Here is a 144,179-nt window from a genome sequence, read left to right as displayed (position 1 = left end):
CTGCCTAATCAGTGACAGGAACAGACAGACTGCAAGTCTAAAGCAATTTCAAGATATTCTATGTTTGTTTTGTCTAAACCTGTTGTCAACAGTGTCTGGCAAAGAGCACAAAAGCAGCTATATGAAGAGATTGTGAAAGAATACCCAAGTTGAATCTGTTTTATGTTAATGGTTCGGTGCTCTTTGGACAGTGTCAGAAACCTCTGCTGATTAATACCAGTAGCTACTACAGGCTCGCCTGACTGAGCTTGCCAGTTGACTCGGGCATATTCTCTCCACTCCTCACTAGGTCTGTAGAATTCACTCATCTGGTAAGGTGAGGTTTGACAGAATATTTAAAAGCCTCGTGCAACAGAAACTATCATTTTCCCTATAGCCTACCTGTATTCTGGGAGTTTCCACTCAGCCTAGCTGGTTTTAAGGCCAATAAAGAAATGTCCCAAAGGTTTGCTTTTTCTCCCCTTGACGTTACTTATCTAACACAATTTTTGAGCTGTCATTATTTCTTCCTACTGCAGCCTCTCTGCTGCAGGCTTCAGAAACTGTGAGTCAGCAAGCAGCAGGAACAGGCTGTTCTGTAGGAGAAGATAAGCCAAGCGTGTCAGCAAGGCAGGCACAGGGCAGTGTCCTCACCAGCAAATGCTGCAGTCCACAAGAGCAGGTCTGGTGACAGCAGTCAGGGTCAGCAAGCAGTCCAGCAGGTGTCAGAAGAGTCATCACCCCTGAGTTAGTCTGAGGTTAAGCCAGCGAGTCAGGGTCAGGTCTAGCCAGGTACAAGCACAGCTGCAATGCAGCTGGGCAGAGAATGAGGGCAGAGGCCTGAAGTTGTATGAAGCTGCGATGGGGTCTGCTTCCTTGAGTCTGAGCTGAGGAAGCACACCCCAACACAGTTTCACACAACTTTAACTCAGTGCCCTGACCTGAGGTCAGGGAGCTGCACCCTCCAGCATGTGCAGCTGAACCTACGCAATGGATGGGGGTGCTCAGGGCCCACAGCTGCTCAATGTAGGTCAATATGGGTTGTAACTATTTTAAGATTTCTTTCATTACTTCATTATTACACTGGAAACAAATCACATAATGATATGGGGTTGGAAGGGACCTCTGTTTGGTCCCTTGGTTGGAAGGAGATCATCTAGTCCAACCCCCCCTGCCAGAGCAGGTCCACCCAGAGCAGGTTGCACAGGAACATGTCCAGGCGGGTTTGAACATCTCCAGAGAAGGAGACTCCACCACCTCTCTGGGCAGCCTCTTCCAGGGCTCTGCCACCCTCAAAGGGAAGAAGTTCCTCCTCAGGCTTAGGTGGAACTTCTTATGTTCAAGTTTGTGCCCATTTCCTCTTGTCCTGTCACTGGGCACCACTGAAAAAAGACTGGCCCCATCCTCCTGACACCCACCCTTTCAGTATTTGTAGGTGTTGATCAGATCCCCCCTCAGCCTTCTCTTCTCCAGACTAAAAAGACCCAAGTCCCTCAGCCTTTCCTCATAAGGGAGATGCTCCAGGCCCCTCATCATCTTTGTAGCCCTCTGCTGTACCCTCTCCAGCAGTTCCCTGTCCTTCTGGAACTGGGGAGCCCAGAACTGGACCCAGTGCTCCAGACGGGGCCTCCCCAGGGCAGAGCAGAGGGGGAGGATGACCTCCCTCCACCTGCTGGCCACACTCTTCTTGATGCACCCCAGGATGCTATTGGCCTTCTTGGCCACAAGGGCACATCAGATCTTACATCTAGTTCTAGAGCATTACAAAAACCTCCACTATTAAAGAAACTGTAGAGACACTCTTCCCATCTCACCTTAGTGAAGGAGTGGAAAAATGGTACCAGTGACAAACCTACATGATGGAAATAGAGAATGATAATCAAAGTGTAAAACCGCAGGACTGTGCCTGATATATAGAAGGAAGTCTGTATACTTAGGAGAACAGCTGGAGGTCAGCCAAAAGTCCGGCCTCAATTATTCAAATATAAGCAGTTTAAGGCCTTTTATCCATCCATTTTAGTTCATTCAGTTTTGGTTAGGTCACTGTTGTTAAGTCCATTAAACTGTAGTAATCTCCCCACTGAACAGACTTTCCCTTAAAAGGTTATTAATGGTCATATAAGTTTACTCCAAAACATTACATTTTTTTTCTAACAATAAAAGGCAAAATGCTGATCAAACGAAAAAGATCCCTCACTTCAATAAATGTGTTTAAAGTGTACAAAAATAGCAAAAATTAATTTTTAGTGATCAATTCCTGAATTTAAATTAATATAATTAGGTAACCATTAAGTTACTTAATAGATCTCATTAGGCTTATTTCTGGGTTTCATGTCATTTTTCTTTCCAATTAACTCAGCTGTTAAAATTAATTTTATAGTATTAGCCAAAGTAAAGATCAGAGCCAAGATTCACACTACTTGCATTCACATAAAACCACACAGCATTGAAATTTGCTATTTCTTCATCAGCATGAATACAGATTCCCTACGTCCATACAACAATAACAACTGCAAGTCCTATAAGAGAATTGTTTTCACATTGTTTAAAAGGAGTCTAGGATTATGCCATTTAGAGTTGTCTTGTAGGATAAGTATGCCTCAGTCACCTAATGTTAATATATTGCTTTCAGATATGAAAGTAATAGGTGGATGCCTTACGGAGTTGATAAATCTGTAAACATTAATACCAGTGCAAAATATAGCATCAATCTGTCATACAACTCAAAAATACCACATTTTCCCAAGTCTCACTCCTACCCTATTGCTTTGCTTGATACAAAAATCAGTTTGTCTCTCCTCGGTAAGTCTAAAACACTGTTTTAGGAACTAAGTAGGATGTCTTGCTTCTGGGTGAAAAAAAGTAACCCGTCTCTTATCACAATGTGGAGAGGAAATCCCAACCAAAAAACCCACCAAAAAAATCCAGAACACCCACACAATGACATGTAGATAGTTAGCTGTCTCTTAATGTTGATACAACTGCCAAACTTCTCTTCCTATATTTCAGGATGCACCTCAGTAAGTTCCCAAGAAGTACTCTGCATGCCTTTCTAATAGTATAGTGTTCATGCTTAGCAACTCTGTTCTCTTAAATATTTTGCTTCCTTCTTTTGTTTGACCAATCATCCTTCCTTATGCCAAGTGGTCATTTTCACATCAGCTGCATCCATCTTCGTTTCGCCCAAATTTCTGCTTAAAAAGCAGAAAAAAAAAATCTAAAGACACAATTTTCCATTTCCCTCCCCCCCCAAGAGGTCTGCAGAAACAGCAGTGTCATAGTTGTCCCAGTAACTGCTTTTACTTAATGGATGCTCCTATATTATCATTTGGGCTTCTAAACCATTTAATAACTTACACCTGTTCCTTGAAAAACAGGAGTCCTACTATATTTTACTGGATTGAAAGGATCACTATCAGGTTCCTTATGTTCAAATATGTTCCTAATCTAACACAAAAGATCAAAAATCAATACAAAAAGCCTTGTTTAGGATCCTTGTCATACCCTAGTGTCAGATGTAACTACAGACAGCTGATCAGCTGCTCTGTTGCTGTAGCTACAGATATTGCCATATAATCAGAGGATGATAGTTACTACCTGTTTTGTCAGCTTATTCTTTGGCAGTTGCCAAGACTTACCAGCTGTTCTTTTCAAGCAAGAAATAAATATTTTATTTGGTTTATACTTCAGCACAAACATACAGACAAACGTATGCACCCATTGCAGAAGAATGCTGGGTTTGTCTCATTTTGTTGTAGCAACACAAACAGCAATATTGTTGAACAAAAACATCCAGTTAAACTATAAATAAAGGATAAACCAGATAACCTTTACATTTTTCTACTACTGTTCACATGAAATGAGAAAGTAACAATGAAGATTTGCTGTATTTTATTTCATACTCATTCCTTACATTCATTGAGCTGGAGCACTACTTATTCAATTCCCACACAGATACTCTCATAAACAAGAAATAAAAAGCATTTTAAAGGGAAAAACCTCCAATGCTTTGTTATGAACTACAAGAGCATTGCCTTCATGGGGTTTTTAGCTAAACTAGTTTCTCATCTATTCACATTAAAAGCCTGAATTCTGGGGCCTGATCCTGAGCTCTTGGCAGAGAAATCTGCAAGTTTTCAGCTGTTTAAAAGCAGAACCCTAGTGAACAGCAACCACAAAAAAGGTAAATTTATTATGGTATCTATTTCCTCAGTAATCTAGCCATATGTATAGTATAGGCATGCATCATCTGCAATACCAAAATCATTGAAAAGACAGACAACGCAAGGGAACAGAGAATCCTAACTGTCATTAAGAAATCAATTTTCTGCATCCTATTACAACTCAGAAAAATATAGTCAGTTTATTTCACTAGGAAAGAAGGAAAAATGGGTATCAGCTTAAAAAATAAAACTAGAGTTCAGGTTACCCTGTTAAAGGGAAAAAAAAGAAAAGAAAAAGTATTTTGTAGGCAGAAGGGGAAAACAAGAATAGATTTATAGATAACAAGTATTGGGAAACTGAGCATTAGATCAGATTTGTGACACTTTCTTCTATGCTCCAAAGTAACTCCCTAACGCTTGAGTTCTTCTGTAATGAGAGTAGCAATTACTTTATGGCATCTTCTGTAGCTTAAGAGTCTCATATAATGATGTGGATGATCGGAACACATTTTTGTTTAAGCTAAGAACAGAAAAAAAAGAAAATCAGCAGAAGCTGAGGAGGTGGGAGAAAGTCAGACAGGGAATAAAAAAACCACATTAGCCATACAAACGGAAACATCTAGAACAAATAGGTAAATATAACTTAGATCCTGAGATATGATAAGTCAAAGTTGATTATCACAAAGCGACCATCTTTTCAATCTCTTCCCCAAAATGGTCTTTCAACTTTCATATATTAAGTGAGTAGCTGTCTATCCTGTCCTGGTTGCTACAGCCCAGCTGGAGCATCAACACAATACACAAAGCTCAAGCACTGTGAGGGGGGAATTGAACTTCTGTCTTGTTTCCCTTTATGAAAATCATCCCCAGGTCCCAGAGACGGTAGCGTGTAGTAGCACATTTAAATACAAGTCAAGACTTACCTAACCTAGGTAAGTCTATTTGTCACCACTATTCCATACCTAGTCTCTACCCTACAGCAACCTTTCATTTTCACTGAGGTAAATTGCAAAAAGAAATTCCTGTCCTTGGCACTTTGAGGTAAGAGTTGGTAGAAACTTGGAGAAGAGAAGCTGCTTCTGGTATTGTTTTTCATCTTTCCCCTTCTTCCTATTTTAAAGGATCAACAGAGGAAGGATCTTATATATTTACATATTTATAAGCACATACAGTATATATTCCATATATTATACATAAAACATTTCATACATAAAAACAGGAAGTGATCATTTACACTTTTCTTTCTTCAGCTCAAGATAATTTCAGGTGCTGGCTCACAATATTCAGACTTCAATTCATCCCTGCCACCAGTTTTCTACTTAACACAACATTACCAGGAATGGTGACAAACATTGTACCTGTCGATTTAACAGCCTAAGTGTCAACTGCAAGAGATTTTTGCTATCCGTTAAAAAATCCATGGACACATTAGCTAATTTGTCAAAACTAGGAAAATCTTTACTGAGTTGCAATGGGTCAGTGGGCAGCTGCAATATCCACTACAGCCTGATTCTGCAGCAGCTTTTATACCCAATCCGATTCCGAAACACTGCACTCGAATAGCATTTTATATAGAGCTAAAAAGGAGAATGCGCACCTTGGCTTTCTCTAGGATTTGCTTACAGAACTGGTTAGGAATAGGAAAGTAGACGTTCTGTACCACAGAAATCTTTTCTCTAACTTTCATTATGTTGCACCTTTTATTTTTTTTCTTAAACACACCATGTTGAGATTTTGACAAAGGCAACATCACACAACACAGCATGATGTAGTTTATGGGCCCTGCTATCATGTGCCACATCGTACCTGTCAACCAGTACATCCGAAACAGCACTTCTATAGAAGGTGCTCTGAAAGACTCTGGCTCAAGACAAAAACAAGAACCGAAAGAGGCAGGGGCAGCGCGGAACAGGACAGAAAGGAGTAAGGTATTTCAGAATATCTGAAGAAGGGCTAATAAAGTTTCACGTTCACAGCTTTAATCTAAATATGACTCATTAGATCAAAGGGTTTTCTGACAACAGTGATTAAACAAGGGTACCAGGCAGCTGCCTAGCTCTTAGCTTACTGCAGAAGGTGCAGAAGAGAAGGCACAGGTAAATACTCAACTAGATGCACGTTGTGCTGACCTGTTCAATGATCCAGTGCCCTGTTAGCTTGGCTGCCTGGATTACGTTTTCAGGGGGTGCATGTAGTAAAGTTGCTCAACATCTGAAACTGGGTAATAATGGAAGTAATTCTGCCTCCCCAGCCACCAAGAAAACTTCTACAATACTTCTAGAGAAGAAGGGAGAAACTACTGCAGTTTCTACAGTATTAGGTTTATCTTCAAAGTGTTAGTGTTTTGGGGTCCAACTGAAAAATACTGTAAATGCTCAAAAAGGGAAAAGTTGGCTTTTATCTTAGTTACTTGGTCAAGGCATTTAATTGGCTGGGGCAGGGGGAAATGTGCTGTTAGGTCCCTACACTCCTGCTGTCAGGAGAAACTCTTGATTATTTACTTGGTTCAGCAGGTAACAGTTGTCAAATTATTGGAACATCACTATATTTGAATTACCAGGATATGCCCAGTAACATAACCATGACATTGCCTTTGCATTTAAGTAAATATAAACAAACTCAACTCTGGAATCAAACAAGTACAAAGATTTCATTCACTGCTGCCTGATTAAAGAGAGCACTTTTAATCACGAAATAATAATAACCATTTTGTCTCCCCTCCCCCTCCTGTTTTTGTATATCAGATTCCAAATATTTACACTGATACCTTAATATGAGTTTATCTAAGATAAAGGAATTCAGCACTGATTTTTTGACAGCAAGGAAGGACAGCACAGAACAGAGAAACAGATCTATACACTCAAGTGTTCAAAACTAAATATGATCAGATACTAACAATTAATACTAATACTTCAACAAATATTGCATACTCTTATGTAAAAGAAAAATACCCTTATACAGAATATCCTATTCAGCTTGCTTTCACAATTGTGGATTATTTTGGAATATTTCACTGTAATGTGCAGTACTCGGCTATTACAAGACTGAGACACTTGATCTGCCATGTAATACTAAGCCACATGGCAGGAAAAGGAAATCAGAAGAAAGAGGCCTGCACATTCCATGGAAGGGTCAGAGTCAGCTACAGGATTCTTATTTTAGTCCTGTGCAAAAGTTTCAGGTATTGAAAGTCAGATCAAATGCCGTGCAAAGATAATGAAGCCTTAGTTTCAAATGAAGAGAGGATGACAAATCTTTTGCAGAAGATTTAGTTCCCTCTGATGAACATTCAATAGAGCTATAGAGTGTGGGGAACTTGAGATCAATAACTGGATTTGCTATAGCCATTTAAAAATAAAGAAGCTGGGGAAAGTATCAGCAGTAATAGTCTCCTTAAGCAGATGCCTGCAGAGGTTGTCTCTAGGAAGGACTGTAATGAGTTTACACTCTTACTCCACCTATCCTATCCATAGGGGTAGACTACTAATGATTGCTTGGTCCTTTTGCAGCAGTTAGTGTCTTATGCCTCACTAGATTAGATAAATGAGATAATTAAGGATCATGGTGAAAAGCTTGCTAACAATTAAAGCAGACATTGAACCAGCTTTCTATTTATTCCCCTTACATACATTTCAATTCTACCCGATTTACACCTGTAGTTGCATGTTCGTCAATCATCATGTATCAATGAGCAATTTGCCTTCCCTTCAAACATTTTCTCATATATGAGAAATTTAACTAATGGCTTCATACCTCTTCTGCCAAACAGCGTAGCTGCTCATATAATAGACAGTAAAACCGATTCTTCCACAGCAGCATATATTTTTCTCAAATATAAGAGCACCCTAGAGAAACAAACAGGTAGTCCTACTGACACACACGCTCAGAAGTTGTAATGGCTCAAGAGCATCCTGCACTAAAACACAGTTCCCCTTAAGACACCAAGTTGCTTATAGGGTCGCAAAAGACTTTTCTTGTAAATTCTGTTTGTTAACTGAAACAGTGGATGAGTTTCTCCTATACATAAAATGTAAGGCCATTGTTTTTTAGCATATAGTCAGAATGTTTTGTTCTCTAGGCAGAATGCACGATGTTGGGTGACAACTTCATAACAGTGGTATCCATGCACACTTTCCAGCTCATTAGCCACTTGAAAGTAATGAACTAGAAAAGGTTTAGGAAGTTAATATTCACATATCTTCAAATTAGGTTCCTCCAGATTATATGTTGAAACAGTGACCATGGAAACACAGATGAAATAATCCTGATAGCAGCTTGAGGTGGGGGTTTCTTTGGAGTTTTGAGGGGAGATGGGGAACAGTGTGTAGGTTAATTGTAAAACTTTTATTAAGTCAGACGGAAAGTTAGGAGGAAAAGAACTCTACAGAACATGGAGATAAATGGCAATTCTCCAATGGAACCTTTTTGTTGAGAAAAGTTATAAAAGATTACTTTCGAAATTTAAAGGTTTTTAAATGGTTCTACATTTTCTAAATGAAGAGAACATATTTGGTGCATCAGAACAGCTTTTTGTTTAAAAACACTGCAAGCTAACTTACAATTACCATGTGAACCATCTGTTCACTCCAGTGCTTTTCCTTTGATTATTATCAAATCTTTTAAATTCAACTGTTCATCCTGACTTTGGTTTGGAAGCCATTTTATTTGTTCATTGTTATTATTTAAAAAAAACAAAACACAAAGTGGGTAAAACAACTCAGAAGCAGGTACTCACTCATCGCTTTAAGTTATCCAGATGAAGCAGATCCCTAAAAAAAAAATTCTATACCAATTGCAGTCATTTGTGTCTGAGGACTTCTTTCTGGCATCAAACATGGTACTAAGTAGATCTCTACCTTCTCTGCCTTAACACTTAATGGAAGAGCTTACCAGGGCATGAAGGAGCTTACTACTTAAGCTTTATCGTTCCTTTTTGGGGTACACAAGCTTTTATTGAACGAAGTTAGCCAAACAATAATGTCATATTCATGCAGTATTAAACAATGAGTACAAGTGTGTTTTCTGAACTTCCAGAGCAGCTGTTTAGAATGAAATGCTTATTGCCAATTTTATTTTTTTTTTTTTAAGTTTAAGTGAACAGAAAACACTAGAACTTAAGATAAGTGTTACTGCAGTTTTCCATCCTAAGCAGAATTTTTTCTTCGTTGATTACATATTTATTATAGTTAAATTCCAAGTATGGCAAAAGTAACTGAAATTCAAAGCAACACCATTACCCCTATGGGGCAATACTTTTTGTCATACATATACAGTGTTTAGTATCCTAAAAGCACTATACTTGTCCATAAAAGAAAATCCAATCCAAAAGTTGGATTCATCATAAAGTTCAACCTCAACTGACTTCAAATAGCCTTTTTCTGCTTACGTAATTTCATTTTAAGCCTTAGATCTGCTCTTTACCCCTTTTTCGTGCAAAAAAGGGACATTACCACACTTCAACCTAATTTAAAGCACTGACCTAAAGCCTGGCTCATGTCCAAGCCCAAGAAGATAATTGCATTACAGGCACATACACAAACCTTCCCTGTCATTGGCTGACTTCTGCCTTTGTATACCCTAAAAACTTTCAAGGAGTAACTGAAGCAAGCTATGGCCTTGTGTTTTTAATTTAGCAGAAAATTTACTCCTGCTGTAAGAGAAAAGTTTATCATTCCCTCTCTTCCCTCCTTTCAGAAGTCCCTCCCAACTATTCCAGAAAAACACTAGCAAGGCATGTGTTGAAGAAGAAAGCAGAACTGTTCAAGATTAATCTCAGGTATTGGAGTCCGATAAACATTTAGATCATGCTCTCTTGCAGGCAAATCTATTCTTCCAGCTAAGAAAAGTACTTCTACACTTCGAAATATTAGGAAGCCTAAATGCAGAGGTTTACAAATACCAGTGGTAGCATCCCTTTTAAAGGGGTTGTTTGTTAAGGAAACTTCAATATGATCAAAATGGAAGTTTGCTTCAAAAAAGTGTCCTTTAAAGCTCTGGAAACACTGAAAGATTTTCAAATCCCCCCCAGAATTAGTCATTTTTATTTTTTTCCCCACCTGACCTCATTTAGCACAGCAGAAGCCTGCTTGTCCTCATTTATTAAGACTTCAATAAAATCATTCATTTACAGTTAACTGCAACAGTATTCACATTTAGACCTGAATATTAATTGCCTGATAATGAGATGATAAAGCTGCTTTTCTCTGCAGGTGTACCAATCAATTTGAATGAAACTGAAGAATTATTTTCCTTACTGCATCTAAAATTAAAAAGTGATTTATATTTTCTAATAAAGTGCTTTTCATTGATCTGCTTCTGAAAAAGTACAGTTTCATTTGCACCTTTTTAAATTATAATAGTTTCCGTTTGTATAGGAACGATTTTCCAATATTATTTTGGCTCCAATTGATGATTAGCTTTAATATGGCTTTGCAGAATTAAAAAACCCTCCAAAGATTTTCTAACTTCTAGTAAACTTTAAAGTTTTCCAGTCAACAGAACAAACCTTTTTAAAGACAAAAAAAATAACAGAATGTTTTTAAGCAAGTATTTACATTGGACTTCTCCATTTGTACAAACTGTTTACTGTTACTGTTAGTCAATGTAGCTCCAAGGTTAATATAGTAAAGACTTTTGCCAGCCATCAGTAACAGAATCCAGCTTGCAGCAATTCAAAGTACCATTATCTATTGAAATCTCCTAGCAGATGTTTGAGCTAACAGAGCAATTGGATTTCACTTCAAAATTATTGTCTTTCAAGTGATAATAATTAAGGAACAATGAAAAGAATGCTGTATTCTGAACATGTGTTTAGATACCAGACTCAGTGTAGGGACCAGGAAAATTGGGTACAGATTGTTTGCTTCAGTACCAAGAAATCACAAGAAGAAAGAAAATATGGGATATGAAGTAAAACACATACAAATATAGGTATAAATATTGCTACACACTTGGAGAAACTGAGGACAGAAGCTTGGCCCAAACTCCTGTGAGGTCTGGATGTCTAGCACCTGACTGAGCACAGGTGCTTAACAAAGTCGGTACCCATGATACATGCAAATACAGTCGAATTAGATAAAAAAAATTTAAATCAATGTTTCATAGTTTAGTATCTACAGAATATACTATTGTGAATTATAACAAATGATCTGAAAATGGTAGAAGGGCAGCTATGTTTAACTGAATGAGAAGCCAAGGACATCAATCTTCAACATGCTTAGTGACTAATCACCACATAACTAACTACTGTTGAAACTGGAAGCAGCCACAAAATCCACTGCAATATTACAGACTTTTTCAGAGCAGTAAAGACTGCACTTAAACAATCACCCAGTATCCTTGTATTTTAGACACCAGAAGAGTCCTAGATATAAACTAGGGATGTGCAAGTGACTTTCATCTCAAAAGGAATATTTCTTATCAAAGCACATAGTTAACACGTGAGCTGATTGAGTAAAAGCATTAAAAATAAATAAGCAACCAATGCTCAGTTATAACATTTATTTTACCAGAGGATTTCAGCCTATCCAGATGGGATCCGATGCAGCGCTGCAGAGAGCAACCATTCCAGTACAAGCCAAAGTGGAAAACATACAGGCCAAGAGACTGCGTTGTGATGCACATCCAGTGAGATGGAGTCTGACAGATCAGGAGGGAGAGTCAACACAAGCTCTGGAAAGCTTAAATAAAGTGGACCTGGGCCAGGCAGCTGGCTCCAGAACAGATCAGGAGCCAGGAACAGATAGCTGCAGAGACAAACATGATGCCAGATAGACAAACATTGATGCCATAACTCCTTAAACTCAGGAGTTAAGATCCTAAAACACAATCTTAGCTAAAACCAAACAAGCAGCTGAGACATAGTCCTCAAAGTCTTATATAGGCTTCTCTTGAAGGATCTGTTTAGGTTAATTTCCCATCACAGCAGGGCCCAGGAATTTAACCAGATAAAGAGTAAGCATTTATAGTCTTTATCTAAGACCTTTTTTGGTAGATAATCTAGAATAAATTAATCAGAAAGCAGCAATTTTGGCTTGACAGAAGCTACAGAAGAGAAGTTAAATGGATCAAAGAATCAAAAATGTAAGAAAGTAGCATTTACTATGACAGCCTTTAAGTAGACTCTTTCATATACTTTGTAGATGACTGAAGCAAATAGTCTTTTTAATTTGAGATCACACTTACTTACTGCAGAACTGCATGACAAATACAGGAAATAGCTTTCAGTCAGAAAGTCTGCTTTCAAGGATTCATTACTTTTGGAATTTTCTAGAGCTACATGCATAGACTCATGAATAAAACATAATTAATTTTCCTCTGATATAAGCATTTCATTTGAAGAATTTAGCTTCTTAATGGTATCATCTGGCCATACCATACCTCTGTACATTGAAAAGTAATTAATTTTCTTACTGCACTGTAAGAATGAAATATATTTAAATAGATTTTAAAGGTACTTTTTTTTTTTATAGTAGGCCTAAAGTTGTCTGTATCCAGTTTGTTAAGAACCACCATTTAAAGACAGCAAGCCTAAAATCATGATGATTTTTAACTCTGCTTCAAGAATATTTTCTTCTCCTCATTTGAAGAGTACACAGCAGTTCAAGACATTCACTATAATAAAAATCTTTTATCTCCAGCATCATTCTGAACTCTCCCCAGAGTGCTACCATCACATTTCTGTAAAGCAAAGCAAAAGTGTATTTTTCAGCCACTGAAGAAAAAAAAAAACACTAACTTTCCAAGTAACCATAGTTTAGAGGCAGCACATATTTCCTCAAATGTCTCCCAACAGGATTCTCCCCAAGACACTGACCTTATCTTTCACTACTGCTTTACTTCAGAAGTAACTTGTACTCTTTTGGAGTCACATTTGACACAACAGCAAAAACAGGTTTAAATTTTTACCAAAGAGCTCAGCAGAGTGGAGGCACACAAGAAGTAGCCTGCCTCTACAAATAGCCTTCCTTAGTGCTACAGATGCCCAGCTGCAGCCAGTAGGCACTTGGTTACACAACAGCAATACTGGCAATAGAAAATACTTTAGAACCTAAGCAGTTGGAAAAAAAGATTTTAAACATTCAATTCCTAACAATAAAAAACTTAGATCAAAGCCGTTATAGTTAAAAACAAAGCCTTTCCTACTGGTAGATTTAAGAGAACCCTACAAGATTAATCTTGCATTCTTCCCTACTCATCACCAGCAAAGATTGTGTACCCGCATTCCTTAATACAGCTTTTTGGTCTCCCGATCCCTTTTACAAGATTGCCCTCTAGTGGGTTTTGCCTGCAGATATTTTCCTAAACTGTACCTCAATTCCTTTGCTTCAGTGATTTAGTACTTCTGAAGAAAATTTAATAGGTCTCACCAAGTATTTTTGTATGCAATAAGTGTTCTACAGCTGGGAGAGGAGAAGGATATGCAGATAAGGTCTCACTTCATCTAACCCAACCTTCTTGGCATTTCAGCTAATTAAAATATTAAAATATTAAAAGTATTTTTAATTGCAGATGGGAAGACTTAATTCCAGAAGAGTCTAGTGCACAGATCTTGCCACAATTTCCAGTTCAGACTACTGATTTACCTCTCCATCACTCCATATTTTTGCTAAAGTGGAGAATGAGACACATAGCACATACATGAAGTTGCTGGCAACTTATCTGAAAAGTTGCATTTAGTTTTGCTATGCAATAGAGCACCTTAGAACTTCAAAGTAATTTTATCTATATATAATTTTATACATAGACACACACACTCACACTCTCTTAAGCATTTGAGATAGAGGAAATTTCTTGAGACCTGTCAGTGATTATCAAAAGCAGTTTTGAGGGGGAAAAACCACAAACATGAGTCTCACTACCTTTGGCGAAGTCACAAAAACAGTACAGTAGCCTCAAGTAGTTCAGTTATCAGCGTAATGCCTTCCAGGCCCCTAGGGCATTCCATTATGGATGACAGGATGTAGATGAGGAAAAACAAATGTTTCAAGAAGTGGTTTGTTTGTGCCTTTTTTAACAACAAAGTAGGCACTACTAGGACTCAGCAATATTTAAAGTACTTAATAGATATGTAGCAGCTCTTGCACAGGCAACAGTTTTCCTCCTCCTTTGAATAACACATAATATACCAACTGTTTTACCCCTCAAAGAGAGAGACAGGGGTAACAAAAAAAGAAGAAAGCTGAAGATAAGGCTACATAACAGCCCCCAGGATGCAGACGTAAGATTAGAGAACAGGGGGGTGGGGAAGGGAAGAATGCAAGCAAAAAGAACCCTAATGAAATCGCTGGTGTTTGCAGGTGAAATACTCTCACACCAGACAGACCCAGGACAGTGTGTGCCTAACACATTGTTTTCCATTCCTGTGGGGTTTGTGATGCACCACAGTACAACGCACAACCTCGAGACAGCTTTACACATCACTAGTCAGCAAGACAGCTCACTAGCCCTGACCAGGGCTCCATAACACTACTGCTGTAGCTGGAGCCAGTAGAGCTGTATTTTAAAAATCGCTTTAGATATGAACAAACTGATCTACGCCTCCATCTCCCTCTCTAGCAGTATCTTATTAATCTGTTACAGCAGCCTAGACCCAAACTCCCTAGCTCTTCAGAGCATCACCTCCAATACGTGCCGAGATGAGCTGTGCCACAGGGAAAGATGTCATGGAGAATGTGGTAGGACAGACTATTAGATAACCCTTTTTTGTGAGCAAAGGAAGAGACTTCGCAGAAGTCTGAGTTAAAGGAAGCCAAGCAGCAGCTCACAGGATTATTTCTTAGTGAAAACTGAAGGAATAAGGAAGTTGTGTGCAGTGTCTAAAAAAACTACAGGACATTCACTATCATTAGCTTAACAACTTAAACCATCATGTACTTCCAGGATACTAGAACATCAAACTATCAGAAAAAATAGTTTGCTTGAAACAATATGAATTTTCTTACTCTAAATACACTATAAACTACTCATAAGTTCTGTGACTTCAAGTCCATATCAAGAAGTGCTGAATAACTATCCAGGCAATGCCTTAAGCTAAGTACTTGAGGATCAAGTGCCATTTAAAAAATTCCTGTTAGAACTGCCAGCTGTAAAGTGCAGGAACTAAAGCAGTAGTCAAAATTGAAAGTAGTACAGTTTTTCCTGTAACTGCAACTTTCTCCTCCCACAAGGGAGCAGAGCTGTAAGTACACCAGGAAATCCTGCCCTGGATCTCCAAAGAGAAGGACAAGGTTTTTTTTTATATTACTAAATATGGGTGCCTCAGATCCTAAACTATCACCGAGAACTTTGGATCCAGTTCACAAGAGAAAGAAAGAATGTATACATAACGTGTATATCAACAGTAGCAACAAGCAGCTCTGCTAGCAGTGGCCACTTCCAATTCTCACCCAGGCCACACAGAACTTCAAAACAGTCTGTGACACCAATCACTTGGATGAGGAACACTTGCACCACTTATTTAATATCTCAAACTGTCTAATATTCCTCTAAAATAAGATACCAGCCACCCCACCAAATCTAACAGTTAGACAGCTATTCAGTGACAGAGCCCATGTTATAAATTTCTAGATTTCACTCCCATGAGCTTCAGGTTGCCAAGTATACAGAAGCACAAACACAGCTACCCTCTCTGTTTGCCTCTTCGCTGGCAGTAGAATTATGCCTAGACAGCGACAGCATCTCTATTTCATACTCCCAAGTGAGTATCACCAGCATTTAAAACAAGAGATGCTAATGCAGACATACAAAACCACCAACCAACATGTAGAGCCTCTTTAGCCAAATACATCTGCTGAACTGTGGCTGAATTCTGACAAGCATTGAACATTGGAAGTGCCACCCACCTTTAGCTTCTGCTTTCTTCAATGGTTCTTGAGGGTATAACAAAAAAAAAAAAATCACAGCAAGTAGTAACAGACCTGATCTCTCTTTACTACTCAGCCCTCCCTCGACAAATTGAGTTAGGTCCAGTACTTGTACTAATAAAGCACCATTTACTGAACTCAGACTGCTCACTGGGCTTTAGACTCCACATCAATGAGATATCCAACACATCAACAGGCCCTTTGGAGAAATGTATCTTCTAGACTTCCTTCTCTACCCAGAGGTTAATTTTGTCCTTTACAGCTATAACATAACATGACAGTTAACTGTATTGGGTTTAGATACATGAATAAGAGACAGAAATACTATCCTGTCTAAACACAAAAGTGTGACACGTGGCTCAAGTATTTCAAAGTATTTGATTTAAGAAAAACAGTGTTTTCATCTACAGGATTTTACTTGTTAGTTGACTTAACCTAATGAATCATTCTTCCTCTCCAGATTGGTACATCATTCAAGGACATAAGAGAGGGGGAAACACACACACCCCCCAAATGAAAACAAAACCAACCCAACAGTTGATAAAGAAAAAAACCCTAGCCCTTAGTAACCTCCCCCCTCCCCAGACAAATTAATCTATTTTTTTAATAAATAAACTTTGTCCTCTACCCAGTTTGAGGCAGTATTACCACCATCCCTCAGAAATAGCTCATCCTCAGATATTTAAGCACCAGCCAAGCATGTCGTGCACATGCCTGGTTTGGAGCCCAAGATATGTACAGTCCCATGACTAAACTAGAGCTTGTGCCAGAAACAGCTACATGTTCCTTTCCAGTTCACTCTACTTGTTTTGAATCAGTTCCTTTGCAGGCTCACTACATTAGTTCGAAGTAGTTAAGATAGTTTTACATCATTCTGGCATAGCTACCAGACACCAGGCTCAGATTATTAATACATTAACCAAATAACTTTAAAAGCTGCCACATTTACAAAAACAGGGTTCCTACATATATTTTGTTGTTCTTGAGTTGTTATATATAGCTATCAAAAAACAGACTTTCAGTGCAAATAGAGCAATCATTCAGCTCTGTAAATACATCAGTTATCTAGAGTTACAAGCTCTCTTTATATGTGCTTGAGTTTTACATCTCCATTGAAGAAATATACACCATTCAACATTTTTAACAGACACACAAGTCAAATTTCACCTCCTCAAAATAAATATGTATAAGCATTATTCACAAGCACTTAATTAATCACCAGCTTTGAGCAGTCATACTTAAACAGAAGAAACAGTTACAAGTATAGGTTAGTTCACAAAGAAATCTACACCTTGCAGTGTGTGCCTTGGCATATGTGCATCTTCTAGTGTAAGCATTAATACTTAAGGAATCAAATACCTAACAGGTAAATTTTCGCCAGATTCCCATCAACCTAAAATACAAGTCATATAGGCCTTGTTAGAACAGTAATTTACTTTAGTTATGTCTTAAAGTACAGAACTCTAGAGAAATTGATACAAGTCTTTGCATCAAAAGAAGTCAAGTTGTATTATAATCAGGATTTTTAAAATACTATTATAGAGTCCATTACAATCACATACATTGGCATTATATAGTAAATATGAAGATAGGTCAATGGATCTGCTTTTACAGTGAGAATAGACAAAGCTTAATATGCACTTCAGTTCTTAATTATTAAACTAGATTTCTGCAAGACGTTTCTTAGTTAACACATCAGATTAAATATAATCGCTATTTATACTTAAGTCATTGCAACAGAAATTGTTTCAGAGCCAGAATTAACACAGATATATCTACATGGTTTGGGTTTTGTTTTAAAAATCAGTTAATGCCTGAGATTTAGGACTTTGTTGATTTCTTTGAGATTACTGCAGATTGAGCACAAGTTTCCAGCAGGCGATGTTGATGGCAGGGCTTGTCATACAATATACATAGTTTTCCTTGAGTATTCATGCAGGGTATTCATCAGCTTAGATGGCCATCTCACACCAGGGTCTGTAAATGTACATTTCCTCAAGATCCAATATGAAACTTGCCTTTAACTCCACAGTCTGTCAGTAACACAAAGATCAATCCCTTCAACCACAAAATGTCAATAAACAAGTTGCTTACTTCATAGTTACAGTCTGTATTTGGAACACATCAATATCCAATTTCAGCTTGTTTTGTCACATGTACTGTCCCTTATAGCTAAATTCTGTAGAGCAGTGGTACTTGTTTCTCTGCCAGGGTCTTCATTATTTTTTTTTCCTTATTCCTCAGGCTGTCCTCCAGGCTTCTGGACAGATCCCACAGCTCTTGTGCTCTTACTAGTATTGCAGCCCACTCTGGTCTTAAACAGTCAAAAGGATTTATCTTTTTTTTTTGATGCCTATAGAAGGCTCCCTGCATTGCAGGAATGAAGGACAAGGAGAGGAACTCCAAGCTAAATAACCTTCTCTATTGTATTGTTAAAAGCAAGTAAGTTTGGTTTCTGTGACAACCTACTGATCCTGCCAATCAAGCACTGGTTAATAGAGAGCTATGGTTTACTGCAGCCAGCAGAAAAAAAAAATTCAGACTAGGAAACTGTTCTTCACTAGTATTTCTTCTAAACAGGTAACTCACAAGTACCTTGCTGAAAGGAGTCTACTTTATTTTAACTTTTAAACATCCTAAAGCTCAGTCCTAGGAAACACTGTCTGGCTGCAAGGAAAATCTATGTTGAAGTAGCAAATCTGTACAACCTTGTAAACATCTTCAGGATCTTAATCCATTCTACTATATACCTACCAGGGGTTTTAAGTAATACCTTTGTAACACCCCTGTAGTTTTGTTCCTGTTGCTTTAATGGCTTTGAGTCCACAACTTCCAAGTTCCAGTGCTAGTTTTAACACTATTTCTTGATCCGTCCTTGAGGGATAACTAGTTTCCTCGACTCGTTTATATAATCCAGTTTCCTCATTTAAGCACAGAAATGATAATTTCATGTTAAACATGACAACTTCTGTAACAAAAAAATTGAGCTACTGCCATGCCCTAATGTCTTTCCTGTTGACAAATTAGGCTTCCATTTCAACACAGCTGTGAAGTAACAGTAGCAGAGTGATTACTAAACCCATCACTAAGTAGGTGATTTTCTAGGGCTTATGTTTCAGTGTCATGCAACAGCCGTTGATTTCTCAAGCTTATTCATAAACTGTTTGCTTTTTCACTACCAGCCACTAGAAAAAGCCCCAAGAGCAGGGAGACACCTTGCTTAAGACACTAGTCTCTCAGAATTGGCATAAATCTGTATGTCCACAACCTCTTAAAATATCAGCCTGAATATTAGACTTAAATACAAACCAAAAAAATACCCCCAAAAATCTCTCAACACTGGAATAGCTTGAAATTTTCAGTTAAAACGCAAGACTGAATGCGTACGCTTAAAACTCAAGCATGTCAACTAGCACATCTCTACCAGATTCTAAACCAATAAACCAACTGACATTCTAAAGCAGCAGACAAAATTTCCTAAGCAGTATACAATGAGTTCACAGTGACTAGCTCATACAGTCATCTACACGAAGGAAATACTCTTTTAGCCCCAAATTAGAGAGGATCACCGATCTGTGCATCTGAAGCAAGTCAGAGTGGTACCACACTAACCAGAAAGGCTTCTCAGATTACTGCCTCTGCCTGGTTATCACCAGAGGCAACATCACTTTCTGCTTTGACACTCACATTGTTTGTTCTCTTTGTTTTAGTAACAAGAGTTAGCAAGAGTTAATTCTGTTTACATCATTACTACCCTCCATTTATTCAACATTAGGAACCCCCAGTCAACCACTTACCTCCATACAAGTACTGGTAAACAGAGCAGGAAAAACATACTTCATTTAAGAAATAGCTGAGGAACATGCAGGTTTATGTAACATCTCTGGTTTGGAGGTTTAATTCTTACTGCTTTACCGTTGCATTTATTTGTATGTACAGTTTCGATGCCAAAGCAACTGTAATCTAGTTACTGAACTTTGGAATTTATATCTACCAGACTGACTTAACCCAGCATGCCTGTTTGAGAACTGTAAGAGAGGAAGATGGAGGCATTCAGACCCTAAAGGGACATGGGTAGTTTTTGGTTTTGAAAGAAAAACCCAGGAATACAATTCTATGCTTCTGCATTTCACAATTTGGATGCTTCATCCAACTTTAGCATGCTTCCTCCTTTTAATTCAAGTAGGCCTTAAGAGACAGAATGGTCTTCCTTGTAAGGACTACAATTCAACAGAAATCGCAGCAATTCTCCAAAGTATAATACCTGTATAGCTATTAATGATTCTCAAGTGTTCACTGATCTGAATTTTCAGAACACTATCCCAAACCCCCCACTAGGTGGTAGCTGAATACTATGTTGATTGTACAATATTATACAGTCTATGTATGTAGCCACAAGAGCTGCATCTGATGATTACAATTCCACAGGATTAATCAGAATATCTTCTAATGCTTAGAAGATGCAAGACATGCTTAGAGATGACACTGTCTTAAGTTTAAGGATAAGAGGTTCCTAGATTATTACACTACCCTGCTACTTAAGATGACTTTGGTCTCATGGCATTCCACTTTGTTAGTTGGGTTTTGTTTGCAATAGTGGGCAAACGATCGTTTGCCAGCTTTTACAGTAAGGTATTTCTTTGGAACTTCTTTAACACTTTTACTTCCTACCTCTTGAAAAAAGAATTTATTTTTTTTTGTCAGGCTCTTCATTACATCCCTGAAAACACTGAAAAATTCCAAAACAATTATTTTTCAAAATGAGAAATCATTCAGCTGAAGTAGTAAAGTCCTGCTTGCATTAGTAGCCCAAGATGCAGTACAATTCAGACAGCAAGTGTCATATATTAGAAATCGACAGTAAGTGCAGAACCACTTCATATAAAAGGCATATAAAAGCCTTCGAAAAAGGCTTAAGGGGTTATTATACTTATGTCCCGTTCTCAAAGTTTCTGCCCTCCCTCTAGTACAGTCTGGCTGCACATTGTTTACGTGGGCAGCAGTCAATGTACTGCTGTGCTACAAACTGAAACAGCAACAACTAATTTCTAGTCAGTTGCAGTTATTTGTTGTTCCCATAGCAACAACAGTAGCTTTTCCATCCCGTATTTACTTTTCAAAACTGTAAGTGCATAATAACCAGACAAATGAGAAAGTCTACTGCATGGTTAAGTTTAGAATACTACTTCACTGTGTGTGAATAAACAAACTAAAAGGCACTTTCTATAAATCAACTAAAAGACAGCTTCTTCCCTTTGTTTATTTGACAGACTATTACCTGCCAACTACTTTTACAGAAGCACCCTCAAAGCAGCAGAGAAGGTTCCTCATTGGAATATATTACAGAGCATGTTGTATTGTCTTAATTGAGTATATTTGTGCCGTTTATTTCCCATGACAGTAAGGGAGATCACCCGATTGATCTCATAACTAGCCCACCATATCCAAGGTTTAAAGGCTGCCCAGCTGACCTCATTCACAAACAGTCCCAGTTTCATTGTGCTTCTCCTAAGATGAGAGTTGAGCAGCTTCCATCCATCTTGCCTAAAACCACAAAACCTTCTATCAAAGCTTTTGTAGCAAGTCACACATGAATTCTAACGATGACACCCAACACGCAATCACAAGCAATGTGCGCCACAAGCGTGGCAGATGAATCTGGCTGACGAAAACCTAGGAAGGAGCTAATTGACTTCTGTGAACCAAATACTTTAAACCTCTTCAACTACATTTTGAGAGACACGCTCTTTAGTCAGTTCCTGACTTATTTTATGAACTCCTGTGTTAAAATTCTATATTTTTAAGTCTAGGAATAGTGACTAGTAAGCTGGTTCACTATGAAAAGAGTCCGGTATGTGAGTTAGAGATACACAATCCAGCAACAGAATAAACATGCCAAGCTTTTGAAGGGCAGACTGAGAATACCTTCCAGCACAACGTTTGAAAAGCATCCAACATTTGAATAAATGATAATTTAAAAGATAAAGTGATAATTGCATAATCAATGTCTTGAATCTAGCTCAACAATTTTATCAAGACAAAAGAGAACACAGAAACAGATTTTTGAGTCCCAATTTATCTAGGATAGAATGAGAAAGTTACAAGCAGCAAGAGAGACCAGCCTCAGAAGTCACATAGCACACATGGACATGAGCATCCCCAATCACCTCCCTCACCTCTCCTGCAGCTCCTAACAGCTTTAGCTACATTTCATTTCTTAGACCTATATGACCTGCTCATGCTTCCTCTGGAGAATAAGGATTGCCTTCATCTTGATCCCAACCTCTCTCAATGGAATTCGTTCTTAATCAATCATATTACTTTTTACAAGTCTCAAATGAAAACACAAGCTTTAAGACTTCTAAAGACTTCTTCATTTAGTAAGTACACAATTGCACTTGCTGGTGAGGGGTCTAGAGAACAAGTCATATGAGGAGAGGCTGAGGGAACTGGACATGTTTAGTTTGGAGAAGAGGAGGCTGAGGGGAGACCTCATTGCCCTCTACAACTACCTGAAAGGAGGGTGTAGAGAGGTGGGTGTTGGCCTCTTCTCCCAAGGGAATAATGACAGGAGCAGAGGAAATGGTCTGAAGTTGCGGCAGGGGAGGTTTAGATTAGATATTAGGAAGAATTACTTTACTGAGAGGGTGGTCAGGCACTGGAACAGCCTGCCCAGGGAGGTGGTGGAGTCGCCATCGCTGGAGGTATTTAAGAAACATGTAGACGTGGCACTTCAGGGCATGCTCTAGTGCCTGAGATTGTTGGTTTGTGTCTGTTTGTGGGTGGGGTGGTGTGTGGTTGTGGGTGTTTGTTTTGGATTGGTGTTCTGGGATTTTTTGGGTGGGTTTTTTTTTTTTGGTGTGGTTTTTTTTTTTGTTGGTTGGACTCCATGAACTCAAAGGTCCCACCCAACCGAAAATATTGTGTGATTCTGTAATTATTTGAGTAGCACAGGAACATCCCCAAAAACCTTTTTTTAATAAAGTGGAGAATTTGCTCACATATAATACAGGGTCCTCAGTCTAGCATTTAGTGTCGTACCTAGCTCAAACATTGAGTTATTTTGGCCATTACAGTTACTGAAGAGATAAACAATACTTGTTCAAAACTGAATTATCTAATACACAAGGCAAGCCTCTACACCACCTAATCAAACAGCTAAACTGAAAAACTTCTAGCTCATTACTACAGGTAATGAATTAGAAGGCTTTGCAGTTGTGACCCCTAAAGCTAAAGGTCCATTGGAAAGCAAAATGTGGTATTAAAATGTTTCAGGCTAGTTAAATGGATTGTGCAGGAATACATCATGGCTTCATTTCATACTACAACCACAGCACACAATAAGATACTAGACCTACAACTGCTTTTGAGCAGAAAGACTCAGCTTCTTCAAGGAAAGCCAGCGATCTTTGGTTTGAATCCCTGCATGGACAAACTCTATATCAGAAACAGCAGCATCTTCCCACAGCAAGCAGGCTCAGCACCCTCTTTCCTCAGGATGCCTGAAAAATGTTTCCATAATATTAAATACAGCTGTACACTGCTCAACTCAGCACTGCACACTGATGAGGCTTATTGGCAGTCAGGATAATTCCCTTCGGTCACACATTTAGCTAGTACTTTTATGATTTTCCTCCTATTGACAAGCAGTTTTTGTTCACCAGCAGCCAGATCCACCTGGTCAAGCACTTCCAAGAAGAGTGGACTGCAATTGCTTTGCAGGTACACAATCAAGATACTTGCATTTTGTGGGTACTATAACACATTGACTTCCTTCCCCTCTACTGTATATTTTGTAGATGCAGTGAAAATATAAAGGAAGTGTTAAAACTTTTAGTGGCATATAAAGTACATACTGTCAACCCTCTATTTATTTACCAGAGGTTTTTTTTTTTAATTTGAATGGCTAAACTACATTGGTGACATTCTGTACTTACATTAATTATGGTTCTTTGAGAAGCAGTCTGCCTGCCTCAGATAAGTAACCTTAATAGATTTTGCTATGAAATTCATGTCAAGTCAGTCTTGTTTAAGCTCCAAATAGTCTCTTTTCATATTTCTATTTCCTAATTATTTTTAATTAGCAGACGTCCGGGATTAATTTAGCAATATACTCTCAAAGGAATGCCTACTTGCTATTTATTAACCTAAAAGAGTAAGATGGTAAATAGCTCAACAGAAAACTCATCCATATACGCCTATCTATCTTTGTGTTTCAATCCTAACGTGCTGTTCTGTTGCTGTCAAATATGCCTGTGTTTCTGTACACTAAGGAGAAGGAACCACGACAATCTGTTCTCTCTTTAGAAACACAAGCTGTGTTTGGCTGGCTGAAAAAAAAAAAAGTCTGTCAAACTAGTAAATATGTTACAGTACTTGACAATTTCACTTAGTTAAGAAGTGAGCTTTTAGAATTCTTAAGTGAGCTACATCTCTCTAAGCTTTGTGTGCATGCTTTTTGAACATCAGTAAGATCTCTAACTCATCTCACTAAATAGTTAAATGCCAAATTTTTGCCTTCTGCCAGGTGAAGGAGAAAGAGAAACAGCAAACCTACAACATGACATGATAGAGTTAAGGACCCTGAGATTCTAAGCTTTTGTCTATTTTGCCAGAAGGCAAAGTTATCCCTGCAAAGAAAACACACACTACAAATTTCCCACCATAAATTATTATTATCAGAACTTGTTTTCTGTTTCACTGGCGGTCTTATTACCTAGCCTAAACTGCAAAGTGAAAATAATTTCCAAGAATTCTTTATTTGCCAGATCACATACAGCTTCCTTCCAGATTTATCAAGTAGAAGGATTCTTCTGCGTCCTGGAATATCAGAGACAGCATTAAACCTTAAATTACATGATTTGTCACAAGAAATCACAATATTCTCTTAGCAACCACTGCTAACTACCAGAAAGCTTACTACCTAACAAGATCTTGTTTCCCCGGGGCAGGGGGGGAAAATTACCACAAGATAGCAAGACACACAAAACAACACTATTCTTGTTATAGTAACAGGACATGTCAAGCTATCTCACCTGCTCTCATTCCCCATCCCTCCTGCCCAAGGAAAAAGGAAAGAGAAAGAAGGTAGAGCTCAGAGTGGAAAAGTCAAACTAAAGCATGGGCTGACAATGAGGAGAAAGTACATCTTTTTCTATGGCTCATGAAAGAACTAGGAAATTTACCTATTCCAGGTAGGAAACATCAACATATAAACGCAACTATTTTAAGTTCCAAAAAGCTCATAGCAGGATCTTAGAGCACAGATTCATAACCCAGAGATTCCCATTCTGTATTCCAATAAAGGCACACAATTCACTTGAGTAACTTCCCAGTTTGCTTTAGTTACCTTTGATATATCAAGAATTATTGTCCTACTGTCCACAAAAACACTGTGCTAACCAAATGCTACAGTAGCAATATCTGGTAGGTCTACATGGCTAGCAATCTGCAGAACTATTTAATAACTTACCAAGCATTAGGACAACCAACTGATCAATTCCACAAGTTTGGTCTTTTCAGAGCTTTAAAAATTGGTCTCAGTGTATTTTTCATAGTACCTTACCTAGCTAAGCTTATTGGTGACACCAGTTGCTCCTTCATTTCAAGTTCTTACTGAGATCACTGATCTTTAGTCATTAATACAAGCAGCTATATCAAACATTTTATAGTTTGGAAGCAGCATTCCTAGACAGCCAGATATCCACCACCAGATGAAAAACTTTATTAGTACTAATAACAAAGGTAATGCCACTATTCTATCACAACTTGAGGCCACCGAATTTGGTACCAGGCAAGATGTTACACCTACTGCAAAAGCGTGAACCAAAGTTTTAAGTATTATTTTGACAGCTTTGCTGTTCCATATCTTCTAATTACCAAGGCTATTTAAATTAAATAGTTCTTCCTGATCAACTTAGAATCAGAACTTAAGCTATTTCTGTATCAGCCACTCCTGACATATCCCATCAGCTATCTGGACTGTTGATATTTTCGTCAGCTCTTTTGGAGTTTGTTATTTTAAGCCACTGCAATGTGTTATCCAAATGCTAACACCATCCATGAACTCTTCACATCAAGGGCATCATCTGTATTACGAGTCTTAGCTGAGATTCAGAATCACATACTCATTCACTAAACTAAGGTTCCTACATAGCAGCAAAACTAGTTAGAATTTCAACCACTATCAGAAAACTTGCCATGAACTCACTGGGGCCATGGTTTAACTACACTTCAAAAACAAAATGGCAAAGTCAAATTTTGGCATATATAAGGAACTACATGCACATAGAAAAATATAATTAGAACCCTTTCCCTCATTTCAAGATGATGCACATTAAAAATGGATATCAAGATGATAAATATTCACAAGTGAATTCCAAGACCGATACCTTAACTTTCCTTTTTTTTTCCCCCCAAGGGTTTTTCCCATAGGAAAGCTAGAACAGAGTGGTTTTCAATTCAGTTTTTTCTAAGAGGAGCAACTTTTAGATTAAAGGGGTCAACTCGTATAGCTAGAAATAAACAAGCAGGTTTAAACTGGACAATGAGACTGGTAAAAAAATACACAAAGGTTAGATATACATTAGGCTTTTAGCAAAGTGCTGTTAGTTCAACACACTCATGAAAGAGTTGTAGGTTAAAAAAAATAACTTGAAGTCAGTATAGTCAACAGCACCCTTCTGAATACAGGGTTATTTTCTTTTATCCCTTCATAAATAACAGAAAAGAGAAACTGAATGTCCATTTCATTTATCCAACTATATCTTCTGTCCACTATTTTCTCACAGAACATTCCACTGTGCTTTCTCAAGTGTAGCTATTTTTGTAACAATCATGTTCCACCGCTTGTTCTTTCATGCTAAAAAGCTTCAACTGCCCATGAGATTTATACCTATTGATTGTGAATCCTTACAAGACAATTGGCTATATAGTGCTGTTACACAAATGAGATTCTACAAGAGTTGAAGGTGTGAAGATTTAGAGTAGCTACAAAACAAGTTTAAGTACATAAACTACTGCAAAATTGAGCATAATAGAAGGTAACTTGAACAAAAAGCAGCATGAAGTACTTCTGTGCATTTCTACATATTTGACATTTAGTCTGTTCAACTTTGTGCAACTAAATTAATCAGTTTGTTATTGCCTAATTGGTGTTATTGGTTGCTGTATATACACACACTTGGTCAGTTTGTACTTATTAAATCATACTCTTCAAGATTAAATAATAAAGCTCTGCTGAATAGATGAGTTCTAAATCTTGCAAGAATCCCATTCTGACATCAGAGAATAAGAGGGGCGAGGGCAGTGTCACCGCACAGATTCGCGCATGCACTGCAATACACTGCTGTGATTTATTCCTTCCCATGTAGGTTCACATCAAGTTTAGCAAGTCACTCTCCTGTGCCATGGACAGCAGTCACACAACTTTAAAACAAAAGACTCAACGAGGCACCCAGTGACTTATCTGTTCTCAATGCATTATCTAGACATTCTTATTTAAGAAAAATTGCTCTCCCCCTATTTCAAAACTGCAGTGTAACAAGTTCATCCTGACAGCTCAGTCTGAACTCCCAAAACTCAGAATTGTCCCTGCCTCTCACTAATTTGAAGTTCTTACTGTTTACACCAAGGCTTATCTCCCTCTTTGACATTACCTTCAGAGCATTGCATGAAAAGCAAATTCAAATTCTTCAGCAAAATCCTGTTCTTGGGATCCTAAATTCATTTTGCTATCAGAAGCTTTCCTTACTCCATTACACCTTTCTCATTCACTTCAATAATCTTTTTTCTCATCACATATTTGGATGTCTTTATTAGCTTTTACCAGCCCTGCCCCTTTCGCCTCCCTCCCCCCCCACCTTCGGGCATAGTCCTATAGTATATATGCTTTTCAAAAGCATATAATAAAACATTATAATACAAAGTACACATTTTCCTTAGTAGATTTTTATGAGCCCTTTAGCTATTCACATAATTTGGTTCCAAGGCAGGCCTTGTCTATTCAGTGATATATGCCTTTTTGTAACTTAAGAGTTCATGAGTTTCTATGTCATTCAGTGGGAAGTAATTTCAGAAGTGAAAGAGCCATTATGGAAAATTGTAAAAACCAGCTTATTATAATGAATTTCTTCAGCAGGTAGACCCTAAAAGTCCAACCCTTTGTGGGTTGCCAATCTTTCATATTTCCACTGAGGAAAAAAAACCCCACATTCTAGACTAAGAGTTTAAATCCAATGAATTAAAAGGTAACCAATACAAAAAGAGGACTCTGCTTTATATTTCAGACACTACTTAAAAAGTTACAAATTGACAACTTCAGTATCAGACACAATACCTTCACTGTGTTTTACTTAAAGCACAAGATTAAACACACACCAAAAAAAGACAGTTCGCAGAATTAGGAATAATTCACCCACAACAACTAATTATTCTTTTAGGAGTCAGACCTTGAGGCAAGAGAACGCTACCAAGTGTAAAGACAAACATGTTCCTCCAGCTGTTTGCCATACTTATTGGACATAATAAACTTGATATGCTGGAGGCTATAATTAATCTTTACTAAGTGAACACCCCTCTTATGATGACTTGCCTACTGAGGTGTCTAATGACACTTAAGGCTTTGATACATAAATTAGTTCATTATGGTCAGTTTTTCCTTTTTTTTTATTCCCCAAATGAGATCAGATTTCTTCATGTACCTTGCCTTACTCAGTCATCACCAGCTACAATACTTTGACCACAAAACTGACAAAAGGGCATTCCATTTCAAAGCTCTCAACTCAAACTTCCGCATTACTATCAATAATTTAATTTCTTATAAAAAAAAGTTGGGAATATTTACTGACAAGATCTTGGTTTTAAAATTAATTATGCTGGAGAGTGACAATATTATTTGTCTTTCTGTTGCTAGATCTCATGGCAAGGTTTATATGTCTCACAATAGTGTGCACAAAAGTAACGTTGCAGTGCCCTCTTGTGAGCAGTCAAATATCTTTTCGTAGACATAGTTTTAGCATTGACATCGTGAGGGTTGGGCAGCATCTGTGCTACAAACTGCCTTTTCTTAAGTAGAAACGTGGCACATATAGACACACCTCCTCTTTCGAACTGTTCTGAAACTGATTAAGATGCTCATATTAAAAAACAAAAGAATATTTTCATTCTATGTAAATTCAGTAAAAAGGGAAATAGACTCATTTCTTTATTCCTAACTTCCAAACAGGAGAAACCAAAAACCAGTTTCTTGGAGCCATTATCACGGATCACAATCTTTTATTACATGCTACTGAAAAAAACCACAAAACCACATGCATACACACAAATTCACTCGAGAAGCCTTCCTACAATTTAAGCATTAAATAACTGGACTGACAAGGACTGGCGGAAGAGGTAACTATTGGTGGAAGTTTAGAAAAAGAAAGGAAAACAGTTTTTAGTAGGGAGAGTAAAAGCAATGAAGCAATCGAGCAATCAAACCCAGTATAACCAAAATACAACCCCAATTCCTAGATGTCCATGAGGAACAATTAGAAGATGGCAATTAAAGTTTGTACAGGCAATGCATGGCTTGGGCAACTAAAGATTTCAGTTTTAATGAACTACAATTAGAACTTAGCTGAAAGTTAGCAGTTTAACTCTCAGTCATCCCAATGTCAACTTTTTCAGATATTTACAAATATCCAAAAATTCACTAAAGTTTTATGGCACCAACAGAAAACTAAACAAGTGACACAGGACCAGAAACACTACCAGACAATTGGTTCTGTTGTCTAGAACGTACATGTTAGAATTAACTTTCTGAAAAGTTAATGTGTTATTTGCCAATAAATATTTTGCTAAAAGACTCCCATTCCTCACTTCCCTTGCAAAATACTGGTTTATCTTATGCAGTAATAGCAAACCATCAAACAAAGACAATGGCCAATAGGCTAAGCTGCTCATTACTGTTTCAGTAAGGTTTCCACAGGTAACATTTAAAAATGTCTTTAAGTTTAATTTCACTATATTGCACTTTGTGACTGGTAAAGAACTTTCACAGAAATGAAGCTTAACACAAGAAGTGCATGCCAGAACAATCACAAGTCATTAAAAGTTCATCTTGCCACATTAACTGATCACTTGTAAGTATGTGTTAAATATTTTACTTCAGCCCAGAGAGTCAAGGTCCAAAGGAACTTGATTTGTTTAGGCTCAGATCCAAAATAATTATTTCAACTGAATTTAGGCACGTGGGTCCAAATTGCTGCAAAACCCCAGTGAAACAAAACCTCTCCTGTGACTTTCTAAAACCACTGGATGACAGCCACACCTGTTCTGCCTTCGGCTCCCTCTTGGACAGGGTCAGTACTGCAGATGACAGAATGGCCACAGCCTGCTTGTGTGGCTCCTACAGGACACAGGCCTTACTAGGGATTGCCTAAAACACTTGAGCCAAGCGACTGCTGACTCCCACACAATTCCTCTCAAATCAGTCCTCAACACAAGACACTTTGGGCCACACAGATGTAAAACTTCTTTGGTTTCTAAGTCTTACAATCAGCACCCTACTGAAAATTGCATGGTAGGCGCAGCAGTCACCCAGAGCCACTTTGGAGGTGTACTACACAGAGCAAAAACAGTTCTGGTCTAGAGCAGATGATCCAAGTTGATTACTGCAGTGCATACATTAAGTGTTCAACTACACAGTTCACAGGATTCACTAATATTACCAGTTACTCTGTGATACCTTAGGAACTCACAAGACAACAATTTGGACAAGCTATACAGTACTGATGAAGTTTACATAGTACCAAATTCATTTTACATAGGACTTAAACTGCAGATCTTGCTTCTACATGTATCAAGTTAAAAGCAAAGGGAAGACGGCTCACTTTAAAAACCCAATGCATGACTGACAAAAAATTTAAAACTTTTTTTTTTATATTTGTTTAAGAGAAGTTGAATTTTAGTCTAAGTTAACAACACAGAATTGTTAAGAACACATCCTTGTTTCCCAGTTTATAACTATTTGGCTATTACCTCAGTGCAAATTTGAGGTTTACTTGCCGAAGCCAGCACTGACAAGAGATTGAATCACTGCTTCATAGCGAGTTTTGTCAAGCAACCAATGATGATCCACATTTCTCAGCAGACAAAAAGTTTACTAGTTGGTTTGGCATATTACATTATTTAGATTTACAAAACAAATTTCTGAACACATTCAAGATAGCACAGGAGCCTCCTGCAGACATTCTAGGGATCTGGTACTAGAAACCAAGCTTCAAGAGAGCAAGTTCCTGCCAGCCCTCCAGCCTGTCTAGGTCTCCAAATGGCAGTCTTGTCATTGACCACGTCAACTGGTCTTCCCACATTTTTGTGTCACCTGAGCAATTGACTGCAAACTCCTCTGCCTAACTGATAAAGGAGTTAAACAGAACTAGACTCAGTACGGATCCCTGTGGTATTCTATCTGTTACCAGCATTTATACAGAGCATTAAATACACTCCATGCCCAGTCATCTCACCAGTTTTACACTCATCTGGTTATCCACCCATTCAGAGCCTGAAGTCCTAGCTTCAACATACAGATACTGCAGAAGACCATGTGAAAAGCTTAGCAAAAGCCAAGATAAGTGACCCTGCTCTCCTGTCATCCACAAAGGTAGTAATTTTATCCTAGATAAATACTCCATATCCCATAACATTAGCTCTTGCTTACCAAAATAAGGACATTTTTAGCTTCACTGGCAGCTAAAAATTCAGCTTTAAAGGAAAATTAATGTTAACAGCTTCAGAGCAAAAATCTGAATAAAGACCACAAGAGGGCAGCAGAAGCTTTCACACTCATTAACGAAAAGTTCAGGCTTGGATGGCTGGTTTTGAGCACCCATTCGCACTGCTCAGTCATGCTCTGCTTCATCAAGTCACATCAGATAAATCAACGCCTCACACAAAACTAAGATACCAAACCCAATCTCTTCAAACACCTATCTGTGACAATAGGTCTCTCCTGGGGCAATAAGTACATGCTGCACTAGAGCAAACAAGTCAGCTTCCAGCATTCATTTCACTGGCTTAGTATTACGTAAAGAATAAAAGGAAAGAAAGAGTAAAGCATAATATAATTAACAGTTTGTTGGCTGTTTTACGGCAGTCCCCTTCATATAAAGTCAGGAAACAAACAGCATTTTACACTAAAGTACTACAATAAAACTTATCATTTCACGGTTTTACTTCACACGCTGCTCACAACTGACAACACTATGCATACTAATATAGACATCCAGATTACATAAAACAGTATTTGCAGCTGAATTTTCAGATGTGCCTAAAAGAACCTAGTACATAAATCATACCAGTACTCATGAGTTACTACGTTTTCTGACCAATTTAAGGGCCATAACACTATTGTCTGATTTTTACAGCTAGTTTTGGACTACAAAAGAACTCTGGAGCTAGAACCCTAACAAGTTTAGTAGAGGTATGTAAACAAGTCCCACAAACCTATTGATTATGATTAGCAATACTATTTATAGTGCAACTGTTCTTGACTATGATTTAGTTTTTCCTTCAGGAGGGTTCCTTCCCTACTGCAGTCACAGAATACAGTGGCTGACAAACAATTAACTTACTCTTACATGTTATTTTGTACCTTCAAACTACTTGAAGAGTTTCTAAGCCTCCTTTTTAGCTAATCTTAAGTGTTTCCCTATCTAGTATTCAGAATTAGATAAAGCTCCGCACTGATACTGCCCTTTCTTCCCACTCCTTACAGAACTTTTACCACCGGTTTTGAATCTTTAACATCTAGCTGATTTTCCCATAGCGTGTACTTACCACTTTCACATGAGTAAGAGCACCAAAACCCTTCAACAGGGAATAGAAGTTACCACTAATCTTTTATCCATCTTTACAAAGGAAATCCTGTGGCTGTAAGTACTCATATGTCCCTTCCAATAGACAGTCTTGTCTCACAACACACAAAAACAGCTCTTTGCATGTCCTACCATCAAAGAAAAAAGCAAAGGAAAACAACAGCAAAGAGCAGAATTCAGTTCTAGCAGGAGACCCATCACTATCGCACAGTCAAGAGCCATACACCTACAGAGAAGTTTTTATTGTAAAATAAATGTACACTTCTACTTCAAATCCCTCATACACTACCCCTCTCCTTTCTCCTCCTCCAAAGAGCTACCTAGTTCTTACTTAAAAATATTCAAGAAGTTTTGCTAAAGTCAAGAAGCAATTCTCACCTCTAACAACTTTTAAAGTCACCCAGGAACAATAAACACAAAAAGTTAGCCCTACAGTAAATAAATCCTAGTAGAAAGTATTTAACAGGACAAAACTTAAAACAGAATACTACACAGCTTTTAAGTGCTACATTCAAAAATCAAATAATAGCAAATCCACTCAGTCTTTATAGACAGAAACAAATGGAAGAGAATTGAAAATAAAAACTACTAAGAAAGATAAATTTTTAATAGGCTTTAACTACCACATTCGTTTTCAGCATCTTACTTATTGAGCACAATTCAAAACACTCACCTTATTATCAGATCACTTAAACTACTTCCAGGCTACCTCTAGACTTTGGAAACATAAAATCTCTAACGTATTTCTACTTTAATAAAACTTCTTATCTGCTATTTCTACAGCTATTAACAACTTGCTTCTCTCTTAAAAACTCCTCCACTTTCAGCCACTCTACAGGAAACTGCAGCAAGGCTTCTGTGTTGTCTTATGTAGCTCAAGGAGAATCAGGTGACCTTAAGTCCTGTGCTCCACCTGGTCATCAAAATTTCCAACTCTCGTCTTAAAGGGCTACTTTCTTCCTAGCATAAGCGCCTAGAAGAGGCCCTGTATCACCTTTCAGGTGCACAGACTGCATTTTAAACCCCAGTTAACAAATCTCCTAAGTCTCAGCACCCACACTCAAAAACTGGTCTCAGCCTGTCAAGATAAGAACTTCTGTTCTCTCAAGAGACAATGCAACAAAACTTTGTCAAAGCTTAAAATCAATTACTGCCAGCAATCCTCTAAAAAACACGCTGATTAAACTTCTTAATGAAAACATGATTTAGTAAAAAAATACTTTTTCAGTAAATTCAGATTTTAAATATTTCCCTTTCACACTGCCTATTTGATGAAAGACTTCATTTATCAATATGGTTTCATCAATTAACGATGTACTTGCGGCTGTCACTGTGGCAAGCAATCAAGCTACAGATGTAAGTGTTTGAGGAAACAGCAATGGAAGCAGTTTTAGAAATGAGCATTTTGATACCCTAACTTCAGGCTTACTCAATTTACATCAGCGGTTTCCAGCTGCCAGGTGAACATTTAGGACATATCATCCTGAAAGTAAAACTTTCTAGCTGCCAAGAGATTTCCATCTTACAAAGCACATTACTTGCAAATTTAATTAGCAATCAGATTTTCATCTGTAGTTGTTTATCACAATATGAAAGGTTTATATGCAGAGTTCCAGCTTCCCCTTCTGATCCACACCCTTGGACGCAACTGTTGACACACACAGAGTCCAAAGAATTAAATTTTGTCCTATTCTAAAAAGACTTATAACCATACCCTGGTTTACATCTGCCTCAAAAGGCCACGAGAGAAACCATCTGCTTCCATGTACTTACTTTGCATCTGCAGTGTTTCACATCTGCAGGTGCAGAGCATAGCTGCTCCTTGCAGGAGTTGCAGCGTATATTCCAGATCTAACAAACCTACAAGCTGCCAGCCAACAGCACAACAAAACAAGCAGAGCTCCCCAGTTTGAACTGTATGGGAACCTATGACTTTGAATATATTCAGGGGTAAGATGACTTGAGCTCGGCCTCGCCTGGCAGGCTTGTTAATGGCCCCGAAAGTCACCCAGAGGAAGTGTTTTGTTCCCTGTTCACGCTGCAGGTTGCAGAGGCAATGCACCAGGCTGCCAAAACACCTCAGCAAGGGCCCACTTCGCGTGGCACTGTGAGTCTTCACCTGCATCACAGACTCCTACCAGGCTTTTGGAGCGTGTCTACACAGACATACGAAGAGTCGCTCTAATAGCAGCAATCTGGGCAGACAGCTGCTCTTTGCTTTCCGAAGTCACACAGAGTGGCTACTGAGAAGGATCAAAGCAGTCACTGTGGCAACAGTGGAATCTCAGCAGCTGATTCAGTTGCATGTGAACTTCATTCCAGCCCTGACCTCAATACCCCTGCAGCAACTTCCATGGATAATCAAAGTACAGGAAACCAGGCAAGTGCAGCAACCGATTTCCTCTGCTGTTTTTTCTTGGAAAATTTCATCCCACACTCACAGAAGGATAAAGGATGAATGCTCTTGTTTTGAGTACACAGGACTTCTCACTCTATAGATTACAATGTTACAAGACACACACATGGTAAATCCTAAAGCAGAATAAATTGCTGTAGTTCTGTGGGAGTTAAGAACATAAAAAAATGCATGTGTTCTAACCCTGTTGTACATGGGACATCTGAAGAAAAATATTTACGGAAAATAAAGGAGGGGAGGGACACAGTATTCTTCCACTCTTACCAAACCCAACATGTTGCAAGAATCATCTGTATGCTATGATGGATCAAGGCAATATAATCACATTGTGAAGTAGTAGTGCTGAGAAAACAAAGATCTCATAAAATGTATAAAATCTGCTAAAATTACAATTCTCTGAAACAATAGTAGAATTTCAGGGTGATGATATAAAGTGGCAGAAGTTTAAAACTGCTAAAATTATGACTGTTTCAAACAATAGGACTTCAGGGTGATGATACAGAGTGGCAGAAGTTTTGATGGAAAGAAAGTTTAACATTGCACTAAAGCAATCTCCAAAACTGATGAGATATTGCCATGTTTAAGAAAACAAAGCCCAAAACAAAAATCAACATTTATCTCTGTACAGTTTAGCAACTTGGGTTTCTTTCTAAATTCTAAGAGGATCCATCCAGACATTAAGCGTTCATGAGATTCAATGTCCTTTTGAGCAACAGAACAACCAGTTGCACGATCCTATTTTCAGTCATTCATGTGATTTATCATTCTAAGCCTGTGCTCCCAACTTATGACATTACCATTCACACTATCTACAGCTGAGAGCCCTTCACAATGTTACAAAAGCGTTGATAGCTTTATTAAGGAAGTACTACAATTGGCTGGCTAATAAAAGGGTGAAGGCTGCCTTTTTTCTATAAAAGTACTGTTTTCCCTATGGAGGTTAGAGAAGCAGAGACAATGTGTTTTCTTTGACAAAAAAAAAAAACAGGTATGTTTGTTTTTTGAAGTTATTCTCAATGGTTAGTGAGAAAAAGGGAAATTAGAAAGATGGAAAATTTATAGGGCTGACAAAAAGAAGAAAGTTAATACAAAAACTTCAGAATAACTGTTAACAGTAACCTTTCTGAGTAGTTTGAGAGCAAGATTAAAGTTTTAGCTATGACGGAATTAAGAGGTAAGGAAAAAAAAAACAAAGGTGCTGTAAAGCTAAAACATTCAAGTGGCTTCCTGAAAGGCCTGTTAACTGAACTAATGCTGAATAAGAACCTCCCTTATGCTGGAGTCTATAGAAGCTCAGTCGAGCTACTTCGAAATCCTGAAATCAATCAATGTACTGCAATATATAATTGAGCATAAAAGATACACAAGAAGTCTGATAATGGGTATAATGACAAACTCTTATCTCAAATAATATCTTAAATAGAGAAGCAGCAGGTTGGAGAGAACTGGAAGTACATCTCTAGTTCCCTTAACTACAGAAGGAAGCCTTAGGATGAGATTTCTTGTTACCACTGTATGTATAGTCCTCCCAGGCACAATATCCAAGCGTAGGTAACTCTGACAGGGAATTCTCTTGTATTTCTGGAATTCTTAATTTGGTCCTTAGGTCAACTCAGCAAGAGTTATGTAAGTGCTCACCTAAAGAACTTTTTCTATTTATATGCCACTACAGATAACACTGCAAGCAAGCCCCTTCAGTGATTCTCCTTTCAACCATGAGAGGAACTCGCTCCTCCAGCTCTTTGCTCTGGTCTCTTGCTGCAGGGAAAGGAGTCCTTTAACAACTCTGTAGCTCAAGACTCTTAAAAATTAGATTATATGAATGTGAAGTGTTTTGTCAACTGCTACTTCCAAATTTTGATCTTGAAATCAATACTTGGCCTTTAATGCATGGTGCTGCTTCTGATTGAAAAAATATTACGTAAAAGCAGAGAGAGAGGCTTATAGTTAACTTTGTAGGAACGCATGTGCGGTGTCAGCATATTCAAGCGATCCATTTGAAAATGGCTTTACATGGTGTGCCTGAGGCTACGCTCGCCCTGTCCGGTGCCCACCTGGATTTACCTTAGAAAGGCGGGAATTCTCCTTGCTCTCCCTGCTAGTACTTGGCCTTCAGTGCGCTATCTGGTGATGCCATCAGTGGGTCAAATTAACTGAGATCCTGGTCACGCGGGCTCTCCCTGGAGAGAGGGAGAGAGTCTCGGCTGACTAACGAGCTGCCTCTCGAGTGGCGTTGCTAAACGAACCCCAAGTATTGTAATGAGGCCGGCGGAGGCGGGCGCCCTCCTCCCGTGAGATTAACGCCGCGGCAGCAATGCCGGCCCCGGCGGCCAGGCCGGCCGGGCTCTGCCCCCCGGCGCCGGGCCGCGCTCCTCAGGAGGCGCCGGCCGACAGCGGCTGCGTGAGGCCCGGCGGAACCGCGCCGGAGCTGCCGGCTCCACCTTCTCAGGGACGATCCGCAGGGCCGCAGCTCCGGCCAAGCGCAGCGGCGGCCTCTCCCCGCCGAGGCCTGCCCAGCATCCCGGGCCCGGCCTCCGCCGGAGCCTCCAGAGTAAACGCGCCCGGGATTGGCTTCTGCCAGCCGAGGGGGCCATATTGAATCGCCTCACCCCGCCGCTCGCACACCATTTTAGCGGCTCCGCGGCGGCTCCCCCCCGCCCTCCCGTCCCCGCTCAGGGCTGCCCCCTCCCGCGGGGGCTGCGGCGTGAGGTGAAGGTGTCTCCGGGAAGGAAATTCGCACGCTCCCGTTTCCCCTCTCCGCCTCCCGCGCACACCCCGCCCTCCATCCCCTGCGCACACCCCTTCCCCCGCTGGCCGCCTCACTCCGCCCTCCTCTTCCTCCCCCCCCGCCGCCGCCGCCACCGCCGCCGGGCCCCCTCCGGCCCCCCCCCCTTCGCCGCCGCCGCTCCCCCCCCCCCCCCCCCCCCGGTCCCTCCCTGAGGCGCCGTGTCAGCGCGCGGGCGGCGGCCAATCAGCGCGGGGGTGACAAATATGCAAATGCGCCCCCCGGCCCGTCCCCGCCGGTTCGCCGGGGCCGCGGCGTCCAGCGAGTGAAACTTCGCCCGCCGACCGGCCGCCGCCCCCCGCCCCCTCCCCTCCCCGCCACGGCCCGGCCCCCCCCCTCCCCGCCACGGCCCGGCCCGGCCCTGCCTGCGCGGTGGGCGGCGGCGGGAGCCGAGCCAGTCACGCCGCGCCGCCCTCGCCCCGCGCCGCCGCCCGCCTCTCCCGGCCTGCGCCAGCCACCCGGTAAGTGCCGCCCTCGGGCCAGCGGCGCCCGGAGCGGGGGGGAGGGAGGACACAGGGGGAATCCCCGAGGGGGGAGGGGAAGCCGCCGCCGAGCCGCCGCGTCTGCCCGAGGCCGCCCCGGCGGGGAGCTGTCAGGCGCGGGGCATCTCCTCCTCCTCCTCCTCCTCCTCCTCCCCGCGCGTGTGCCTCCTGCCGGGCAGCGGCGGCGGCTCCAGGCGCTGCCGCCGCGTAATGGCGAACCCGGCGGTGAGTACGTGCGAAGGGGACGGGCTGCTCCCCGCCACCCCCGGAGCAGGCCGCGCTCCAGGTGCCGGAGACACCGGTTGGCCCCGGCGCCCCCTCGGCTCCCCTCCCGCCGGGGGACGGCGCGGCGCGGCCTGCTCGCCGGCCGCCGCCGCGCCTCGACCCGCTTCCGCCCCTCGCCGACACCGGCGGCGGAGCCCGGCGGGCGCGGGGCTCCTCGCCGGTCCCTCGCAGCTCTCCGGCGGAGGCGGGAGGAGGAAGGGGGGCGGCGGCGAGGCCGGCTTTTTTCCTGGGGGGCGGCGCGGGGCTGAGGCGGGGGCGCCCGGGGATGCGGTTCCCGCCGCCCCCGTCCCCCCCCTGCCCCGCGGCGGGGCTGAGGCGGCGGCGCCGGGCCCAGGGGCGGCCGGCGAGCGGGGGCAAAGTTTGGAGGGGAGGAATCGGGCCTTCTCTAGGTAGCGGGGCGGGGGAGAGGCTGGGTGTCTTGCCCCTGGCCTCTTCCAGGTGAGGAGATGGCAGGGCGAAGGGAAGAGGGCTGGTCTCCCCCTCAGGGAGGTTGGAGGAAGGGGTTGGATGTCCCTCCCGCCCCCAGCGAGGAGGTGGCAGGGGGTGGAAAGGGTTGGGGCGGGGTGAAGATAGGGCAAGAATATCCTCAGCCACCTGATGTCGTTTAGGAAGGGGGCTGGGTGGCAGGGAAGGGATGTGGCACCCTCCCAGGCAGAAAAGCGGGAATGTTAGACCTGGTTTCCCCGCTATGCAAGAGAAGAGAGGTGGGCTGAGGCAGGAATTAAAATAATTTCCTAGGGCAAGTGAAAGCAGGAGGAGAGAGAGGAGCCGAGTTTTTCAGCCCGCTGGCTTGGAGCCACACCAGCAGAAAATGTGGGAGCTGGGGAAGGAAGTATGGAAGGTGAGGGCCAGGGCTGGGTGAGGTGTGTCAGGGAGAGCTGGAGGTGGGCATGCAGACTGCCGTCCTTCTGGGCTGGAAGGTGTCTGGGTGAGGAGAAGGGGTGGCGCATGGCCGCAGGTCCCCGCTGCATGGGTGGAGGCTTGGAAAGGGACTTGGCTGTGTGAGTGCAAGGTTGGAATTTACGGGCCGGCGTTTTCCAGGTAGGGGCTGCCGGCTGACTTCCTTTGGGGGTGACGAGGAGAAGGGATTTTGAGGCTGGCTCGGTACTGTATGTGTGTAGCACTGGGTGGATAAGTGGCATGCATCTTTATTGTAGTGAAGTGGAGAACTTGTGCTGTTTCCTACTGAGGCTTAAAGCAGTGAAATGTTAAAACCTCTTCATTCCCTCTTCACACACAAATCTTTGTGATCAGGGATAGGAAGGAGGTGAAGAGGGTCCAGAATTCTCTCAATTGGCTGCGTAGCTTTGACATCGGGGTTGACGCATATGCTTTCAGTTCATAAGAAATGGTTTGCGCTCCTCGCTGTCTTTGTATCGTAAGTGCCTTGAATCTTTAGCAACTAAAAAACTTCCTTCAGGTTTGTGACAAAGTTGTTTAACTTCATCAGTCTGAGAAAATACAGTTCAGTCTCCCTCCCTTCAGAAGATCTGAACCCTTTTGCCTTATAATGCGTGCTCATGAGGGACAAAATAACAATCTTTGTAAAGGGATAAGGTTTCTAGTTCTCCTCTTGTGTCTTTTTTTTTTTTTTGATACTTTGTAAGAAGTAGCTGTAAAACATAATCTTCCTCCTCTCAGGAAAACTAGGCCCATCAGCCCTAAGAGCTCTCTCCATCTGTTTTTAAACCCGTGCCATTTGACACCACCAAGTTCCCATTTGGCAGGTGTGAGGTAAAATAATTATTTGTTCTTGTTTTACATGTAATTATTTGTATGCAAATATAAATAGGTTTAGCAGTCAAGGCACAGAATATTAACGTTCAGTCATCTTTGAGCAACATCTGGATTTTTAACCTGGCTCTGAAGTTTAATTTATTGGTGCATAGTTCAACTTCTTGCTAGTTTCTTTTACAATGTATAAGATAGGAACAATTATGAATTTAGAAATATTTACACTGTTAACTGTTAAGGAATGAGTAGCAATTAGTATCTTTCGGCTTTACCTACTCCCAAAGTTTCTACACACTCCCAACCCCTCACAGCCCCAACTAATAATGACTTTTTCATTGTTCCTGCATCAGGCAGATGAGGCTTCCAAAGCGCAGTGGGCTTCAGTGCCCAGTTTCTGTAAACCAAAGAGCAAAAATTCATATACGTTCTCTTTAAACTTAACCAATTCACCTCTCCTATGAAGACAGGCTGAGGGAGTTGGGGTTATTCAGCCTGGGGAAGAGAAGGCTCCAGGGAGACCTCATAGCCCCTTCCAGTACCTGAAGGGGGGCTACAGGAAAGATGGAGAGGGACTCTTTATCAGGGAGTGTAGCAATAGGACAAGGGGTAACGGTTTTAAATTCAAAGAGGGGAGATTTAGATTAGATACTAGAAAGAAATTCTTTGCTGTGAGGGTGGTGAAGCACTGGCCCAGGTTGCCCAGGGAAGTTGTGAATGCCCCATCCCTGGAGGGGTTCAAGCCAGGCTGGATGGGGCTTTGAGCAACCTGGTCTGGTGGGAGGTGTCCCTGCCCAGGGCAGGGGGGTTGGAACTCGATGATCTTTAAGGTCCCTTCCAACCCAAACCATTCTATGATTCTATGAATTTAGGAATCCATATGGCAGGCCCTATGTATAAATCAAGAGCACACAGAGAAGTTAGTGGGAAGTAAGGTAGGATGTGAACTTCAGATGTCAGCCAATCTGTGGTTACTGTCCATTGTGAACCTTCTAACCTTAAAGTAAATGTTAAGTAGCTTTTCCTTCTCCACCCCCCCATTGGTGGGTAAGCTGCATCCGCCCCATTGGTGGGTAAAGCTACATCTTTACTTTGCATTTATAAGATAAGAGTGAGCATGTGGGTAGTTACAGTGCATCTGTGCTGGTTTAGTTTGTCCTAACCTGTTTGCATTTAACCAAGTAGTTCAGTTTGTAAGAATTTGTGCTGTGCTTCACGATGAAGATGTATTAGCCTACTTCACTTTGAGTAAAGCTGTCAATTTTACTGTAAGAAGGACTGGAATTTTAAGTCTCACAATTTTTCAAGAATTTTGGGGAATCTCAGCACCTACTCATTTCACATGAGCTGCTGGTGCTACATGCTCCTGCAGATTAGTCCAAGAATTCAGTCATGGAGAAATGTTGATGAAAGCACAGTGTGGTTTTTAAAAAGTATTTTTAGTGATGTTATCTAAAAGATGTATGACATGAACCACTACTAAGAGACTATAGAGGCCCTAAAACAGTCATTGTTCATTTGTTTCCTTTTATGAGAGACAAGTTAGTGATGCGGGCAGATTAAAACAAAAAGATTGACACGCTGCTTTAAAATTGCATTGTTCGTGCAACCCATAAAGTAAATAGAAGCACTTTTGTTCTTACTTGCTTTATACAGCTCATTGTAAGATTATTTTTTTGGTGTAGGTAACAATTTTACAATGCAAATTTTCCCTGTATTTAAAGTATAAGTGTCTTCTATACTTATAAGTGTATAAGTACACTTCAAAAGTACAGGTGAGCTCGACAATTACACAGTTTATGGGTCAGGATTCCTTACAGTGCATTTTTTTCTTTTGTATCAGTCTTGTAGAAATAAGTGTCCACACACTGCATCGTTGTCTGTCCTTGATACTTTCCATGCAGTTTAGGATGATAAGTTGGGTCTGATGGAGTGAAATGGCATGATCCTATTCATCACTGGATTCCAGTATTCTACTTCTTTCTGCCACTATATATGAACTAAATTCTCAGTGGCGTTTGGTCCTTATGTTCATAAATCATCCAGTTGAAATATTTTTTTGTGGTTAACTAAAATACAGTAACCCTTAGCACTCAGTGTCTTTTCGGACCAGACTAGTTTTGTGGATACTTTCTGTTCTTCCAGTGTGAGCTATCTTTATTTCACCTTTTCACAGTCTTTGTTGTATCAAACTACGGAGCTGTGAGCTTAGTGAATGTCTCCTGATGAAATTCAACAAGGGCAAGTGTAGGGTGCCGCACCTGGGGAGAAGTAACCCCCTGCACCGGTACAGGTTGGGGGCTGACCTGCTGGAGAGCAGCTCTGAGGAAAAAGACCTGGGAGTCCTGGTGGACAACAGGATGACCGTGAGCCAGCAATGTGCCCTTGTGGCCAAGAAGGCCAATGGCGTCCTGGGGTGCATCAGGAAGAGTGTGGCCAGCAGGTGGAGGGAGGTCATCCTCCCCCTCTGCTCTGCCCTGGTGAGGCCCCATCTGGAGCACTGTGTCTAGTTCTGGGCTCCCCAGTTCAAGAAGGACAGGGAACTGCTGGAGAGGGTACAGCAGAGGGCTACAAAGATGATGAGGGGCCTAGAACATCTCTCTTAGGAGGAAAGGCCTGAGGGACTTGGGTCTTTTTAGTCTGGAGAAGAGCAGGCTGAGGTGGGATCTGATCAACACCTATAAATACTTAAAGGATGGGTGTCAGGAGGATGGGGCCAGTCTTTTTTCAGTGGTGCCCAGTGACAGGACAAGAGGTAACAGGCACAAACTTGAACATAAGAAGTTCCACCTAAGCCTGAGGAGGAACTTCTTCCCTTTGAGGGTGGCAGAGCCCTGGAACAGGCTGCCCAGGGAGGTGGTGGAGTCTCCTTCCCTGGAGACGTTTCAAATCCGCCTGGACACGTTCCTGTGCGACCTGCTCTGGGAGGGGGGTTTGACTAGATGATCTCCAGAGGTCCCTTCCAACCCCATATCATTCTGTGATTTTGTGATTCATTCTGTTTAGAAGTCTCGCACTCACTTGGGCTCATGTCATGTACTCTCATTCTGTCTTCTAGTGCTCGTCCTTTAGTGAGAAACAGTGCTTCAGGAATGCCAGGTATCTGCAGGCACATAAATGGGTGATAGAGAAACCATCTGTTAGTTTAGTCAAACATTCAAGAATTGATAGTTAGCCATATTAGAAATATTTTAGGATATTATTGAAGTAGTATCTTTCCCCTTCAGCAAAAGAAATTATGATGCTAAGAAGTAATTCTTTTGCTGATACAGCAACCACCAGGAAGAGTTTGCAGCTCTTGCTTTGGCTGAAGGAATAGCAGGGTTCTCATGTATCTCTCTGGCCAATTCATAAATGTGAGAGGGAGCTGGCCGAAAGTCAAAGAGGCTGAACATGCGACTTTATTATTTACAATAGTGTGGGGAGGAGACCTCTTTTTATAAGCAGGGTGGTTTTTTTTTTTTTGTCTAAAGTATTACTTAAAAAAAGTGTAGTGTGGTTTACAGTGACCATGTTTTTGATTAACTGCAGTGTTGAAAACTTGCAGAAGTCCATCTCTAAATCAAACACTTTTTAACAATGTGGTTAGTGAAGCTATAGCTTGACTTCAGAAACATTAGCATCTTAGTACTACTTTCGAAACGTATATATATAGTAGCATTCAGATGGATACACAGCCACCTCTTAAAACTAGCTTCAGTGATGAAGTAAAAGGCTACTTTCGGCACCACCTTGGAACCAAGTTCCCCTTTCAGTGCTGCCTTTATGTTGCATTCGCTTACTAAGCTGCAAGAAACAAGTTACAAGGGAGGAAGCATTTTTTTTAAACTTAGAATTCAGCAGAAATATATTGGTATGATACAGCATCTGTCAGTGAGCAAGTGTGTTGAGATCTTCAACTTAATTCATACAGATTACCAAGGAGATACCAAATATTAATGTCTCTAGGCCAGTGTACGTGCATTTTTTTATTTTTTTTTTTTTACGATAAATGTTTTTTGTTTTAATCTTAAACCAATAGTTAAATTTTGCAGGAAGTTGGAAAAATGCTCCCATCCTTTTTCTGAAGACAAATAATAATTTTGACTTTGTTCTTTATCTGAGTCATATTAGAAAATGTAGTAACTCTGGTTACCAAATTATTTCCTTCTGCAATGCATTCTTGGGCGCTTTTCCTTGTGTTGCATGAGCAGTATTAAAAGGTTGGTTCACTCTTCTCTGTTGTTCACTAAAATTCAGGAATTCCTCCAAAATTTATTCTGCAAATGGCTTTTGAAGAGTATATAATTTTATTGCATTTGATACTTTACACCCTAATGAAGAAAGTTTTAAGCTTCAGAAAGATTTCATTGGTATAATGGCATGAAAATCTACCCATCTGATGTTCCACATGTTAGAAGAAATCTGAGAATTAAATAGGATATGTTTTTGTTTTCAGTTACCCTGTAGTAAAGCCATTGCAGTTAGTAGCTTCCGCCAACGTGAAACCCAGCGTTAGGTAAGACAATGGGCCTGATTCTGTATAACGTGGTGTTTGTGGCTTCAGTATGTAGTTTTTGAAAGTATCTGTTGCTGGTTTTCAGAAGCAAAGCTAAAATTTAGCTTCAGAGCCAGATTTTCAGGTAAGCTTTTAAGAATTAATTCATAGATACTCTTGAGGGACAGATGAGTATTGTCCCATTTCACTGGGGGAATTTTTGTAAAATTCCACTTTGTCAGACTCTTGTGGTAGAGCATTGATGTTACGGTAGAAGAAGTCTGGAGTCTCTGTCTATTGCAAGTGAATTCAGCAACACATCTTGACTGTGTTGGGAGCCATGAAACAAGATGGAAGATGTTGGTTTGCTTGATTTATCAGTTCTAATTTATTTCTTAATTTAGAATTGTAGAATTGTCTACATTGAAAGGGACCTTTAAGATCATCTAGTCCAACCATCAACCTAACTCTGATAAAAACCATCACTAAACCATGTCTCTAAGCACTATGTCAACCTGTCTTTTAAATACCTCCAGGGATGGTGCCTCAACCACTTCCCTGGGAAAGTGTTTAAGAAGAGTGTCTTGCTTAATATGTGTTTGGGAGGGACTTCTTCAAAAAACTTCCATATCAAATCTCCTTAGAAATAGTTCTTTATAAAAATAGAGAAATTGTACACAGCCTGTCTCTGAAAGGTATAGATTTCTGTTAGAGATGGAACTCCTCATGCTGGGTAATGTAGCATGGGGTGGGAAGGCTGAACGTGTTTTGTTCCATAGAGCACTGTCATGGTATCCTAATCTGGTTGCGTCAAGACTTGAAATCGTGCTTTTTATATTTTTTTCCCTACATCTTCACAGAGAAGACTTCTCTCTGTCAGTGTCATGTCTTCACAACTGTTGGTCTGTACTCAGGTGCCTATGGATCATGATCGCTCTAAAACACACACGATCCTTTGCATTGTTCTAGTTGGCACTTCCAGATTCTAAACTTGCAGCAGGTCACAAAGGTGCCTATCGGGCTAGAATGTGAGAATTGTTGGAAGTTAGTGTATTATCAGATTGTGAATTGAAAGAGGGCTATGCTGTGAAGCCTTTCATCTCTGATGGTTTGTAATGAAATCTTGGTTTGGGCCACATGTGAAAATGAGAAAGCTTTTTTCTGGTTTTCAATGCAGATGTTTTTCTACATCTTAAAATGGCAGTGTATTTCCTCAGGAGAGATACCAGAATTCAGAAGCATATCTTGTAGGCCTAATTGAAGGTATAATGCTGGAATTTATGACAAAACTATAGAAACTCTCTAATGCTTGTATCAGAAACCTCAACAGCACTGAGGATTTTCTTTTTAAACTTAAAAGGAAGCTTTTGTAACTGTCTTTCTAGTGACCAGAAATAAACTGTAAATTACAAATATGCTACACTGAATATGTTGTTCTAACCCTTTTGACAACTAAAGAGGATAAAAAGAGACATTCGTATTCTATGCAGATAAGCTAGGATTTGTGGGCAGATCTCTTAAAGAAAAAAGTTGATTTTAGCAGTATTCAAGCCTGAAGAAGAGAATATTGGGAAATTTTGTTATCTGTATTAGAAAAATAAGCAGGAACTCACCGAAGTCCTGAAAGCCATCAAAGTCTTCGCAGGTAGACTCTGGAGAAGTGATATGGCAATAATGTTTAAAGAGCAGAACTGGTTACTAGAATAGGTTCCTTCCGTAGGCTTGTGGCCAAACCCCTAAACTTTTTAGCAGTTATTTTCACTAAAATAAACTGACCCGGGGATAAATTGTGTTCTTTTTGAGAAGGTTCTCCAAACTTTTGGTACCTTTCTAACTCACAATCAATTCTAGCAAATTAGGATGTTGTCATTCTCTGTATTATTATTGTCCCTTTATTGCAATTAAAGCCCAAAAAATATGATAAATGTATACACCTCAGCCATTGTAATGCAAGGTATAATGGGTTTGTTTTAAATTAACAAGAGGAAGGGTTAAAACTAAATTGGGAGACTATACACTGAAGCAGCTGATGCACGCGAAGGTGTTTTGCTCTGCAGGCTGTGGGCTGTGCTTTGAGGGCAGTTACCTTTGGCAGAGAGGTGAAGAAGGTGGTTGGAAATAACAGCTCCTTAAACTGCTGCTGTTAAACTTTCTAAAGGGTATTTGCAAAGGCTGAAGCCATAAAAGCACACGAGGATTTTGTACAAAACGAAATAATTTTATTAAATGTATGTGATGCTTTAAAAAACAGAAATTGGGGTAAAGTGCTTATTCTAAACTAATTGGAATGAATAGCTTATTTTCTGTTACACTAATGTGTATAAAAGTCTGTGTTTTAGTGTCCAAAATGAGAAAGGTTACTATTATTCAAAAATTTTTACTAGTAATAGTGAAGCTTTAGGATTCCATCAAGAACATAAGGAAACCCATGTGTATGTAGGGAAATGTGTATTTTTCTTTAGGTATTTTATGAAGAAACTATATTAGTTGGGCTGCGGAAGATATTGTTTTAAAAACTTTCTGAGATAGCTTAATATCTATCTAGGCATGCTTATAACAAATTTAGTTCTGGTTCTTTTTAGTAAAGTATAAGCTTTGTTGTATATCAGTGAATTTTCTCAATTCAGGATTTAAAAGCAAGCATTAAGACTCTCTTCCAAAGAAGGAGACTTACAGAATGTTCTTTTACCATATCTCATTTAACAGATATATATACATATATATGTGTATGTCTATGGAATTAAAATATAGCAATATAGCTTATTTGAGAATCTGCGGAGATCGATCCCATTGGCTTCTTAAGAAAGCTTTAAGTTCCCTTTTTTTGTGTTTATTTATCTTTGGCACTTAGTATAATCATCAGTGATTCTTCTGCCGTCTGAAATATTTCTTGGATTTTACATGTAGAATAACGTATCATAGATCTGACGGATGTATGTTTAGTTATATATGTTTTTTTTTCTTCTTTTCAACATAGGATTTCTCAAACTAAGTACACCACAATCGTCTCCATATTGGAAGCTGTTCAAGCAAGTGGACACTGTCCTAAAGAGTAAGAAACATCTTTTTTTCCTCTTTGTTTTGAGGATTTACGAAGAATTCAGTTGAGCAAGGATCCAAACCAGCTATGTTTTGGACAGCTGAGAACTTAAGACAGTGTTTGTATTATGGTAGTTACAGTTGAATTATGTTTCTTTTTTTGCTGTTGAACTCTTAACAGCTAGGACAACTTACTTGATTGCAAGTCTTCAATAAAAAATAAATTTTTCATGCCCCTATTCAGTTAATTTATATATTGTAAAACCTTTATATATAACTTTGTTTAATCAACAAAGAACTTCTAAATAAACAAAAGTTTAGGAATTTAAAAATGTATTGAAATGCTGCATAAAACCTCACAGTTAAATCATTTCTAACTTGATTATACTTTCTGGATGTGAAGAGGAGCTTCTGGATGTGGGAGCTCTATTTGCATGATAGGAGTTCCAGTATAGAAAAAGAGAACAACTTCTGTACCAAATTAGTACCAGAACATTGTTTACTGGAATGCTGCAGACTTTTGATAGGTCTTACAACCAATTTATATCTTTGACATGTTACCACATTGTCTCAAAGATTTGGGAAAAGCAAGAATCCTTTTGTTAAAATCTGCTTCTTAATGTAGTGATATTTGCTATCTTATATTTTAATAAAAGTTAAAGGTTGAACTTTATTAATATTCTTGCAAAGGTGTTTAGAAATCAAAGGTGTCACCAAGAAACTAAATTTAGGGAGAGGGAAATCTATTTATTGGAATTGGATGATGCTGTGTGCCTGGGAGAGAATGGTCATATCTTTGAAAGGGCAGCATTGTTTTTGGGGAAAACCCACTGCTATAGAATGTAAGTTCATATGCTAATCTTTTTCTCTGTCTTTTAATGTTAGAGGGTGTTTTTGTTTGCTTTGAGGCTTTTACACACAGGCCCTAGAAGCCCCATGCGCATTTTCCTCTAAGCTGTGTAATGTTTTCAAGCCTCTTTCAGATGAAGAGAGAACTTCTTGAAGTTGAGCTCCTCTCCCAAGTCAAGGCAAGGAGTAGGATAAAACTGTCATGCGAGTACGCTCCCCTAGAAAGGCAGTGTCAGTTCTGACTGGCAAGTACATCTGTCAGTATGTAGTAGCGGACTGCTGGTAAAAGATAATATGTACAGGGCTTCTTGCATTGACAGGTTTAAAAACCTGACCTGAAAACCTTTTTTCTTTTTTCCTTTTTTTTTTTTTTTTGTCCCTTACATTGTGTCTTAAAGCTGCCTTAAAACTTCTAATAATCTGGTACAGTCTGCCCTTTGACCTTAGAGGTTTGTAGAGTTGAGTTGTTTTTTTCAGTCGTCCTGCAAAATGGGCACTTTAATTGCCTATTTATCAGACATTTACAAAATTGTGGCTACTGGTGATTGTGTATTAATTCTGGTATTCTTGTTTTTATGGTATCTATTTGAGTTTAAAGTATTGTATTTGAATACGTATCTCCTGAAGTTGGTTATTGTGTGACTTGTTTACCGTGTTTTGTTTTCAGGTCTCTAATGATGAGGTATCCATCTGGATTTAAAGCATATCTCTGAGCTTCTTAATTCTTCATTGAAGAGATGTGTTCTGTATTCATGGGTAAGGATATTTCTTTTTTATCTTTTTGGGCCCTTTTCTTAAGTATCTTGTGATACGTTTTTGATTTAGAAGATTTCAGCAAGTTATTTTTATGTCTTACAGGTTAATCAGATACTTATTATAGTATAGGGTTCTTTAGGTGCCTGTGCTAGCTCCTAATTTTGACCCAAGCTAGTTATTAAACTTTGGAGTTCATATACCTAAGTATCAGCGCTCTAACTAAATCATTCTAACTCGTAGTATTACAGATAGAGAAGCAGCATGGTGGTATATAGGTAAATAATTTAAAAGTGGTCTTTGATTTGAGATTCCTTTTCCGATACATACGACAGTTCTACAGGCTTTAATTGGGCATCTCGCCATACGTTTTTTGAATTTGAAGTTTTGGGAAGAAAGAAACTCCATCCTCGAAAGCAGCAAAAGAAAATATGTGAATTTTGTGCAATAAAAACAACACCACCACATTTTTTTCAGTAATAAAAACAGTATTTCATCTGAAGAAACTTGGTGGTATTACACACCCCCACTTCAGAACAGTAGAAACAAAATAACCACAAAAATCTTACTAGAAAATATGAATTTTTCTAAATGTTACTAGTATTTCTAATGTATGTTGGTCTCTAAATAAACCAGCTAAGATTACTTCATACATTACAGAATTTATTATAATGTGTTCTCTCCGTATATTAAGCACTGCTTGCTGAAATATCTTTTTGAGACTTTATAAATTTACCTTGAGTTAAAAATTAATGTTAAAATGGATCTGTTAAAGAAGTATAGTAAGTGGCCCAAACATGCTGTTGGACTTCCTGATCCCGTGCTGTTTTCCACAGCGAGTTCGGTGATAGACTTTCTCTGTGGCAGGGTTTTGCTCTGTGCAGCTTAAGCAGAGCTGCCCTCACTAAAGAAGCTGTCCCCTTCCCAGTGAAGGCAAACGTCTTTGAAAACGGTAGAAATTTGTCTTTAGTTGCATTGAAAGATGGATTTTCTTTCCAAGTGAAATGCTATTTGTCATGTTGGTTGACTTGAACTTTTATGACTGAGCACACATGTACTGAGTTATTATTTTTTTTATCTGTAAACATTTAATATTTATGTCCCGAAGGCAACTTGCTTTAGCAGAAGGAGGAGAGGTGGTAGAAGGGAGTTCGTGCGTGACGGGGGAGCAGAGGGGTAAAGAGTTACATGAGGTGTTTGGGGCGAGCAAAAGAAGTGTAGGTATGAGAACAGAGTACTCTGAATTATTATGACAAGCACACACAAGCCAGTTTGCTCCAGTCTTACGCTCTTACTCTGGAGCTGGAACTGCAGCCATGGACTGGAACCTAGTCCTGAGAACTTAATTTAGGACTATCAGTTTCAAATCTTTCTCTTCCTAATCTTCAAATCAAAGTAGAAGGTACTTGAGTTATCTTGTGAGTGTTTAGCATGGTGTCTGTGAACTCTGTAGCAGCATAGAATTCTAAATGAAACCAGTATGTTGAGGATATGATTTTACTAAAAGGATGGCTCATTACTCAAAAATAATTATAAATGCTTATCAATGAAAGGCAATTTTAAAATAAAATAATGTATATTTAGCTATATAACTGGATGTGTGGGATTTTATTTAATGAAACAGGCTACCCAAACAAGTTTTCTCGTAATTTTAGTGATAACAGTAAGAGAAAATGCATGTTCAATCCTTATTTAGCTACAGCTACCATGGCACTCTTGTACAAAGACTTACTGCTTTCTGCTAGGGAATAAAAGAGTTCATCTCTACTAAATGTCTAAATGTTCTTTTTTTAATCTTTTGCATTTCTGGGTTTTTGAGGAAATTGTGCTGTCCCTTTGTGCATTTTAAATTTAACATGTGCATTGATCTTTAGATCTATACTAGAGTATCATTTATATTGACACATCAGTGGGGGATGTAGCTTCTGTATTATTTAATTTACTGCAGCTTTAACTCAGCCAAAGCTCTAGTTATGATTAAATCTGACAAATAATGATAGTGTACTTGTGTTTTATTTTTAACATTGGGGGGGAATGTCTCTGTCATTTCTGAATATTTTGCAGAAGTGATCAGTTTCTTGAGTATCTGTTTTTTAACACGCTGTGTTGTCTACATCTTTTGACACCGTGTTCCACCTGCTAATAGGTAGGCAAATCATACAAAGCCACAAACCTGTCATGATGTTGTATGCTATATAAAACTTAGCAAATACAGTGATTTTTTTCAGTCTCTCTGGCAGATCTCTTGTTTGGAAGCAAGTCTGTTATGCCTGATTGCACTGCTGTCCTCCTCCCCTCCAAAAAAGAACCGCTTTGCATGCATATGATGTAAAACTCTTCCCTAGTTGTGACTCTCTGTGTTTACCCCTTCTGTGTCCTTTACCTGTAGCCCAGATTTCTGTTATGTCATGCTTTTATGACTTCAGTTTTAATTCCTCCTGCCTACTGACTAGTCCCTGGCTTCGTTCTGAGCTCGCTTCTGTTATTTTTCTAGATAACTGTTGTTTCAACTGGTGTGAAAAATGGCCATCAAAGTCACTGACTTGCTCTTATCTATGGTACTGTCACACATCAGGCATGTGAAGGAGTGATACTTAAGTCTATCAAAGTATAGAAGTGTGGATGTCATGGTAATGTGCTGAATCTACCCGATTTACTTGCTTATAACTTGAGTAGCTTGTTTTCTGTTGTCACTTCATCAAAAGTAATCAACAATGCAATTAATGAAATGAAACACATCAGTAGTTTTTATTATCTTGTATTTTACTGCTACTCCCACTTTATTTTTTTGAAAGCAAAATTTTATGTCTTTGACTCTGTTTTCTTATGTGTTCATTCTTTTTTGGTGTATTCTGTAAAATAAATCTTTATTTCCTTTTCTCCTGGTCTTTAAATCTTGTACCATTCCCTTCATTTCTGCTCTTGCTTGTGTCTGTAACTCCAGCTTGTCTTTTTACAACTCAGATCTACCGCACGCTAACGTAATATAGAATTTCTTCTTGGCCTTTCTTTCTGACAAGAATAAAGGGTTGTTATTAAATTCTGATGAGCAACCAAAATGAAAGTTTCTTCCTGCCCCACTCCCCCCCCCCGCCACACACCCGCTTTGCAAGGAGTTTCCTAACCCAGCTCTGGGATTGATTCGTTCTTACACGCACACACTTAGGGAAAGGAAACAGACTGGGCTGAGCATAGCCGGTTTCATTTCTAGGTGGTTTTGAACAGAATAAGTAAAATTTGAAAAAGATCTTAAAGTTTAAAAAAGTTAGAATTGCGGTAATAGTACCTGAGAGCTGCTTTTGCAAATTAAGAGGAACAACAATAATGCATTGCTTTATGTTCTGTTTGTAAGGGAAAAGATTTTAGACCATACAGAAAACAACATTGGTTGTTTTTTAAATGAAAAACATGAGTTATGCAGAAATTAGTATTTTTTCATTCACTTGGACTTGTAACTACATCTATTTTAATACCATTTCTCCTGTTCTAATACTTGTGTTTAAATCTTTACTTTAAAATAGATCTCTTAATGTTAGTATTTATCATAACAGTGATTTCATGTGGTGAAATGCTGAGTTTTGACAAAGCAAAAATTTGCCTCTTTGAGGACGAAGGAAGAGCTCTTTCTCCTCTCTGTTTTTTTTTTTTTTTTTAACACGTTCTGCTTCTTTTACTGTAGTTTGCTTTATTGGGTAGGGTTTCAAAACTAGTTTCCCCATTATGATAAAAATGCAGCTCCAATGGGAGCATATCTTCCATGAGAAGTATTTTGGAACCGGTACTATAAAACACTGCCGGACATTGCATTGTTAAACTTGTAGTTGTCAAGTCCAGTAGATGAAAGTCTTCAAAATGTTTATTTTCTTGAAAGCTTTTCTGCCGGTTGAAGGTAAAAGCATGTCGGAAGATCCAGTTGGTACCACAGATCTGTTTGGGGAAGGAGAAGGCTGGATAAAAGTATGGTAAAACATAATTGTAGCTGCTATCGTTTTCTATATAAGAGGGAGTAAGAACATGGAGAATCCCTTACAGGAAGCATGTAAAAAGTTTTCATGTGAGAACTTCTATGTTTCAGTATGTTAAGTGTGAGGAGGTAGGCTTTTTTTTTAAGGAAGGGACAGGGAAATAGTATGTGTGTGCCAATTAAGTTCAGAAATGCATCACAATTTGCCTTCATATGCCTTCACAATTTGCAAGCTGAGCATCTAATGTTTTCGTATTCAAGTGCAGCAGAGAGAAACAAACAGGAGAATTGCTCAATAAATCTGGAAGATGACTTTCTGTGAAAGGCTTGTTTCTCCAAGTCAATATCCTTGAGTTTCCAAGGTGTGCTTCTCTTCGGGCTGAAAAAACGCGATGGATTTTGTAGGCACTGAAGAAAAAACCTAGAGATTAAAGTACTTCTCTGGTCAAAACCCAAGGTGGTTTTGCTTGAGTTGTGTTTGGGCTATCTATAGCGGTGCCCTTTCCAAGAGGTTTGGGTTGGTTATTTTTTTTCTTTTTATTCCACTTCATGATCTCCTCTTTACAGAGAAGCTTTCTTCATAATAAATTTACGTTAGTCTAATTAGCCTAGAGAGGTTTCTCATGTATCTAGCCTTCGGATTTCTCAGTTTAGAAGCTCATCTGTGCTATCCGTCTTGCTTGGATCCTTGAAGTGAAGCTGACATCGTCAGGTTACATTTCCTTTTTATACCTACTAGGATTTATTTGTTTTAGAAGCTCTTTAAAAAGAGTTTGTGTTATTTGTGTTGTATTTCCTCCCTTTTTTTTCCCTTACGCTGAAAGTAAGTAGGAAAAACTAAGATGCAAAGTGTTTCTTGGGTTTTGAGCAAAGAGGGAAGTTACTGTGAGGCAAGCTCTGAGTTACAGTATTGTAACTACAGTGATGCCAGCTGTTATGCATGGGTTTTTTTCACATTTTGTACTACTAAGATACACAATTGTAAAGAAAAAACTAAGAGATAGTCTGGTACGTGTTTTTTCAATATGGGGTTGTTTTAGTCCTGTTTGATAGTTCTAGGCTACTATGTAGATAAACTGAAAAGGGTCTATAATAGTTAATTACAATAGAATAGCTGGCCTATATGTCACTTACCCTATGTAAAAACAAACAAAATTTTAAAAAAATAGTACATGCTATTGTAACTATATTGCTAAAGATGGAAGAAATCTCTATTTTTTTTTCATGTTAGTGCAAATTGAATACCCTTCCTATCACAGTGAAATATAGTTTATCTCTGGGTGTGACCAAGGAGCTGCGTGCAGTCTGCTGAGCTATTTATTCTCTCAATATGTAAACCCTTATCGATACAGGCTTCGAATTTGAGGGTTTTTTTTACAGTAGAGTCCTTGATAGCCTGGAACATGACATTTTATACATGGCTACTGTAATTTCCATCTAACTTCCCCAGATGGGGGTTTCTTTAATTAGATCATTTGTTCTGAGTCTACAATATTCTTTCTTTGTACTTAATCTGACTTGGTTGTCTTCTCGGAGCTAAAATAGCTCTCCCCCAACTTATCTTTTTAGTTGAAATATCCTAAGATGAGACTAGATTATATTAGAAGTGCTACAAAAGCTTAAACCCGTGCCACATCATCTACCTGGATCCTGATGTTGGTTTGTCATCTATTGGAAGGTATTTGATACTGGGCAAGTCATTCTGTTGCTTTTAATCATAAGTACACAACTTAATCAGTGTTAGAAGATAATGTGGTTAATTTATTGTAGTGCTTCCTTTAACTTGGGACTTCAGGAAGTCCTTACTTCAAGCAGTGCATCATCTGGAATCCCCCACTAGTTTGCTATGCTAAGCTGTCACCTTCCTAAGCTTCTGTGCCTTTTTAATAGCATGCTTCTTCTCTGTACTTGTAGTAATTAACACCCGTACCAATTCATACTCGATTGATGTCACCAATTGGTGTCTTTCAGTGTGATACAGGATCCATCTGTCTTTTTTTCTGTGTAGACTAGAAGTTTTATAAGACCAAATTCTCAATGAGGTTTATTAATTTAGGTGAGGCTTTATTCTGACTGTGGTCGCAACACTTCCAGTGGACTATGAGCATAAGCAGAACAGGTTTTCATCAGCTTGTCAAAGACTACTTTGTACTTAATTGGTTCAACATGAACCTTTTCCATAAGAGAGTATTTCACATTTCCATGGTGTCCATTTCTGGAAGGATCCTATACTTATTTTATTCTTAAGAGAATTCATTAATGAAGAATTGGAATTGAAGTGGGGGAGAGCATGAAGGTGAGCTTTACTAGTAGGGTCAGGTGGCTGTTTTCTTTCCTTCTTTCTTTCTAGTAATTAGATATACGTATTGACAGGATAAAGGGATAATTATTCCATGAAGATACTCATTTAAAGTGATTGCTCCTCTATTCTAGAGGTTTACTAGTTGATATCAGGGGAGATAAATTATCAGAGAGACACGTTTTCATTCACTTCCCATTTTGTTTGATTACACTACAAATGTGTAAGTTTTTAGGTTGAAGGTAAACTTTAGTTAAACATCCTTCTCAGCTCCCCTTGCCTGAAATCCCTGATTGCAAACTCTGATTCATTGGTGATCACTCAGGGATACTATGAATAAAACAACTTGTGTTTCAAAACTAGGTAAGTGTGCGAACTCTGATGGCAAACCAAAGGTAGTTCTTTTCCTCTGTTTCTCTTTGACTGTATCACTGTATTCAGCCTCTTGTCGTTCCTTTAAATAAGAGTTCAGGTATGTCTTTAAGTGAGATGAAACACAATTTTTCAGAATCTTACTTTAAGTTAAGTAGAAGAAACAGTATCTCAGCTTTTCCTAATGAAGTCAAGGTAACTGTATTTTTAAATGTAGTTTATAACCTCTCAAGTTTCTTGTTTAAACATACAGAATTACTGCATACATTTTATGGATTATATGATATCTTTCTACACACAAATTTTAATACTGGACTACTAAGAACCACAATTCTGTGTCTGGTAGTTTTAATGAAATGAAATTTTAATGAAAATGGCAAAGGAGAATCTAAAATTGTGCTTAGGTAACAGAGCAAACTGCATGGAAAAATTGAAACCACTACATTTACAACATCAAATATTACTTAAATTATGTGAGGCACAGAAATGATAAATGCTGCACAGGACAGCAGGCATAAGCAGAAATAATTGATTTGTGGTTTAACTAAACTGTAAAGTTAGGAACAAAATACCAAAGTTCCGTGGAAGTGTGGGGAGGGGAAGGAGTGATGAGGAGAGTAATGAAAGTAATTTTTCTCTTTTTCTTTTTCCCCTCCTATAGGATGCTTTAACACTTTAAGACAAATGTTTCATCAGAAGCACTAATGGATGTTGGCATGCCTTGGATAAGGTGGTGACCGCTGGATGTCATTTGTTTCTGTTCACTGCAGAGAGCCAAAATTGACTCCATTTGGAGTTGAGAGAAAAAGCAGTACAGACCTATCAAGATGACTGATCCTATGATGGATTTTTTTGATGATGCCAATCTTTTTAGTGAGACGTTAGAAGGTTTGTCAGATGATGCCTTTGTTCAACCTGGACCTGTTTCACTTGTTGATGAATTGAATTTGGGTGCAGAATTTGAACCTTTGCACATAGACTCACTGAACCATGTGCAAGATGCTCAAAATCCACAAAAGATGAGTGAGTTTGATCAGCTGAATCAGTATGATTCACTGAAACTTCACTCGGTAAATCAGTCTTTTAATAGCTCAGCTGACAACGTCTTATCACCACACTCTCAATTCAATTGTTCACCAATTCACCCGCAAAACCAGTCTAATGGGATGTTTCCAGATGTGGCCGATGGTAGTCCTATGTGGGGTCACCAAACTGCCACAACTGTTTCGAATCAAAATGGGTCCCCCTTTCACCAAGGACATTCTCAGTCTATGCAGCAAAACAAAAGCTTTGTAGCACACCATGACTTTGCCTTATTTCAGGCTAATGAACCGCAGCATCAGTGTGCCTCGCTACGCTCCCAACAAAGCAGAAACAACGCGGGGCAAGATGCTCTGAGTCAGCCAAAAGACTTCATGGAAGTTAATGTGTCTACTTCTCACAGAGTCAGTGTTAGCCACCCACCTCCGGTTTCTAATCCATCAACTTCACAGCAGCCTCTGTCTGTCCAACAGTTTTCTCAAACTGCAAGTGCTTCAATACATTTTTGTGGGAATCAAGAAGGAAATTTCGATGGACAGTCCCCAACTATTACTCCGTGTTCTGTCAATAACAGCCAACAATTTTCATCTCCTTATTCTTACTCTAATAACCACATTTCTCCAACCAGCCTTCTTCAGCCTACGACAGCCCTTTCTACTAGCCAGCAGACGCACTCTATCTCTGACTTCACTGGAAGCGATGCCTTTACATCTCAAACAGGGACCAAGCAAGAAACAACTGAGCACATGCTGAATCCTAATACACCTTTGAATTCAAACAGTTTTCAAATGTTGCATTCTGCGCATCCTCAGGGCAACTTTAGTAGTTCAAAACTCTCTCCTGTGAATATTAATTTTCCAGCTTCTGCTGGTTCTGCTTCTCAGATAAGCCATTTCGCTGACCCTATTGAAAGCAACGGTTTTACATCGTTAGATGATAACTTACTTCATCAAGTGGAGACCCATAATGAACCATTTACAGGCCTTGACCCGGATGACCTTCTTCAGGAAGACCTCCTGCCACAGTTTGATGATTCTGCGTTTGTTCAGGATAGCACAAGCCATGTTTTAGAGCATGACCTGGAACATATCACGCCACCACAAGTAACACAGTCGTCTGATCTTGTTCGGGCACAGTCTCAGAGTCAGGTCCATCCTTGGCATTCTTCAGTTTCTCATCACCACCTACAAGACAGAAGTCGTGTAACCTTACAAGGACAGGTATGTAGGGATGCAGGGGTGGGGAGGGTCTGACCTGTTTGATTTGATTGATCTGGTGAAATGAAGAATAGCGACCGGTGCTTGTGCCAAGGTGTGATAACTGAAGCCTCTGAGCTGTTGTTATTTGATCCTGAAGAAGTCTAAGTAACTGCTAGTTTAGGGAAAAAAACCAAAACACCCTGTTGATGCAGACCTGGCTTTCTCCTGTTGCTTTCTTACCATTGTAGAAAACGCAGTTTATATGACCTGAAGTATTTAATCAGAGAAAATGGTGCCGTCCTTCTACTGCTTGTATTTCCCAAGTACGGCAGAGAAAATTGGTTGGTTTATGATTTTGGTGCAAATCTTTGGGCTTACTGTCTTTTAAAGGACTTGTAGCAATATATTTTAAGAGCTTTCATATGGCTCGTGTGGCTGATTTCTTGCAAGTATTGCACTGGTTTTGTTGTTACTCGGTCCTTAGCTTGGTGTCTTTGTGGTCATGCTCATTAGCTAAAAATACAAACTTGTTTTGTTTTGTTTTTGATAAGATTAATAGAAAACATACAAAAGGCTGTGGCTATCTTTTTGAGTTTGTTACTTTTGGCTAAACCAAAAAAAAAAAAAAACCTCTGCAGTTGTTTTAGTGTAACGTGCACATGTACTGCAAGTAATGAAGCCCTCTGCCTGGAGGACACGAGAGCGTAAAAATTACATTGTCATTTCTCGATGGTATACAAAAGCTCTTTTCACATTATCTGAGAGAAATTAAAATTGTGTGAGCATTGAAGGGTTCAGAAAGATAGTCCTTCAGCCTCTTTCTTAGGAGTGCTTTCTCATATGTAACATAGTGAATTTTCAAATAGTTTTAATTGAGGTATTAAGTGCTCTTTGGTTTTTGTTTTTTTTTTCTTAATGCTGACCTTTATCTTTATATGTAGCATCATCTTCTCTTTTATAGGAAGTGTGTAAGTGTCAATAAGTTGAAATATAGACTGCTGCTTCCGGATTGCTTTGGTCTCTTAAGAGAGCAGCTAAGCTTTTCAAAACCAAACAAAATAGGGCAAGTAAAGTTATGAATCATGTTTTTATTGCAGCTTCTCGAAACCTCAGCATATGTGAGATTCTAACAGATTTTTCAGCTCAAAAAATTCCTCAATCAAAAGAAAATGCATGTTGAATATAGGAGAGACTTAATAACGAGAAGGCACAAACAAGTATTCTTTCAGCTTTTAAAATTTATCAGTCTTTGAAGTTATTGCTGTAGTTTTGGTGGCCGATTTAGTGGCTTTCCTTGTTAATGTCTGAAGAGTGGTATCAGTGAGGGCATTACCCGTATGTTAATACCTTAAAATTATGACAGTTTGGCACTGCTTGGCAGCTTCCTGCCCAAATTTGATTTGACGGGAGGGACTGAAACTTCTTCAATTAGCTGGTTTGGCAGAAGGAGCTGTAGCTTTTGTATGCTAAATGCACGTATTCAGCCGCCATTGGTACTTAGCCAAAATTGTGAGGCGCTCTGTTGAAATCGATGTACATGTGAACAGTGAAAGTAGGAATTTTTATTTTAAATTGATGTTTTAAATCCTAGTAGGAATTTAGCTTGTATTTGGGAAAGGAGAGGGAGTATAAATGCCTTCTAATTTCCAGCCCATGCATTTCAAAATAGAGGCAACTCTACCATCAAATATATATATGCAGAGAGCTTTAGAAAGGGTGTAATAACTGTATTTCTTATCTATGTTCTTGCTACCAATATTGTCTCTGCCTGAGAATATAGAATGATGTCTTTTTGGGGAAAAAAAAGAAATATCGTGAAGGGAAGGAAAGGAGAGAAACCACTGGCTCTTGCTTCTACTTTGTTTGCAGGGCACAGGGCTGTGAAGGAGGCAATGTAACGCTCTCCCCCCCCTCCTTTAATTTTATGTCATCGGCGTAGAGATAAGGGTTTAACGCATTTTATCTTTGGCGTTGGTTCAGTAGATTGCTTCTCCGTTACAACTTCTGCTTGTGTTTGTGGAGCCTGGCATTTTCAATTCCTACTACTGAAACTTCTTCTGTGGCACTGTGGTGTGATGTTATGGAACAGGTATGTGGCTGTGTATTTGCGATTAGCTTGATTAGCTGAACGACGCAGTAGATGCATTCTGTTGCTTTCCATAAAGGTTTCTTACTACTTAGGCTGGGGAGGGGGAAGAAGAGGGCAGGGCCCAAGTAGTTACTCCTGTCAGTTATCTGGGTGACCTAAAGACACATGGAATAGTAGCTACGAGGGAGAGGTGATGGTGTTTACGACTGTGCACAGTACCCCAGGCGGAACAGCGCCCGGCTTCCCCGCCAGCGAACACAGCGGCAGAACCCCGAGCCCTGAACAGCAGCATCCATGCCGGTGGCCTCCCATGAGCAGGCCCCGGGGGGAAGAGGAAGTGGATTCCAGGAAAAGTGCGGGTGGCGAGAAATCCAGGGATTAGTATCGTTTGCGAGGAGCACGTGGGATACAAGCCAGGCGGTGGAAAGTAGGTCTAGTAAAACTTTGTGGTGCTGTGGCTTTCCTGTTGCGTACATCAAGACTTGTTTCCATCTCCTTGACATCAGTTTTAGCAGTTTGTTTAGTAAGTAGGAATACAGCAAAAGAAAGTTCTAAGGCCCGTGGAGAGTACTTTAAATTTTGGAGGGTTTGGTTTTGGTTTTTGTCGTGGTGTGAAAACAAAGCAACTTTACAGTATTTAAACTTTTTTTTATGTTTTTTTCCCTGGAATTTTGAAATGAAACAGAAGACAGTTATAAAACTGCTTGGTTTGGTTTTTATTATTTCAGGGTATGCAATAAATTGTAGAAATTGGATTCTGACCTTGAGTTTATCTAATCGGACAGATGTTTAATGTTTCCTTCAGAAACGGGTTGTGAAGCGGTAGCTGTCAAATAATTGCAAGGAATGTATTGATGGGGGAGTGAGAGAAGCAAACAATGAAGTCTCTAAATCAGCAGTGTATGTAATATGAGTAGTAATAGGTAAGTACAGCAATCACTGAAGTTAAGAAGTGTTTCAGATCTGTCTTTTATCTGATAACAATTCTAAGAGGGGGTTTTAGTTCTAATTCTCACTTTTGTTCGTTGATCGCTTTGTAGAATTTGAAGTTCAAGATGACTTTGTTCTGTTTGAGCTTTTTCCAACTATGTGTAGTTGAACCAGAGAGGAAAAAGTTGGGGTAAGGGACAGGGAGGGAATATTGGTCTTACTGAAACTAGTTATTTTTAGGCTAGGAGTAAGGTGGGAAGAGATTTTGATAACTTCCATATGTTAAGGTGAAATGTATATTGTTTAACAAGACAATGTCTCGTACTGACTTTTGTACACATTAAGGAATCAATTACTGGTGGATTTAATTATTTTCATTAGTTTTACTTTGATAATGTTTGAGGTCTTTTTCAGAAAGGAAAACATTTTATTTTATTAAATAGTCACTATTGGAATGGACCCAGCATTAGACAAGCAAAGATCTTTAACTACAGTTATGCTAAGGTTATTTAAAAATAAGAAAGAATATTAAATACTTATTGTTGTTTCATTATTTGAAAGCAAGCATACTCATCAGATTTTTACTTGTACAGCTTTTCTTTTAATAGAAATTAATTTAGAAATTAATAGAATCTATTCAGTGTAATAATGCTGCAGAATTAAAAACAATCTAGAATGTCTTATGCTGCTATAACACTGTCTATGCCTACTGTAATTAGATTATAATTGTAAATAAATTGTGCCTCTTAATTGTACATCATACATTTTTCATCAGAGTTAGTTTGAGGACAGAAAGCGGAGAAATCCACTGAAGATTCATGTAGCCTCAGCTTTGACTAATGTAACATTTCTGATCTTGTTAACTCCACTTAATACTGTTTTGAGTTTGCTAAAGCTAAATAATCTATGTGCTTTTCATGAAGTTGAAAAAAGACGACAGAAATACAGGCTTCAACATTCAGTCCTGCATGTTCAGGAGAAAAAGGAAGTTGGAAGGATAATCTGAAATATAAACTGTCCTAAGAGAAGTTTACAACCATCTGTGTGTATTTTATTTATATAATAAGCTTTTTAATGTCTTCTGGCTACATAAATGAACGCAGAATAACTGACATTACACAGGGAAAATAATAATCCATTAATAATCTGAAGTTCTATAGGACAAGGTGGTAGTCTTAGTTCTTAAATCAGGTGAATCTGTTTACCCTTTTGTGACTAAAAGTTTGACACCTAAACTTGATAATTCGGTATACTCGTGAATTCTAGTATCTTGAATCTCACTTTTTCTTCTTTTTTTTTCCTTAAACTGACTTGAAATATGCAGGGTCTTTATGCTGCAAGCACAAGCTTTCTTACCACTTGTTTTATAGCAACAGAGGGCATTGCGTTTTTGGAGAGAATTTGTCTCGCCCTTGTTGACAGTTTAGCAAAGAAAGCCTGGTTGTTGTAGATGATTGCTTGGTTAGGGTCGTACCCTGGGACATCTGGATATATCAGAATGGCATAACCTTATAGATGAGCGTGTCATCAGAGGTGGAACTAAGCTTCACCTGATCAAAGTCCAGGCTTATGTGCTGCTGAGATGCACGTCCTCAACAGTCACAGGCTTTTCACCTCTGACTCTGCTGGCAGATGCCTCCCTCTTGTATCAACTCTAAATTCATTGGAGACAACTATCCCTGGGATTATTCCACTCGTAAACCTCTTACTCTGCCATTGGTTGCTGTTCTACCTGTATATGAAATCTTGCATGGTGAAGTTTTTATGACGGAAATACGTAGTAAGCAGCAATGTGTGTTCTTGGCTAGTTACGGTAGGTACAACAAGCCAATTACTCGACAGATAGAGTCATAGAATGGTTTGAGTTGGAAGGCACCTTAAAGATCATCGAGTTCCAACCCCCCTGCCATGGGCAGGGACACCTCCCACCAGACCAGGTTGCTCAAAGCCCCATCCAGCCTGGCCTTGAACCCCTCCAGGGATGGGGCAGCCACAGCTTCTCTGGGCAACCTGTTCCAGTGCTTCACCACCCTCACAGCAAAGAATTTCTTCCCAATGTCTAACCTAATACTGGAAGGCCGTTATAAGGTCTCCCCGGAGCCTTCTCTTCTCCAGGCTGAACAACCCCAGCTCTCTCAGCCTGTCTTCACAGGGGAGGTGCTCCATCCCTCTGATCATTTTTGTGGCCCTCCGCTGGACCCGCTCCAACAGGTCCATGTCCTTCCTTGTGCTGAGGACTCCAAAGCTGGACACAGTACTCCAGGTGGGGTTTCACGAGCACAGAGTAGAGGGGTAGAATCACCTCCCTTGACCAGAATGTAGTTGCAGCTATGGAAAACGTATAAAAGACAAGAATATAGTATTTGTCAGAGTGTGTTTCTTACATTCTGTATACTTTAAGTGAGCCTGTAATGAGAAATATTTTGAAGTAATGAATTGATCACACTGTATATAAATTCTTTGTAGAAAAGATTGGCTATTTTGCATAGTAAGTTTATAGGATATGGCTCCTAAGGGGTGTTACAATACAAGATTGCAAAATTATGATACTGTTATACATACATATATTGCTTGTGAAGCAGCGGATGAATTTTCAGTTGGACTGAGCATTATAAAATACATCTCAAAATCTACCCTACTTTGCATCATCTGAAAACTGAAATCTAGACATCTGTTCCAGTAAGCATTTGTGTTTGGGGGCAGGGCATTAAAAATTATATCTTGTGATTTTGAAATGTAAAAACCCACACCCTCCAAAAAACCAACATCCAAACCAGAAGAGCCTAAAACCTTGTTCTTTTTCTTAAAATGCTTAATAGTGTTGATATAGCTCCCATTAAGCGTATCTACTGCAATTGTATTGTTCTTGTTCCTTTAATTATGGTTAATTTTATAGGTGGCATATTAACAAACGTAAATCTCTGTCTGAACTTTCCTTTTAAATGTTTCTAGGATTTTCACCTTCCTCACAGGAGCTTAATAAGTTCTCTACCACAGTGAGGCAGCAGAATTCAGTTGTCATCTCCCAGCACCTAATAGGTTTATCTTGTATGTACAAGTAATGAAAGTAATCCCTCCACTGACCTTCTCTGTACCGTATTTTCCGGCTTTTTTTGCTTTCTTTCTATGAATTTCAGAAAGGCCCGTGCAAATAGTGGGGAGTGGAAGCGAGGAGGCTGTGTCAAACGCAGAGAGCTAATGAGAGGAACATCTCTGAGCTTGAGTAGTGCAGTTCCTGCAGTCAACTAAGTCTTTTCAACTCTAGCTGTATATAATATGTTTTCATTACTAATCTATGGCTTTCTGCCAACGATGTGTTCATCACTGAAGATAGCAATATTTTGATAGCTTTATTTATCGTTGAATGTGTATGAAGCATTTCCTTTTGTATATATATTATCTAAGCTTTATATAAGCTTTTTATACACTGGATTTCTTATAAAAACAACAAATTGCATAGGTTGGGGAGAGGAAGTACATGTTTGTGAGATCAGTTTGTAACGCACTTACTGATGAATATTTATTATCATTTTTAATTTCTCCATTTTTCGTTTGCCTTGTTTTTCCTTTCAAAATGCAGCTGTAAAGTAAGGGAAAGACAAGAATTGCTGAACTTATAAGAACAGGGAAAATGCACTAGAGTATCTGCTTTACTGTTTTAAAGGCTTTATGAGTCTGTTAGTAATTACCATCTCTGTTGGGTAGATTTAAATTGTTTCATCATTCTTTTTTGGAATCTTTTTTGCTACAACTAATGCTTTTCTTAAGTTTCCCTCAACCTTTGTCACTTGTAAAATAAGTAGGCTGTCCAAATCTTTGTGTATGTTTCCTCTTTAAAACCAAGTACTTGCTGTTGTAATGATCGTTATAATTTAAGAATATCATTTTTCCTAAGATAATTGCACATTCATTAAATGACTGCAATAATTGTCTTTAAAATGTGCCAAAAGAGAAGCGTTTTTGTAAAAAGTAGTTAACAGATGGCAAGCATAGGAAGGAAGCTTCTGGCTGGGTCAACTTACAGGAGTAATCCTACAGATATCAAGGCGAGATTAGTTGACAAAAATAAGTAAAATAGATCTTATTTTTTAAATGATATTGCAGAATAAGTGCGATTGAATAATCTAAATAATTATTTGCAAGCAGATGTCATGTTAACACTGAAGAACTATAAAGCGATTCAGTAATGTGAGAGTACTGGCAGAATTGTGCAGGCTTAGTGTCTGGAAGAAGTGGTACCTAATTACAGAGAAAAACCAAAACCCACCTTAAATTGTCTTCTAAGAGCAGCCCATACTATAGAGTGTTAAAGCTGTAGTTCAGTATATGCCAAAAGTATAATTAGTTGAAGGGAAAAAAATGTTTACGGAAAAAAAGCTCCTATTCTTCCACTTTGTTGTGTTAATGCAGCCATTTGTGCTGTGGACTGAACTGGGAAACTCACTCCGGTGTTTCTGCTTCTTTTGCCAGGGATAGTTTTCAGGAATACAGGTTCCTCAGTGAGTTCTTCTGGTTGTACAGAGTTGTGTGCCGCAGAAACAGTGCTGGGCAGAAAGGAAGGAGTGGGAAGCATCATTTTCTGCAATAAAAACAAAATAATTGTACATGGAACCGCAGCTGTGAGTGCAAAGAGAGGGTGCAAGGGGGCTCCTTGTGGGACTGTCCCCTGGCACAGGTCGCCACTATCTGCTTTGTCTAACACCATGACCTAAAGTCCGAATTTTTGAGTGGCTTCAGACATACCGTTGCCTCTAAAACTTCCAGAGCAGCGCTTCATCTTGAGACGTTTTGTAGAAAATCAACACTTTATAAAGTGTTAGTGAAGTGTTATTGCTGCAAGAGAAGCAGAACTTGTAAAGATGTTAACCAGTAGTATGGGTTTGACGCCAAAGAATCTGAAGTACATTTGGAATTCATGTGGCTTTTGTCCAGATGGCTGTGTGCTTTGTGCTCTCCGGTTTTACAATTTGTTTTAGCTGTTATATTAATTCTACAAATATAGAGAAAGAAGAAAATAATTCCTAGCACTTTGTCCACCTAACAGCATCCTGCGTCTGGAGGGGCATTGCTGTCTTTGTTCCTTATCAGTTTAAAACATTTGCACAAGTTCCTGGTTGCATGGATTTCCGAGACAGTGTCTGTCTTCAGGTGTTGAGTGCATTGAATTTGGGAACTCTTAAGACTAATAAATACGAGTGAGTGGATTTCTAGGATGATGAGACTTGAGAATTCTGATGTTGATTTGAGTAAGTTTGATAAATGAATCTAGGAAAGTAGATTTAGGCTAGAAGCGGTTGACAAGTCTTTGGTTTTTGAAAGCTGTGTAATTTGTAGTAGAGATTGATTTTTCTTTCATAAATGCAGCATGTTTTCGTTTGTGTGGGTTATTTGGCTTGTGTTTGCACTTACTTGGGTTTTTTGCTCCCTTGATGTCTTACTGTAAAGGCTAGCATTTTAATTTATATCTTAGGAAAATGTTCCCATCTTTTACATATTGCTTTTTCAGGAGTCAGTCTGCATTTGAAAGTAATTTTGATGTTGGTAGCATATCGTCTGTGTGCACGTAATGCTATTCAATAGCATATTGAATTGCAAACCAGAACTAGTTTCATAGATTGATAGGAAGGCCTCTTTTAAGAGATATTCATGATTTCACAATTTAGTTTTAGTTTATATGTTGGAAAGAAAAGAAAAGTTGCTCTTAGTGTTAAAGAAGACATTGCAAATATTTTGGTTCTGAGAATTTGGTTTCTTATAGTTTGAAACATCGTTTCAGAGAGTTCTGACTGATAGGTTTTTTTAAATAATTTTAAGAGTTATCTTAAAAACAATTGTTTCACTGTACCATCTGGGAACCTCACATACAGAAGCAGAGTTCTTTAATAGTATTTTAAGCAAACTTACTAGAAACACACGGCTGTTGTGCTTTTTGTGACTTAAAACGTACTATGGCATACAGTATCTGTTGTTATACTTCAGAAGGGTAAGCAATAGCACTAGAAGATACAGTACATTTGGATCGTTTTTCTTCTTTGCCAAATCTTTGTAGCAGCTGCTCCTGAGGCCCAGCTATGGCTCAGCTTGATGGGTAAATTTTGTTGCAGAAGGAACTTTGGTTCTTGCAAGTCATAAAAGCAGCAACCAGCTGTTACAGAACAAGTTGTCACAGGGGAGGCAGGTAAATTAATTTAAGAAACCTATGAGTGACAAAATAAGGCATGTGTCTTACTGTCTTTGAGTTTAGTAAGGACAATTTTTTTAGAAAGACTAGACGAATTTATTTTGATGTGTCTATCATCCCATGGAGGATTCTGTGACCTGCAATCAGGTGGTATGATGAAATCTGGTCAACTCCAGACACTACACAGGAGGCATATTTTATGGTGCCAGCCTGGTGTGCTTTTTGGCTTAATATAGTTAATTGCAAATGTGTACAGGATTTGAGTGATTTCAGGAGATTTTCAGCAGCAGTGCCCCAGCCTTGCGTGCTGGGGACAGAGCTAAGAAGGAGCTCCTGCTCCTGGCTGTGCTTCAGGATGTCCCTGGCAGCACCGTGCTGTCTCTAACCAGGCTGTCATTCTGCTCTGTGTCGATAGTGGCTTCTGTTGACTTTAACTCCATTAAAATTGATAAGAATTTCTCTTGTTTTGAGCTTTACGTTGGATCTAGTCCTGCCTCTTCTGCTAATGGCCAGGCTCAGTTGAGATAAAAATTATTGCCATGCTTATGTGTCTAGAGACCTGTCTTGTTAAGTTTTCTGTTTGATCCCTACCAAAAGTTCATGCTTCCTGCTGTTTTATTGGGTTTCTTCTTTTTTTTTTTTTTTTTTTTTTTTAATGGTTATCCCTCTGAAGCTCTTGGATGCTATATACTTTTTGTAGAAATTTTTTTAGGAGACTTCTGGGGAAAAACGGTTTGGGCTTTTTTTGCTTTTGGTTTTTTCCCTTTGCCTGAACTTGAATCCTGTTTGTCCCCACTAGTGTCCTCTGACTTGTGAGCTCTATTTTCAAACCACTGTCTCTTTTTCATAAATTCCTTTTCTGTAGGCATCTAGTTTTCCTACTCAATTAGAGGGGAAGATTTTCTTCAGGAATATTTAATTGAGAAAACTAGATTCAACAGGAGCGGTTACATTAGGCTTGCATATATGCTAAAGTATTCTTTTCTATTGGAGATTCTGGCAGAGAAAGCTGTGTCATTGAAGCTGACACCAAAATATTTAAGTTGGTTTGAATTGAAACAGAAGCAGCATGCCCCCCCTCTCATTTAAATGGGAATATGCTGTGCAGTCAGTACTGGGTTTAATGATACTAGTGAATCCCTAGCTGTTAATGTTAAAGATAAATGACTTTTCCTGATTTTTCTCAGTAAATTTAAATGTATTTTAAGAGCTGTTGTGGTTTTTTTTTTTTGTCTCACTGAAATTACGAACATTGAAAACAATTTTTGGTTGCACTGTTAGGTATTGAGGAATACCACAAAAAAGCCATGTTCAGGGATTAAGTAAACTTTTAAATTTAACTGTTTCTAGTGAATAAAATTATTGTAGAGATCTTACGTGCTGGCCTTTCTGAATATGAAATTTGGTTTGATTTCAAAATAGTTCTTGATCAGTATTTCCCGATTAATACAGAATCAAATCATAGCTTTTTTTCACACCTGTCATCTTTCACAATACTTCATTGTTCTGCCGTGAAAGAGCAGTGAAAATGCATAGTTTTTTTAAAACCAACAACAACAACAACAACAAAAAAACCCTAAAAGGAGGTTGCCAGTATTATCCATAGAATCGTTTCCTGGTGCTGACCAAGACGATGATCAGTGGCGGTGCTTCTAAGTTAATTTTACTTTACTGTTGCACTCAATGTACTACAAAAGTTGAGTAGAATTTAGTAAATTCTGCTGTTAAAGCACGTTGTGGAAGAACATCTGTCCGTGTGCTTTGTTTAACGTGTGGTGGTTTCTCTTCGCTCGCCCAGCTTTCCTTGCTGTAGGTAATTGCAGGAGTGAGGTGCTGAGACAGGAGGTGGGCAGGTCCATGCGAGTTCTGCATAGTTCTTGCCTACTCGCCCTTGGCTTGCATCACTTCAGCGGGTTAAGTGACTCCTTTGAGCAGCGGAAGAGCATAAAAAAATAGGCTGTGGAGGGTTCTGCAGTTTAGAACCCTTCGCCTTTGTAATCACTTCTGACTCTGGGACAAAAACCAAGGGAGAGGTTTCCAGGGGGAGAGCGTAAGGGAGTCGTGGCAGTAGTAAACTTCAGGAGGATGAAAGGGGGGTTGTTTTGAATGATAAAAATGTTTTCTTACAAGGCCGCTCCCGTGAGAGGTGGAGAAAGAACACTTTAACTGAAATTAAGTTTTGACAAGAACCAGCTACCATTAAGGTCCCTTTGCTGCTTCTTGCCATGCTGGGGACAGGCACACTGAAGCTCACCTTGGGTGTTTGGATTAAGATCAATAACAAGCTCCTTGCGTGTTGTTCTTTTTGGAGGTAGTTTGGGTGCTTTTTGATCTTCCTCTCTGGTTGGTAATGAAAAACATGAGAAAATTACTCTCTTGGTGGCATGCAGAAGTAGTGGCCCTTTAGAACATGAGTGGGCAGGTAACAACATGGGAAAATGGAAAGAGGAAAGCTCTTTTTTTTTCATTTAATTTGGAGTTTTTTGTAATTTTGTGTTCTGTTCTGCACCCTTGCAGCCAATTCTTTGTTTATCTATGTTAAAATCAGCATTGTTAAGGATTTTGTCATCTTGTATAAATCATGCTTTCTGTCTAAAGGTAAACAAAATTACTTGATTTAATACTAACTGAAAAGCAAGTAGTAGCTAAAACCTGAATGCTTTTAAAGTAAAATGGAAATTCACTGAAGGCTGTAAATCTGAATGGCGCCTGTTATTTAAATTGTTGGGTGTTTAGTGAAGAGGTGAGATAAAACCTTTCTCAACACACTCAACTTCCTGCCCTCTGGTTTGTATGGCACATGTAGGTAACTCAAATGCGCTTTTTTCCTTAAAAATGAAAGTCAAAATTTCAACTGCTATTTACAATGTAAATCTTTATGCAGCTTCTAAAATAAAACCTTTTCTTTCGAATCTTCTATCTTTATCTACTGTGTTGGGAAATCATACAGGAGAACCTTTTCAGTGAGCTCACACCTGTGTTCACAGCGGCAGGCGGAAGAGCTCCACGCTTCCTTCCGCTAGTTTTTGGGTTTTCCTCACTATAAAAGACTGTCTGGAAAAAAAATAGAGCTTTTAAAATTTATTTAGATTGAGTTAGTGCACCTCTTTCTACCCCCTTTCCAGTTTTTAATGTGAGGTAATTTTATACAAGCAAATGATAGATACTGGGTGTTTTCACCTGATAATCGTTGTAATGGCCAAACACAATCGTGCCTTCAGCCTTCACAGTATTTGTTTCACGGTGTGCGTTGCAGTCTGGATTTATTTTGGTATCAGGTCATCGACATAGGTATTATTACTTTGCTGCCTGGATGACTTGGGTGCTTCGGGGCGGTCTTGGCGTTGTGCTGTAAGTAAAGGGTGGGTGTTTGGCTTTCCTAACTGGTGTGCCTTCAAATTCGACTGTTGAACTCCCAGTCTGCATCTGCCTGATAGTTTCACTTGGTAATACTTGTCTACCAAACCGAAGTTAGCAACAGAGCTCCAGTAAATTAGTGTGAGTCGTTATAAAAAAACCTAAAAAGTTCAATATATTCTGTGTGCAACATTTCTTTTGCTTTCTTTTGTGGGTGGAGTGTATTTCACTTGGGTGAAATTTTTTTGCCTTTTTTTCTTACAGGTTTGAATTTATAATTCTTAGCACTCTGGTTACAGAATCCTCGCATTCTGTATTTCCAAGCAAATACAAGCTTGGATTTTATTTGGCCCCTTGTTTTGCTTTTTGATTACACTTGCAGTTTTGGAAAAGTGCTAATGCTTAACTTACTTTTGTGACTCATACGGCCTTAAAGCGAGCTGCTCTTTTATTCTAGATCTTGTTCTTTTCCAGACAGGCAGTTTCTGAAAGAATCTTTCCCATTAGAGACTAATTTCCTTTGTGTCAGGAAAAAAAGATTACGTTACAGAAGCTTTGCTTCGACCATCACATTGCAAGGCTTGTTTCTGCATTTAAACCTGGGGGTTTGAACTGTCTTAGTGACTTCAGACAACCTAGCTTGTGAATTTGTCTTTTTTCCAGGACAGAAGCTTTAGAATATCAAAAGAAAAAAGCATAGAAAGTAAGCAGTAGTTTCTGAAATTGAAGGTTAGAAATACAAACTGTTACAGCAGTCTTCTCTTTGGTTTTGTTTTGGTTTTATTGTGCATAGAGAATTGAAACAAGCAATCACAATGGAATAAGTGGAATCTTTTCAGGATGTATTATCCTAAATTTTAAAATTCCTATATTACTCTTTTTGGAAGAGTGGTAAATCGTGCGTTTCTGGGAATACGCAATTTCCTCCAAACTTCAAAATTAATAAATTTTAATTTATACATTGAAATGTTCCGTTTCAATCATAATTTAACACTAGAGAGTGATCTTATGTGCAGACAAATTAATACTTCAATAGAGGAACAACAGTTCAAATATTGTCATAAATGGACAAGCACACTCCACAGCATTTGCCTTTTTTAAAGTATTTATTCAGCCATTTCTTAATCTATATAATGTGGTAATTTGCCATAGGAGTCCTCTTAGTAGGTGCATGTTTAAAAGGCTCAGATGCACAGATAGGAAAGAAAAAAGCAGAAGCTGGAAGGTGATGTTAGATGCTACTAAGCATGAATTTAAAACAAGAATAGCAAAGCAGGAGGTGTATAAGATTGATATTTTGGGCACTTAGTCAAAATACCTTCTGAAGAAATCCGGGTCCCTAAAGCATTTCCACAGGTCTTTGGGTTTGATGCATTTGAATGCCTTCAGGGAAGGGGAAAGAGAACGTCATTTAGCGTTGCTTTACTGGAACTTTTGTACAGGTTTTCCTCATCAGATGAGAACCTATAGGGAAGTAAGGAGAAAAGAAGGAATGAGTAGATTACGCGGTGTCAAAGGGTTGGATTTTGCAGGTTGTGGTTCCTGTAACTGTAATGTCTTATGTGGATTCTCAGAGGTCCAAGAAGGATTGAGCTCACATTTCGTTTCCCTCAATAAGAAATTTCACTCTTCTCTCCCTGCCTGCCTGTTTCATGTCAGTGGTAGGGACATCTCTGAGACTTCTGTTCTTCAAATTTAATCAAATTGGATCAATAGGTTAGAAATTACTACAAGTGTGGAAGCGTAAGTGCACAAACTTGTACGGCATGGTTGTATAGCCTTGGGTTTTTGAAAGCAAGCTGCATAAAAATTGAAGAGCTGTCACTTGTCCTTTAACGTGCATCTTTAACTGTAACCTGAGAGGTGAAAAACAACCCAGCTGAATATTTTAAAGCTAAATCTTTGTTGTGAGTCTTCGGCTGAAGAATGTATGATTATCAAAGACTGGCTTCGTAATAAGGGACAGGAGTGTTCTTTGCCCCGAGGGACAACTGTTCTGTCACTTAGGGAGTTGGGATGGGGGGGGGACAACGACATTTAGTGCATCTTACTGTTTTGTTTTAGGTCAAGCAGCTTGGGAAAGAGGCCAGTCAGGTGAAGGCATTAGAATGTGTTTCCTTGGGACAGCCAGTTAGGTTTGATGAAGTTGTAGTGACCAAACTTAGCTCCATGTCATGTTAGATTCACTAGAAAATCTTGCCCACAGTAAGCCTATATGTGGTACGTTTTGTTGCTATATGTTCTATTTTCAAGATACCTGATGTTTGCAAACTGGAAAGATGGAATACTGAATCGTTCTGTTACAGAATAATTAATTTTTTCTGTGTGTATGAATTTGCTTTATAACAAATATTTGTATATTGTTTCTCTTTTTTTTTTTTTTCTTTTTTTTCCCCAAAGCCTCAAAAAATAACCCCAGGAAAATGTCAGAAATGAAGACTTACCTTGGGGAGAGGGAGAACAAACCCCAAACTTAGTCCAGAAAAAAAGTCATCTAGGGATTTCCTGTTGTTTGCTTCCATTTTGTGAGGTGGTTTTGTTTTCCCTTTATCAATCTTAAAGTTAGGAAATGAAGTGCCATCTTATTGTATTATTTTTTTGAAGGGAGAACACAAGTTAATAAAAGCTTTCTTCCTTTTAGGAATCAGAGAGGCATTCAAAAAAGGACATATTTCAGTAGTTTGGTCTAAAGAAAAGCTTGGATCTTTAAGTACAGTAAAAATTATTTTTAGCATTCCTCACTGCACTTTGTATTTACATTTAATATCTGCTCAGGGAGTCCCCTTACTTTGGATTTAAAATATAATGCAAAAATAAACTGAATTTAATCTTGTGAGGGAATGCAAGGTTTCCTACAGAAAAGAACAAAGTTAACAGCTTATTCTGATTTTCTTCCAATATTGTTGCTCAGCAGGTTCTTGAAGCACCACTTATTGGTGTGAGAGATTACTTCAACTGGCATTTGTTCAGTGACAAAAGGCCAGAAATTAGTGCAGTTTCAGTTAATGTTATATTTTTCTGGAGTATAAAAGGTCATTTAAAAAAAAAACATTGGGGAGAGCACTTCTCTTTTGCCCCTTTGCAGCGTTCCACTGCCCACGGTCATAGAAGCTGGCTGGTGTTACCTGTAAAATAAAAGTTTTCCTATTGTAAAAACAGGGGCGGGTTCCAAAAGAAGCTGACTCTTACCTCTACCTTGTAAGAACGTCTATGATGATGTGAGATTTCTGTGGATCAATATATTTGTAGGGCTTTATCTGAGAGTTTTAAACTCTAATGACTAGGGGTTTTTTAACTCAGAAAGATCTGTGTTATTTTCTTGCCCATAAGTGTTTGGCAAAGTATCTTACAGACTTATTTCCAGATGCTTGTACAGGACTTGTTTCAGTGAACTGAAACCTGACTTTCCTGTTATAGAGTATTGAGTTAAGTCAACTCTTTTTTTAAGAGGTCAAATAATTGTGAAAATTGTCAGGTAAGATGGGTCAAGAGTGCATGAAAGAAACATAGTAGCGGAGCTTTTTTGCTAAAACATTTTGACCCTTAGAATAGTTATCACAGAATGATATGGGGTTGGAAGGGACCTCTGCAGATCATCTAGTCCAACCCTCCTGCCACAGCAGGTCCACCCAGAGCAGGTTGCACAGGAACGTGTCCAGGCGGGTTTGGAATGTCTCCAGAGATGGAGACTTCACCACCTCTCTGGGCAGCCTCTTCCAGGGCTCTGCCACCCTCACAGGAAAGAAGTTCCTCCTCATGTTTAGATGGAACTTCTTATGTTCAAGTTTGTGCCCATTTGCTCTTGTCCTGTCACTGGGCACCACTGAAAAAAGACTGGCCCCATCCTCCTGACATTAACCCTTTAAGTATTTATAGGCGTCAATCAGATCCCCCCTCAGCCTTCTCTTCTCCAGACTAAAAAGACCCAAGTCCCTCAGGCCTTTCCTCATAAGAGAGATGTTCTAGGCCCCTCATCATCTTTGTAGCCCTCTGCTGTCCCCTCTCCAGCAGTTCCCTGTCCCTCTTGGACTGGGGAGCCCAGAACTGGACCCAGTGCTCCAGATGGGGCCTCCCCAGGGCAGAGCAGAGGGGCAGGATGACCTGCCTCCACCTGCTGGTCACACTCTTCCTGATGCCCCCCAGGATGCCATTGGGCTTCTTGGCCACAAGGGCACATTGCTGGCTCATGGTCATCCTGTTGTCCACCAGGACTCCCAGGTCTTTTTCCTCAGAGCTGCTCTCCAGCATTAAAGGCTTTAGAAAATGGGTAGAGGTATGGTGTGACTCTGAAGTTGATTTGAGCCTGGTAATCCACACCTGTTGTGCATTCACAATGCCAGGGGACTTGAGTATGATTATTACATTTTTTCATGTATTGGAGCCCACAGTTCTCTCATGTTAAGTACAGTGATACTTCTCGTGGGGACAGCAGTAGGCAGTGGGTTTTACTGGTATTGTATGCCATTCACCAGATAGCTGTGTTCACCGTGACAGGCTAGAACCAAAGAGAAGCGGGTACACGATGGGCACAGGACACGAGCCACTGAGAACTGACACGCGTCAAATGCTGTAGCTTGGCAGAGCAACCAGGATGAAGGTCTCCATTTCTCTCATTTCCTGGCAATTTAATATACTCCATTACATAGTACCTCCTTTAAGAGTTGCAGTGAAAACTGCACGCGGTTTTTTATACCACTACTAAATATTCAGGAAAAATGGTCTATCTTTGGCACTGAGCCCCAAAAAACTGTTTTCAGAGTCTTCCAAATGGAAGCTTACGTGTGCTGGAGGCTCATTCACTCGTGCCCGATGCTGCTGGCGCATTGTGCCCAGGTTGCCAGCATCGCCTTACACCCAAGAGCGGCTTGATTTTCTCCCAATTAATGATACGGTAAATCAGAGGCTTACTGGTTAAGAAGCTGCTACTAATCACAACTAGGGTGTCTCCGCTATAGAAGGGGTTTAACACGATTAGTGATACGTGTTACCGGGTTCTGTAGCGTTTAGATGAGAACCAGCACTCTCCGTAGAGTGTGTGACATGCAAAGCGGGTGCTTGTTTTGCCTTGGAAACAGGCCTAGTTTAAGGTTGCTGACCTTTACATTAATGCTTTCATTTCAACGGAAATGTAAAATTTGGTCATAAGCGTGGTGATAAATGTGTCGTGAGGTACAAATCACAGTAACCACATTTACATTCTGAAATGGCCATTATACAAATAAAAACTATTGCCTGGGCACGTTGCTGCAGTTAGCAGTTTATTTATCAATGTTACAGATAACAAATACGGAATATCATAGAATCATAGAATGGTTAGAGTTGGAAGGGACCTTAAAGATCATTGAGTTCCAACCCCCCTGCCCTGGGCAGGGACACCTCCACTAGAGCAGGTTGGTCAAAGCCCCATCCAGCCTGGCCTTGAACCCCTCCAGGGATGGGGCAGCCACAGCTTCTCTGGGCAACCTGTTCCAGTGCTTCACTACCCTCACAGGAGAGAATTTCTTCTTAATATCTAATCTAAATCTCCCCTCTTCCAATTTAAAACCATTACCCCTTGTCCTGTCACTACATCTCCTGACAAAGAGTCCCTCTCCGGCTCTCCTGTAGGCTCCCTTCAGATATTGGAAGGCTGCTATGAGGTCTCCCCAGAGCCTTCTCTTCTCCAGGCTGAACAACCCCAGCTCTCTCAACCTGTCCTCATAGGGGAGGTGCTCTATCCCTCTGATCATCTTCGTGGCCCTCCGCTGGACCCGTTCCAACAGGTCCATGTCCTTCCTGTGTTGAGGACTCCAAAGCTGGACACGGTATTCCAGGTGGGGTTTCACGAGCGCAGAGTAGGGGGATAGAATCACCTCCCCTGACCTGCTGGCCACACTTCTCTTGATGCAGCCCAGGATGCGGTTGGCTTTCTGGGCTGCCAGTGCACATTGCCAGCTCATGTTGAGCTTCTCATCCACCAACACCCCCAAGCCCTTCTCCTCAGGGCTGCTCTCCAGCCATTCTCCGCCCTGCCTGTATTTGTGCCTGGGATTGCCACGTCCCAGGTGCAGGACCCTGCACTTGGCCTGGTTGAACTTCATGCGATTTGCACGAGCCCACCTCTCAAGCCTATCCGGGTCCCTCTGGATGGCATCCCTTCCCTCCAGCGTGTCAACCGCACCACCGAGCTTGGTGTCGTCGGCAAACTTGCTGAGGGTGCACTCTATCCCACTGTCCATGTCTCCAACAAAGATGCTGAATATGGAAAAGGTAGTGGGTTCCCCCCCCCGTCTTTTTCCAATCAATCTGTAACATGTCTATTTTCATTTGGGTTAGGTTTCACATACGTATGTCTTGAGATTGTGCATCCCTTAGACACCGAGACATTCATTAGTGATGATAATAAGCAAGAAAAAGAGGGAAGAGCATTATCAGCATATTGAAAGAACCTCAATTTGGAATGCTTCGTTGGCTCTCTTAATAGTTCCATATAACGCACCAAAGAGAACGGAAAAATGACAGAACCCCATGGATCTTCATTTGCCAGTGCTCTGGGCTTTGTAGAGCAATCCCAACAGATGGTGCGGGGCAACTGTTGAACAAGAAAATAAGAAGCAATTCAGAAGGAACTCTGAAGCAGAGGAAAATAAAGGCACTTTTCTGGAGAAAAGAAACCCTGTTGCATGTTTAGGTTTTCCCATCAGTTGTGCAGGAGCAGCTTGATTGACCATGGAAATCTTATTGCAGTATATTGTCTGAAGAAAACCACTTCTTTTGCTGGGATTGCCTTTCAGCAAAGGACAGTCCTTTCTGCACGGACCTGGGGTGACACGCAGTCCTATTGTAAGGAATCTTCTCTGTCCAGGGTATGAGTTCCTATCTTTTTTTTATTAATGGTATACTTTTTGATTCTAAACTGCCATTAAAAAAATCACTAGAAGAGTTATTTATGCAGACTGTTGTGGAAGGAAGAGGTTCAGAGTCCTCGAATGGAATTCAGAAGTCACTGAGTTGAGTTCGTGTGGTTTTTTTTTTCTTCAAAGTTGCATTGCTAAATACTGTTTTATAATTTAAATGATGAATGGATATTCCTTTAAGATTTTTCACTGTAGCAGCTTAAAAGCCACTGCAGTTTTCACATTTTGGTGTGATTATAATGTGAAAAAAATGAGAGGCTAATTTGGACAAAAAAAAAAAAAAAACCAACTCAAACTATTGATTATCATTAGTTGTGTGATTCGTTATTTGCGTTATGGCTGCGATATTGATACTATTTCGGTGACTTGACATGCACAAAGGGATTCCTTGTTTAGTAATAACCGTGGACAAAAGCTGGTGTGGTAATGCATGAAGATCGGGTTTCCAGGTGGCTAATTTTAGCTGCTTTCAGCGCAGTTGATGTCAAGGTCATCTTGATTTTCCTAGGGACCTGGGAGACCAGGAGGAACTTGTTAGGCTTTTGAGGCACAGGGCACCTTGGGTGTGTGTCTTCCTGCCGCTGTGGTCTGCTGCCAGGAGATGTCAAGGAATCATTCAAGGCATTGCAAATGTAAACCTGAGCTTTCTGTTGTTTTAGACTAGTTAGGGTCAAAATGTAGCCCTTAGTGGTAGCTAGTGTTTGGGTGAGTAGATCCACAAGTGAAAATCATTATTAAAAAAAAAAAAAAAAAGTGCTCTATATAATTAAAAGCAGGAATGTGTGACTCATTAATATTCCAGGAAAGGCATTACCAGGCCTTAGAGTGTATCAAGAACGGATGCAAGTCAGGAGAGCTATTTAGCCTTAAAAAGTCTCTGCAGACACGGAATTGAAAGTAATGCTCCTCTACCATGAGTGGCCATGCCTACTGTAAGAAAGGCGTTCTTGCAGGAGAAGCAATGTTTTACTTAGGGAACAGATAAGGCAGGATTTGAGAGGGTTTTCTAGGAGACAGACCTTTTTTCTATTTAAACTTACTTTCTTCTTGGGACTTTCTTTGTACTGATATGAGATACATGTTCTATGATTCTGTACGCAGAGAATGGGAAGAAACTACCTGTTGCTGTGGAGCAACTTAAAATGGGTTTAGGCCTTGAAGGGGGAAAATCCCAATGTCTGTAATTGTTGAGGCAGTGATTTGCCCTCGCTGTGGGAAGTACTGGTGTGCCTGGGGAAGGGTCTTCAAATGCATGTCCTACGCAACCCACAACAAAATGTTGGAGAAACGCCTTCCTGTGGGAAGCCCGCTCAGCAGAGCGCCGCCGGCTGTTGGGAAGACAGCTGTCATGGTTCTGTCTCTCGGCATTGTCTGGTAACTTGATTGCTTTTTCATGAGTTTAATTAAGGTACCATTCAGAGGTGTAGTGCACCTTCTGCTCTTGCGAGACAGCACGCAGGTTCTTTTGAATACTGCCGCGAGGATGCTCCCCTGGCTGCTGTGGGGGTCTCTACAGCGCTCGTCTTCTCTCTTCCACCCGGAGTGGTTTTTAGGGCCAGCTCTTTGTGTGAACAGCGGTAGGACCTGTACCTGCTGCTGTTGGTGGCTTGACATGATTCCTGCCAGTTTCCCCGCTGTCCCCGGGAGTGCGGGGACCTGAGGGGGGGCTCGTTGCTGGCCCCCGGCTGCTGCCTGGCAGAGCTGTTGGCAGCGGCAGGTCCCCTGCAGCGCACGCTCTGCGGACCCAGCGGCAGAGCATGGGTTTATCTTCACTTATATTTGGATTATAATCTTTGCCACCACGAAAAGTAACCAAACGAAATCTTCAGCTTTTAAGGTCGTGGCTGCCCCAGGGTCTGCCTTTCCACCTTCTCCTATACCTTTGTCAGTTAAGAATTTCTTTCTCAGTGCTGTGGATGGAGTAGCCGTCGGTGAAAGGATGTGCTCCTTGAGGATGTTTGATGCACGTCCCCTCTCACTAAGGTATTTTTGGCTCGGCAAAACGCTTTGTCCCCTTTGTTGTAGGTGCTGTGTAGCTTTTGAAATTGTTTTCGGTGTGCATGGTGATTTATAACTGTTTATTTATAGCCACACCTTGTTTGGAAGCATGAAATGATTATCAGAATAAAAGACCTCTGCTGAATATGATTATTTTTGTTGCTTTAGTTGCTAAGTACAGGCAGATATTGTCCTCTCCTGCAAGCGTGTTTCTGGTTCTTCTAATCTCAAAGCATTTGTGTTGCTTTCCAGTTTGGGGTTTTGTGACAATGGTGACTTCCTTGATGAAGGCTTCATTACAGCTTTATTTAGCTGAGAATGGCTGGCTGGTGCCTTCCTGCAGCTTCAGGAATGTCATTTCCACATGGTGAGAAATGTCATAGCAAAATCTAAAAAAAAACCCCAAAACCCCACGTTCTCAGTTCTCTAACAAATAGGTTGCTGTTTGTGTAGATGCAGAGGGTCAGCCTGAGGAATTAAAACCTACAGTCGGTTGTAATTCCTCTAGGACATTCACAATTCTAGAGTGTAAGATAGTGGTAAAAGTTGTTGAGGAGTAACTTGGGAAGCAGCTTCGAGCTCTGAGGAAATGCAGCGTAAGAAACTTTGTTGTAAAAGTAATACAATATCTAGGAAGATTATTGCAAAAGAATTATGAAAAAGCCAACGTTTCTATATTGCCCACTTAGTTATTAGGCGTTTTTGTTTGCTTGTTTCTGGCATGTTAAAGAACCTACCAATTTCTTTCAAAAATCCTCTAACCATACTGGCTTTAGTAGCATTTGACTTGGAGCTGAAATTATACCAAGAGTACGTTAGGAATATTTTTTTGTTTAGCTGCTCTCAAAATGCTAATTAGTACATTTTTTACCATTTTTACTAAGTTATGAAATAATAACCCTAAAAGATTAATCGCTGCAACTCGTTATGGATACCATAAGTACAATGTAGAAGCATCTTGGCTAGATTTGTCAAAATTAAAATGTAATAATTGTCCTTGTGATTAAGCTGCATATTTACAGAAGTATCTTTGAATTTAAGTGTTAATGTTACGAAAACGAAACCAATTACGTTACGTTACGAAACCAATCTGTATTGGTACCTCTGGGATTTTTCGATGGACAATGGACCACATTTTGAAATGAAACTTAAATAGGAGCAAAATTCTGACTAAGGCCTAATCTTGACAGTCTCAAAAATCCTTGCAGTATTTTAAATTTTCTACAGAAAAGCAGATACGTATCACAAAATTAAAGTGTGTATCAAGCAAAGCAGACATCAAAATTCATCAAAGCAGACATTCAAATTCAGTGAAATTCAGTTAGCATTCTCTAAGCAATCCTGCTTCAGCAGGGGAGTTGGACTAGATGATCTATACGGTCCCTTCCAACTCTAAAAAAAATTCAGTGAAATTCAGTGAAATCCTGGTCTTCATTCTTCTTTAATGGGCTTCTGAGCACGGAGGGTACTGCCGGGACGGAGCTACGCCGGCAAAAGCACCGTGTTTTTTCAGTGACCTTTCAAAACGCAGCCGATCCTATCTTTTGGGGGTTTATTTGATATGTCGACGATACGTATTTAAAAACTTGTCTGATCTTTTAAACTAGAGCTGTGGACCTCCCCCCCCCTCCCTGGGCGGGAGGAGGAGCCGTGCGGGCTCTGAGGAGATGCTCGGCGGGATGAAGGCCACTTCGGGAATTGTCCCATTTTCTGTAGGGAACTCTGCGAGTCACAGTTGCCAGCTCATAGCAATGAATTAAATGTTAAAAAAGAAAAAAAAAAAAAAAAAAAGAATTGAAACAGTGTAAAAAGGTGTTTGAGGGCACAGGCTCCGATTTCATCCTCCGTTCCGACGGGAGAGCGGGCAGGGCCAATTCATGTCCCGAGGCACAAACCCGCTCCTTTCCCGGGCTGTCCCCGCCGGGCGAGGGACCGGGAGGAGGATGAGGAGGAGGAAGATGAGGATGATGATGAGGAGGAGGAGTTAGTGCCCGCGCCTCACGTCGGGCAGAGCGGCCCGTTGGGGGTTAAACTGCAGCGCCTAATGGAACCGTAACGGGCAGCACCATCTGCTGGCCTACTTCCGCAGACGGCGCTCGTGTGTGGTGTTTTTTTTTTTTTTTTTTTTACCCACATCTCTAATATTCATTGCTGATGCATTTTGATGCTTTGTGCCTCCGTTCCTGGCCGTGCTTTGTGGGGATCGGGCGGCCCGTTGCCGGCCGCGGCGGAGGGCCCCGCTCCGGCGGGGCGGGCGAGTTGGGGGGGGGGGGGGGGGGGGAGCGGCCCGGGCGGCGGCGGGGCCGGCGGAGGGCCGGGGCTGGGCGAGGGCGAAGCGGGATGTGTATTTCCCGGCCGCGGCTGGGTAAATAGGCCATTTAGCAAATCTTCTTTCCATGCTTTTCTCTTGAGCGCTGCTCCGGGGTGCGGGGAGAGCGCGGGGCGAGCCTTTGTCTGACGCCCAAAATGTCTTCAGCCAAGAGGCCGAGGGGAAGGGTAAGTGGGAGCCGGAGTGAGTGGGAGGAGGAGGGGTTCTTTGGGCTAAAAGGCTAATGGGATTGAATAACCTTCCTTATTACTGGCTGCTGCTGCGGGAGCCGGGCTGCATCGCCATCTTGAGCTCGTCGCCGTTTCCTCGGGGCCGGCTTATTTGTCACACTCAGGTGGCATTCCCGAGCCATCCCGGAGGCAGCCCGGGCTGCGGCGGCGGCCGGGGGAGGATGCAGCCGCGGAAGGGCGCCGGGTGCCGGCGGGCAGTGCCCCGGGGGATGCCCGCTGGCTTCTCCCCCGGCTGTGGGCAGAGGCGCCTTTGCGGGTGAGAGCGGATCGCGGGTGTTATCTGCGGGGTTTTGTCTGTTTGAATAGCGAATTCTTCCCATTCCTCACAGGGGGAGAGGGGGGGAAGAGGAAGGCAAAAACATGTCGTCTGGCCTGTTGGGAGAGGCCGGTAATCCCAGCATCGCATCCCCGCCGTGAACGGTTCCCTGTCCCCGGAACGGCGGGTGAAAACCTGAAAATAAAACCCGGTTTCGTTTCCTAACTGAGGCTCAGACCGTATCTTGATCCAATTAAAAGAAATAACGCTGTCGGACCTTATTGTGAATATAGAGCGGCGTGTTTTTTAGTTCTGGTTTTATCTTTTGTCTGGTTTTTAATCTTGATTTTGTCCGAGCATCTGTCCTGTTTAGCTCTGAGTGAGCCTCGTAGATCTTTCGGCTGCTTTAAGGTCTCTGTGGCCCTGATATCTTACCGAAGATATCAGTGAAATACTGATGCTGTTGCCTTCGGGAGTTCTTTGCTGTTTCAGATTTTATGGGAAGAACGTTTATTGGAGTCGTTGGAGGTGCGTGTCGAATGTATGGGAAAGGTTGAGGGTCGGTGTCTGTAACTACAGAGGTAGAAATAAGGCTGAGAGAATTTTAGAAAGATTTTTTTTTTTTTTTTTAACTGATTTTCAGTACGTGGACCGATTGTTTAAAACCCACAATTGATGTAGTTATTCTGAAACCCACGCCATTCTGTGATATAAACAGCATTCCGTCTTTTTTTATGTTTGCATGAGTCCCTGACAGTTTAATGTTGGTGGTTTTTTTTTAAAAACGCATATCCAGATCAAAAACGTTTGCGTGTTTTCTTTCAAGAAATTTTTATATTCGTAAAATAAGATGATTTTATTTACTTTTTGTCTTGTGCTACAGCCTCCTTCCTCCAAGAAGACTGATGGTTCAGGATCATATACTAAGTTGCAGAATACCCAGGTGAGGGCAATGTCTGAAAAGAAGCAGAAGAAAAAAGCAGACTCGGAAAGTAAACAAGAGAAGGCAAATCGCATAATATCTGAAGCGATTGCAAAAGCAAAAGAGAGAGGAGAGAGAAACATTCCACGTGTAATGAGTCCTGAAAACTTCCCCAGCGTTTCAGCTGAAGGAAAAGAGGAAAAGAAGGGTAGAAAAGTTAAATCCAAACCAAAAGACAAGGAGAGCAAAAAACCGAAAACTGGTTCCTCCTCCAAAATAAAAGAGAAAACAAAAATTGGGTAAGTAGATTAACATGTCCTCTTACTTCTCTTCAGACTGTAAATCCCTGATTAAAGCTAAAACTGCTTACTGATAATAAAATGTTCTCCTCCACTGCCTACACAAAATTCTTCCTGATTAAGTCCATGTGTGGACTCTCTGATTCAGGAACAAGAATGCTCTGTTTTCTCTTTAGATAAAATCATTGTAGGACTGTCCTTTTGAAAGGAATTATTTTAAATTCATATCCTAAGCTATTCTATACTGACTTTGAAGCATAGACGAGACCAAAGTATCTTTCATCTAGTGTTGTAATCAGTTCTGACTCCAAATTAAGTTTATCTGATACCATAAATGCTGTCTTTATCAATTTTGGCATGTATCTTCAGTACAGTGCGCACGATAAACTGCATAGGAAGAAACTGGAAGCTTAATGAACTTGTTAGCAGGTGAATATTCTTGCAGATAGCGCATGTATCAAAAGTAAAGAGCATATTGGAAATTTTGTATTCTAAGCACTTTGTAGTCTTCCGTCATATCAATTTAATCTGCCCTCTTAAAAATGTTGCAGACTCAGCTGGGTCAAGCTGGGTGGAATCCTTGGGGTAAGGAGCTTTCAAAAGACGTTACGTGTTAGAACGCTCCAAGATTCAGTAGGTGCCAGGTCTTCTGACTCCAGAGCTAACCTAGTTGTCCTGTGTAGTTTTAAAGGAGAGTGTGTAATTTCCAGTGTTAAGTATGTTAGTCAGGACTTGAAATGGATATCTTAGCTACAGTCTGATATTTATTTATTTTTTTTATATCCGTGCTCTTTTTGCGGTAAGAGAAATATTAACTGGCATATCTCTCCAAATTTAAATGTCTCATATACATATGGATATTCTCATGTGTATGGAGCAGAAATGAATGTTCTTTTAATCGGCCCATTTCTCTGCTTTTTTATTTTTTGCTAGAGATCAGCGCTTTTCTTACATGTTTAAAGTAAACAACTTCCTTGAGAAGTTGTCCTGTCGTATAAAGGTTACTGCTCTAAACTCAACCTGATTCTTAACCTGAACTTTCATGGTCTTAGTTTCTTTCTCTCCTGGTTGTAGGTTGGCGTATGAATGCTGCTCACAATATTCTTTAGCGCACTGTATAGTGCTTCCTTTTTTTTTTTTCTCCATCTTGGTTGAAGTGGGATTTTGGATGTGTATTTCCAAAGTTTATTTCCCTTTCATGTTTCTGAATTACTTTTCTTCCATAATAGACATTTTGTGTGTCTGTCTAACCGGAGAACTTCCACAGTGCTCTTTAGCCAGTGGCAGTTTCCTGAAGCTTTATGTGAATTGTCCCTAGTGTGCTTTGCATTCATTCTTTTGGATAATTAACAAAACCTGCCAAAATATCATCCTTATGATATACCACATAGTTCCCTTTTTTTTTTTTTTTTTTTTTAGCTAAGTGAAATAAACTGTTACCTTTGATTTATACTTCTGCATTCAGTGTTCTATCTTCATGAAGCGCTGAGCTGGACACATCACTTAGGATCAGTTTTCAAGATTTCACGAGACAGCATCAATTACGAAGTAGACATTTCTCAGACTATGTTTTTAACTCTGATATTTGGGCTCGATCCAGAGTACGCTGAAGCTGGTAGAGAGGCTCCCATTCCATGAAGTATGTCAAGTTCTCATAATTTTGCATCGAGCTGTGAAGGTTTGCCTCCCCTCATCAGCTAATGCCCCACTGGCACTCTGTTGACTTAATCATGCTGCCAGGCATTGCTTTAACTGTCTGGGACACACAGCTAAAGATTTAGCGGTCAGGTCCTGTTACACAGCAGTGAAGAGAGTCTTCTAGAGCCACGTATCACAGATTTTACAGAATTTCTGTGTATTTTGATGGCGATCTGTAAATCAGGTGCTTTGAGGCAACCACATACTTAATTTTTGTATCCAGACAGCTTCACGTGTTATGTTGTGTTAGGGCTATTTTATATTATTTATATAAATACTTAAAATACTAACTGTTTATCAAAGAATGTGCTGCAGTGGTTTTGAAGAGCACTAATTGCAAGAAGGCCTTGATTTTTTTAAAAGAATAACCTTACCAGACTCTGTTTTCTATGCAAATCTAACTACTGGTATTATGTAAGAAGAATATTTACTACAGAATGGCTACACTTGTGTTTTCAAAGGTGATCCATAAAATTTGTTTTATTTAGAGAAGAACAAAATCAAACCCCATAACTAATAAGGGTTTTAGAAGGCTAAACAACTCTTCTAAGGATAAAAGACCTTGATAAAATTACCTGGTAGCCACTAGTTAAAAAAAAAAACAAAGCAGTGTGCTTTTCAACATGATACAATACAGCTTTTACTGAAATTGAGTAGCCCTCATCTAGGAGCAAGATAAGTTTTAACTCCCGGGTCTTAGTTTAGGGAATTTAAAGGACAGGATAATTTTTAAACAGTCTTTTTTTTTTCCTTGCAAATTAAACATAATTGGTATGTCTTTGGGGGCCTCACGTTAACTTTGGTTTTCCTTAGTGATTCCTATGAGATCTATATGTACTCAAAAAATTCATAGCATGAATTTTTTCAATTTATCATTGCTAGTTACAAATTACTAGCGTTTACTTTCTAGATAGGCTGCAGTTTCTTTCCAAAGGTGGGGATTAAGGTTTTTAATCCTCTGACCTGTAGAAGTCATAGAAATAATGCCTGTTAATTTCGGTCTAATGGTTTAGAACTGGATTCAGTAATTAGCAAAGTGTCTGTGCCATAAGCGTTGGTGAAGATCAACAACTAAATTCTTTTATTACCAAGAACATTGTAAATGCATGACAGAAACTATTAGAAGAATGCATGGGTAATGTATTTAGCATTACTACATTAAGTAACCGTTTTGCTTTATGTGTTTACTTACTGATAAACTGATACTGATAAACTTAATTCTTTAAAACTGACTTCACAATTTTTCTTAGGACTGCAGAACCACTTTTTATATCCTGGCTATTTACCGAGATGCGTTGATGTTCAGGAATCTGTTTAAACCCTTAATATTTTTGCATAGAACTTAGTTCCATTTATAAGCTTTTTCTAACTGATTATAATTCTAGTTCCTCCATTTAAGGTGATGCATATTTAAACTAAAAAGTCTACTTATTACCACCTGTTATGAAGGATAGAAGAATTATGAATTTGTGAACATTCTGTTGTTCAAAAAAGTAGATTGGCATTTAGGTTTTATAACTCTCAATGTATTCCCACCTACTCAAACATAAAATTAAATATCATGGCCCTGATGAAAAGCAGCAGCTCTGCATTGGTGATGTAAAGGACAATATCAGTAGACTACATTTAGGATTTTTTTTTTATCACTGCATAGTTCAACTTAATAAATAAATAAGTCCCCCAAATCGTAAGAATTTGGCTTATAGAAGTTGGATTCACGGTGGTAGTCCTGAAGTTCACAGCTGTTTCTTGGTACCAGAAATGGCTGTATTGTTTCAAGTGCTAAAAGAACAATGACGAATTACTATTATTTTTAATTAACCCTTAAATTATGTGGTAATGGATCCAGCAAGTCCTATCTGATCCTGCTCACTGCGCAAATGAGTGAATGTCCTTGTTTGCCTTGAAGTAGGTCTCACCTGTACTGCTGACAAGACAGAGCGTTTTTAGGACCCAAGACCCTGACAGATAATCTTTACAGGATGGCTCGTTGGGAGGATACTGTTAAGATGGTTTGAAACCCTCGGAAACTGAGTTAGCAAGAGGAGGCGTGGGGAGGCGAGTGGAAAGGAAGTTATTCTTCTGTTAAGCTGGTCCCGAATCGTTTAAGTTTAAATTCGTAGACCCTGAAGTGCGTTTCCCAGGAGGCAAATGCCTAGAGTTGGCTTTTGTGTTTCATGTGGGTCAGGCGAACGTTGGTTAATAGATCTGTGCTGGAAGGGAAGAGATCGCACTGCATCTTTTCGTTGTGGTAGACGTGTTGGATCGTAAATGTCTTCTGTCAGGATTAGCAATGGCACACAGGTTCCCAATGTGATCGTCCTTCTGGGATGCCTTTGCGTGTGCCGAGCTGCGACTCCTTCGTGAAGGGACTGTTTAGTCTGAGGAAGAGGAGGCTGAGGGGAGACCTCATCACTCTCTACAACTACTTGAAAGGACACTGTAGAGAGGTTGGTGCAGGTCTCTTCTCACAGGTAATTAATGACAGAACAAGAGGGAATGGCTTCAAGCTCCAACAGGGTAGGTTTAGACTGAACATTAGGAAAGAATTTTTCACAGAAAGAGTGGTCGGGCATTGGAACAGGCTGCCCAGGGAGGGGGTTGAGTCACCATCCCTGGATGTGTTTAAGAGACGTTTAGATGTGGTGTTGGGGGATATGATATAGGGGAGAACTTTGTAGTGTAGGGTAGATGGTTGGACTCGGTGATCCCAAGGGTCTCTTCCAACCTGGACGATTCTATGATTCTAAGTTTTCTCTGCTCCCAGATTGTAGTTTTGGTGCATAGGTTGGGTCTAAGTGACGTAATCTTAAGTTTCTACTGCAACATACGTGAATGCAAAATAGTGTGGTCTTATTGATTAAGCAAGTAAACACTTGTTTGTTCTCTTGCGTTATTATTCCAATGCTGTATGAGCTTGAAATGATTCTTGGTTCCAATAAGACTATAGGAGCATTTAAAAAATCTGTGCGCAGTCCAAAAGTTATTAATTTGAATATAACTGCAGAAGAAGACATGGGTTAATATTAGTGTGTTAGCATTATTTATTAAACATATGCTAAAAGCATAAGAGCGACTGGTTTCATACCACTGATTTAATGCTATCTTGTCGAGGAAATACCTGCTTTGTATTTTGCTCGTAGATAAGATACTGAGCTAAGTTTTTAGTGATAAAGAAATACTGTTGATAACAGAGGAGTGTTATTGCTAGTAATATATCAAAGTGCTTTCGCTACAAATTAAGGTATTTGGGAGGTGACTTTGGACACTAATAATTAGTTACTTGGTTGTTTCTCTGTTTTGGGAAAATCGAAGTAAAAAGATGTATTCAAGGCATGTGCTGAAAACCAGTAATACTTACTGTTTCTGTCTTGTGGGTGTTTGGTTTGGTTTGGTTTTGGTGGGTTTTTTTGGGTTTTTTTGTTGGTTGGACTCGATGATCTCAAAGGTCCCTTCCACCCAAGAAGATTCTGTGATTCTTACATGCCTAATACATATTTGCTGGTTTTCTTTTGTTTCTTCTTTAATACTTCCTCATGTTCACTGTTTTGAAGGCTTTGAAAACTGCTGTTCATCATTTTAAAGCTGTTCAAAGTGCTAACAACTCTTCCGTCACGTTCCCTGCTCTCAAACAGGAGGGGAATGGAGCAGATTCTGCCTGGTTCTTAATTTGTCAGAGAGAAGTTGCGATGCTCCTCAATTAGTGCTTCCTGGTGGTCTTGCTCATACTTTTAGTTTTGTGGATCTAAACCGCGTTGGGAGCCTTGTGCTAAGGATCAGAATGGCTCATGAGATGGCTTCTTTTCAAACCTCCAGCAATATAAGTTTCTCAGCATCTTAAATTTGTGGTTTTAGAAGGAAATACACATTGAAGAAATCTACCCTAAAAGTATTTCTAGATGTTATGTAATAAATTTTAAAAGGCAAGAGCAAGTGAAATTGGAACGATATTATTTATTCTGTGTCTACAGTGTGCTGTTTCCTTTTCACAGAAACAGAATAGATAGTTTCTGTTCAGAACAGTTTGTTTCGGGGTGGAAAAAGGGATTTTAGCCAAGGATCTTTATGCTTTCATGCAGAAATTTATAAACTGGCAAGAGAGCTTGCTCTCTCAATGAAAAATTTACACTGAATTGATCCACTTCACAAGCTTCTGAAAATCATTGTTTTCACATAGCAGATTATTTTTTTAGAAGTTCTTGGCCAAAATATGAGCAGATTGCATTTTTACTAATAGAAATGTGTGACTTGAGCACCATACTGTCGTTCAGCAACTTTTGATAGCAAGGTGCTTTGTGGTTCTGGGCACCGGATCAGAAAGAAGCGAGACTGCCTTCATTCCTCTCATTGGCACCGCAGCCGTACTTACTGGGGAGGAAACATTCTGATCGGCAACACGTAGAGAGGATGTTAAGAAAATTTCAGGGAGATGCTTGTGAAGAGAAGTGCTGGGGGTAGGAAATACAAGGTCAAGATTAGACACAAAAGCTGTCGAGAAATGGAATATTATGTGTAAGGCTGCAGGGGCAGAGCAGTGAACACAAGGAGGGACAACAGCTACAGAGAAGGAGGGGCAAAATGTGCAACGAAAGGTGTAGCTAGAGGAGTCTAATCACAAATTAAGCCCGTGTTCTAAAACAGGTGGTCCTTAAAATCCTCTGCTATTCAATGGAGACCACTGCAATCCATAGTTAAACAGTCATGGCCTTTGTTAAGATTGTGCTTCTTGAATCCGAAAGGAACGTGAGCCTCAAATATTAGGCAGTAGTGCATGAAGTGAGGATGAACTATGGTTGCATGGGTACAAATGCTTAACATAGCAACATGCATTTATGAGGCATTTTAATCGACCATTTTACAAAAGAGGATCAATATCATAGGTTGCCCAGGGAGGTGTCAGCCTTGGAGATGAGCAGAACTTGACTGGACCAAGTAACGTAAAAGAACCCTGAAGTTGGCTTTGAGTAGGGAGCAGACATCCTCCAGAGTCCCCTTCCAGCTTGACTTATATCTCAGCACTTATTTGATGACAGAACATTTAATTATCCTTCTTCTTCGTTGTTAGTAGTCTTGTTCATTTAAAAATCAAAATGTGTGTCGTGTTCACAGTCATCTCTGTGCACCATAGATGCATCAGGCCTTTAATGTCTTTGCTCCGAATCAAAGACAAGACTTGGGATTTAATTTATTGGTCAAAAAATAACAATTTATAAATTGTGTGAGTTCACTGGATTGAATATGCTCTAGGTCCGGTTACATCAATGAAAAGATCAATAAGGGGCAGGTACAGATCAGCACAGCTTGTTGCACTTAATAACGTATGGACGAAGTTCAGAAGAGTGCCAGTTTAGACCAGAGTTTCATCAAGCCTAGGGTCCTCTCTAGTCCATGGCCAGAAGCAGATGCAACGGGAAGAATTTAAGAGCAGGGAAAACATACATGATACTTCTTAATATTTTTCCCAAACTCCAAAGATGCAAACCAGGAGCTTGGTGGGATAAGTACTGTTTCATTAATTTACTGGTCTTCCAAGAAATTCTTGCTCATAAGTTTGTCAGGTTTCCCTTTCAATCCATGTTAAATTTTAGCATCCACAGTTCCATTTCACAACGAGCTCGGAAGTTCAGTCACAGTGTGCCTTCTCTACATCACTTTGGAATATATTAGCTAATTTGACATATTAGCTGACACGTGCTAATGTAACAAATTGTTTCTATGAAACAAAGTAAGATAAAAATGGAAAAAGTGGTTTATTGAAGTTCATCACCAGAAGGAGTCATATATAGAGTCATATATACCCGAGTCACAGGGGCCTGAGAATCCAACCATCTTTAAAAAAAAAAAAAAAGAATCCTAATCAGACATTGAAAAAACCCCAAACTACTCTTGAAGACAGTAGGAAAACCTGTGTGTTCATTGTTGAAATTATTTCCTGCGATTATGAAACATGTTTTCTGAGTAATAATTAAACTGAGAACACCTAATGAAAAGCAAAGACTTGAGGGCCAGAATTTACTTTTGAACCAGCAGCTCTGTGATTACATTTACTGCAGCGTAATTTCAACATGTGTTTGCTAGTGCCATTCACTTCATGCTACAAGTAAGAAATGTCGGAGTGGAAAATGTTTTCTTTATTATTTTTTATCCTTTCTGCTGAACGTACTCCGTGGTTAAATATTGAAAGGCAGTGAAAATGTTCAGTGCTTCTTAAAAAAATATACCTATAATGTTTTGTAAGCCATGTTGCTTAAACTATCTATAGTGTTTTGGTAAGTTAAGATTTCCATTTTCTGTGTGGACTGTTAGTTTGGGTGTAGTAAATATCTGGTAGTTCTCTTATTTGGACACTTGCAAAGAGAAGTAAATGATACGAGTGTTTTCAGTCTTCTCAGTAGCTTTGCAGGTGTCCACTAGATTTGATGCTACTTTGATGTAAAATACCTTGTTTTGTCTGTATGAAGACTGAAGTCTTGTGTTTCATTTGTTCTGTAAAATGGCAGAAGAGACTTGTTTGCAGAAACAGTTACCTCATTTTCTGATGATTAGATACTGTATAAAATCTATAGTTTAGGACAGATCTTTATCTGTGATTTTATTGTGTAGCTTGTCATCATTTCAGTGGCAACTATGCCACTGAAAACATATTTAAAGAGGAGTTATTAGGCACATTTCAAATATGAAAAAATAAATATTTTGACACCCTTTAGTTAAAAACAAATCAGATGAATTGGTATCGTGACTTACAGCTTAACCTTTAAATCTGAACAAAGAAATAATTGGTGCTTTTTCGTTAGAATGTAACTAATTTATTCAGCACAATGTTGGTTCTTTCTGAGAGGTTCTTAGAGTTCTTACAGATAAAACTACTGGGTTTTGAATGCAGCTTCTCTTTTTTACTTTTTTTTTTTTTTTTAAAGGGCAAAAAGGATTCATGTAATTCTCTCATTTTTACTATTGAATGATTTACTTAAATATACAAGCTTTGCATGTCAGACAGCTTTGACTGATTTTAGATTGTTGCCCATAGCTAATTTTTTTGAGTAAACAGAAGACGTATTTTGCAATGATAAATTGTTTATGGTAAATCTTTTGCTGTTGACATCTACAGGTGGTATTTATACCAACTTTGTATAGCTAACCATTTTCCATTAGTTTAAATGTTGGATTTTGCATCTCTTTTATTGATAGATTTAAAATACGTATGATCCCTTATGATCCCAAACTCCTCTGTAACTGCTTGCCTGTAGAGAAACTCAGTAGTAGAAAATACCGTCTACTGTGAAGTTGTAGCTTTTTGTCTCGAGACCTGTTTTTCATTTTTCAGACAGTGGTGCTTCCTGAGTTTTATATTAAGAAGTCTATGGGAATTGCCAGTGGATGTGGTGTTATTTTAAATCTTAAAGTTAAGTAGACTAGTACATGGCATTCGCTTAGATGTTGGGTTTCTTTCCGAACAGAAAGCTAATCATCACACTGGGTAAGAAGCAGAAAAGAAAAACTGAATCTTCAGATGAACTGTCTGACGCTAAGCAGACTCCGCAGCGGCCAGTGAAAGATGAAGACTCACAGGTAAGTCGTCAGATTTTTTTTTTTTCCTTTGAAATTTGTACATGTTAGTATTTCTAAATGTTTTTTTTTTTTTTTTTTTTTTTCCCCCCGCTCTCTACCAGAAGTTCTACTGCTTTTGACGCAGTGACAGTTACTCTCTCGCTGCTGTCTGTCTCACATAGGTAGTACCTTACATTATCAGCTACTTTTCCCAGTTGAAAATCAGAAAATCCTACAGGATACAGCCCTGCTTCTATCCGTTTCCTTTAGGTACCGAAGTCCATAGATTTGAGACTGTTAGGTACTCATCTGTTGAGCTGGCAGTTGGACCCGATCCTTACTTCGGCTGACTTTATGGGGAAAGCGCAGAGATTGCCTCATAGAAGGGACATTTATCAGTGAAGCTGGCTCTTTGAGGACATTTAAAAGGCTTGTTTCAGACTTTACTGTGGTTTTTTTTCTGAGTTCTGCTTCTGTAGAAACGGAAAGAATTGGTTTCTTGCAGTGCTGGGTGTGAAGGGAGCAATGACGGATGTGCTGACAGGCTCTAGCTGCTTGTGGAATCCTGCAGGAAGTGCCAGATCTAGAATTGAAGTGGTGGAGTCACTCCCTTGAGGAGTATCTCCCTTGTGACTTCCGCTCTGCAATTTTTTCATAGATTGCCTTTACGCACAAAGAAGTATGAACTCTTTGTAAGAGACTGTATCCTATTTATGTGTATGTTAGTAACAGAATTATAACTTTCTGGCTTTAGGGCGAACTCCATGAAAAGTACGGTTATACGCTGGAAATGCACAGATTTTTATCCTGCGGCAATTTCATCCACAGAGATGAAATTAATATGCAAAGTAAGGTGTTGTTGAGTAAAAATTAATTGCGTTATTTGATGACAGTGTCAGAAAACAATTAAGAGATACAGAGTTGACTTTTAGTATTTCACAGATAATAATGCTGGGGGGGAAAAAGGATCAGAAGCCATTTTCCAGAATGACTTTTTATTAACGTAAGTGATAGCTTGTCTTGGGTAAAGGTTACCTGGAAGGGAACATGAAATTATTTCTCTCTCAGGGAATTTGTCTTGGTATAGAAGGTGCATTTAGTACGCTGAAGGAGGTGAGAGCAGGTTTGGTGGTTCTGTAGTAGCGTAACTTATCAATAGTGTGCTGTGCTCAGGTAGGTATGAATTTGTAGGCCAACAAATACAATACAAAAGAGTTAAAGTAATTTTTTTTTCTCATTGCTTTTGGGCTTTTGGATACTTGATTTTTAGCACAGCCAGGGTCATCTTCAATTCTAGTGTGGATAGACAGGGAATATCATCAAATGGCCTGATCCTGGTGTGAAGGGAACAGGGGGTAGAGATAATAAGGGGTGTCATGGGATAGAAAACAATGATTCTGCAGAATGTCACAGCACTGCCCCACCTATCTTCTGAGGAGTTTGGGAGAAGCCTAACATGAAAATTATAAGTTGCTTTATTTCACTAATTCGTTCTCTTTTCAGTTTTAGAACGTTTTTATTATTTTCTTTTCCTATAGCAAATAGCCGTCTATTTCTAAGCTCTGGGGCGCAATTCTAGGTCTTTTTTCCCCCTAATTCATTTTGTTTGCTTAGTTTCACGGTAAGTGTCTTCCTTAAATATGTTGATTTATTTCTTGGAAAAATGTGTGGTACTACTTTATTTTGTGCCTCAGAGCATTTGCTTATGACCATACTTTTCAGCTCATGGAAATACAGTTTTTTTGCAAGCAACTCAGGTTATATATTAATATGTTGGAGAACGTACGTCTGATGTTTTGTTAATCACTTCATGCTTTAAGAAAAGACATAGTAAGAAGAATTGAAAATGCCAGGTAATGCCTCATTAGGTTTTGAAAAATTCAACAAGTAATTAATGAACTTGATTCTTAAGTCTTCTTTTCCTAATTCATGCATCATTTTGCATTGCTCCTATTAGCTGGCCTTTAAAGAGAAAATAATTCTGCTTCTGTCAGCAAACTATTGTTGATTTAACTATAATGTGACATTTTATGTCACATTAATGTTCTGGTTTAAATCTGAAGTTAAGAACACTAATCTGGCCCCGTTATTGTGGAAAGCTGATTGAGTGGTTTCATGCATGCACTGTCCCAACTTCTCCAGAGGAATGGTGATGCCCATCTTTGATTTTTACTGTATATGGAGTGTTACTGCTCTACCTTACTAATAGACTTAGAATGTAGTTATTAAAGTATAGCTAGGTCTTTTACCAGATAACAGACCGAGGACTGGATTTAACAGTCAGGAAGAAAGTTCCTGTTCTGCAATCTTACTGTTACTTACCAGCTGCCCTGCAGGAGCCAGTATGACCACAGGATTTTGGGTTTTGTTCTTTTCCCAACTGATTACTACAGTGTGTTGCAACCAGCAATGGCTTTTCCGAAACAAAAATATGCTTTTCTCTGTAGCTCAATATAAGTAATTTTAATTTATAGAGACCGGTTTACTTTGCTGATATTTTTGTGATGCTCAGTTCTCTAAAGGAGACTGCAGTATTTCCAAATGTTAGCTGAGTAGTTGTCATTATCTATCCAATGGATTTACAAATTAATCTTATGGTTAATTATGCAGTGTCTCCTATATTGGTAATGAGGAGTGGAAAGGATATGCAATATCCTAATAATCTAAGTATTTGAAACTTAGTGAGTGAGAAGGAATTATTTCCTTAGACCAAACATTATTTCTCCAACTGGAACTTGTCCTCAGGTTCTTGCAGAAACAAGAGTGGAAGATTAGAGAGGTAAATCACAAAGTGATCAAAACGCTGCTGTTAAAGAAGCTTGATTAAGGTGGAGGAGAAAACAAATACATTAACAAAGCAAGAAACTTTATTGGCCATCAGACCAGACTTTATCAGCCATCTGACCAATATGATCTAATGAAAGCCTTCATCGTGTTTTGTATAGCACTGTTGTTTCTCAGAGGCACTTTGGTGTATGTCATATGGTACACTCAGATTCTTGAACTGGACAGTAACACACCGCTGTTACGCTGCATTATGAAGTTGCTGTTGAAATACCGATGCTTATATACCAGCTTTGTTCCCATACCCTGAAAATACTGTTACTTTTACTTACAGAGTTCAAAAGCAAACATGTATCAAATGTCTTTATGAAACAAAAATACTAATTGATCGACAATAGTATACGGCTACTGTCCCTCTGGGATTCATGTGATTCATGTTTTCTATCAAGTGCTGGCCTTTGGTTTTAGGTACAGCTGAAATATTGCATAGAGTATCCCAAAACTTGCAATTCATGTTAGAAGTTGTTTTTGGTAAAACCTCCATTGTTGTTCTCCTGCATACAGAAGAGAAGATCAAATCGTCAAGTTAAAAGGAAAAAATATGCTGAAGAAGGAGAAGGAAAACAATCGGAAGAAGAAGCTAAAGTTTCTGTGAAAATCAAAAAGAATTCTGCCCCTTTACCTGCTGAACAGCCTTTACAATTATTTGTGGTAAGTGAAGACTGGCTTGGTCTGCATTGGGTCTCAAGTAGTTCAGTGAATAAAGCTCATAACTTGGAAGGAATACATTATTATTACTAAGCCATAGTTTATTTAATGTGACATCTTGCTAAGCTCTTGAAATCTGGAAGAAATGGCTTACTACTATTTTTTTCTTTTCTGTTCTTAACATTCGTTGACTTAATTGAAGTTAAGGATAAGACAAAGGATAGGTATATCTCAAACAACGCATCACGCTGCGTAGGCATATGAAAAAGCTGTATGCTAATATTATCGTGACTTTCAGAGCTATAAAATTAATTGAGCCTATGGGGATCTGTGCTTGCAAGATTTTTAAAAAGAATATTCCTGCCTTTTTTGCCCCCTTCGGGTTTACACTTCACTGTTTAACTTGTGCCAGCTCTGGTACTCAGACTTACTGTTGAGCCATATTTCTCGGTAAATAACGTGGCAGGAAAGAAACGGGGGAAAAAAGTGTTCCTGAGATGTTTGAAGGCGTGCCAAAGCTGTAAGGGAAGGAGAAAGATAGTATGATTGGAAACAAATCAGACAAGAGGGAAGGTTACTTTAAAAATTGGCTCTTTGTCTCTGGAACCACAGCTTCAATCTTGGCAGAGCTGAGTAATCCCGTATCTGTGTCACTCCCAAGCCCTGCTGGAATTCCCAGGCACGACCTTGTCTGCCTGATTCCACAGCATGTTTGTTATGAACACTCAGAGTAAATCACTTAATTGAGTTTGACATATGCTGCTTTTGTTTTATTTATTTATTTTTTTTAACCTGCCTGCCAGAGTTCTTATTTCTCCCTATCTATGTAACAAAATTCTGGGTATGTCCACTGCATCAGATGAACTCACCGGGGCATTCACAGTGTGTCTGTGGCTGGAAAGCCTCAGAATCACCACTGCTTGCACTATAGGTGTGTTTGGCAGGTGTGCACTGCACCTCATGCTCTTTGGAAGTGCCAGACTTACTGTACTTTTGCGTGTATTTCTCTCTGGATATAGACCTAGATTTTAAAATTTTACTCCCAGACTGTTAAAGAAAATGCTACAGGTAGAGGTCAAATTTGCCTTTATTGTCGATCTTTTAACAAACCACTTGTGTTTGAGGGTTTTAAGCCTGATGAGTTTGAAGAGAGTGCGTTTACTGCAATTTATAATGTCATTGTTTTCCTGTATCAGTTTGAAGTGAGTGCATTTACTGCAATTGATGTCATTGTTTTCCTGCATTTATAGGAAAATCCAAGTGAAGAAGATGCAGCAATTGTAGACAAAATCTTATCCTCCAGGGTAATAAAGAAAGAAGTAAGTGATTGTCATGGAATTAAGTTGCTTATTTGAAAAAAGGGGTTTTATCTATCATTTTACGTTTCCCCTGAATTTCTTTTCCTAGATATCTGCTGGGATGACAGTAGAAACAGAAGAGTTTTTTGTAAAATACAAGAACTAGTAAGTACTAAAAAGTTTTTTCATTGGAGATGTTGACTGAGATGATAAGTACCATATTCATGTACTTAAGCTTTGTATTGTTTGGAGATTATTTATAACCAGATTTTGTCATCATTTGAGATTTTTTGTTACAAATTTAATCTTACAAATGCTAAGAAACCGCATTATATTGTTAGTAATAATTTTAAATTTATCAGTATTGTGAAACCAGCACTGACCAATAAGCTGACAGCTGTTATTGCAAAAACAACAGACTTATTTATTAAATTCAGCAGGGGCTACATGCCTGACGCTAATTTTGATTTCATGAATTGAAATCAGAGCTATTTTGTGAACTTAGATTAGATTTACAGTGTCATAAATTCAGGAGAGATTGATGTAGGAGTCAGTCTTACAGTTTTAAAAAGAAAAAAACTTGTAGCAATAGAAGTGATTTTTACATCAGAACCAGCACATAAAGAGTGAAGTAGAAAAAGAACTTTTTCCCTGCTCTCCTCTTTTAAATTTCGTACCTGTCTTCCTGTCACTACTCAATTCTTGATGTTGAAAATGCAAACACATTTTTAATTTTACATATGTGAGTAATTTTGTTAGGTTCTTGCTAATAAATGTAATTTTTTTGAGACTGAGTTCACATGTTTCTGGAGACCATTTATTTAGCTCTTGTTTTCTGAAAGGGTAAAATCTGTCTTTTCATCCAAGAATGAGTAATATCCAGCAATAGCTTTTCTTTATTTCTAGCATATCTTTAGAAAGCTTAAAAAATGATGAAAATATGTTAAAAAGGGCTTCTGAGGAAGAAATATATGTACTTCTGTCAAACCAATCTAACCTGGGGAAGGCTCGCTTGGGGGTGCGGTGAGATGGTGTAGGCACTGGTGCTCGTACTTTCTCCTTCCTTTGACGCTGTTACTTCATGCTTCTCTTCTCGTTCCTTCTGGATGAAGGGATGGAAAGTACCCTCAGCAACTTTGCTGATGATACAAAACTGGGAGGGGTGGCTGACACACCAGAAGGCTGTGCTGTCACACAGCGAGACCTGAACAGGCTGGAGAGTTGGGCAGAGGAACCTAATGAGCTTCAAGGGCAAGTGTAGGGTGCTGCACCTGGGGAGGAATAACACCCTGCACCAGGACAGGTTGGAGGTCACCTGCTGGAGAGCTGCTCTGAGGAGAAGGACCTGGGAGTCCTGGTGGACAACAGGTTGCCCACAAGCCAGCAATGTGCCCTTGTGGCCAAGAAGGCCAATGGCATACTGGGGGGCATCAGGAAGAGTGTGGCCAGCAGGTGGAGGGAGGTCATCCTCCCCCTCTGCTCTGCCCTGGGGAGGCCCCATCTGGAGCACTGGGTCCAGTTCTGGGCTCCCCAGTTCAAGAAAGAGAGGGAACTGCTGGAGAGGGTACAGCAGAGGGCTACAAAGATGATGAGGGGGCTGGAGCATCTCCCTTATGAGGAAAGGCTGAGGGACTTGGATCTTTTTAGTCTGGAGAAGACTGAGGTGGGATCTGATCAACGCCTATAAATACTTAAAGGGTAGGTGTCAGGAGGATGGAGCTGGTCTTTTTTTCAGTGGTGCCCAGTGACAGGACAAGAGGTAACAGGCACAAACTTAAACATAGGAAGTTCCATCTTAACATGAGGAGGAACTTCTTCACTTTGAGGGTGGCAGAGCCCTGGAAGAGGCTGCCCAGAGAGGTGGTGGAGTCTCCTTCTCTGGAGACATTCCTGGACACATTTCTGTGCAACCTGCTCTGGGTGGACCTGCTGTGGCAGGAGGGTTGGACTAGATGATCTCCAGAGGTCTCTTCCAACCCCATATCATTCTGTGATTCTCTCCCAACCCAATCTGATGGCAGTTTGCTCTTTGCCATGGGCCCTGATGCTCCTCACTGATGGTTTAATGGGTTCAGTGCTACCATGTGAAGCACATGACAAAGTTAGATCTAATATATTACGTGCTTTATAACTCCAGGTGCTGTCTGATAGGAGGTATCAGATTTTAAACTTGATTTATTTGAGCTCACTTTAAATACACTTGTTTCTCTTCTTAGTGCACGTGAAAGTAATTTGTGAATCATAGAACTCTATGGATCCTAGCGCAAAAACACTGCCTTGCCTACATGCTGCAAGACGATTATTTGGAGGAATAAACCTTTGATCTTTACAGTCCTGTCTTAAATGATAAAATGTTCTTTTTTGAGTGAAATTCAGGTTTATAAAATACATTATTTTCACTGCATATTAAAAATAGATAGTAAGCTTTTGCTTTCACTAATACGTTAATGTTAATCTCTGTAATTTTAGCTCTTATCTCCACTGTGAGTGGGCCACAGAACAACAGCTTTTAAAGGATAAAAGAATCCAGCAGAAAATAAAACGATTCAAACTAAGGCAAGCACAAAGAGCTCACTTTTTTGCAGATGTGAGTATGAAATGTACAATTAAATAAGCTTTTTTTTTTTCCCTTGCAAAGTTGTGATTAGTAGTTTGCTTTTAAATAGAACAACTGTACATTGAGAAGTGAAAATTAGCCATCGGGGTTGGGTTTTTGGTTGCAGCAGGGGATTGCTTATTTAACATAACTTTAAGAGCAATTCTTCTGGAGTCACTGAACTAACCTGACTTGCATGGTTTAAAATTGGGATTGTTTGGATGACTACTTAAAAGTTATAAGGAGGGAAAGCTTATGTTAGTACATATGACTTTTCCAAGAAAACACTTCATCCCTAAATGACTGCATTTTCTATTCTAATATCAGATCCCTCTTGAGTGCCAGCTGCTCCCACCCCAAACCCAAATATATGTATTTAAGATGTGTGCAAAAACCTCAATAGTTTCCAACGGCCAAAATCATTTTTTGTACCAAGTCTTAGCATATACCAGCTTTTTGTGCCTCTCTACTGATTTTTATTAATCTTGCATTGCAGATGGAAGAAGAACCTTTTAATCCTGACTATGTTGAAGTAGACCGGGTATTAGAAGTATCTCTTTGTGAAGATAAGGACACTGGTGAGGTAAATATATGTTAAAGCAAGTCAAGAAGATACACTTCCGTGTAGTGTTTGATAATCATAATTTTAGCAGATTGCAGCTTCAATAATGTTTTTTATGAGACGTGACAATTTTAATTTCCTATGCTAACCATGCATTTTGAAATAGAGAACAGAGTGCAATGGCTTTTATATTTATTTGTATATTTATTAGTATTAGTAGATCACCGTAGACAAAGCTTAGGTAGTTACTGACGTAAATTTGAGGTTTGATAATTGCCTTGTGAGTTCTGACAAAAGGCTGATCCCTTGCACTGTCCTGTCCCTCTGATAGTGACAAAGGGTCGCTGCTGAAGAAAGCACGAGGCAGGACAGTGGTGGTTCCCTTTTCCTCTCCAAATCTGTCCCTAGGCTTTAGGCAAGCACTGGTTGAGAAGCATTTTGATAGCCACCAGTGGACCTTTCCTTCTGTATTTGTCAAAACTCTTTTTAAACAATTAAATGCCTCTTCTGGAAAGGTATTACGGAACAAAACCCGAGATGAGAACAAAGACTAGCAAAGTTGTTGATTAAGGCTGTTGGAATAGCTGTGATACTTACCCTGTTCCTCTAGATAGCAAAATGAACAGACTCTTACCCGGTGGTTTCTGCATTAATCTTCCTAAAGCAGGGTTTGAGGGTTAATATTACTTTTCGTTGTGTGTAGCAGAGTTGTTGTTATTACACTTCTAGAGAAAATGTCTTGTTGTCATAAGCCTTTCCCCCAGCTTCTTGAAAGATGACTTTTAATCTAAATAAATAAAATAATCTGCTTTGGTTCCATCTGTTGAAACTTTTCTGAAAATTTTATATATATCGCCCAGCAGAGCTGTAAAGCTTTCTATTTTGTTGAGAAGACTTCTGCTTTAGGAACTTTCTCAAGCTCTTTGTTTTGGACTTAGGTAGCTTGATTTGGAGAGTGGAGGAAGCACCTCTGTAGTAACATCTGTAGTTAATTGCTGGTGGCGTCCCCCCCATTTCCACAAACATCATGAATGTAGTAATTTATCTTCCCTGAGACTGACTTGTGGGACAGAGGGATTGAAAAGTACTCCAGGGGTCTACAAGTGGCAGAGTATGAGAAGTCAAGGATCAGATTGTAAATAACAAGAACCTACACAGATCATCTTTAAAAAAAAGTATCAGAAATGTGCTTTTAGCTTCCGGCTCTCATGTAAGCTAGCGACTCAAATAGTAAGGCATATTAACAGTCTGTATACTAAATTAAAAGCTGATAACATTCAGAATTTTCTTCTGCAGCCTGTTATTTACTATTTAGTAAAATGGTGTTCGTTGCCATATGAAGACAGTACGTGGGAGCTGAAAGAAGATGTAGATCAAGCAAAAATAGAAGAATTTGAACAATTGCAAGCTTCCAGGCCTGACTCAAGGAGATTGGTAAAATTCTACCTAATTTACTTGTCTGTCTTGGCAAACTGGATTTGATTTTCCCACTTGAAACTTTTGTGTTAAAACATAAAGCTCATTGACATTCTGTGTAAAGGATCTGTGAGCCTTCATACCTAAGAATAATAATATTTTCAGGTAGCCAAAGAGAAATATTGTCATCTAATTTGTTACTTGGTTCAAAAAGAATAAAATCTTTGTTTAGGAAAAAAGTATGAAGCGCTAAAACTTTCTGAGCTTTTAACTGAGTGATGAGCAACACATCTAAACTGGCTATCACAGAATCTAAACACCATTGAGATGAGGAGAAAACAGAATAAAGTATAAACATCCTTTTATAGACTAACAGAGCTAAGTCTTGTGATTCAACGCTGAAGGAAATTGGCAAAGAGAATCTGACAGACAGATTCCGTAATTATTTCCTGCTTTTATTTTTCTTCTTGCCATAAAGGGCTAGTTGAAAGGAAGAAAAATATGCATAATAAGGAAATGTGATTTATCTTAAAATTATTAGTCTTCTGTCTTGTAGAGCAGGAGAGAACAAAATAGTTCTACTTGAAGTCCTGCATGTCATTGTCAGAGTAAGACATGTCCGGTGTGGTGTAGTACAACGCTTGTTTTAACTTACTTATTTTACATAACTGAATATGCACAGAGTTTTAATTTTTAAGCTTTTAATTTTATTTTAGTGGCTTTTCCATCTACAGACAATGACAGTAGTCATGATTAACGTCTTCTTATTATATTTAGTTCATTTTTTCTGGTATTTATTTAACATCCTGCCACTTTGGTATGTGGGAAGAAGGGCTTTTATACCTCTGTGTTAACCGTATTTGGCTTTGAGAGAAGATGATGATTAAAGCGCAGCCGTACAAGTGACAGTCATCTTAGCGTCAGCAACAAGTATTTGTCGTTGCAGCCTCCAGTATTTTGCGGAGGCTGCTCGGGGCTGGGGGAGCCGAGAGATGCTGTGGGTGGGCGAGGGGAGGCAGCCCCAGCAGCTGGGGAGGGAGGGAGGGATGGCTACTGCTGCTCTCAGACCTGGTGCCGACGTGGGCAACAGCGAGAGAGAGAAAATGCAAATCTAAAATTCAGAGCTGCCACACGAGTCTAGAGCGAACGCAAGCTTTTATAAATACTGAGAAACATAGAGGAGGGGGAAGTACAGCCGATCAGAAAAGCTCTTACTAAAAATATTTTGCTTGAAAGTATGAGTTTGTTCACGTCGGGATGCAGATGCTATCTGAAGAGAGTGTTTTCTGCTGAAATCCTACCTAGTGTCAGTCAAAAGCATCGTGATTTCTCTAAGTTGCCTGCTGAGCTAACAGCCAGCCTGTTGAGTCTCCAGGCTTGCAAATTAGAGAGCGTGTGTATATATATATTATATATATAAGTATGTATATATTTTTATATATGTAATTTTCTATGCGTAGCCTCTCAGCTTTCCTTTAGCTTGCTAGGGACATGAAGATGAGATACCTTGGTACTGTTACAGCCTGTTTTGTCATGTCCTTTGTTATCATGATCCTGCGTGTGCTGAGATACTGCGTTTCATCTGATCCTGCGGTGGAATCGATTGAGGGAACTAAACCAATTACAAGTCTGCTTTTTTTTTTTTTTGTGTTCCTGGTGCTGGCTTCCTGAACTGGCTAACTGTGAGATGGAGTGAAGCCAGAAGGAAACGGCAAGATGAGAGTAACTCAGTGTAGATTGCCCAAACCGCCTCAGAATCCAGACTTACTCAGACTTTGGGGATTTTGGTATTCCCAAATACTCAGCTGGCTGTGGTTGTAGGGCAGCTGTTCTTAGAGCTTCCAAAGTGAAACTTCATGGATTCTTGAAGTTTCTCGTATAAATTAATTACTGTTTCAAATTACCGGTGCCAAGCTACTTGTATGCTTACTTTTAGAAAGTAGTTGCTACTTATTATTATAAAATAGTCTTAAATTAATTTTAAAAGTATAAATTTATATAGACAAATACGAATTTCAGGTTTCTGCAGACCAGTCATTAGTCAGTAATGTTAACAATGATACCTTCCCAGTAAGTAATGTTAACAATGATACCTTCCCAGTTTTAAGGTTGAATAACTACATTCTAAATCTAAAGTTGTTATACTTGGGAAATAGTGGGTTAACATGTTTTGGAAAAGTACATGTACATGTTTTGTACCAACTTGGACATGTATTAATCTTTCCCTTAAAGGACCGACCACCTCCAAACTCCTGGAAGAAGATAGAACAGTCCAGGGAATATAAAAATGGCAATCAGCTCAGGGAATATCAACTGGAAGGACTTAACTGGCTCCTATTCAACTGGTACAATAGGTATATGCATGGAATGCCTTCTAATGTAAATTTTAAACCATATGGAGAGAATCACTTACTGGGGATGAATACCGTTTTAGCTAAATTTATCTTAACCTCTCTGCTTATAGCTAAAAGGGTGTAACTGAAAAAACCAAATTCCTCTTCCTTTGGGTGTATGAGTATGGGTTTATCAACAAGAGTAACAAAAACCAAATCTTAATAGAATAAAACTAACATAACTGAATATAAATTTTCAACGGCTATGAGGAAATTAAAACAAAAAACAACTTCCACCAAAGAACAAGCTGGAAGGTGTGGCTGAGGGTGAGCACCTAGTGGTGCTCCATGCAGTATTTGGCGATGTGCATCTGTCTCAGTTTTGGAAACAAGAGGGGAAGTTTGTCGGTGATGCTGTAACACACTCCTTTTATGTGAGTGTACCTGGGATACTTTCCATTTGTGACATTTATGGAATCTTCATTAATTTCTAGCAGTTTTATCAAGTTGAGTGTACATGTAGGAAATCTGATTGATTTTTAATTCCTCTAATCAGGGCAGACGTAGTTTTGGAATATTGTTCTAGGAGAACCTCATGGAATGTTCCGTGCTCAAGTTTTGCCAGTGCTAAACATGGTTGACAGCTTCATTCTTTTACCACAACCAGGGAACATTTGCGAGCATCTCTTATAGTGCCTCAGTTTTGCCTGTTGTTTTCAACTGCTGTATTTGAGCTCTGGTTTTATAAATTGTCCATTAGAGTAAGAGCTTTCGTGTCTGTCCTTCCTTTGACACTAATAACAAATACATATATTTTACTTTCAGGCGGAATTGCATTTTAGCGGATGAAATGGGTCTCGGCAAAACCATTCAGTCAATTACATTCCTCTACGAAATCCTGCTGGCTGGAATAAGGGGGCCTTTTCTGATCATAGCTCCGCTTTCCACCATAACCAACTGGGAAAGAGAATTTCGCACGTGGACTGACCTTAACGTTGTCGTGTACCACGGAAGTATGATCAGCAGGCAGATGATTCAGCAGTATGAGATGTACTTCAGGGACTCCCAGGTATTGTCATGTCACTTAATAGGCAATAACTTACCCGAAACCTCTTTCAGGTAGTAGTAATGAAGAGTGTACTTTACGTTATCTGTACATACGTCATAGTGAAAATAGTTTTACGTCCCATGATGTCTTTTTTTAACCTTTTGACGTATTGGAGTCTTTAACATATGCTTACTGAGTGCATTTTCTGAAAGTGGTTGCAGCAAGATGTGCGTTGCTTCTGTACGCTGAGTAATTTGCAGTTGAATAGCAGTGACGCCGATGCTCACGTGGAGATTAAAATGTACACAGATGGTTGCAGTTGGGGCCTGAATGTGAAGAGCAGTGAGAATAAAAATGCAGCCGATTAAGCTCTCTGTTACCTTTATGTAGCTGTTGATTTCCTTTGCTTGTCTGTCTGAAATACTTCACATTAAATGGCATGAAAAAAAACATTGAAATCTGACTATTTTAAAAGGGGGGAGGATTGCCTTTTCTATATATTCTGCATAAATAAACAATTTTTTAAACTATCATGGTATTTCTAGAAAATTGATAAGGCTGAAAACTTCTTTTGAGTAGTGCTAAATATTAAAATGACATCTTGTTTCTCTAGTGAGTTATTGTGTACTGCCTTAGTGAAGGCTTTACATACTCTCTTTGTCAGACCAACGGAGTAGAGTAAGCTGGATAAAAAGTGTTCGTTTAGTTCTCAGGTGATTTATTTTTTATTTTTTTTACTTGTGTATGAGTGCTAAATGTATTACTGCCATATATTTTGATCGATTGACTGTAGGCTTTTTCTTGTCAGTCTTTCAGATTTTCCCAGGGTTAAAAATGTGATACTATCTACATGCACCTTGGAAACAGTTTTAGTAGATGGTTATATCTGTAATTTAAAAGTGGTTAATATTTTACTGTTGGTTAGACAATATTGGATTTGTGGCTACGGATAATTACTCATCAGTATTAATTACAGAAGCATAGAGATATGATAAATGTGTATGGGATGATGAAACAATTCATAATGTAAAATCTGCTGTCTGGCTCTTGATAAAATTTCAGCAACCAAATCTTTAAATGGAGTGGATTCGAGGTAACGTAACAAATTGTGTGTGTTGATGAATCTCCAGGGACGTATCGTTCGAGGTACCTACAGATTCCAAGCCATTATCACAACTTTTGAAATGATTCTTGGTGGGTGTCCAGAGTTAAATGCAATCGAGTGGCGGTGCGTTATTATTGATGAAGCTCACAGACTGAAGAATAAAAATTGCAAACTCTTGGAAGGACTAAAATTAATGAACCTTGTGAGTAACTGTATTTCCCTTTCGGGGTTTGATTCTACTTAAGTACAGTAAGTAGGATAATAAATCACAAATTTGTTTTACCTGCCAAAAAAGACCTTTCAAGCAGTCTTTCTCAGGAGATACCTCTTCCTAATACTTTCGTCAAATGTATGTAATTTCAATAGCTGATGCTGGTATGTTTTTGATTAAGTAAAATATGGCAAGTTGTAACTGTAAGCAGACTGTTTCTGATGATACTATTCTATAGTTCGTTTTGATAATGATCAGAGATTTCATTTTAAATTTGCTTTATAACGATAAAATAGTTTTTGTGCAGTAAGTAATGCTTAAAAACCTAGAAAGTATTTTAAACAAGTTTCTTAACAATAAAAGCAAGCGAGTAGTAGGATATAAACCAGACTTATTCTCTAGTCCCGTAGTTAAGGTTTTATTTGATACAGTGCAAGGTCTTAAAAAGCAGGTACTACCATGAATCTTGAGGCTTCTGGTGCGTTACTACAGTATGCACCATGACTAGTTTTGCATAGGTTTTTTACTTCATCTGCATTACCTGTGTACTTAGTGATACGCAAAGCTGGTATTTTCAGGTTGTGATGCTCAGATTTAACGCGCAAACTTTTGTTAGGTGTGTGCACATAAGGTATGTGAGTTTTGTTTCCTTCGGTAGGAACATAAAGTGCTGTTAACGGGTACCCCGCTGCAGAACACAGTAGAAGAATTATTCAGCCTCCTTCATTTTCTTGAACCATTGCGTTTTCCTGCTGAATCTACATTCATGCAAGAATTCGGAGACCTTAAAACGGAGGAACAGGTATTGCATGTTGATTAAGATCATTTTGAGCTTCAGTGTATAAGAGTGACCACCCTCCCCTTCGCTTCCCACGTATCACCTCTGAGCTCTTCTGTCGTGCAACTTCTCGACACCATGCAGGCAGTAGAAATCACTGAAGTATGATATTTTATGTTAAAGAATTATTTTTACGTTTTTGGAGTCGGCTTTGTAAATTTGGCAGGTGAACAGTGAGAATAATAAAAATCGGAGTTTTCTGGCTTCTTAGGCAGAGTCTTTGCAGACAAGTGCTAGAAAGATTTTCTTTTTTTTTTTTTTTTTTTTTTTTAATTTTGGAGTACATAAAAATTCTTTAGTAATTTGGGGTTAAAAATAAGGCAATATCCCATCTGGAAATTATTTTATATAAGTTTAGGAAAAAAAAAAAAAATCAGTGATACGGAGTTCAGACATTTCAAATTAAACTACTTTTTCATGTTCTGACAAACTGTTGTGTTTCATTTAGGTTCAGAAACTACAAGCTATCCTGAAACCCATGATGCTCAGACGATTAAAGGAAGATGTAGAAAAAAAGCTGGCTCCTAAGGAGGAAACTATAATTGAAGTAGAACTAACTAATATTCAGAAGAAATACTATCGAGCGATTTTGGAGAAAAATTTTGCTTTCTTATCCAAAGGAGCAGGGCAAGCAAATGTACCCAATCTGGTTAACACTATGATGGAGCTCAGGAAGTGTTGTAATCACCCATATCTCATCAAAGGTAAATACATAATAAAGACTGATTGTTTTGTTTTTTTAACTACTTTTTGTACTTTTATTTAAAATATGTAAGAACTCTTGTTGTAATTCTTTGACGTTTTCATCAGACTTTCAAAGGACTGGATTAGGTGGAGGCATTTTTTTGATAGGTGCAGGGCAAAGTTGTGAGGCAGTTGCGTATTTGAGGCCTGAAATGTGAACTTGTTCTTTCGTAGGATTTCACAGAACATTTAGAAGTGTTTATCCCGTGGAACTCTTACATCTTTTTAAAAGCACTATTAAGAAGAACTTCTAGACCTAATTTTTAAAATTAATACTTCTTGCAAGTGATACGGTCTGTGTCAGTCTTCGCTGACTTCACAAATCTTTTTTTCACTTAGTTATAACTGACGGGGATGTTTCTCCTGCTTGCAAGAAAATCCACTTTAAGTTTTTAAAGGTTTTGCTATGATTTCAGTCGTAGTGAGATTTCAGAAAAGGTCTTCAAAATACTGTTTTTTAAGGCTCGCGTCCCATTTAAAACATCACAGAGACAAAAGGAACTGTGTTTTTTTCAGTAGATTTTGACACAGTACTTGAGAACAAGTTCTATTTCCATTTTTGCAATTTGGGGGATGGTAGCAGTGGCTCATGGGGGACATTCAGAGGACAAGCACTGATTTTGGTAACTTCGTCTGGTCTGTATACAGAGATATTTGTGTAGATACACCTGTAGATACAGAACTATATTCTTTGATAGGTGCTGAAGAGAAAATCCTTGGAGAGTTTAAAGAAACATATAGCCCAAGTGCTCCTGACTTCCATCTGCAAGCAATGATCCAGTCTGCCGGTAAATTGGTTCTTATTGATAAACTTCTTCCAAAAATGAAAGCAGGAGGCCACAAGGTCCTTATCTTCTCTCAAATGGTGCGCTGCCTTGATATTTTGGAGGATTACCTTATACATAAAAGGTGAGAGACTGTACATTCTGTCTCCTGTAGTATACTCTTCTCAGTGGGTGTATCTCAGACTGTTAGTGCAGCGTTAATGATTACAGCATGCCGAGGATAGGAATTTTTTGCTAATCGCTGTGTAACTTGCTGTGTTGTGTGATGACTTACCAACAAATGAAAAACAAAGAACTTCAAACAAAAACTAGCGAGGGCTTGTTGAGTAAACCACGTGCTTTCAGTTTGTTGCTTTTTCTGTTGAACGTTCTTGTCTGTGGGCACTGTTTGTACGTGGTCTGTCAGACACCAAGCAAGTTCAAGCTCAACATGGCTCATCCAAACCTCAGAAGCACAGAGTGTGTTCTTTATTTACATCGTGTTGAACTTGGCCCAGACAGGGGTAATGCAGCTCCTTACTCCCAACAGAATATAAGCACAAAATGGTAAACAACCTGAGGTTTGGGTTTTATTAATGTAAAAATAAAAACGTGCTTCCTGTCTTTGCTGAATTATTACTGCTTTGGATTGTGCAGCAGGAGTGAACTGCCAGCCATAAAGCAGCTCCTTGGGTTGGCTTTTGCCGTCACGTATAACGGCACCCTTTGATTATACTGGTGACTCCACGGAAACTAAGAGCTTGTTTAAGCACGTGACTAAATACTATGCGTAAAGCCTTAGCACATAAAATCCAACCTCAAACTTGGTTACAATCAGTCGTTGCGATATTAACCTGAAAAACTAGAAAAAGGCATAGCTCTGTTTTTTTTAATAGTCAATTTGCTGGCACGTATGCACTGCTTTGAAGTGTACAGTTGTCAGTGAACTACGTAGTAATATAGACTTAACATATTAAAAAAAAAATAAGAATAAGTGAAAATGTCAAGCCTTTCTGCAGTGGCTACTGGAATGTATATTGAAAATCATTAGTAGATTATATTAATACCTATTTTTGTGATAATTTTATATAACGTCTAAGGGTTTTGTTTCATAAAGCTATCTATTTGAACTGAGAGCTCAACAGTTTGTATGTTTTATTTTAATAGACTAATTTTAGCTTCACAGTAGTACTTATAACCCAGTATGGAAAACACTTCTTTTTGTGCAACGATGTAACACCCAGACTAGAGCATCGTATCTACAGGTAGAATGTTCTGAAACGCGGAGAAGCTGAGACTTGCTCCATGCTACCGTTTGATTAGAAATGTTAGAGTGCACACATGATTAGGCTTAATACTTAACAGAATTCATGCCTGTAGGAGGTGGCTGCCTGCCAAAATGCCTGTGGTCCTGGGGATTATCTGCTGTGCCATTTTATAGCTGATTAGAAGAGAAACGGTTGTGAAGGTTTTTTTGACTAGCAGATACACATTCAGCTTCTTACTCAATTTACAGCGTTCAGAAGTCTTTGCTCCCTTTTTAAGCATTTCACTTGATTTCAGAAATTTCATAGGAGTCCTTGTAATTATCAAAGGTAACAGAAATGACAGTTTTACTTCAGGCTTTTAAATGTGCTGGTTTTAGTTTAGGAAGCCCTGGGTTCATTGGTGCCTCGATAAAGACTGTCAGAGGTGCCGTCATGTCATTTTTGTTCCGTTTCTCTTAATCTTGACAGAATCAATACGCAGTTTGTCTGGTGACAGCTCACCAAGTACTGCTTTCTGCCGGTTACTTGGTTACCCCTACCGTGTTCAGACAATTTGGTATAGAACACAAACCTGCCCTGTCCTGCCTCTCTGACCCTAGGCAGGCATCCAAGAATAACAGCACGTGAAAAACCTGTAAGTGTCCACATGGGACTCCAGGTTATGGTGTGTTTTAGTGCATCTAAGTGCCGTGGTAACACATGTTTCCTGGTATGGATAATCAGGCATTTGCTTTAATGGACAAAGTTCAGAAGAACTTGCCTTAAAACGCTCGATGTTTGGACTTGTTGGTACTACAGAAATGTGAGTGCTGTCATGATTCCTGCTTACGTTACCATGATAAGCATAGTTAGTTTAAATCACTTTTATTGGTTATAAAGAATAAATACGCAAGCAGAAGATCTTTTCTAAACCCCCTTTAAATTCTGAAAAATTTTGTAATGATTTGCGTGTGTGTATCTGTGGTGATTTCCAGATATTTATATGAACGAATTGACGGGCGAGTGCGAGGGAATCTCAGACAAGCTGCGATTGACCGGTTCAGCAAACCAGATTCCGATCGCTTTGTCTTCCTTCTGTGCACCAGAGCTGGTGGCTTGGGCATTAATTTAACTGCAGCAGATACGTGTATAATTTTTGATTCTGACTGGAATCCTCAAAATGATCTGCAGGTAAATTCCTTTTACCGTAACAGTGAGGCTGACAGAAATTTGGTCACTTTGAATGTTGTCTCTGTTTTGAACATGCATCATTTGAGAGTGTTCTTTTTTTTTTTTTTAAGGCGTACGCTTAATGTTTTTTGATTAATACTTTTTACTTGGATAGAAGAGGTCATCTGCGTTCAGCTTTTTCTTTCAGACTGATAACTCTTTAAATGCACAACATGGGTAAACTAAGTCAGTGAGTTTATAAAATGATGATTCAAGGATTGGAGCATCTCCCTTATGAAGAAAGGCTGAGAGAGCTGGGGCTCTTTAGCCTGGAGAAGAGAAGGCTGAGGGGAGACCTTATCAATGCTTATAAGTATCTGAAGGGTGGGTTGAAGGAGGAGGGAGCCAGACTCTTTTCAGTGGTTCCCAGTGACAGGACGAGGGGCAACGGGCACAAGCTGGAACATAGGAGGTTCCACTCAAATATGAGAAGAAACTTCTTCACGGTGAGGGTGCCAGAGCCCTGGAACAGGCTGCCCAGGGAGGGTGTGGAGTCCCCTTCTCTGGAGATTTTCAAGACCCGCCTGGATGCAGTCCTGAGTAACATGCTCTGACATGCTCTGGGCAATCCTGCTTCAGCAGGGGAGTTGGACTAGATGATCTCTATGGTCCCTTCCAACTCTAAAAAATTCAGTGAAATTCAGTGAAAATTCAGTGAAAACTTAAGATTTCGATGACATGAAATGTAGGGTTAGATTTTTGCATATGCTGACTAACACAGTTTATGGAAATAGAGCTGTTCAGCTAAAACATAATATATAGAGAAGGATTAATATGTATTAAGAAGCAGTGAATTAATCAAATCTAGGAACTGGATGCTGAAATTGAATCCATTCTCAAGTCGCAGCTCCTTTACCATTTGTATCTGGAGATCAGGTAACTGAGGAGCGAGCATGCCCTTATCTGGTGTAACTGCAGGAGGAATACCGTTCACTACCCGTCAGCACAGATCATGTATTTCATTTAATACACTGTTTTTAGAAAACTCTTCACGGTATGGAAGAAGTCCGATAGCTTCCGTTTAAGTAAATGTGCGTTGACTTCCTTTTGAGTTCATGCTGTTGGTTTTCAGATTGCGCTACAGCAGAAACGATTTCTTGAAAGAATCCTATCCGATTCCTAGATAAGTATAAATTCTTATTGCCATTGTCCCTTCCTTCAAAAGGCCCAAGCCCGTTGTCATAGGATTGGTCAGAACAAAGCAGTGAAGGTCTACAGGCTGATCACGCGCAACTCCTACGAGAGGGAGATGTTCGACAGAGCGAGTCTGAAACTGGGCCTGGACAAGGCTGTCCTACAGAGCATGAGTGGAAGAGAGAACAGTGTCGGTGGTGTATGTACACTTATTTCTTGGAATAACTTCCCTTTTCCTTTTGTAATAATGTGGGATCTATTTTAAATGACAGGTGCTACCATTTTTCTGTCGTTTGCATCTCTGTTATGTTTTCTGATGTGGACTAGCAATATAGTTGACATTTTAAATGCAGTCAGTTTTTCTGATAAATCTTTCACTGTTTCTTGCCTGTTAAGATTCAATGTCAAATTTTAAACAAGAAGAGAAGTCCTTTTGTTTCTGTTTATCTTCTCATATTAATACAATGTGTGACTTCAATGTATGATGAGTTTTACATCTAGTATTAACAGGTCATTTTTTAAAACTTACATTTATCACGTTGTTGAGAATAGAGAAACCAAAGAAGTTACATACTTGTAAAAATGTGTAGTGTAACCTCATAAAAAAAATATTTTCAGCTGTCAACTAGACTGTTCTCTTTGGTTTTAATAATCTAGATTTTGAGTTTATAAAGTATAAGGCACAGTTAGGTTGCAGAAACATTGGAAAGGGAAAGAGAAATAGAGAAGACTTTGGGGGATATTTTTTTTTCTATTTTATTTGCTCAGATCCAACAACTCTCCAAAAAAGAGATAGAAGACTTGCTTCGAAGAGGTGCATATGGTGCCATTATGGATGAAGAGGATGAAGGCTCTAAATTCTGTGAGGAAGACATTGACCAAATTTTGCAGCGTCGTACTAAAACTATCACAATTGAATCAGAAGGACGGGGCTCCACATTTGCTAAGGTGCAGAAGCAGCAAGTTGCTCTTTGACAATATAGAGCTGTAAATAGAATTGAATGTTGTAAAGCTTATGCTTTTTTAAAGAAAGTTATGTTTACTTATATCTAATGTCCATTTTGGGGTCCTTATGTGTGCACATAGCAAAAGCAGGGGAAAATGTTTATAAGACAATAATGAATAAGATTTAAAATTTTCAGGCTTATCCTAAAGATGCCTTCCGCATAGGATGTAGTTTGAATCTTGAGCTTTTTTGCTAAAAGTTTGAAAAGCAAAAAAAGAAAGCTCCTAAAATAGCAGGGGGTAGAGAGTATATATATGTACATGGGGCTGAGAACATAAGAGAAAAACAGTAATATAGCAGCCAAAAGCCTATGCTGAAAAACTGGATGAACAGAATGAAAAGTAAATTTGGACTCCTTAATTTCTAAAGCATGTGCAAATATGAATCTGAACAAATACAAAGTCAGGTAAATGAAATACATAAATAATTTTTAAAAAATAAAAGCAGTATAACTGAGTTTGGAACATGGGTGCTTCACAAATGCGGTTGTGACAATTCCAGAAAAGAACACATGCAAAGCAAAAGGAAAACCTTTAAGAATATAAATGTGTATTTCTTATTTATAAATACACATTTATTTAGATTTTCTTATATCTTGCTGATTGTGGCTTAAATAAAAAAATAGGCTTCTAAAGAAGAGATAGGAAACCAATTAGGGAACATCATCATCACTGTCTTTTTATCAGAAGAGTTAGAATTTTTTATATGTATTTACTCTTTTCCCAAAAGTAGTGTATCAGGGTTTTTTAAATGCCTTCTGAAATTAAGCTTATTCCATGCTCTCAAGCTTTGATTGTTGGTAGTTTAAAACACTCCTTTGAAATTTCCCTCAAGCGAGTGCTTTTGCATGAGATGAAATCCCCAAATGCTGATAAGCCTCTTCAAAAGATTCTATTTTCTTCCATTCAAGTAATTTAGATTCAGACTTAGAAGCAGAAGAATCTTGCTGCTTAATGTTCTTCTCTCCTGATGGTGCATAAAAGTTCATTAGATTTTTCTGATATATTATGGATCTGATTTTGAAAAATTAAGGGGGAGGAGAACTTTTGAGTTGCTTTGCGCTGGGAAGTAGCTTCTAAAGTCTTAACAGCTGCTTGGGAGATTTTGATGAAATAAAGTTATGCGGTCTTCGCAGCAGTGAGGCATTCAAAATCTACAAACTTTTGATGTATGATGTTGGTAAGATTTAGTTTTATTTATTACAGGCTAGTTTTGTTGCATCTGGAAACAGGACTGATATTTCACTAGACGATCCCAACTTCTGGCAGAAATGGGCCAAAAAAGCAGAAATAGATATAGATGCTATCAGTGGCAGAGTAAGTACTTCTCTTTTTTAATGCCTGTTTTTTCAAGTATGTGCTTGAATTCTGAAATAGGAGGTGTAGGATTTCTGGTGTATTTTGGATAAATATTTCAACAAATCGGACTTATACTGGTTAGTTTGGGCATGAGTAATCCACCTGCTGATAGCTTTACTCTAATTTCCCAGCTCCCTGCTGTCCCAAAAGAGTTTGGGAGTCTTTGATTTTTGTCAAAGACCTGAAAATGGTTCAAAGTGTGTAATTGTTTTGATTGTCCTGTTTCTCTGTCGGTAAATCCCGGGCTGGAATCTGCAAAATAGCAAAGAATTACATCAACTTTATAGTACTGGGAGTTGTGTCCTATAGGTGAAGACACTCCCGTGTGGTCAGTTCTAAAAAGATTTCAGTGCCCCTTTTTACTCAGAGACTGCAGCGTAGTCTGTGTGAGTGTCCAGCTCGGATGAGGTACTCGGTATAGTTTATAACCACGGTATGAAACCCATTTTTTGTTGCCATAAACATCACAAAATGTTTTCCTTGCTTTATGGATTTTTACTGTGATGTCTTTACAAAATACCTGTTAATGACATTAGATAGAAACTCTTGTTTCTGAACTGAAGCTGTGCGCTGCAGAAAAACTTATCAACTGTTTCTCTTTGTTTGAAATTTTGCAGAACAGCCTGGTTATTGATACCCCAAGGATTAGGAAACAAACACGGCCCTTCAGCGCTACAAAAGATGAGCTGGCGGAGTTGTCTGAAGTGGAGAGCGAGGGTGATGATAAACCAAAGCTCCGCAGGCCCTGTGACCGTTCCAACGGATATGGAAGAACAGAGTGCTTTCGGGTGGAAAAAAACTTGCTGGTCTATGGGTATTGTATACATCCTTCCTCATTCTACAAAATTTTAAAAAGTAGTACTTTTCCATGTACTAAATAGTATTTATGGAATAACTTTTAACTATATTGGCAATAGCCTGGTATGTATGTATAGAATTTATTTAGAAGGTGAATTTAGGTGAATTTACCGTGCACCCTGTATAAATCTTTCTGACAATTTGCAATTGAATAAACATTAGACAGGTGAAAGCCTTTCTTCAAAGGAGATTATGACATTTAACATGGGCACCGCAGTAGTGTCTCTAAAAATCATTACAGTAAGTGCTGTAGACAGGCTCAAAACTGTAAATAAATAAATATCTGAAATAAAAGCTTGGTAGGTGACCTGATGTTCGTAATTGCAGAACGTCTTGTACTTCCACGAGGTGCAAATAGGAACTGAAAATGTAACCATTTATTTTAAGCATACTTAAATCAGATACGTTGATTTGGAAGTAAAATCTTAGGTCTTCTCTCACCCACCTTAGAAAATAAACGACTATATCTGCTTGCCAGTATGAGGGCTGTCAGTTTTGTGTCTTAGAAGTGTAAAACGATCATCCGTATTTTTTTGTAAACAGGCGAGTTTTGGTTTTGTTTAAAACTCTTTTTTTAAACATAGAGTTTTATTGCAAATGTTACTTTCATATTTCCACTCAGTAACTTAAGCTGAAGGAATAGAGCAGAAAGCCAGATATTTTTTCAGAGAAATTCCCTTTTTGTAGGAGAAATCTGCAGGCAGCCCAAGCGTTTCACTTCCAGGTGCTGATTTGTGTTTCGCTTTGGACTAGGTGGGGTCGATGGAGAGAAATTCTGTCCCACGGTCGCTTCAAGAGACAGCTGAATGAGCAGGACGTGGAGATAATTTGCCGAGCTCTCTTAGCCTATTGTCTTGTTCACTACAGAGGGGATGAGAAAATAAAAAGTTTTATATGGGATCTCATTACCCCAACAGAGGATGGGCAAACACGAGAGTTACAGAATCACCTCGGTAAGGACTTACATGTTTCTGCTGTTAAATAGTTTCGTGTGGTACTGCACTGGGATAAAAGCGGCGAAAAATCCTCTCTGAATGGGTCCTACTTGAAATAAATATTATTTATTCCAGATGTGCAACTCCAGTAATGGGAAAAGAAGTGTCATTTCTGCTTTGTTTGTATTTGTTGGCTTACCCAAATGGATTGGTATACCCTGTGTAAGCTTGCTCATTTCAGTTCATAGGAACCTGTTTTGTTTCATAGGAGGTAGTAGACAACACACTCTCCTTTCTTTCCCCCTCCCCTGCTTTGTCCTAAACTGGTGAAACGTACTCCAGAGATGTTCTAAGAGACAACAGTGAAAATACTCCTATCCAGAGGCTGTGGTGCTAGTATTTTTTCTGCACTGCAGGTCACAGTACTGGTATAGGATATAGGAACTAAAAGTATCACAGGGATCTATACCTACCTGTTGCGATTACTGTATTATATTTTAAATTATCCAGGCTTATCAGCCCCTGTGCCTAGAGGAAGAAAAGGAAAAAAAGTGAAGACCCAGGCTAGCACTTTTGATATACACAAGGCGGAATGGCTTCGAAAATACAATCCAGAACATCTGTTGCAAGATGAAGGCTACAAAAAGCACATAAAACACCATTGCAACAAGTAAGCAGTGGCTGAAGAGTGAATGTCTTTCAGAGTTTATGTAAAGATTCTTTTTTACTTCTAATTTCTCATTGTGGCAATGGCATTAGCTTGGTTAGAATAAATAGGTTGCATTTTATTAGGAGATTAACCAAGTATTTGACATTTAAAATAACTGTGGTGTTATTTTTAAAGAAATTGTGTGTTTATGTCTGTGTGGAGAAGGTGAGAGAGATCTTGCTAGAATCTCTGGGGAGCCTCGTAGCAGCCAAAGGACTAAAGGGTTTGGGAGTGTTTGGCAAAGAAACTGAAAGCACTAAAGTTGTTGCCCCTCAATCACAGAATCACAATCTTACATACTCTTTACCTGGCGTGTCTTCCAGGCATCTGAGCTACGAGCTTGTTCAAAGCTCATTCATAGCCGTGAACGAGCTTGTTTTAGATAAATCCTGTTTCTTTAGCAAAACTTGTCATACTCGTGCTTGAAAACTTCATACAGCTGTAGTCAAGAATCGAGAGAAAGCGTGGAGAAGCCATCGGGGGAGTCACGCACCAAAGTCTAAGTGAGAAGGGATGACAAGGTGATGGGGAAAGATGTTCATTGTCAGCCCTAAGGGATCTTCTAAGTAGGAAAAGAGAAGTAGCAGTTTGTTCTTAGCAGTATTTTATGAAGCAAGTGAGAAGTGTTCTGCTGGGCCTGGTCTTTGTCTGGGATTTGAAAGAATTTTTGCAGTGAAACAATCTGTAAAAGTCGTGGCAATTAAAAGTGTTAGCTGACCCGAACTGGAGGTTATCTCCGTTTTATAACTGAAGGAAGTATGTTTTAGGAAAATCGCTTGAAAGCTTTGTGATGTTACAGAAGACAAAACAAAACCACCCACAACTATGGAAAGCTTTTAGAGTGCTGACATGTGTATTTCTTTTTTCCTTTGTGCAGGGTCTTGCTGCGAGTAAGAATGCTGTATTACTTAAAACAAGAAGTCATCGGTAGTGAATTCCAAAAGGTGTTTGATGGAATTGATTCCAGGTGAACTAGAGGTTTTTTGCTTGTTTATTTTAAATGTAAACTATTAAGTGAAAGGTCAGAAATCTTTCTAGACCTAAGTTAGGAATGTTAAAACCGAGTATTTGTATGCTTAGGCTGTGAGAAAAATCATGTTGTTTACTTTTTTTACTAAACACTTTGTATCCATTTGACACGAGGAAGTCCTGATTCCTATTTATCAAGTCTAGCTATATGAAGTAATATTATTTAAGTCAAATAGACTGAAAAAGTGAGTGAAAGAGAGAATTTTATACTTTCCATTCTAATTGGTGGGTTTTTCCTGCCTCTTTATGTACACTTTTGGTTATGTGCTGCGTATTCCATTAATTAATTTTCTTTTAACGGATGATTCCTGTTTGGAAATTCTTGAACTCCCAGCTACAGGAGCTTTTGGTGGATGATCGAAAGTTTTAATTTGATTCAGAAAACTGTTATAAACATTTGTGGAAGAACAGTCCATCTCATGCTGTTAAACACAAAAGCAGATGATCCTTGGTTTGCTAAATTTTGCAAGGACAAACTGCTACGAAATGACAGAGTTCAGCGAGAGAGGAATAATATTGTATCTTGGTTCTGCTTTAATAGTCTTTCACTGTTACTGGTCTCTGTCAAATACAAAATATCAGGTTGTCTGGGTGTTCTGAATTGCTGTTTTTAGGGTCTTACTGAATGCAGAGGTGAAAAATTGTATGCCTCAGTTTCTTTAGGTTATCAAAATTGTTCTGAATGATAAATCAGTATTGTATTGTGTGGCTTATGTAACTTAGTAGCGTAACTATGCACTTTTAAAGTGTTGCTTGCTATTAAATAACAAAGTCCATTAAAAAATTAAACATTTCAGTCCTAGGACTCTTTAAAACCTTCAAAGTAATCTTTGAATTAGTTTGCTGGACATGGAATGTCGTACATGTGTGCTTGAAGAGAGAAGTTTAAAAATCCTACGTAAAGTACAAATGTACAAAGAGAAAATTAAAGTTTATTTCTTCCTGTGAGCGTTACTGATGTTGGTTCTGCTGTTGGTGATTCTCCTTAGTGAAATTGATGTTTGGGTCCCCGAGCCAGATCACTCTGAAGTTCCTGCCGAGTGGTGGGACGCGGATGCGGATAAATCCCTTCTAATTGGCGTTTTTAAACATGGTGAGTAATATTAATGACTACGTACGTGCTTCCCCACCCCTCAGTATAAACACCCTGCGCTCGATTTTTTTTATAGCTTACTCTGAAAGTTGAAATTGTGCTACTTTTCTTTTCCTTTATAGGTTATGAAAAATATAACACTATCAGAGCAGACCCAGCGCTGTGCTTCTTGGAAAGGGTTGGCAAGCCAGACGAAAAAGCAGTTGCTGCCGAACAGAGAGCAAATGATTATATTGATGGGTATGAGCGCTTCAAAGTGGGCATGAATGTTTCGGGGCCTTTAAAGTAAACGAGGCTGAATTTATGTGTTGTACTTTATTCTCTTCTGAACTGGTTTTATGCTAGTTTGATGTCATTGTTGTGAATAACACTGCTTTGATTTTACTCCCACAGAGTGGAAAAGAGTTAGGAACAGTGTGTAAGAGAACCATTGAAGTTTGGGATTTCACAGTTAAAGGAAAAATGCAGCAACTTGTTAACGAGGCCTCTACCTTGTGTAGCTGTATCAGAAGTATTACTTAAACACTGAAGTGCCAAAGCCTTCGGAGGCGGACTACTACAGACCTATTTAACTTGATTTCAAGTCAGTCAGCTTGGCGTATCAGTCCTGTGTAGCTAACCAGTGACCCCAGTAGGTCAATTTGAGTATGACTGGTAATTGCTGAAAGGGAGCGCTGCTTCTATTCATTGCTTCACCAGTGAGGTTAGCAGCCGTGGTCATAAAGAACATCTTCAAATGAGATAGTGAATTGGGGAGGGCAGGATTGAAGCCAAAGCTGCCATGAAATATTTTCCTGGTTTCAAATAGACAATTAAGTGCAGTATATCTATGTAAATTTAAATGAGTTTTGGTTAATTGAAAAGAGTGTAAGGACTTCTGAAATATTACTGAGATGGGTTCTTTTGTGTTGAAATTTTAACAGGGATGTAGAAGATCCAGAATATAAACCAGCACCAGCAATGTTTAAAGATGACATAGAGGTATAGTAGGCATCTATTAATAGCTCCTTTTAACACATTTAGAATATAATACATCCGCCTTTTTGTTGAGCAAACTATATTTCTCTAAATTGATAGAGCTTACTCGGTGTGTTTCTGCAGTTGTGTGGGCGGTGGGGAATGGGAGGGAATTGTTGTATGATTCTGTTGTATGCCTTGCTAGCCATTTTTCTAAAATATATATCGCTCTTGTTTTTTGTCATATTCCTAAATTGTCTGTAAGATGTAAGTTTAACCTAAATCGAGAGGGCTGTGTTTTTAATTTCGCTTCACTTGTGTTTTTCTACAGGATGACGTTTCATCCCCAGGTGATCTAGTAATCGCAGATGGAGGTAAGTACATAAAACTTCACATCTGAGCCCATTCAATCTATTTTGAACTGGTTTATTCTCCTGACTCTTAGCTAAAACGTATTTAGATTGCCTGGTGTAGAACCATAAGCACCAGCAATAATTAACTTCTTTATTTTCCTCTGACTTTGTTTGTTTTAATGCAGATGGACAAATGATGGAAGGAGACAAAATCTATTGGCCCACTCAGTCTGCCTTAACAACCCGTCTCCGCCGCCTAATAACGGCTTATCAACGAACAAGTAAAAATAGGCAAGCCCAGCAGATCCCGCCGGCGTTCCCAGTACAAACTAGTCTCATGCAGCCTCCCTATGAAGAAGCGGCTCTAAATCCAAAGATGGCTGCTAAGATTGAAAGACAGCAAAGGTACGGGCAGCGTGCAAATACACATTATTAATACGTTCTTACACAAAAAAAATACTGAAGAAATAATAATTTTTAGCTGTGTGAAATAGTGAAGAAAATGACAGAATTTCCCATTTTTTTTCTTGCTGATGAAGGTGGACGAGAAGAGAAGAAGCTGATTTTTACAGAGTTGTGTCCACGTTCGGGGTGGTGTTTGATCCCGAAAGGGGCCGGTTTGATTGGACCAAGTTTAGAGCGATGGCCAGGCTGCATAAGAAAACTGATGAGAGCTTGGAGAAGTACTTGTACGCATTTATGTCCATGTGCCGGAGAGTCTGTCGTCTCCCCTCAAAAGAAGGTGTGTGTATATATTTTAACTTTTAGATTAATCTTTAATTGCTGTTGCCTGCGCTTACCTTGGAAAGGTTTTTCTTTCCTGTGTTCCAAAATAAAAACGGGGGAGAAGGAAATAAGGAAACATGCTAAGTGTAAAATAGCTTAGGATGGGGAGATACATAATAACTGATTGAAGCCACCTACTTCTAGTATTGATTTGCAGGGGGTTGTGTTGGGGTTTGGGGTTTTTTAGCCAAATTCTCATCTTTGTATTGTTTTAACACAGAACTCGTAGACCCGAACATTTTTATCCAGCCGATCACAGAGGAGCGTGCGTCTCGGACGTTGTATCGCATTGAACTCCTAAGGAAGGTGCGAGAACAGGCTCTTCGACACCCGCAGTTGTTTGAGCGACTAAAGCTGTGCCAGCCGAACCCGGACTTACCCGTCTGGTGGGAGTGTGGGACGCACGACAGGGATTTACTGATTGGAGCTGCTAAACATGGAGTTAGCAGGACAGATTATCATATTCTTCGTGATCCTGAACTCTCATTTATGTCTGCCCAGAGGAACTATAATCAAAATAAAGTGGCGCTCTCAAGGACTTCTACTCCGCTCTTGCATCAGTACCAGATGGCATTAGCTGCTTCTCCTCTTACACCTCAGTCAAGGTTGTCAGATGCTAAAATGAATGCTTTTGAGGACGCAAAAGCGAAAAATGAAAATCTGAAAGAGGACCCTCAGTCTTCTGAAGAGGAATCTATGTCTACAGAGGAGACACAGACAATAATGAAATCCGAACCTTTGAGTCCAAAAAATGGCACATCAATACAAAATACAGACCACAAACCCAGCGTGAAGGCTGAGACGGACAGGCGCATGGTGGCAGCAAGGACAGAGCCTCTAACTCCAAACCCAGCTTCCAAAAAACAGAGAGTCAGCAAAAGGGGATCTGACTCTAGCTCTGACTCAGATTCTGACTCAGATAGATCATCCTGTTCTTCCAGGTCATCTTCTTCATCCTCTTCATCTTCTTCATCTTGTTCACACTCTCGATCAGGCTCTAGCTCTTCATCATCTTCATCTTGTTCTTCAGCATCTTCATCCTCCTCCTCCTCATCGTCATCATCGTCGTCGTCATCATCGTCATCGTCCGAAGAGAGTGATAGTGATGAAGAGGAGGCACAAAAACGTGGTATGTGTGTAGTCTTATTTCTGCAGTAAAACTCTTACACTGAACAATTTTATTCTTGTAGAAAAAAAGTCTAAAAAAGGATATTAAATCCCACAAAAGTAAATTTAAAACATTTTTGCTTGATTCTTCAAGTCAGTTGGAAGAATTTCAGAGATACAGCGTTTTCTTTGCTTCGTATCAGTGCCTGGATGAGGTAGTTGGGATTTGTTGGCTGATTCCCGAAGCAAGCCTACTGTGCGTGTGGTTCACCTGGGGGAAGAGAGTTGAACAACTGATGTTTTCTGGAAATACTGTGTGTCTCTGTATTTCCTACTACTGTTTCTTTTTCTTTCTAAATACGTTCTTTTGGTTTCCCTGTTAGTTTTTTCTATTCTTATTCACCTGTCTTTATAGCTTCCTCATTGGGCTTTCATGCAAGCTTCTTTCTGTCCAAGCTATAGGGTCATGTAAGCTGCTTTTTCTTGGCAACTGGAGGTGGCCAAGCAGTGTACTTGCACTGAAAATTTTCAAAACACTTAAAAATATGTACCTGCTTTTAGAAAAGATTGAGGTGGTTACGCAGCACAGGACCAAATAACACAAAGAGACTTCTGGAAGCTTCAAAGTAGAAGCAAAAAACCTCTCATCAGGGAAGTGATGTAATACTTTTTAATAAACCAACCGATTATTATTGAATACATTCCTTATTTTGATGCTATGAAGTCTCCTCTAGTCTTTCCCTATTGAAATTCAGAATGTGAAAAGGTTTCCCCACTGTGTGATAACAAATGGTAAAAGAAAAAGGAAGAGGATGGAAGTTGGGCAGTGGGATTACAGCATAAAGAAATAAGCTAATTTTTTTCCAATACCTCAGGGGAAAAAGGCATTGTGTTAGTCAGGTGAATCCTCTTGTGGAAATGACAAATGGAAACCATAGGGTTAATTCACTGGGAAAAATGATTACTGGGTGATTAAAATGCTGCTGCCTGTAGCAGTGGAAGGAGGTTTTCAGAGGAAACAGTTGTATGCAAACATTAAAACAGTGAGAGAAAAGGAATGCTTACATCACATAAATATTTAGATGTAGGTGGTGGATACTGTAACATGTGGTACGAGTCCAAATATCAGGCTTACTTTCTGCCAGCTCAGCCTGGTTAGGCAAGTAATTGTGCTGTCCTCAGATTACAACATCTTGTAAATCTTTCTTTTTGTGGCTGTTTTGCTGTAACTTGGTGTTGGTCTTGAAGAGATTGGTAAACGCTGGAAAATTCTGTTCATTTCATCTGCGTTTTCATTTTAAGCCCAGGTTTTATTTCATATTTTGTACAGTGATCGGGGAATTTTGGCGTACTTTTCACATTTGAAACATGTTTTAAGGGCGAGCTAAATTGTATCAGATGACTCAATACATAGCTATTGTTAAATTTTAATTCTGTAGTATTGTCCCTCAATTCTCTTACTGGTTGTGCTGGTGTAATAGTCTCCTTTTCAGGCAGCACCTGTATTTCGTTGGTTCAGACTGTTTCCCCTTGTCACAGTGAAACTTACATTGTTGGATGGATGGAGGCAAAAGTAAAATATTAATGAGGAGGGAAGTATTTAAAATTTTAAAAAATGAGTGATGCAGAGACACAGATGTTCAAGGCATGGGACACCCAGCATTCCATCCAGTAAATGAAATAGGACGGTTTTTAAAAGTAGTATCCCAGCAGATATGTCATGGTCGTGTTCTGGTGATAGACATCTTTCATTTCAGTTTAGTGCTGTATTTTAGTGCATGTTGGTTTACAAAGGAAATACGTTAAAATAAGTAAGGATTGTCTATGAGATTACTCTGATTTCGAACAGCTAAATGTTTGACACGTTAAGCTGTTGAAATATTAACAGGAATATGTGTGGCGTTCAGACGCCTAGAAAAGGATCAGCAGTCATCCTGAAAAACCTCAAAGATTAATTCTTCAGTTTAACTTTGCGTTTGGACTTTTCCTGAACGTTTTTCTCTGTGTATTGTTCGCCTGACCCTCTTACGGTGAGTGTTTAACTTCTTTTCGACGTCAAATGATATTAGTGGTTTTATTTAGCAGAAGGAACCCCGCACATAAAAGCGTATGACGAGGAGAGTGTGGCCTCTCTGAGTACAACGCAAGATGAGACGCAGGACAGTTTCCAGATGAACAATGGCACACCAAATTCCAGTTATCTCCTACAAGGTGGATACATGTTGGCTGCATCCTACTGGCCAAAGGCAAGTTTATAATAACTGCTTTGAAGACCAGAGTTGTGGGGGAAGGTGGACTGTGACATTAGTATCCAATAAAATATGTTAAAACCATAGCACTGAGTTGTGGTGAGATCTTGGAAAAAACAGAGTTTTGTTCGTGGTAAATTACAGTAAAATTAAGAGAAAGCATTTTATACATCAGTTGTATAGCTGTAGCTGTCTGAGAGAAAATTCACATAGAAAACAGAACTTTAAAGAAAGAATATTTAAGATGAAGATGAGATAATTTATCGGTTTTTTGGGTGATCTTAAGTCCGTGAGACGAATTGTTTAGGGTAGACCAAAAGAACATAAAAAAATGAAACGGCAAGAAATCAGTGAAGTCAAATATTAGAAAAAAATTCTGAATAGTAGTAGGATCCCTTCAGCTACACTGCCAAACCCTAAGTCGTGTTACAGAACAGGGTGGCTGAAGCACTGCTGTAATGCAACTTTGATGTTAAAATTTCACTGTATGATTCTGTATGTGAACTAGTGAAATTCTGAAGTATACTTTGAAAAGATAATAACACCAAGTGACTGGAAATTCATCTTGTTTGAAGTAAATACTGAATATTTTTAAGCTCTTTACTCATATCTGAATTTTTATGGCTGACACAGCTTGGCAGATAGCAGAGCAGTTTCTTACCCTTGTGATTCCTGGCTTAAATAAGAGGGTGAAGGAAAAATATTGAATTGCTGGAATTTCTGTCCACTACAGAAACTTTAACTGGGTTATGTTTTTTTGATAGGTTTCTTTCCTGATGCATAGGGAAAAGGAGACTGACTTAGTTTCTGGGTCTGAAAAGATCTACTTTCTTTTATAATTGTGGTTTTTTTTAAGTGTAGGAAAGCCCATGTGAAGGTAACTTTTGTGACAGATTTTTTTGATGCTTATATTCTTCAATAGTTCTAAAGAAATTTTAGCATGTTTAGTGTGTTGCTAGGCATGTGCTCTATTAAAACAAACAAAAAAACCACAGTGGCATTTTAATTTAAAAAACAAAACAAATATAATTTCAAAATCTCCTTCCGTGGAACAGGCATGAGTTAAAAATCAGCTTGAAATTCAGAGCCAGATCACAAGCTGGCCGTGAAGGAAAAGTCAAGGTCAAGCAGTTGAGAAAAGTCTGAAAAAGAAGGCAACGCAGGAGACAAAATGGGTGATGAAACGGGGGAAAGAGATGTAGGATCTGAACCTCAAGAGCTTTTAGCTGTTGTTATGTTTGCTCCTGGAAGATGCATTTTAAATGTAAATACTGCTTTTCATACTTTTTGAACATTCGTTTTGAGAAGAGGAGCATAACCTTCACAGAATGATATGGGGTTGGAAGGGACCTCTGGAGATCATCTAGTCCAACCCTCCTGCCAGAGCAGGTTGCACAGGAACATGTCCGTTTGGGGTTTGGCATGTCTCCAGAGAAGGAGACTCCACCACCTCTCTGGGCAGCCTCTTCCAAGGCTCTGCCACCCTCACAGGAAAGAAGTTCCTCCTCATGTTTAGATGAAACTTCTTACATTCAAGTTTGTGCCCATTTCCTCTTGTCCTGTCACTGGGCACCACTGAAAAAAAGACTGGACCCGTCCTCCTGACACCTACCCTTTAAGTATTTATAGGCGTTGATCAGATCCCACCTCAGTTTTCTTTTCTCCAGACTAAAAAGACCCTCAGCCTTTCCTCATAAGGGAGATGCTCCAGGCCCCTAATCATCTTTGTAGCCCTCTGCTGTACCCTCTCCAGCAGTTCCCTGTCCTTCTTGAACTGGGGAGCCCAGAACTGGACACAGTGCTCCAGCTGGGGCCTCCCCAGGGCAGAGTAGAGGGGGAGGATGACCTCCCTCCACCTGCTGGCCACACTCTTCCTGATGCACCCCAGGATGCCATTCTTGGCCACAAGGGCACATTGTCAGCTCATGGTCATCCTGTTGTCCACCAGGACTCCCAGGTCTTTTTCCTCAGAGCTGCTCTCCAGCAGGTCAGCCCCCAACCTGTCCTGGTGCAGGGGGTTACTTCTCCCCAGATGCAGCACCCTACACTTGCCCTTGTTGAATTTCATCAGGTTCCTCTCTGCCCAACTCTCCAGCCTGTCCAGGTCTCGCTGTGTGACAGCACAGCCTTCTGGTGTGTCAGCCACCCCTCCCAGTTTTGTATTGTCAGGAAACGTGCTGAGGGTACACTCCATCCCCTCATCCAGGTCATTGATGAATATGTTGAAGAGGACTAGACCCAGTACTGACCCCTGGGGGACTCCACTTATGACAGACCTCCAACTAGATTCTGTGCCCTTAATAACATCATGTCACGGGGGCTTGGCAGACAGGGAAAAGTGGCCTTCAGAGTGTACAAAACCAGAGGTTTTGCAAATACAGGGGAGGGTCTTGAACCTGGCAAAAAGCGTTTGCTTCAGAACAGGTAATTTTAGCTTTCACATTTTTTATTTCACAAATAACTGAGCTCTGAAATCATCAGAAAAACTTGGTAGTTTCTGGAGTCTGCACATACTTGGCTTTATTGGGCCTTGAGACCTGCGTGTTGTGCAGGTGTGTGAAGTCAGGGCTGTCTTTGGTGTCTAAAGGACGTGAAGGAGGAATAATACAGTTTCAAAAGCTAAAATGAGACATCCGTTTTGTAAATGCTATTTGCCAGATAAGCTACGGTGCTCCTCACCCTGGCTGAGACCCTGCTACCAATGAGACAAAGCCAGACCTACAAATACCCCTTCAGTTGTTACCCTACCTTTCCTTAAAAATCAGTGAGAGAATGTGTTTCAAATATTTGCAGGCCCTGTATAGAATCATAGAATCACAGAATGGTTCGAGTTGGAAGGGACCTTAAAGATCATCGAGTTCCAACCCCCCTGCCCTGGGCAGGGACACCTCCCACCAGAGCAGGTTGCTCAAAGCCCCATCCAGCCTGGCCTTGAACCCCTCCAGGGATGGGGCAGCCACAGCTTCCCTGGGCAACCTGTTCCAGTGCCTCACCACCCTCACAGGAAAAAATTTCTTCCTAATGTCAGGTTGCATGTTTTTTTACAGGTGGTGAAAATAAGTCCAAAAGTGGCTTTCACAAACTTTTGCAGTGAATCCAGGAACTTAAAAATCTTTAATTCCGGTGATTTTGCGGTTAGAAGATAATACGTAAATCTAATGTGTACGGTGTTGGTAGGCATTACTCTTACAGAAGTACTTTCCCCTGTTTCTTTAGGATCGAGTTATGATTAATCGACTTGACAGTATTTGTCAAACAGTGCTGAAAGGGAAGTGGCCTTCGGCCCGAAGGAGCTATGACAGCAACACGGTGGCATCTTTCTACACAACCAAACTCCTGGACAGCCCCGGTGCGGCTGTGGAGTACAGTGAGCCCAGCGCACCAACACCCCCTCTCCCAGCCGTTAAAGAAGAATACGATCAATCGCCACAGATGTCAAAGGTGAAGAAGCATGTACGAGAAAAGGAGTTTACAGTGAAAATCAATGACGTATGTTTATTTTTATTGCCCTAGGACCTGATTGCGATTGCGGTGTGCGGCATGCTTTACCTGCAAGTGGCTGCCTGCTCTCACTCTCACTTCCTTCACACACTTGTTTGTGGGTATTTGGGTCTGCTGCTTCCGGGCATTGAGTGTTTGGGTTTGGGCTTTGTTTTTTGGGGGGGTTTGAAGCTTTTTTTTTAATTATTATTTATTTGCATAAGCCACTAGAAGGAATCATTGTTATTTCTCTGAGTTGAAATTTTGCCATTCTGGTGCTTCCTTAGACAGCCTGTTTGATGCTGTTTTTAAGAAATCTGGGTGGTAAAAAAAGGTATTTCTGTTGTTTGGCTTTTTATAAACATTTCAGCATGTCCTAGCCAGCAAGCGCTTCGTGGCCTTTTAGAGGGTTATAGGTCAGTATCCCAGTTTAAACGCAGGCAGTTTGGGATCTCTTGGTAGCACATAAACATGTATCAAAATTCCCTCTTGTAATTGGGTTTGGCGTTTCTTTAGGACTGGATCAGGGAGGTAGACAGCTGCTCAGTGTCTGGATTTTTCGATTGAGATAGTAGATAACTTAAAATTTATATTCATAGAAACAATTCCATGCAATCTCTGTTCAGATTTGTTTTTTACATTGAGGAGAAGCAAGGCTTGGTTTAAGGCCTCATACAATGTTTTCGTTCTTCCTCAACTCTTCTGGAGTAACTTCGTATGTGAGAATCCTGATTATGAAGTAGTCATTTCTGCTTCAGAAGAAGCTCTTCTAACCCTGGCATTTATTTAACAGGAAGGTGGTTTGAAATTGACTTTTCAGAAGCAGGGACTGTCTCAGAAAAGGCCATTTGAAAGCGAGGAAGGTGCATTGGGACAGCAGCAATACCTGGCTCGGCTACGTGAACTCCAGAGCGCTTCAGAAACCAGCCTTGTCAACTTCCCAAAATCGCTTCCCGAATCAGGTACGTAAAATGTCAGAGGGCATAGGGGTTAGTGTTAAATCTTATCTTCTGGGTTCTTCTGTTGATCTCCGTGTGGAGAGAGATGTTTGAAATGTTGCTGCTTCTAAACTGCAGTCTTGGAGGCATGCTCTGGGCACCGAAGTTGAGGCCTGAGGTTGGACCATGTGAATATTTTCTCACAGAGTCAGTTATTGTAACATTCATTTAATAGAAGGATGCAATTATACATTAGAAACACCCCCACAAGAAGATTTTAATAATTAAAAAGTGCATCGCTCTGCTCTGACTGCTCTGTCAGTTTAAATCAGAACTTGTTGGGGCTACTTTGTAAATAAAGAGGAAGAGTCTCAGATTTATGCCTGTGTCAGTTTGCACTTTGCATGTTCTTTCCTGTGTCTCGTGTAAAGAGACAGTGGAACCAATTTAGAACCAATTTTTGGCTTGTAGCCAAAAAATTACAGCTGATTTTCATGAAAAAATATTGGTAGGTGTACACTGACAAGTAAAAACGAGCCCAAAGTAAGCAGTTACAATTTGGATTAAAATATTTGAAATTACTAGAATTGGGTGCCTGATTTAGGGCAGCTTCTGATTAAATGGCTGCAGTTCATTGAGCTGTCATACAGGTGTGCAGGAGAACATTTCCTTTAAAAAAAAAAAATACTACCCTTCACTTGCATTTTGTACTTTCTTTTTCTTTTGCGACATACCATTAAGGTCTTGTTATAAACATTTGTTTAGGGCTGTCTGCCTCTGAGTGTGTGTGAAGTCAGCAGTTTTTAACAGCTCTCCTCCCTGTACAGATGGATTTAGAGGGGGTGGGGGACAGTAAAAGGAAACTTTCATAGTTACAGTGGCTTTTCAGAGCTTGATATTAATAGTGTTTTAAACAGTCATAAAACAATAGGCCATTTCTGTTAGATATTACATGTATAAATTTTATGCACTTGCACAGTTACAAGTAATTTTATTTCCTTTTTTTATTCAGACGTGGTTCTTGTTATAAACAGCTCAAGCGTCTGACGCTAATTTTATTGCATCATTAATTAGGTACTTCCAGTCACTTAACAGCCAGTGCCAACGGAGTCATAGTTGACAGTCAGCCTGTAGTCAAAAAGAGAAGAGGAAGAAGGAAGAATGTGGAAGGAGTTGATGTCCTCTTTATAAATAGAAATAAACAGCCTAATCATGTAAGTAAACTTGATTTTATACCCAAAAATGAGGTCCAAATTACTGTTAATTCCTTAACTGAGCATAACCAGCTGTCAACATACAACAAAAACTTTATTACTTAAACCTGTTGGGTTGGGGTTTTTTTTCTGAAATTGTTCGCTGGCAGCGTATAACTACACAAATGAGAAGTTGTAGAGCTTTACTAAATATTAGATATATTCATTATTGATAACTATTTTGGAAAAGTAAGTTTAATTCTAGTTTCGATGAACTGTAAATAACAATCTATTATTAAAAACTTGATATTTACCTGGCAACACTGTCTGTCACCCTTTCCTGTAACGTGTTACAGGACCCGATTGTACAGTGAGATAAAGGGCGGTAAGTGATGTCACTGGGTCCTTGAGTGTGTGTGTAATGATCTGCAGGACTGCAGCTCTCATTGTATCATACATGGACCCATTGTGATGGTTTGTTTTCTATGGAGAATTTAGTCAAACATTTTTAATTTCTCCAGGTTAATCCAGGTATCAACTCCTGTCAAGCTGCTGCAGGAATGAACCCAGCGCTCACATACACACAGTCCCAAGGCATGCTCGATGCAGAGTCTCCAGTTCCTGTTATTAACCTAAAAGATGGAACGAGGCTTGCAGGTGATGATGCCCCCAAAAGAAAAGATTTAGAAAGGTGGCTTAAAGAACATCCTGGATACGTTGAGGATTCAGGAGCTTGTATTCCTGTGAGTATTCGTTTCAGCTAAACAGTAAAACGTTTCTCATAAAACGTATTTGAATTTGTATTCCATGTTACATGGAATTATTCTTTCCCTGTTCTTCTATTTTGTTTAGGAAAAGGAAAACATCTGTTTCTTTTTACATAATTTGAGGTCTTGTTTTGTAATTCTTTTTACATTTTTGTAATTCTTTTTATATAATCTCAAGGCTCTTGAGCAGACTTGCTTTTCCCTCATAAATGTAGTTGCTAAGAAAAGCAATATTAAACAAAGACATTTGATCTTAGTTTTTCTAATCCTAAGTGAAATTAGACAATCTAAGATAAGAAAACTCCTATTACCGTGATACGGATGATGGGAGCTGAAAGTGTGTGACAGCGTATTTAGTGATGTGCGAGAGGATGAAAGACTGTCGTGTGGGATGTATCTCATACCCACGTTGCAGTGCTGTGGCAGTGATGTTTGTTGGGGGTATGATGTTCTCGTTTTACCTCTGAATTTGAGATTTGTTAATGTTGAACAGAACGTGAGAAAATCTCATTTATGACGCCCGGAATAACAACCTTACCTCTCCCTAAAGATGTTATAATACAAAACAGTAGCGACATTCCTCACAGCTAAAGCTCTGTTGAAAACTGAAAAATTATTAAAACAAAGCAGTGGGTAGAGGCATCAGAGAGAGGACTTAGTGTTGTCTACCGGACTGCTTATTATGATGGGGATTAGTAAATTAGTATTGTTACTAAAATACTTCTGAAATCGAAGATGACTTCAAATGAGTGCCCGAATCAAGAGAATGCGCAGACATCTTACCATTTTTAGAAGTTACATCAGAAAGATAATTGGCTTTTAAATTGCTTTATAACAGAGGATGCAGCTGCACGATGGGAGGCCCAAACAGAAAAGGCACCGTTGTCGAAACCCTAATAAACTGGACGTTAATAGTTTGACTGGTGAAGAACGTGTTCAGCTCATAAACAGAAGAAATGCGAGAAAGGTATTCGTGTTTCTGTTCCCGTTCTTCTGTTCCCCGAGTGAAAAGTTACCTGAAATGTAGAACCTCTGACATTACACTCGCTGAAACACTGTGTACAAATGAAAGGCTTTTGTTTGAAGGTTTTGGCACAGAGCAAGGAAGTCGGTGACAATCTTCTAGTAAGCGTTTTCCAACTATGAAGCTTATTACCCTGTGGTTTAGGTTCGGGTAGGATTGAACACTATATGGCAATATTTGCGCCACTGACTAATACAGAGGCATGGCCGCTGAAATAGATGTTGTTCTGATCAAAGTACCAACTTTCACACAAGTTTTAAACTTTGTGTACATCTTCTTGTTACGACTGTTGACATGTTTAAAATTACATTAGTAGTGTGTCCTGCATGGAAACTTGTCTGTTGGAATTGCTTTAATCCTGGGTACTTGGATTATGTTGGTTTTTTCTTTTTTCAGTTCTCTCTGGCATTTGACCTTTATGGTTCATTAGTTCGTATCCGTTGTAAATCATATTGCTAGGTTAAGCAGTAGTGTAACAGGGGAACAAAAGTAGAAGGGGAATTCTTGTGTAAAATCCTGGCAGTGGAAGATGGGAGACCAGGGGTTGAAGTCAAGCTTTTGGACAGGTGATCAAAGTTTGGGAAAAGGGATAATGCATTTGAATAGGCTTTGGGGAAGGCTGAAAGGCAATATTCGAGAAAAGCGTGCCGAACATTAGTGTAGTTTATTGAACACGTGTGGACAGATGTGTGGGCTGGTGTCTGTGAGTGTCAGGGTAGAACCAGAGCAGCAGTCCAGTGGGAACCTTGGAGTCTTTGCATCAAGGTGTGGAGTCTTGTGATAACTGCCAGCTTTTCTTTTTGTTAGAGACCGCTTGAGAGGAAAGCAGGGATTATCCTGCTGCTATATTAAGGTCAGAAGCTTTTTGTATCTGTAGAGGAGAGTGAGGCAGAATTTGAGAGTCTTGAATCTCTCCAGTGCATTGAGACAGCAGCTCTAAAGAGGAACCTGTGTGGCTGCTAGTCTCGAAAAACATTCAGCCTTGGCTGCTCACTGTAAGCTGTGCCCTGAGGAATCTTTGCCAAGTTGATGATCAAGGAGTGAGGGGTCTGATCTGTGATTGCTGTAAAAGCCTGTGTTTTCCTGATGGCTTTTTTTGACTTAAAAATTTCCACACCATAGTTGAGACTCTGTTCTGTTACTTTAACCTCAATTTTCCAATTTATAACCTGTCCTCAGCTTCTCATTTTGTCTCATTTTCTGTTTTAGTTCAGTTAAATACTTAGTAGCAGAGGGAGAGGGGACCAAAAGTAGCCTAGAAAATGGGAGTTTAAGTTGCAATTTATAGACAAAGCTGAGCAGAAACTGGAATTCTTTTTCCTTTTTTCTTTCTACCACTTTTTCTTTCTTTCTGGATCTGAATAATACTTGTGATTAATTTGAAAGACTGTTTTCCTGCTTATGTGATTTTATTAGGACATGCTGTCTAGCAATCTTAACTTGGCCTTTGTCGCGTGAAAAAAAAAATACAAGAAATTATTTCACAAGAGAAGCAGAGTCTTCTAATAGAAGTGATTTTAGAAGTTGACTGAAATGATAGAATAGGATGTATTGGATAGGACTGATTTATTGGATAAAGGGAAAGCTTAACGAGATTGTAATTACAATCTTCTTGTTAATACTTGGACCGTTACTGTTGTCTATTGATGTGGTTGCATTTCCATTCATTGCATATCTAAATAAACTCTCGTATTAAACATAAGTAGGAATGTCAAGTTGCAAAGTATGAGTTTAATAGGCGAGTTTGGGTTTAGTAGATTTGGAACACATCAAGAATATCTCACATGCACTGCCAGGTATCAGTCAAAAACTGTATCGTACTCATTGATAATTTAAAGTCAGACTTTATCTGCATTGCTTTATATGAAAGGCAAAACTGAAACCGTGTCAGGTATGAACGTTGCCTTTTTCTTATTGAATGAGAAGTATTTCCTGACTTGTGTCTTCTGCTTCTCAGGTGGGGGGTGCGTTTGCTCCCCCTCTGAAGGATTTATGCAGGTTCTTGAAAGAAAATCCGGAGTATGGAGTGGCTCCTGAATGGGGAGAAGTTGTAAAACAGTCTGTGAGTATCTGCAGAATAAGATAACCGTGATATGAAATGTATCGTAAAAACAAACAAGGCAAACGGGGAAAAAAATGGCATGCCAAAAGGCATGCTTTTCGTTTTTGGTGTTACATTAAACGTGGAATTTGAGTCAATGTTGGCTTTTATTCCCTCAGCTCAGTTCTCTAACCTGGTTTGGTGGCACAGCTGTGAGTAGGAGGGAGGGAGGGACAGTGGTTGGCAACCCCAAATTAGAGATTTGGTTGAAGGTGCTACAATACTGTGACTTTTTTATCTCGTAAGTGTAGCCTTGAAGGTTTTTAGGAAGAAAGGTGTTAGCCCACAGAATACTTCAAGTTACAGTGAGGAACATAAATAAAATTTTAAGTCTTTATTTTATTTTTTAATTAATTTGCTTTCAGTGTGCACCTTTGTGAAATTACTACCTGCAATCAAAATGTAAATCAAGTATTACTATAGCTATTTTCTATTACTTAAAATTTCTATTTTCTATTTCTTAGAGGTTTTGGTTTTAGCTAAAAACTAACGTTGAGATGCCATTGGAGGGAACAAGGTTTAATATATTAGTATATTCTTGGGAGTAGGTCTGCACTGTAAGCTCAGTGTTGCCCCCTGTATTCCTTCTGTATGGATTACCAGCAAAGTCAGCGATGAGAGAACTACATCCCATAGTAGTCTTCAGCCAGCTTCTTACTAGTAGCAAGATGCATTCAGCAGAGTTTGAGGTTTGGTTTTGTTTGAGGTTTGTAGTTGATTAAACTTAAAAGAGGAACGTTTTTTGATAGACTTTGTCCACAGTTCCAACAAACCAGCAGGAAATATTATGTAGCTGGTCTCTCTTTCCTTCGAAGCGTCACTGGTTCGAGTATGGTGTATGGTTCCGAGTTTGTTCCCCGTTTGCCTTGAAGATAAGAACACATTTTGTGTTGTATAATAAAGAATGGTTTCTGGGTAACTACTCTTCCGTTCCATGTGTCCAACAGAAGTAAGGATGGTTTTGTCAATATTTTTGTGAAGTCTGTTTCCTCACCTACTATAACTTGTCAGAATTGTATTCTATTTACCTTACACCTTCAGCCTCTGGCAAAGAAATTACCAGGTTAATTTTTTTTTTCTAGTTCACTATCAACAGAGCTTGTAATCTTTCTGTGAAATTCTAAATGCTAGTCTCTCCAGTCTCCTTGTGGGGCATTCTGGTAGAAAAATAGGTAACTAGGAACAGAATTAGACTGCAGTGAATAAAGGTATAAGTAACAGCAGAATTACTTCTAGAATTTAGAGTGATGCACAGGACAGAAGAATAGAGCATGAGTTCTGAATTCCTCTAGTTTTATTAGGCTAGTTTAAATTAGAGTTATTTGCTGGAGGGGGGGAAAAGGCTATTGTAGTGTGGAGGTGAGTGATAGTTGATCTTATGATTGCCATTTTTAAGAGGAATTTTCAAGTCCACGCATTTCAAGGAGAATAGTACTAGTTCCCGTTGTAAGGAGGGCTTAGAGAGGTGAAGTAATAATGTGCAAGCTCAAAAAAGAAGTGCTCTGAATTTCATTTTAATTGAACTTGAGTCTTTATTGTTAAGTTTATAGGTGAGGTGAAATATGAGGACGTTAGACAGTAACAAAAAGGGCTTGGAGATTGTTGGTCTGTATGCAGTCACACGTTTATATTTAACTTTGGGTAACTATTTATTTTTTTTTTAATTAAACTGTCAAATTACTGGAATGTGGTAATACTGCAAAACAATGCTGTTCTAGATCCTAAATAGAGATTGCTCCTATAATTAGCTATATTTGGCTTGATCTGCAAACAAACCTCAAAGGATGAGTTAGCAGAGGGTCTGAGAAGATAACCTGTGGAAATTGGCCTTTAGACGTTTGGGACGTGATAGCCCAGAGTCACCACGGATGCCCGTGAGCTGTCTGGAGGTCAGGCAGCTCTGCTGGCACACCAGAGTAACCTCTGACACTGGTACTGTGCCCTTGGGTCTTTTGTTTGCTTTTACTTTCCTCAAAATACTAAAAACACCCGCTGTATCTCTTGCAGGGGTTTCTCCCGGAAGGTATGTTTGACCGTATCCTCACGGGGCCCGTTGTGCGGGAAGAAGTCAGCCGGAGAGGAAGGCGCCCCAAGAGCGAGATGGCCAAGGCAACGGCAGCTGCAGCAGCCGCCAGCGCCGCCAGCGTGTCGGTGAACCCCCTGCTTGCCAACGGGCTGCTTCCAGGAGTGGACCTGCCCAGCCTCCAGGCCTTACAGCAGAACCTGCAAAGCTTGCAGTCGCTGCAGGTGACGGCGGGGCTGATGGGGATGCCGGCCGGCCTCGCTGCCGGAGGAGAAGCCAAGAACGTGGCTGCCATGTTCCCCATGCTGCTCTCGGGGATGGCTGGATTACCAAACCTGCTGGGCATGGGAGGACTTCTGACAAAGTCTACAGAATCTATTTCAGAGGAAAAAAAGGGAAGCGATTCGAAGGAGGCAGATATAAAGAAAGAAAGGACAGAAGACCAAAATACGGATACTGGTGGTGAAAACTCTGTTTCAAGTTCTCCTTCAACATCCTCTGCTGCTGCAGCTGCCAATCCTCTCTCTCTTAACCCATTACTTTTGTCCAACATACTTTACCCAGGGATGCTTCTCACTCCAGGCCTTAATCTTCATATCCCAGCTTTGTCTCAGTCTAATATTTTTGATGTACAGAACAGTGAAAGCAATGACACGGGCTCAGCCAAGCCCACAGAAGAAAAGGAGGAAAATTCTCGGGTTAGAGATCAGGAAGACAAAGGGGGAACAGAGCCAAGCTCTCACAACGAAAACAGCACAGATGAGGGTTCAGAGAAAGCAGATGCTTCATCTGGATCTGACAGTACATCGTCTTCATCTGAGGATTCGGATTCTAGCGATGAAGACTGACCCCAGACTCTGCACTTAAATTATAAAACTGATTTTGAATTTATTCTTTAATTATTTCATTGTAAATAACCCAGTGTTGAGTGCATCAATGATTTACTGACCGAACATTTCAGTATTTGTTTAGAAGTGCAAACTGCTTTCAGAGACGTTTTGCATGTAATATTTCTTGAAGTTCATAAGTTTCTGAACTTGTATGTACTATCAAATACACAATGGTGTAAAATTACAACAAAAGGCATTATAATTTTGTTGGGGGGTTAATTTTATGAAAATAATGCTCAAGTAAGAGCTGTATATTTAATATATTTGCAGTGAACACAGAATACTTTATGCATATTATTGATTTAATTTGAATATAGTTTTACAGCCTCCTTGACACTTATAATTTACAGATCAAAACTCAGCAATAATTTGGGCAGCTAATGAATGTCATGAAAGCTGTAGAATCTACATCACCATCCATTGCTTTAATTACATGAAAATGCTCTAGTGTTGTGATGCACTGCTGTTTCCAATTCAGGTACAAGTGTGTTTAAAAGAAGATAAATTTTTTTCCCAATCAGCCAATGAAACTGGCTACCTGTTACCTCAGCTGAGTTAGTTTAGGAAGTTTACATTGGTTTCTATTACTTGTTTTCAGGTTTTGTTTTGTTTTCTAAAGACATCCTGTATATCATGTTAAAATCTGAGTTATTTGAGATACGACTGTTGGGGTTTTTTCCCCCCTTATTACATCTGTTCTCTTTGACAGCAGTAAGGGGAAATTAAAGCAAAAACTGTCCTATCTCATGCTACTTGGCACCATGTAGATCTATTTAGTTTACACCTTGCAAAGTTTTGGGCTCCCTCCGCAGAATTCAAAGTCCCAAAATGAGGAGTAGTTTCCCCAAGACTCAGAAGAGGCAAAGCGTCATAAAGTGCCACTGAAAAGACCTTTCAACACTGCATACTTCATGTAAAAATTGTTTGTTTGCTTTGTTTGTGTAAATTTCTATTTGTGTTTTATGTCATAAAACCTCCTGGAGTTACCAGTTAATAATGGTAAATAAAGTATAGATAGTTTTGAACTCCTTTTGAGTTTAAACTTCTCTGCAGATTTAAATCTGACTAAATGTTAAATATTGCCCAAAATCATTATTGGGATATCACTTCGTATATTATGCTGAGTTACCCACTAAAGAAAAAGCACTTTGAATAGTAAGGACAACAAATTATTTCTAGAAACCACAGTAACAGGGCATAAGACATCTGTTTTAAGTCCAAATCCTTGGAACCCTTTACTATATAAAATCTGTCTAATATTTGATCTGTGATACGATTCCTCCTCCTTCTTAAGCTGCTATTACTCTGACACAAATTGAGGCCCAGGTTCACATTCACGGAAGTTCTGAACTTGACTGAGACTTCAGTTGACCTTGGTTACATCATCTGCGGTCCCAGAATAGGCAAGTGTTAAGAGAAAATAGGTACAGGTACTAGTAGAAGTCATTGAAAAAGCTTTACAAAGGGATAAATTTAAAAAATAAAAAACAAAAACTGTATATTTTGATATAGTTCTGTTGCTTGCTTGTACAGTAAAACAACTGTGTTGTTTTTTTTATCAAGAACTTTACCAATGAAATATAAGTTTCTATGTGCAAAATAACTAGCCCCATGATTAGAAGCAGTATTACATGTAATTACACAATTATACAAGTACCATTTGGATTGTGCTGGTTACGTATTTTCCCAAATAGTATTCTGATTTTTGGCCCTTCATGCAGTGTCTTAGCAATAGTGAAAATTAAAAACTGCCAAGAGAAGGGGGTAGCAATTCTTCATGATGAAAAAGAAAAAAAGTATTTCATATTTAATATTTTGCCCTTTGTAATATAGCACTTTTATTTAACTAGGATGCATCTATGAAATAGCCAAAGTTTTACAAACAGTTATTAACTTAGTTTGCTGATGGAGTATGTCAACAATACCATCACTTCCCACCCTTACCCCACGAAACAAATCCTAAATCTTGTGGCTAAAACCTAATTTATATCAGATTTATGAAATAAAGTATTTTCCTAATTATGGTCAAGTGAGTTTGGTTACCATTCTAGTGATTCTTTCTATGTGATAAGGCAATTACAGTTTCAAGTAATGAAGGCTGGTGTAGACTTGAACATAAAATATTTGGTTTATTTCTAATCAGTTTAAACCAGAAGGGGAAAAAACATCCCGCTGTCAGCTAAACTATATGCAAATACGGTTGTATAAAGTTAAGGGTTATAAGGAAACCTCAGTAGAATTACACTAATACTGAAGTTAAAAGGATATCCAAGGTGATGATAAAGTGTGTGTTGGTAGTTACTAAAAGAACCTTAGCTGTTATTGCCTTGTATTTCTATCCCTTGTTTCAGGCTTCATGATCCAAGTCTTAGTCCAGGTTTTTTTTGGACATTTGCAATATTTGCCAGTTGTGTTCTGTGTAGTCTGAATTTGCTTTCTGTAGTTGAACAAGCGTCTTAAAAAGTCATTTGTAATTTATTGAATTACTTTCTATGATGTTCTATAGAGCAAATGGAAGTTTAATTATTTTTTATTAAACATATTCTTTGACTACCCATGATCTCGGCCTCAGTATGTGAAAATAACACTCTCTGTGTAAGGATTAAACACGTCTTTCAGCAGCAAAAGTTAAGTTTCAGTGTTAAGCTCTAAATGTGAAATTATTCTTAAGAGGTTAAAAAAAAAAAAAAAATATTCAAGCCAAGGATGTAACACGTGCACAAGACACACACCCCTCCAAAGGCCATGCTTTACTCTTCTGTCGTTTTTCTGGGAATCAATTTCCTGTAATTCTGTTGTCTTACAAACAAAGTAAGCTGCTGCTCCAGCCCTTCAGTAGTTACGGTTAGCAAGGAGTTTAGAGTCTAGGGTCTGGTCCAAAAGTTGACTTACTTTGAAATAATGACACATCTAATGTTCCAGGGTAAGCGTGTTGGCAGTGGGGTGTACCTGCTGAATCTTCCTTTTTAAAACCCTGCATTACATTCTACGTGTTTACTAAATCTTTTAATTACGTACACAGCACTTAGTATTGCTATTTTTCATGTATTTCTTACAGGGCACGGACATTTCCCTGAACGTGAGTTGTCTCCTGGTTATCAGATGTCACCTTGTTTTACCCTGTCACTGCACGTGAAGGATTCAGTGGTATCCCCTTATTTCTTCCAGTCTGGATTTCATCTGCAGATCCTGAGCATCCTTTCAGAGCCGCTGCTTTCCGAAACCTCTGCACAGGTGACAAAAATGCTCTGTTCTCATGTTCTCCCCGGTTTCTTTTTTCCTTTGAAGTCCTGCAGAATCCCTGGTAGTACTTTTTAAAATTTATTTTTAGCAGGTCTATTAGAAAATTGTCACAGATTTAAAAAAAAAAAAAAAGGATAAATCATGTCTTGTCATTTTACGATCCGGTCCTCTCAGCCTGTAAATTAAAATATAACTACATCTATTTTTTCAGTGAAACTACTTCCAAGGAACAGATGATCTAGGCACAGAATTGGTGTTTAATTTCTTGCAGTCCATCAAACATTTTTGAAACTGTCTGGGTATGATGATTAGATGATACTATTAATTGGGTGTCCCAGGCAAATTCCTGTCCTAGATGTTGTATCTTGTCTGTGAGGAAGTTTTTTCTGCCGTGTTGTTTAGTAATCTGGTTTTTATTTATTGCTCAGTACGACAGTACTGAGACACCAGCAAAATGAATGTTCACTTCTTAACTGCCTGCGTTTGAGCCGTGGTGATCCTGGTGCACGGGGTTAATACGAAGGGATCTGCAGTGCAGCATTATATGAAATTATTTGTGATATGAAAGTCACATTCAGTTGTATCAACAGTTTCTGAAGTAGTTCTATTACACCTATAATTATCTTCACCATAAGGTGTATCAGTGTCGTGTGGGATTTACACTGCTGGAGTTGAGCAACATTTCAGATTTTACGTCTGTAGGTGGTGGCTACAGAGGAGACTAATTACACTTGCGTAGCTACAGGAGTTTACAAAATATCTCCTGGCTTATCTAAATGGCCCTAGTGTTGTACAGGCAGGCGGCACCCGTTCCTGTGTTGTGTTTAGAAGAAAGGGAAATAAAGATAATAGCTTTCCATAACTAAACTGTAAGAAAATCTTCATTATTTTTAACTAATGATTCATAAAATGAAATTCTTCTGTTAAAAGATAGTTATGGGGAGGGACTCTTGATCAGGGAGGGGAGCCATAGGATGAGGGGAACGGTTTTACACTGAAAGAGGGGAGATTTAGATTAGATACTAGAAAGAAATTCTTTCCTGTGAGAGTGGTGAGACCCTGGCCTAAGTTGCCCAGAGAAGCTGTGGCTGCCCCATCCCTGGAGGGGTTCAAGGCCAGGCTGGATGGGGCTTTGAGCAACCTGCTCTAGTGGAGGTGTCCCTGCCCAGGGCAGGGGGGTTGGAACTGGATCATCTTTAAGGTCCCTTCCAACTCTAACCATTCTGTGATTCTATGATACAGCAAGGACTTGTGATAGTTCGGTGTCTCTGACAAAGGCAAGTTTTAGTTAACATTTCCTTGAGGAAAACTGTTCTTTCAGAAACCCTTTTCTAGCTTTTAGTACTTAAGTACTAGAAGTGAGATAGGTCTTTGAAAACATTGACAATATGCACAGAGGAAGGATGTTGAAATGCATTATAACTCCAGCGGTGTCAGTAAATTACATTGTTCGTTATTGCCCAAAGTTCCAGCCTGCCAGAAATGATAAGCAATTATTTTGATTGTTGTATTTCAGTTTTTAACCCAGCATTTTAGGAACACTGTTCACTGAGAAATAAATACAAAGAATTAAGGAAAATTGTCCACAAAATAGGGTGGGCTGGAGTCTTGAAATGGAGAAGGACATACAAGTATCCATTCAGAGGCGTTTATGACCCCAAAACTCTTTGACTTGCACAATTTAAATTTTGGCTTCAATTTAGAGTATTTTATACTCCAGCTAGTTAGCATTCAGATTTCTTTTGAAAAAACCCAAACTACTTAGTGTTAATCAAACCTTAGCATTTCTCTACTTAAAAGGAGACATTTCCAAATTAGCCAAATTAAGGCTATGATCTTTTTTTTAGCACTGCCTCCTTCTAGGCGCTCACAGGGAAGGAAGGAAAGTGCCATTCACAGGATCCTGCCTTAAACTTATCCTGCAAAAGGGGGACTTTTTTTCCCTGCCTCTTTCCTGCTTCATTTGTGAACGAGAATTAAGAGTGCAAATTCTCATTAGTGTTCCAGGTAAGATCCCTTGTGCCTGACCCTTTTATGCTCTTTTCTGTATACAAGGGAGGCTGGTTTGGGAAATTCTTGGGATCTTAGTGTCAGATACGGTGTCACCATCTCTCTTTTTTTTTTCTACCAGTGCTCACCAAAATTGATAGCATGTCCTCGAGCTGTTTTCTGTTCTCAGAAGCTTTTGATTTGGGAACTGCTGTGTCTCAGCTCTTCTGCTTCACGCTGTTTGACCTCTGTTCAGCTTCTCAAAGAACGTGGTAGGAGCTCGGCTTTTTGCTCCTGTGAGGCAGAGTTTTTAACTCCTAGTCCCTAAATAAGTGTGCAATGCTGAAATACGTGTGCCTGAAGCCCTTTGATGCTCCGATTGCGCTGGTGGGAGCACCTGTGGCTTTAACTTACTTTTACAATATTGGTAGATACAATACGGAATCCAGTAGTGGAAATGATTTAAGTAATTGACATTCCGGATGAGGATATCTCTTTATTTCAGTGCTCATGTTGAACATTGCTGTTGTCTTAAAAAAAACCTTGCTTCTTTGTAAAAGGAGAAAAGGAGGAAGAGAAGTGAAGGAACAAGTGAATTTCAAGACCCGCCTGGATGCAGTCCTGAGTAACGTGCTCTGACATGCTCTGGGCAATCCTGCTTCAGCAGGGGAGTTGGACTAGATGATCTCTATGGTCCCTTCCAACTCTAAAAATTCAGTGAAATTCAGTGAAATTTAAGTCCTTAGGGATTAAAAATATTTCAGTCTGTCTATTATGTCTAAAATG

The 144,179-nt window shown here is 39.5% G+C and overlaps 1 protein-coding gene across 5 annotated transcripts; it reads left to right on the top strand.

Annotated features, from left to right (window-relative positions):
* Positions 1-56,975: 56,975 nt before the first annotated feature.
* Positions 56,976-138,119, top strand: CHD9 (chromodomain helicase DNA binding protein 9). Of its 5 annotated transcripts, none has more exons than XM_074157854.1 (38): positions 56,976-58,575; positions 83,704-84,041; positions 93,197-93,308; positions 96,636-96,782; positions 98,030-98,098; positions 98,187-98,242; positions 100,547-100,664; positions 101,170-101,256; positions 102,532-102,669; positions 104,884-105,005; positions 105,810-106,053; positions 107,163-107,339; positions 108,007-108,150; positions 108,635-108,890; positions 109,629-109,839; positions 111,937-112,132; positions 113,337-113,504; positions 114,074-114,253; positions 115,517-115,627; positions 116,287-116,483; positions 117,281-117,480; positions 117,973-118,132; positions 119,049-119,138; positions 120,190-120,293; positions 120,416-120,533; positions 121,217-121,274; positions 121,582-121,624; positions 121,789-122,008; positions 122,143-122,345; positions 122,610-123,518; positions 125,582-125,742; positions 128,962-129,186; positions 130,019-130,187; positions 131,238-131,377; positions 131,878-132,099; positions 132,962-133,090; positions 135,105-135,209; positions 137,256-138,119. In XM_074157854.1, exons 1-38 carry the CDS (start codon positions 57,142-57,144, stop codon positions 138,117-138,119), a joined length of 8,625 nt encoding a protein of 2,874 aa, XP_074013955.1. In that variant the 5' UTR covers positions 56,976-57,141. The 5 variants fall into 5 exon arrangements, with proteins under 5 accessions (XP_074013955.1, XP_074013954.1, XP_074013953.1 ...); XM_074157853.1 differs by having other exon boundaries at positions 128,962-129,234; XM_074157852.1 differs by having other exon boundaries at positions 125,579-125,742; positions 128,962-129,234.
* The last annotated feature ends 6,060 nt before the right edge of the window (positions 138,120-144,179 follow it).

This window comes from Numenius arquata, chromosome 13 (genome assembly GCF_964106895.1).
Source record: "Numenius arquata chromosome 13, bNumArq3.hap1.1, whole genome shotgun sequence".
Classification (NCBI taxonomy): Eukaryota; Metazoa; Chordata; class Aves; order Charadriiformes; family Scolopacidae; genus Numenius; species Numenius arquata.
Note: the sequence above shows the minus strand (reverse complement) of the source record. Positions and strands in the feature narration are given on the sequence as shown.

Coding starts and splice junctions, on each gene's coding strand:
- CHD9 (XM_074157852.1), top strand. CDS start 57,142: ATGACTGATCCTATGATGGATTTTTTTGATGATGCCAATCTTTTTAGT. Junction 120,534..121,216: donor GCAAATGATTATATTGATGG/GTATGAGCGCTT, acceptor AAATTTTAACAG/GGATGTAGAAGATCCAGAAT. Junction 121,275..121,581: donor TGTTTAAAGATGACATAGAG/GTATAGTAGGCA, acceptor GTTTTTCTACAG/GATGACGTTTCATCCCCAGG.